Source organism: Tachysurus vachellii, chromosome 26, assembly GCF_030014155.1.
Source record: "Tachysurus vachellii isolate PV-2020 chromosome 26, HZAU_Pvac_v1, whole genome shotgun sequence".
Taxonomy (NCBI): domain Eukaryota; kingdom Metazoa; phylum Chordata; class Actinopteri; order Siluriformes; family Bagridae; genus Tachysurus; species Tachysurus vachellii.
Genome location: NC_083485.1, coordinates 3,264,545 through 3,408,723, shown reverse-complemented (window position 1 = coordinate 3,408,723; position 144,179 = coordinate 3,264,545). Strand labels below are relative to the sequence as shown.

The 144,179-nt window shown below is 37.4% G+C and overlaps 10 protein-coding genes and 1 long non-coding RNA gene across 19 annotated transcripts in view; 1 reads left to right on the top strand and 10 right to left on the bottom strand.

The window, feature by feature from the left end:
• Nucleotides 1-37,838: 37,838 nt before the first annotated feature.
• LOC132841159 (verrucotoxin subunit beta-like) lies at nucleotides 37,839-49,041 on the bottom strand. Of its 2 annotated transcripts, none has more exons than XM_060863385.1 (7): nucleotides 48,885-49,041; nucleotides 46,508-46,619; nucleotides 44,430-46,178; nucleotides 43,939-43,964; nucleotides 40,356-40,401; nucleotides 40,080-40,172; nucleotides 37,839-39,918 (listed from the first exon to the last, which is right to left on the bottom strand). In XM_060863385.1, exons 1-7 carry the CDS (start codon nucleotides 48,897-48,899, stop codon nucleotides 38,951-38,953), a joined length of 3,009 nt encoding a protein of 1,002 aa, XP_060719368.1. In that variant the 5' UTR covers nucleotides 48,900-49,041; the 3' UTR covers nucleotides 37,839-38,950. The 2 variants fall into 2 exon arrangements, with proteins under 2 accessions (XP_060719368.1, XP_060719367.1); XM_060863384.1 differs by lacking the exon at nucleotides 48,885-49,041 and adding an exon at nucleotides 47,795-47,974.
• A 16-nt stretch (nucleotides 49,042-49,057) lies between these two features.
• Nucleotides 49,058-50,822, bottom strand: LOC132841210 (trichohyalin-like). The gene is made up of 4 exons (XM_060863483.1): nucleotides 50,313-50,822; nucleotides 50,165-50,231; nucleotides 49,182-50,066; nucleotides 49,058-49,100 (listed from the first exon to the last, which is right to left on the bottom strand). The coding sequence occupies exons 1-3, from the start codon at nucleotides 50,820-50,822 to the stop codon at nucleotides 49,960-49,962; spliced, it is 684 nt and encodes a 227-aa protein (XP_060719466.1). The 3' UTR covers nucleotides 49,058-49,100; nucleotides 49,182-49,959.
• Nucleotides 50,823-51,331: 509 nt separating this feature from the next.
• Nucleotides 51,332-59,078, bottom strand: LOC132841379 (putative leucine-rich repeat-containing protein DDB_G0290503). The gene is given in 6 exon segments (XM_060863732.1): nucleotides 51,332-54,568; nucleotides 54,571-55,946; nucleotides 56,114-56,212; nucleotides 56,311-56,365; nucleotides 56,447-57,810; nucleotides 58,916-59,078. Coding segments are annotated over 6 exon segments (6,294 nt in total).
• A 3,312-nt stretch (nucleotides 59,079-62,390) lies between these two features.
• LOC132840906 (GTPase IMAP family member 9-like) lies at nucleotides 62,391-64,718 on the bottom strand. The gene is made up of 4 exons (XM_060862986.1): nucleotides 64,688-64,718; nucleotides 63,983-64,315; nucleotides 63,701-63,792; nucleotides 62,391-63,541 (listed from the first exon to the last, which is right to left on the bottom strand). The coding sequence occupies exon 4, from the start codon at nucleotides 63,465-63,467 to the stop codon at nucleotides 62,598-62,600; it is 870 nt and encodes a 289-aa protein (XP_060718969.1). The 5' UTR covers nucleotides 63,468-63,541; nucleotides 63,701-63,792; nucleotides 63,983-64,315; nucleotides 64,688-64,718; the 3' UTR covers nucleotides 62,391-62,597.
• Nucleotide 64,719: 1 nt separating this feature from the next.
• Nucleotides 64,720-66,782, bottom strand: LOC132840907 (uncharacterized). The gene is made up of 4 exons (XR_009647848.1): nucleotides 66,747-66,782; nucleotides 65,362-65,440; nucleotides 64,983-65,207; nucleotides 64,720-64,881 (listed from the first exon to the last, which is right to left on the bottom strand). It is a non-coding gene; the product is annotated as an uncharacterized LOC132840907 (long non-coding RNA).
• Nucleotides 66,783-67,636: 854 nt separating this feature from the next.
• LOC132841328 (GTPase IMAP family member 4-like) lies at nucleotides 67,637-71,037 on the bottom strand. Its single transcript, XM_060863646.1, has 6 exons — nucleotides 70,942-71,037; nucleotides 70,611-70,835; nucleotides 70,323-70,513; nucleotides 69,761-69,817; nucleotides 69,459-69,498; nucleotides 67,637-69,066 (listed from the first exon to the last, which is right to left on the bottom strand). Exons 1-6 carry the CDS (start codon nucleotides 70,955-70,957, stop codon nucleotides 68,048-68,050), a joined length of 1,548 nt encoding a protein of 515 aa, XP_060719629.1. The 5' UTR covers nucleotides 70,958-71,037; the 3' UTR covers nucleotides 67,637-68,047.
• Nucleotides 71,038-82,321: 11,284 nt separating this feature from the next.
• Nucleotides 82,322-93,337, bottom strand: LOC132841171 (uncharacterized). Its single transcript, XM_060863413.1, has 11 exons — nucleotides 93,271-93,337; nucleotides 92,940-93,164; nucleotides 92,648-92,841; nucleotides 91,768-91,812; nucleotides 86,515-86,632; nucleotides 85,719-85,763; nucleotides 85,388-85,612; nucleotides 85,100-85,290; nucleotides 84,537-84,593; nucleotides 84,235-84,274; nucleotides 82,322-83,841 (listed from the first exon to the last, which is right to left on the bottom strand). The coding sequence occupies exons 1-11, from the start codon at nucleotides 93,284-93,286 to the stop codon at nucleotides 82,835-82,837; spliced, it is 2,163 nt and encodes a 720-aa protein (XP_060719396.1). The 5' UTR covers nucleotides 93,287-93,337; the 3' UTR covers nucleotides 82,322-82,834.
• Nucleotides 93,338-101,628: 8,291 nt separating this feature from the next.
• Nucleotides 101,629-104,107, bottom strand: LOC132841033 (stonustoxin subunit beta-like). Its single transcript, XM_060863195.1, has 3 exons — nucleotides 104,094-104,107; nucleotides 102,473-102,630; nucleotides 101,629-102,304 (listed from the first exon to the last, which is right to left on the bottom strand). Exons 2-3 carry the CDS (start codon nucleotides 102,570-102,572, stop codon nucleotides 101,820-101,822), a joined length of 585 nt encoding a protein of 194 aa, XP_060719178.1. The 5' UTR covers nucleotides 102,573-102,630; nucleotides 104,094-104,107; the 3' UTR covers nucleotides 101,629-101,819.
• A 6,661-nt stretch (nucleotides 104,108-110,768) lies between these two features.
• LOC132841178 (uncharacterized) lies at nucleotides 110,769-129,588 on the bottom strand. Of its 5 annotated transcripts, none has more exons than XM_060863429.1 (12): nucleotides 129,406-129,588; nucleotides 129,123-129,225; nucleotides 128,792-129,016; nucleotides 128,501-128,694; nucleotides 127,994-128,038; nucleotides 126,066-126,183; nucleotides 118,056-118,100; nucleotides 117,725-117,949; nucleotides 113,328-113,518; nucleotides 112,767-112,823; nucleotides 112,468-112,507; nucleotides 110,769-112,077 (listed from the first exon to the last, which is right to left on the bottom strand). In XM_060863429.1, the coding sequence occupies exons 3-12, from the start codon at nucleotides 129,009-129,011 to the stop codon at nucleotides 111,254-111,256; spliced, it is 1,959 nt and encodes a 652-aa protein (XP_060719412.1). In that variant the 5' UTR covers nucleotides 129,012-129,016; nucleotides 129,123-129,225; nucleotides 129,406-129,588; the 3' UTR covers nucleotides 110,769-111,253. The 5 variants fall into 5 exon arrangements, with proteins under 5 accessions (XP_060719412.1, XP_060719413.1, XP_060719416.1 ...); XM_060863430.1 differs by lacking the exon at nucleotides 117,725-117,949 and adding an exon at nucleotides 113,617-113,841; XM_060863433.1 differs by lacking the exon at nucleotides 117,725-117,949 and adding an exon at nucleotides 113,617-113,841 and having other exon boundaries at nucleotides 126,066-126,108.
• A 1,979-nt stretch (nucleotides 129,589-131,567) lies between these two features.
• LOC132841009 (uncharacterized) lies at nucleotides 131,568-135,679 on the top strand. Its single transcript, XM_060863162.1, has 8 exons — nucleotides 131,568-131,809; nucleotides 132,086-132,163; nucleotides 132,324-132,383; nucleotides 132,597-132,656; nucleotides 132,783-132,907; nucleotides 133,778-133,867; nucleotides 134,296-134,381; nucleotides 135,604-135,679. Exons 1-8 carry the CDS (start codon nucleotides 131,686-131,688, stop codon nucleotides 135,617-135,619), a joined length of 639 nt encoding a protein of 212 aa, XP_060719145.1. The 5' UTR covers nucleotides 131,568-131,685; the 3' UTR covers nucleotides 135,620-135,679.
• A 6,460-nt stretch (nucleotides 135,680-142,139) lies between these two features.
• The window catches only part of LOC132841192 (uncharacterized), a 5,484-nt gene continuing 3,444 nt past the window's right edge, over nucleotides 142,140-144,179 (bottom strand). For 3 of the 4 annotated variants that reach the window (XM_060863453.1, XM_060863455.1, XM_060863454.1), the window contains 6 exons: nucleotides 144,020-144,137; nucleotides 143,422-143,597; nucleotides 143,268-143,292; nucleotides 142,660-142,899; nucleotides 142,269-142,457; nucleotides 142,140-142,182 (listed from right to left, as the gene is read on the bottom strand). In XM_060863453.1, the coding sequence (XP_060719436.1) occupies nucleotides 142,178-142,182; nucleotides 142,269-142,457; nucleotides 142,660-142,899; nucleotides 143,268-143,292; nucleotides 143,422-143,597; nucleotides 144,020-144,137 (753 nt within the window). In that variant the 3' untranslated portion in view covers nucleotides 142,140-142,177. The remainder of the gene's footprint in view (nucleotides 142,183-142,268; nucleotides 142,458-142,659; nucleotides 142,900-143,267; nucleotides 143,293-143,421; nucleotides 143,598-144,019; nucleotides 144,138-144,179) is intronic. The other variant, XM_060863456.1, reaches the window with a different exon arrangement.

Below are 144,179 nucleotides of genomic sequence, written 5' to 3'. Positions count from 1 at the left end.
ATTAAAGCTGATAACACAAATAACACAATAAGAATTTGACCTATAAATTATATTATATCCACTCGGACCTAATCGTTCGAATGGAAATTACAGAACGAATAAGATCTAGGTGAGGACACGAAAGAATAAGAGTAATACATGAAAAGGTGAATTTAGAAAAAAAAACTTTATTGGTTAAAGGTTACACCAGTGGCCTAGTAGTAGGTTGATTTGTAATGACAGCTAAACACTTACTGAGTTGTGAATCTAGTCTGGACTGAAAGCTGGCACAAACATCATGCCAGACCTAACCTGTAACAGGAGGCTAGGAGCGCTGGCTGAAGAAACTGGAGATGGAGGAGGGGGATGTGTTGAAAGTAGGGAGGGAGGAATGGGCTGCTAACCAGAAGAGTTGAATGAAAAAGAAGAAGGGCTTGCAGAGCGTCCAGGGAATTGTTTGAGGGGAAACAGTGTCCGTTTGTGGCCAGTGATAATACTTTCCATTCAACAGGGCCTCGCAGTGCACCGATTCCTCTGATTGCAGCCTGGCGCCCTGCTGGCGAGGCTCAGTGCTGAAATTAAATCCACTCTGTACAGTTATAAATTATAAGCCTCTATAAACAAAGCCACCACAGGGAACAGAACAAGCCTGAAGAAGAGAAGCTGATTATTGAAGACAACAGAAAACTGCTTTATGAGTGTGAAATTTATTTTAAACTCCATTAGCACTGAGGAATCACTTGCTTGAGTACTTATTGGTTGTAGCACAATATCAACACAGCAAAACAAAAAGAACCACCGCTATCGGTCAATAAGAAGGACGAAAGAGTTGTAGTGAACTATGGACAACCGTTAGATGTTGCAAAATGGCGATGTTGTCCTGCACAGAATCTGTATTCCAAAGTCTGAGACCAGTGACCTGAAACACAACTCAACACAGTGGCCAAGTTGCCATGTTCACACACACACACACACACGCACACACACACACACAATCCACCGGACACAGTTCTGATGTCTGATATCTATATATATATATCTATATATATATCTATATCTATCTATCTATCTATATATATATATATATATATAAATATATATATATATATATATAAATATATCTTATACACTTTGCCTGTGTCTTTGAAATGTACCCCTGAAATTTGAAAAGAAATTTAGAAAAATGGAAAAACAGAAAAGTTCATTTCTAGATCAGATCAGTTTTCATCAGGAAGTCAGTTTCCCAGTATCCAATCACTTAGACTCACAGTGCCTCTACTGGACTTCGAGGGATCTGTAAGTGAAACAGAAACACTGGTTTGCTGTGTAAGGTCAGATCAATTGTGGGAAATGGCTAGTGAAGCTAAAGGTAACGTGACAGCGAGTAAGCAAAAGCAGGGGCTGACTTTAGCTCAACCTGATGCCTCAGCCATCTCCAGACAACAACAGCATATTTTCTAGGGAGCCAGTGTTTAACCAAATCAACATGGGGCAAAGCAGATGCAGACAAGCCAGAAGTAAGTGCAGATTGCTTCAGAAAGCTAATCTGGTCTGAACCTGCTTAAGGAAATCATGCATGACTGCATTTTCTGGCAAACTCTACAAAATGGCTTGGTCAGTAACCACAAAACAGGTAAAAGCAAACATTCAGATTGAAACAAGGGATTCCAAGCACAAATACTTCACTCGTTCACACGTTGGCCACATCAGATGTTGTTTACCGTGCTGGATAATTTTACTGATGTCTGTTGCTCTCTTCGCATGTGTCAAACACTCCGTGGTGTTTCCCTCTCCTGCTGAATAATGGATTAGCTCAGCATGAACTTCATGCTGGTGCAAGCTAGTTTACCTGTTTGTTGCTCGGCTGATGCTAGTTAATCAGCATTGAGAGAACCTGGTTTGAGGTTATGTCTCTTTCAATACAGAGTATGCTTCTGTTGATTAGCTGAGATTTACGATGCTAAACAGCTATTGCCCACAGTGGTTTGTAAGAAATAGTGCAAATACTTTTGTGTTTAGGTGGACAGAGCAAGAAGAAGGCAGCTTGGAAGCATATGTTTTAATGGTTCCGAGGGCCCGCTCTTGTTTCCTGCCTTAGGACGAGACCTGTCAGTTCACATAGCCCATGACATGCAGCAGCAGTAGAGGGGAAAAAAAGATAGAGAGAGAGAGAGAGAGAGAGAGAGAGAGAGAGAGAGAGAGAGAGAGAGAGAGAGAGAGAGAGAGCAATAGAATTGTGTTGTAAATGTTTAACTTTGTCCAAAGAAAAAAACTGGTGTGTTCTGTTTTTGGCTTTAAGTAAAATTCAAGGAACAAATTACATGGGATTCTTCATTAAAAAAACTAAAACAAAGACAAAGCCTTTGTTAAATTTGATGGTAGTCAATGGTGCATTATGTGGCCAATGGCCACAATTAGCAACAATAAAGCCTCCTGCTGGGAAGGGGAAGAAACAGTGCAGTCTTTATTCTCAGTGACCCTGGGCTTCAAACTCACAGTGTCTTGCTCATGTCTGTCACCTGTCCATCCAGGTGTGGCTGAGAGGCACAGGTCCACACAGAGAGGCTTTGTGAGCCACAATGAGGCCATCGGGTCTCCGATCAGCTAGCTAGTTAGTACCGTATCCCAGCTGTCCCTGGGGCTTTTTTTCCTCTTTCTGTTCCAAAACATTATCACCTTTTCCATTTTTAACTGAGATGAAATAAAAACAAAGATTTCGTTATCAAACATTTATTTAATAAACCTTATGATATCAAGATGGAAAACTTTGGTTCAACAGCTCCAAAGTTGTGGCTACGAGTCATGTCCCACGTGAAGTAATGAAAAAAGGATGTCTATTCTGTAACAGGAACAAATGTCTTCAGAAAATAGAGCTAGCGAGTGTACAAATGTCCTTAGCAATACCATATCAAACAGGATGTACCAAGAGCTACATGCTAAAGAGCAACAGGCTTGTTCTAAACCTCTTGTGGTCCAGCATCCAGCACAAAACAAGATCAGTCTACAGCATCAACCCACAAGAAAAACCATGCTTTCTTTTTTAAGTGCTGCAAGCCATCTGTGACCTGTCGATTTAACAATCATGTCTGGTTGATGATATAAAAAGATGTATGCTTGTTGTGTGAACTATCAACACATGCTACGTTTTGAAGGAAGGAGACCGATCACAGGCTTGAGGCTACTGGTCCAAATCTCCAATACATCCTGTTATAGTTACACATAGAATGGGGGCATAGAAGCCTTTATTATCGCCACATATACATTACAGCACAGAAAAGAAATTCTTTTCTTCACATACCCTAACTGAGGAGGTTGGGGTCAGAATGCAGGGGCAACTATGATACAGCACCCCTGGAGCAGGGAGGGTTGAGGGCCTTGCTCAAGGGCCCAGCAGAGGCAGCTTGAACCCTGATCCTCCGATCAACAACCCAGAGCCACCACTGAGCGCAGGGTCAGCCATCAGCCATCGTGTGGCACCCATGGAGCAGGTGAGGTTAAGGGCCTTGCTCAAGGACTTAACGTAGATGTCTCAGCAGCTTGTGGGCTTGAACCCCGACCTTCTAATTAGGAACCCAGCGCCTTGACCACTGGACCATCACGTCCCCACATCATGATTGTTGCTGCACCACATGCCTGTTGTCGATATAACTGGTTTGTGTTCTTGCTCTCTCGCTAGTCTTTTCAATCTTACAACAAAATTCTGACTTCATGGAACCATGGAAATGACCATGAGCACAGAACAACCCCACCAACCATCTACATGGTCTCCCATAACTGTCCCACTACATGCTCCATTCCAACTTTATCGTGTCAAACTTTTCTCCTACAAGGCAGTCTGGTCCACATCACAGATCCAGAAGAAGTCTCAAAGTTACTACATACCTACTGTATACCGTGTAACACTTTGTTAACAACTGGATCTTTACAAATCCAGAATGAACAGAGAACCTTACTGGTTTGTGACAAATGAGATATAAAGCATATACAAAAGTGATTAAAAAGGATTAATATTAAAAATGGTGGTCGTCCAGCCCACAGGAATTGGAAGACTTTGTATGTACATTAATCAAGGTTTACAGCTTTATGAATGCTTGATCTGAAATGTTCACAAAATGATGGCCATTCAAATTAATGGAAATTATAGGCATTTGCATGACAGTTAATTATATCTGCTATATGATGTCTGCTATAGTCCAAGTATGGACCCAAGATACATAATCAGACAGAGGATATACTGTAGGACTGTCTGTCTTTTATACCACACTAAGCACAGCGGTAACATCTGCATTAGCAGTATTAACCATTCCATTGTTATAAAACAATGTGAAGAAACCTAAATTTGCTCCTGATGTAACACAAGAGGAAAAAACGGACTTCAGCCCTTGAGTTCTTGTCCTGGTCGCTGAGCCCATGAAGACCCCATAAAACAGTATGAAGACATGTAATTTTTGTTCCATTTCAAAGGGAGGTCAGGCTGGTATGTAAGAAGGCACTTTGCCTAGGCTAAAACAACAGTCGAGCGGGAGCCGCCACAGCTGCATCTGAATCCAATTACGCACCACATCCTACCAGTGATCCAGAGTAACGAGAACAGCACGACAGAGGCTGTGGCTTGGGGAGCAGTGTCAAATCTGGGTTGCTGTGTTCATTCATTAGTAAAGATGACAAGAGGAATAGATGCCAGATACAAGGAGAGATTTTTTTTTTTTATCATTAAGTGACATCTACATCTAATCTGAGCTGCACTGACCATACATGGTAATATTAATGACCTCAGTCATTTTGATATATATATGTATATATATGGTATTTATGTATATCTGTAGCTGCATACAGTTAAATGAACAAAATAGCATATGATATTTGACACCCGAAAACCAAACCACTAACACATAGGGATAAAAACCAGACATGATTTTGAAACACAAATTCGTTGTTAGGTTTCTGTAAATCTGGTACAAGGGTTTTGCACGATTCTCTATCACTAAGAGCTTGTTCAAATTAAGTATAAAGAAGACCACCATGTTTTGAAGCATGACACAATCATGGATCTTGCATCCTGAATTTATGGTCCCAGTAAAGACAGAGTAAGATGGAAAACTTGACCGTTATAAATAGATGTTTTAACATTAAAAACATGGTCTAAGAAATCTGGGCTTGGGTTATTCTACTCATCACAGTGAAAGATGCTGATTGTTCACAATAGACACCTTTAGCAAGATTATAAGCTTAGTCACAAATCATATTAACTATTTGCGGACATTTACGGACGATGTGAACTATTTGTAGAGCCCGCCGTGAGAGAAGAAAAAGAGCAGGATGTGGGGGTGTGAAGTCTGTCATGAAGTTTGTCATGAGAAATGTTAAAGGGATGAGTGTGTGAGAAATTAGTCATGCTTTCAGATCATAGTGCGAAGTTAGCCGTGAGAAAAAGAACACAGTATGAGAATGTATAAATTTGAAGGGCCTGAAAGGAAGAACTGCAGATGTACGGCAGCGAGATGACTGTAAAAACATGTGGGTTTGTTTCTATCAACAAAAGGATAAATAAACGTGTGTGAAAACTGGTTTACGAGTACAGGATTAGGAGTTAGCATCTCTGCGTGAGACTCATTCATGACTCAGAACATGTATCTCCAAAAGGAGGTCAGACTGTAACTCTAGTGGCATGAGAAGGCCACTAGGCCACTTCCTGTGCTCCCAGAAACATATTAAGACCCACCCTGACGCTGTAGTCTAATCTAAACCCCCATCAGCTCAATCACTGGAGTCTTTTCATTTCAAAATCATAGGACGCTGAAATGTTTACTGTACCGGAGATACAAATGCAACCTCCACCATTCATCTGTCACATACAGTGTAACGCAGACCATAAAGGGACTTCCCATGTGGCTGTGCACTCATATAATCAAGATCTCAAATGAGAAAAATGAGACATAGACTTGGCCGTAATCCAGTTACCACGAAACAGCTCTTTTACACATTTGCTAACGTGTTAATATCAGGTTGTATACATTTATAAGGAGGACTGGCGATCTGACCACTCTTCAGGGATCTCATTTGTTTCACAAGCCAGAATATTAACAAACATGCACACTTTGATGAAGGGTGCTCTCTAATTTTGTTGTTGTCAGAAGACACGTATCGAGAGTGTCGATTCCACATCATTTCAAGTGTGGACTAAATATTTAGACAAGACCTTCTGTCAGGGGGTATGTGTGTGGCCCTAGCATGGAGAGAATGACAAACTGGCCTTGAAGTGACAAATGAGAGAGATGTCGGACAGCTGGCGACCCCACACGCATGTCTCCAGCCTGCCGCGACAGAAAGAAAAGATACTGCAACATTTCTGGCTAACAAACAAGTAGGAGTCGATGACTGACTCGTGTGTTGGAGTTCGATCAACATTGTCCAGCCACATAAGTCAGCTGAATGTGGTATGGGTATTGCCTAGCAACATAACAACAATGCTAACTAAAGATTCACAAATGCCCTTTGTTTCAAAAACTCCCATTTGTTTTTACCTAAACAGCTGAAGTTTCTCAGCTGAAGTAAAACGAACCTCATTGTTATGATGCATTTCCATTGTGAAAAAGCGTAGCAGCGATGTTTATGAACTTCAGTACAGTGAGACAGCAACTGGTCCTCTAGGTTTATCTAATGTGACATCACAACGATTGTCCCCTGTACAGCACAACATTTCAGAAACAACATCAAACAAAATCAACAAATATGGGGGGCACGGTGTCTTAGTGGTTAGCACGTTCGCCTCACACCTCCAGGGTTGGGGGTTCGATCCCCGCCTCCACCTTGTGTGTGTGGAGTTTGCACGTTCTCCCCGTGCCTCGGGGGTTTCCTCCGGGTACTCCGGTTTCCTCCCCCGGTCCAAAGACATGCATGGTAGGTTGATTGGCATCTCTGGAAAATTGTCCGCAGTGTGTGAGTGAGTGAATGAGAGTGTGTGTGCCCTGCGATGTGTTGGCACTCCGTCCAGGGTGTATCCTGCCTTGATGCCCAATGACTCCTGAGATAGGCACAGGCTCCCCGTGACCCGAGGTAGTTCGGATAAGCGGTAGAAAATGAATGAATGAATGAATGAAAGAATCAACAAATATTTAGAGCACTTCTGTCCTTTTCTGTGTAGCATCTAACAACCTTTTAAGCTCCCATAGCTTCCAGTTCAGAGGGATCAGTGTAGATCAGAAGGATCATTGGAGATCACTGGGATCACTTTAGACCTAAATTGTACTTTTATAACTAAGTTATAAATAAGTTTACATAACTAGTAACTTATAACTATATATTTCCATATGACTATCTGTACATAACTAGTATGTTCAGTAAAATCGTTGGTCAAAATCAGATTTTCCAACAATTCTGTAGTGTCTGTATCACTTTTACAACACTCACAGTTTGCCTGAGTGGCCTACTTAATCATATTCCACATATAAGGTGGTAACAGAGTGGAAACCAATCGTTCCACACCTCTGTGGCCGGTGCATCAGGTGGGCAGCATCTGCAAAGGTACAAGGGTTTTGTGTAGCACCCCAGGGGCAAACTACATCACCAGCCCAGCTGAGTCATCTGTTACCACATCCTTCAGGCAGATATGTCTCATAGATCTACACCCCTAACATGTGGTACAAAGAAATAGTGCTAATATAGATGTTTAAAAGTGGGAACAGTATCTACCTGCATGGGAGAGATACCTGTGGGATAGGGATACCTGTAAGTACGAATGTGGAATTGATGTAGAAAATAACAGAGTACAGGGATGGTGGAGTGGTGGAGGCAGAAATGTAGACTACCGGCAATACAAACTTCCTTGCAAATTATGCATTGAACCTAAATGAAACCAGTTAGCATGAAGTAAATTTGGTACCTACTTACCTTCGGTATTAGAATTCTTGGAAAACCAATGACTCCTTTCTTCTGCATGGGGTTCCGAGCCCACAAGCATTATGCTCAAAGGCTTCTACAACTTTCAGTGTCAAGAGCCAAAGAAATATGAACGCAATGCATTTTTCATCCTGAAAGCTGTTGAGAGAGGCCTAAATTTGGCTGGAGCTTTAAGGGATTACAGGGATGTGGTTGCCTAATAAATGAGTTGGGGTGAGGGGAGTGAGGGAAGAAGATGGCAATCTGAGAAAAAAAAAACAAGAGCAAAGAAGTATAGTATGTTCAAGTTGGTTATGGGGTTGCTGATATATGGTGTGAGTAATTCATGGCTTTAACAGCGCAGTTCATCGACCCACTCACTAGCATGAGCTGAACGCATCACCCAGACATCTACCCTGAACATGAACACTCTCAACTCCCTCACAAATGTTTTTCATAGCCTAGTCAGGACCAGACTCTGGAGGCCCCATGTCTAGGTTAAGTAGATAGTTTGGCTTGAGGAAGAAGATGGTTTTGTTTAATGAAAGCCCCTCAGATGCGGTATAATACTTTGTAAAGCAGAGCTGGCACAGCAGCTTTGACAGCCCCAGGCACTGATTTGATGATTTTTCTTCTGTTTGTTTGTCTTTGTTCCTGGCTCGGAAGGGTGTCTGTGGCATGGCCCCTCTCTTTCCTCTTCTTAGGGTCTAGTCCTTCCCCGCTCTAAATGATCCTTTCATTTCCTCCCTGACTCCTCTGCCCTGAGGGATCTCCTGGGTTCCATGGCCCTCACCTCACATGTGAACATCATGGTTCATCTTTGATGGGCAGAACCTCTATCATAATGTGCCAAGCAGTGACACTTCCTGTGTGGATCAGGGTTGCGTGAGATGGTCCAAAATGCCACGTCATGTCATCCTGACGAGCAACGAGTATGCAAACTCAGCATCATTTAAATGCCTGAGCTCTTAGTTGAGCTCAGCTCATTTCATTTAACCACCACACACCATCCTACAGCAACACTGACAACCCCCCCTAATACCCCCACAAAATCTCTCTATCCTCTGAGACCTGACTGCGGAACTGACATAGGAAGTCCCTTAATGATTACCAAACTTTCAGGGGAGCTACATGCACTTTGTAAGGACTAAACATGTGTTTAGACGAGACAACATCAGCAATCACCACTTGACCTCTGCAAAGACCCAGCCTCTTATAACCCCCCTCTGAAGGGAGACTCAAAGCAGTTAATATAATCAAGTGAAAGCATAAACCTGGCAAGGAGGCACCTAAAGCTTGCCCAGTTCCAGATGCACGAGCAGACAACGCTAAGATTCCAATGTAAAAGGAGAGTCGAATGTATAAAGTTGAAAATATATAGACGTAACCAACAGGAACACATAACAAGCACAAAAACAACGAACTTTAAATGAAAAACGAATGAAAATACAAATCACACTAATGATACAGAATGCACGTAAACAAAATGTTCATACATACAGTATACGCACGCAAACACACAATCAGATGTTTGTCCTGTGGGCAGAAAAAATGATTCCGTACAGATGTGCAAGCATGAAAAAGTAAAATAGTTTTTGGGGGAAGGTGGTTAGGTGAACGTAAGGGAAGGGGTGAGAACAAATTGCTTATGTCGGTGACTTCATATTTAATGTGTGAATAAGATGTTCAAAGAAACTAGGGAGTAATAAGTAACAACTACAAACATCCTGGAAATCTCCTTCCCATGGGAAAACCATTCTCGTCATTTTTTATTAAGCCCATGCCCCTGTGCCTCTGGTGCCTATTATTTCTAACAGATGAACTGTGAGAAAACTCTTCCAGACGAAGCCTTTCTTTAACCCTTGTCTAAGAGCGGCTTTATAAAGACTAGTATTAATTTTAACCGATACGGTAAAACTACTCACAGGTCAGGGTACAAGGGCATTTTGTAAACACATACAACATCAGTGGACACAATCTCACAATTGTTGTCCTACGATGCATTTCAGTGGTGTGAAATGAAAGGAATGAATATGAGACTGAAAAAAAACAACAGATGTGGACACAACCAAAAATCCTAAAGAGGTGACAAAGCAAATGATGGATTTAGTTTGGAAATGGTAACGTGTGAGTAACCATATAAGAATACTCATCCCAGCCATTACGTGGGTACAGATGTGTAACACAATCACGCTGAATTTAGTTAAAGCTACACGGCTCTGGCGTCAATTTTTTCTGTAGCGTGGAGTGAGAGGTATTACTTAAAATGTCTACTCTTAATATAACACCTTTTTTCATATAACACCTCGTAATATCTAATGTTGACAAGGAAACATTTTTCCTGTGGTACCGGAAGACAAATATCCATCGAAAAGAATAAGGAGCAGGGAAAAGAAAGGATTAAAAAACACTGTATAAACATTTTTCCGGATGCAACTCTGCAAGCGGGGGTAGATTTCCCAGTAGAAATCAGGCACTTGGAAAAACTCATTTAGCTTCACTAAGTGCCAAATCGTATCCGTGTTTTTTTTTTTTTCTTCCTCTGGCTCTGCCTTTCAAACTGGCGGGACGTGTCCTGCAATCTTTCACCCTATGACTGTGTAAACACAACTTAAAGGGAAGATATAATCCTTGTGTGGCTTTCCTCTATCCATCTCTTTCTGCATTTGAACAATGTTTCATGAGTTATTTTAAAGGGAATCCAGATCAGCGTGGAGGTGGAAGCTTAAATAGAGATAACCTGAAAAAAAAAAAAAAACAATTATGGATAAATACACACCTATTCAGCAGAGGTGGGAGTAAGTCACACATGTGCAAGTCACAAGTAAGTCTCAAGTCATGAATAACAAGTCAAAGTCAAGTCGAGTCTTTTTTTAATATTTGTCAAGCAAGTCTCAAGTCTCAAATTTGCGACTTAAGTCTGACTCGAGTCAAGTCGAGTCCCTAATCTCTGAGTCATTTAACTCAAGTCAGAGTCAAGTCTCAAGTCATGAATGTCAAGTGAAAGTCAAGTCGAGTCTTTTTTTAATATTTGTCAAGCAAGTCTCAAGTCTCAAATTTGCAACTTAAGTCTGACTCGAGTCAAGTCGGGTCCCCAATCTCTGAGTCATTTAACTCAAGTCAGAGTCAAGTCTCAAGTCATGAATGTCAAGTGAAAGTCATGTCAAGTCTTTTTTAATATTTGTCAAGCAAGTCTCAAGTCTCAAATTTGCAACTTAAGTCTGACTCGAGTCAAGTCGGGTCCCCAATCTCTGAGTCATTTAACTCAAGTCAGAGTCAAGTCTCAAGTCATGAATGTCAAGTCAAAGTCAAGTCGAGTCTTTTTTTAGTATTTGGCAAGCAAGTCTCAAGTCTCAAATTTGCAACTTAAGTCTGACTCGAGTCAAGTCGAGTCCCCAGTCTCTGAGTCATTTAACTCAAGTCAGAGTCAAGTCTCAAGTCATGAATGTCAAGTCAATGTCAAGTCGAGTCTTTTTTTAATATTTGGCAAGCAAGTCTCAAGTCTCAAATTTGCAACTTAAGTCTGACTCGAGTCAAGTCGAGTCCCCAATCTCTGAGTCATTTAACTCAAGTCAGAGTCAAGTCTCAAGTCATGAATGTCAAGTCAAAGTCAAGTCGAGTCTTTTTTTAATATTTGGCAAGCAAGTCTCAAGTCTCAAATTTGCGACTTAAGTCTGACTCGTCATCTGACTCGTCAAGTCATATGACTCGAGTCCCCATCTCTGCTATTCATTTACTCACATGATCCAAATGAACAGGAAAACATGATATGAATGATCTTAATATGCTTTCATGCCATGGAAGGTTTAAAAGTATGTATGGTGTGAGAGGAAATGTTTATTTTATACTATATACATTTTCAATGGCATTCGGTCCAGAACCAGAGGTTGCATGCTAATCTCATTATGCTAATTCTGGATTGCTAATTCACCTTTTATAACACTGTCTCCCCATTGGAAACATTTCAGAAGTGCACGTCTTTCTCAAAATCAGATGCTATAAGATGTGTGGTGCAGAGGGCGGAGATTGGAACACAGCATATATTTTCATACCTTTAGTGTTCATACTGTTTTATCTCAAGTATAAACATTTGCCATGCTGTGGGGGATGTGGTAGCCTAGTGGTTAAGGTGTTGGGCTACCAATCAGAAGGTTTCCTGTGTCCACCAAGCTGCCACTGCTGGGCCCCTGAGCAAGGCCCTTAACCCTCAATTGCTCAGTTGTATAAAAATGAGATAAAATGTAAGTTTCTCTGAATAAGGGCATCTGCTAAATGCTGTAAATGTAAATATTGCAATTTACATACCTATAATAATACTGAGCATTTACTCCAGATGTGGAAAAAAGGTACCATGTGTCCGTTCAGGCCCAAAGACACTGAGTGGCGAACATTCACACCTCTATCTTCCTCGGTGCCCTGTTGTCACCTGACTTTTCCTCCTCATGCGTGCACAGCCGAGGGTGAAGCTGCTCTGAGGATGAATTCACAAAGACTCGCTCTGTCCCTTACAACACCAGGTGAGCGAGTATCGTCTTCCCTTGACAGCAGAACCATCTGTGCAAGTAACGCTTGGAGGGTAACGACCCAAAACCTTGCCTGAGGGGATGCAGGTCTCTCATTCTCTCAAACATCAATTTAATCCTACATTTAGACAAAAGGTGTTTGGGGACAATGATCTGATTCAGGATGCATTATTCAACACTGAACACTATATCTATAATCTATACATGGAACAAAAGGGGATTTATAATGTTCCTGAGGCAGTGGTGGCTCGAGTGGTTAAGGCTTTGGGTTGTTGTTCGGAGGAATGGGGTTGAAGCCCCAGCACTGCCAAGCTACCGCTTTTGGGCCCTTGAACAAACCACCTCTTGATCCAGTGGCGCTGTATCATAACTGCCCCTGCGCTCCGACCCCAACCTCCTCAGTTGGTATATGTGAAGAAAAGAATTCCACAGTGCTGTAACGTATATGTGGCGATAATAAAGGCTTCCATGCCCCAATACATAAAAGTGGTGGATATGCTGTTATATAAAATAGAATAGAATATAAATTTTGGGTGATAATGGTATCTAATGGTCTTGTAATGTCATTGATTTGTTTCCTATAACAGCATGCAATCAAGTGTTTTATGACTTGCATAATGGATGTTACATTATAAAATCAAAAGAGATGGCATGGGTGAATGGGAAAGCCATTGCTTAGTAATAAACAGCACAACTGCTCACTGTTTGGAAGAGGTCTGGGTATTCAGTGTGGTTGAATTTATTATTATTATTTTTTACTTTCTCTGTAAAAGGGTAAGATGTAACTTTAGACAAGAGGGAGGAAATGGTATTGGAGTCCCGTGAAGTCTTTCTGTACATGAAAGAGGGAAAACACCTGTAAAATACATGTTACATGCACATTATAACTGGTCTATATTACTGTTTATACTGTCATGCACACACACACACACATCTTCATTCCAATATAATAGATAATAGATATTTCTAAAAATAAAAGCACAGACATATGTGCACATAAGATCTTTCTTTCTGACCTAATCTCTGTTAATCAGCCTCCACCTTATCAAGCCTGCCAAATGCATCTCAACACTGTGTCCTCATCGAGTTCCTCCACCTTAAGCTCTTATCCGCTGCTCTTGGCTTTTTTTTTTTCCGGTTCTGTTTCATGCGTGCCGCGGGCCAATGAATCATTCCATATGCTGAAACCATTTTCTTTGCCTCTCCCAAAAGCCTAGTGAAAGCTGGAAGAGTGAATCAGGGCAATAAATCTTGGTGGCTGGGATTCGGGACGTGCCGATCAAGCCGTCTCGAGGAGCCATGGGAGATAGAAAAGCCAGTCCTGCTGTTCCTCTCAGATTCGCTCTCATTTCATGTCATTCTCTCCCGCTTTCTTTCCTGGAGCTTCACAGAGGGAGTCAACACTGACAGTTAATGTGAATCACACCTTTTCATCAAGGGAGAAGGCCCTCAGGTCATGGGAGGAAGACGTGGATTGTGCAGGATGGAAGGCACGGACAGGTGGCGAGTAAGGAAGCATAAAGGGTGAATAGAAGAGCAAGAGAGCATATCTAGGGGCCAAAGGGGTCACAGATTTAAACCGCTATCAGTGTTGATGATGTTTCTCATTGCAAAGAGGCTCCCACAGGAGTGAATAAGACCAGTGTGTGGAACCAAAACATAATACCTCATGATGCTGCTGCTGCCTGTCACTGAACGGGACATATGCACCTTTCTGGACCATCACTATCTTAATAGGTTCTTCACAATCTCCACCTTTATGGTTCTGTTCTATGTAGAAACCTACAAAATGAGATTTAAATGTAAAGAAACTTTACCAAAGCTTTCAATGACCCAACTGAACAAATACATTTCTTATTAAACTTTAAAAAATATTTTGACTCGTTTTGACTCGTTTTTTTTTTTCAAAACGAACCTTTTTTTTTAATTTTATTTAATTTTATTTATTTATTTATTTTTTTAGTATATATGTTTATGTTCAAGCAAAAGTAAAAGAAACAAGGGAGATGTACTGGAATATGTATTGATATATAGCGAACATAACCGGAGGGTTAAGTGCCAGTGCATCTATCCTTCACTGCATAGAATATCGAAACCAAAGGAAATGTTTGTTTTATGAGGTCTATCACATTACAAGAGCGCAAAAAAAGTCAATACGTACGTCTGAGAGTTTCATCGATCCGGTGAAAGTGAGATACTGTACTGGAACTCGGTTCTGATCAGGCACCAGGGTATTGTAACTACACACACACAAATAAAAAAAAAAAACACAGATGACAGCTTCATCAAGTTCATGGGTAATCAAATTTCATATATGATATCCAGAACAGTGATCACTCTGGATAAAAAGAGAGTGTTGGGAGTTCTTGCTGCAACTGAGACGCTGCAGTGTAGCACCCCTATAGCACATGACTAACTAATCAGGATGAGACAACATGACTGACTTAGAACAACCAAATCTCGTCATCTTACATCCATATCTTATCTCCATTTTTCTCAAAAAAAAAAAAAAAAAAAATACAAAACAAAACAAAGAAGAACATAAGTAAGTGAGAAGGAAAGAAAAATTGTGTGTGTGTGTATGTGTGTGTGTGTGTGTGTGTGTGTGTGTGTGAAAGGCCAGCAATGTTGGCATGGGCTCTGCTGAAAGTATGACAGTGTGATGGGATGTGATAAGAGAAGGCGCCGTACTGGTCGGAAATCTGACTGATGAGCAACCGCACTCTTACTGATAAGACACACACACACACACACGCGCGCACACACGCACACACACAGATACTGAATGGCCAGCCTCATCTCCTACATTACTCAGACTTTTAAAGAACACCGTGTTTCACATAGTCCCATAATCCTCATCAAGGAAACATCTTCTACACTGTAGCAAAAGCAATGTCAAGAAAAATAAACGAAAAAAAAAGCACCTACGCTCCTTTAACCAGGACCACACGCTCGAAGAGTTATACAACCACGTCCTTTTTGTTTTGTCTCTCCGTTCAGGATTCATACTACTGTATATCTCAGCCAGGCAAGACCTTGTACAGTAGACCTTGTGATTACTGGCACTGTTTTAGCAAACAAAAAGCTAAACGTTCAACCTTTTGTGTGTCTGCTTTTGCATGGTGATAAACAAAAGATGGGCTTTTTATTCAATATCTTTAATCAGATTTAGCAAAGATATAGCAGCTGCTTGCATGCCAAATGCTGGAGCTTGCGCAAAAAGTGAGTATCAAGACGCTATCGTGCAAATTTACCATGACGACAAAATTTAACTTGTACGTTTAGAAAATGACGCCAGTCATAGGTAAGAAATATAGAGACTTTAACGAAGGTTGTTCATTCCGATGAAACAAAGACAATAACTAAATGTAGAAATAAGCTCTATGGCTGTTAAAGACATAAAAATGTGAGCAGTTGATTCAGTGGGTGTGTTTCAGTTCAGTATAACCGTTCGCTCACATTGCTATCGTATTCAAAAATATTGGTTGTAAAACACGAACAATAGAACAATGCCTCGGTTACAACAAGGAAAGCTTGGGAACTTTCAATGAAGCATTCAGCTAACAAACAAAAAGAGCAGCTACAAGGTCACAAACGATTGTGTAGTGTTTGCACAGTGGAGTTGGGGAGAATGCTGGAAAATGGGTTTAGCTGTAATGCAATAATACAAAACCCACTTAAAAGATAATCAAATGCACAAGGCGAGGCTGTACATGTAGAGACTGTTGTGAGCAGTTCCCAAGACTTCTATCACAACCACAGAAGTGTTATAGTTAAAGTAGCTAAGAGCACATGTGAGCACGTTTGGCCGAGTTACAGAATGCAGTTCTTACCTGGCAAAAATGTAAGCCTTTATAATGTCACATTTGTAGAAAAGTTTTGTAGAACACACTTTTGTAATGTTCTCGACTTAATCACCTATCAAGCTTTGATTTCTCATGTGAGTGGATGATTGGTCTTTAACCCTACCATTAACCACCTTAATACCAGCTTCTCATTACTGAGCTCAGCATGTATCATGTTTCTCTCTCTCTCTTTTTTCTTACATCGCTCCGTAACAATGAGGCCACAGTCAATGTGATGTCGTGTGCTCGCTTCAACAGATGTTTAGGAAGAGCTCCGACCTTCTGTGTTTGTTGTCATGACTATTCATTAAAGAAAGAAGCGGCTTTTTTAAGTTTGATTCGCCGAATCGATAATGTGCGGACGAAACCTTTGACTCTGTTGTTAAAGAGGCTGTTAGAATTAGCTAAATATAAATAGAAAGGTTTTTATTCGGATAAATAATTATTATTGATGTCCTAAAGATTAGGCAAAAGGGCAAATTAAACAAAGAGCAATGCTAGTCAAAAATCAAACGGTTTAAGGTTGCTACATGCGAATAGTACACCTACGCAACATATGTGTTCATACAGTACGATGTATACAAGAACATCAGTGCCTTTTTTTGCACTGTAATTGGTTGCAAAAGATGCCACGGTCGAATGTTTACTCACTCGCCCTTGTTACCATGTTTACTCGGCATATGCAGCCGCCTTCTGTTTTATTATGAACCTCCAGAGACTTGACACATAGAGACCCATTATCGCTAATTGAGAGAAATCTCTTACCCATTAGCTGCTGAAGCAGCACAGAGCGGAAAATGCATTGCTCAAGCCCGCAGGCTAGGCTAGGCTAATTACACTTTTAACCCGATGGTAAGCATCTCTTGCGAAAGTGCACACTTAGGCTACTCCCGATTCCTTACTTATCAGGCCTTTCAGGAAGAAAACAGGCCCCAGTCGCTCAGGGTTCAGTCTGTGTTCTCAAAAATGACTCATTGAATTATATCATGGCTAAGCCAAGCTAATTGGCTTCATTTGTGTGCTGAGTTAATTCAATATCAGACAAGGGGAGTGCAGGCTAAATTTCATTAGAAGTGACAGAGACCTCATTGACTAAACCAAATTGGAGAGAACAATGTTAGGCTACTCTATTCACCTACCGTATACCTCCATAATGTACTTCTTGTATGCTTACTGTGGAACTGAAGAAGATAAACAATTTGCCATAAACAGTAATGGTTTTGTTCTTCTTCAATCTGATAAGGTCTGTTCCTTCAAATCTCGTTGAGAAGGCGCTCATGTTTTGTAATCCTGGACCTTGGCAAACCTTGATGGGAGTGCATATGGAAATGATCACAAAACAGTAGCAGTTCGTGTCACAATGTAGAGAAGAAAATCGTAAAAGCCGGAGACACTTTTCACATTTCAGCCATGAAAATGAATTTGACGTTTTGAACACACTATGACTTGAAGCTGCTGGCCAGAGTGAGAAATGCATGCTCCAAACAACATTCTGATCCACAGAGATAAAAAATAAATAAATAAAAATCTTTACTTCTGCACAGAACGTGTTTAACTGTTACATGTTTTTTTCCTACCCAAATTAACAGCAAGCGATAACACACAAACGATGCATTACTGACTGTTTATTTAAAAAACTACCTCAAATTTACTACCTCAAATCAGGTACTACCTCAAGGTGTATCAGTCATTGGGGGAAGTCGTGGCCTAATGAGTAAAACCAAATTAGAGAGTTAGAGAGTTTCACTCCTCACCCGAAGGTTGTAGGTTCGAGTCTCGAGCCGGCAATACCATGACTGAGGTGCCCTTGAGCAAGGCAGGGATGTGGTAGCTCAGTGGTTAAGGTGTGGGGCTGCTGATCGGAAGGTCATGGGTACGAACCCCAGGGTTTTAACCCTCAGTTGCTCAGTTGTAAGTCACTCTGGATAAGGGTGTATGCTAAATGCCGTAAATGTAAGTCACCGAACCCCCCCAACAGCTCCCCGGGCGCTGCAGCATAAATGGCTGCCCACTGCTCCGGGGGTGTGTGTGTGTGTGTGTTCACTGCTGTGTGTTTGCACTTTGGATAGGTTAAATGCAGAGAACGAATTCTGAGTATGGGTCACTGTACTTAGCCGTACGTCACGTCACCTCCATTACTACTGCCTTCAGTATAGTGCAGAATAGCCACAAGTGCAGCCGTTTTTTTTAGATGAACTTGGTTGGTTTGTAGCCCGGTGGGTTACCAATGATGCTAAGCTTGTCACTCTATATTTAGTGCATTTAAACCCAAACTCTGCCTGCCACATGCTAACTGGCTTGCATTGTGAATGAGACAGCAAGCAACCAAAACAACTGGAGTGTTTATTAGTGACATTTGCACTTCTAAACTTAACTATAGAGAAGCAGAACCTAGGACTTGCTTGGTGTGCATTGTTGTGCCAGTGACAGACTTTAGATGAATATGTACCTGTGCAACATTTTTCATGGACATGAGCTTAGGTCAAAATTAGTTTTAGAGTTTGGATCTGTTTCAAGAATATTCTACAGGAAATGCTGCCTATTAAAACACATGCACTGAGGCTAGCTTAGCCTCCACCAGCTGGAGATACTAATCAAGCACTCAGGGACAGGATGTGGAGGGGTTCATCAAGTGCAATGTGCCGCTTCCTCTTCTCTCCCAATTTTCCCAAAAAATGTCTTTCTCGTATCAAAGCTTAGCAGATATGGGCCTGATAGGAAGTCTGAGGGATCCTTGATGTGGAGGAGAATCCTCTTTAAATAATAAACTCCCTTTCTAGCTGGCTGAAAAAAAAAGATGGCTGGGAGATTTCACATAGACAAAGCAGGATGCTATAAAACTACTAGAAACTAGAAACTAGGCGAACTGTAAACCGAATGAGATGAGATTGCCAGTGCTACATGGTGAGGGTCAAATAACAGGCATTATAGAGAGTTCCTTTAGACGAGAAAATTACTGATAAAACATGGCTTTGTGATTTTAAACCAATACGATCACGTTTAAACGGAGGAAAGAGACATTATTCCTGGGACAGAGAAGCACCAGCGGTAGTCTGGCTAGCGAGAATGGTTCACTCCTAAATGTTTCTCCGTTATTTTTGGATCTCAGCACTCTTATGAAAGAAATCCAGGAATAACAGAGTTTCAATGTACAATTTTATGGAATACATAAAGATGTAAAGTTCAATTATAAATCGAGTGTGCAGAAGTACTTACAGTATTACCGAGATTATTAAAAGACTAACGGAAACAAAAAGGTTCCAGTGGTTTGGAAGAGTACAAGAGACCAAGGTTTGTCCTTGAGCTGTGCATGACGCCACAACATCCTCCATATCCAAATTCACCACCCCATTACATGCAGGGAACTTTGAACTTTTGACATAGCCATTCATAATTTTTGAAATGCCACTCATGAATCAGACCCAGCGTTTGGAAATGCTGTTAGATTTACAACTTGATTTTGGAGATGTGAAAGACTTTGGAAAGCAACACTAGCTAAAAGAGAAATAGTCCGGCTGAGGGAAAGGAAAGAAAGTAATAAGGACGGACAAAAAAGATAGCAGAGACGTGCACGTGTCCTTGGGAGGAAGTGTGCAGTGACTCTTTTCCTGTATTTATCCTGCACTAACAAAGATAGTGCTATAGTCATAAACTGTTTACGCTTCGTGACTGTCGCCACCCGTTTGAAGAATAGTGAACTTTACATGCGCAGAGCATCAGTTATAAACAATGTGCTTTGCTTGAACATGAGCATTGTGTCCTCACTATTTCGACATCTATTTACAGGCCACGATGGTCAGGACAAATAAACGAGCATAGGCGAATGTAAGCCTGCGAACATTCTGGCTCTCTTTCTCTCTTGCCATAATAGCTCTTAAAACGATTTCCTCGCTTTACGTGCCGCTTCATGACACAATGGCTGTGAAATAAAAAGCCAATTGCTTCCTGTATTATTGCAATCTGTGAACATCTGCGAGGTCAGACGGATTGTATGCACCTTTTTCCACCGCAAATGTTTGTTAGCTAACATTTTGTCATGACAAAAAAAATTCCTCAAAAAAAGTCCTGTAGAGCAGGTGAATCACAAGAGTGTCACAACATCTTTCCAGACACATCACTGGGCCCCAGAGAGGCAGCGTTGAGTCATAACCCCAGTACAGAGCACTTTTTAGCACCAATAGTGATTAGCGGCTTCAAAAGAAGCAGATGGGTAGGACGGCCGGCAAGGCCAAAAGATCAGGGCTATACCTCCAGATGTGAGAGCATCCCATCCAGATGTGCTGGCCTCAGGCCCTGGGCTCTGTCGAACGCCTAGGACGAGATCCAGCAGGCATTCTGGTGTGTTTTTCCAATGGCTGGGGAGAACTTGGACCTGATACACATGGGCCCCAAAGTGTGAGCAGGAAGTGAGCATGACAGAGCAGTGATGGTTAAACATCTGAGTGTCCAGAACAGAGTTATCACTAAAGAGGGAGGACGGTCTGGATCAGGGGGCCATGAATAGACACAAACATCCAGACACACACAAAGAGAGTTGACTCTGAAAAGAGGAGGATCTCTCTGCGGAGGTGCTTCAGGATCCGTCTCGTTTCTAATGATAAATATGCACTTTTTACTAGTTACAGAGGAGAAATCATTTTCCCACACCAAGCATGGGAATAAACTACTTGATTAAATGGACCTTGAGGGCCTGTCACTTTGGATGCTAAACTGTATTAACACTGGACACACTCTTGTTACGGATCCAGTCAACACTGAATAATAGCACCGTAATTAATCCATTTCTGTTCAGTGGAAAAACTAGGAGAGTAGACAAAAGGGCTGTGGAGTTAAATTTACATTAGGCATTTCAGAAATGGTGGCAGGAACAAACAAACAACACACACCTTTGCCAGGTTTGTGTGTGTGTGTGTGTGTGTGTGTGTGTGTGTGTGTGTGTCTGTGTGTGTGTGTGAGAGAGCGAGAGAGAGAGAGAGAGAGAGAGAGAGAGAGAGAGAGAGAGAGAGAGAGAGAGAGAGAGAGAGAGAGAGAGAGAGAGAGAGAGAGAGAGAGAGAGAGAGAGAGAGAGAGAGAGAGAGAGAGACAAAGAGAGAGAGAGAGACAGACAGAGAGTGAGAGAGAGAGACAAAGAGAGAGAGAGTCAGACAGAGAGAGAGAGAGAGAGAGAGAGAGAGAGAGAGAGAGAGAGAGAGAGAAAGAGAGACAGAGAGAGAGAGAGACAGAGAGAGAGAGAGAGAGAGAGAGAGAGAGAGAGAGAGAGAGAGAGAGACAGACAGACAGAGAGGGAGAGAGAGAGTGAGAGAGAGAGAGAGACAGAGAGAGAGACAGAGAGAGAGAGATAGAGATAGAGAGAGACAGACAGAGAGAGAGAGACAGACAGAGAGAGAGACAGACAGACAGAGAGAGAGAGAAAGACAGAGAGACAGACAGAGAGAGAGAGAGAGAGAGAGAGAGAGAGAGAGAGAGAGAGATGATAAAAAACCAAAGAAAAGCCAACAATAAGCAAGAGACTCACAGAGACATTAGATCAGTAGCTTACTATGCTCATGTTCATCATTAGTGCACATGCCTTACTTGGTCGTTAATCACACAACACAACTTCTTCCTTTCAGTAATGGAAATGCACACACACACACACACACACACACACACACACACACACACAAGCGCATACGTACACTCACAACTCAAGCCTCTGAGGGCACTTCACGTCAGAAAAAGCTCTCCTCCCTGCCCATCCAGCTGAGCAGGCAGCTTTTGTGTGCAGGGAGAAAGGAATCTACGCGGGAAGCAGCCTGAAAAGCCATAATGGTGCTTCAGATGGCTCGAGAGGTGGAGACGAGGAAGGGGAAATCTTAATGAATATAGCATCCTCCTCGCCTTAGTGACCCTTAACCCTTTCCCTGCTGGCGTGATTCAAGTTACATAGGTAGATGAGCTGAACACAGGTATATGTGCTAGTCAGCTTCTTCCCATTCACAAGCTACACCCAATGCTCACATTCAATCTTTAGTGACAAAAATGCTAACATGCTAACTGAAATATTATACCGTTGCTGTATGGCTTGCTCTCACTGAGAGAAAGAGATAAAGCTCGGTTGGACAACCAAGTCACCACGAAAGGACTGAAAATGAAAATAAGTTTGTACTTTGAATAGAATTCTCTAAGTCAGGAAAGAATTATGGGCTGTTTTTAGCACTAGCAACACTAGCACACTAGCAACGGTGATACTGTCACATTAAACATCAGTGTCAGACTCTGAAATGATTAATTTACTTTGATTAGTTTTAATCACATTGAGAACTAAATCACAAATAACTTAATCAACAACAAAAACAACAACAAAAAAACGTTACAGCCATAAGACTGATAACATTTTACAGTTTTCTGTATAAGATCACAGACTAAACTGAACAAACACTTAGCAGCAGGAAAGTCTAAGACATTGCCGAAGAAGACGGAGGAGGAGGAGGAGGAGAAGAAGAAGGAAGAGGAGGAGGAGGAGGACAGACTCTCTAGGATGTCCCTTTCTAAGACAAACAGCTGTTTAAACATGTCCCAGATACAGAAATTGGCTCAATTTATCCAGAGAAAGACTTCAAACGGTGGGAGCGAGCAACTTATATTTACATAACTCACTGAGATGAGCATCTCCACTTGCCAAGAGACATGCAGCACATTAACAAAGCACAATAAAAACCAAACCCCACTACACTCTACACTCCATTTTTTTTTTCAAAGTTTCAAGTAAGTATTTCTAATAGCCAGAACAATTTTCCCTCTGCACATGTAAGCCGACTTCAGTCGAACGTGATTGCGCTAAAACCACATGTTCTGTAAAAACGATCTGTTTATTCAAGTTATCCCCGGAAATCGCTTCCCTCTGTAAGTGCTAAGGGGAGGAAAAATTGCACTTCCATGTCAAGGATTTCTAAAGATTAGAAATAATAAGCTTGATTCCAAAAAACATGAATCGGTGCATATGCAGTACTGTAGGTGATAAATGAGATCACAAAGTAATTGTATTTATGTCAGAGGTTGTAGCATTTACATCACTTACAGCACATAAGTACATGTCATAAAGTATTTTAAGACTTTTAAGTCATCAAAACAAGCAAAGATCATTCAAGCTTTCGGTCTAATGGCATTGGAAAGTAAAAAAATAGGGGTTTTCAACAATTTTATGGAATATTTTAAGGTCCATTATTATGACTATGCTACATATTGCACATTTATACTTTACAGAAATAAACAAAGTCACAGATTTGGCATGCAAATGGCATGACCAAAGAAATACAATAAAAACATGCAAAAAATTGGAGAACATTTGTAACTACATAAAACAAGACAAAAGGAAAACCAATTTTTTTTTTTTACATTTTTTAATTTCAGATTTTCTTTGCTGTTTTTTTTTTTTTTTTTTGAAAACATACAACAATTTTACATTCTTGATTATGAATAAACAAACAAAATATGAATATGGATTAATGGCAGCAGTGTAAGAACTGTAAGGATTGTCATGCCAAGTTTGTGTAACAGAAGCCTTGCAGCTGCTCATACTTGACTCACTTAATGAGCTTCCAGCTCCCCTCTTAGGCCACGCTGAGGAACGACTGACTCATCTGCTCCAGACTTTAATCGAACTTAGCTGGAAAAAAGCTATATCAAGAACACGACTGGTCAAAGCTTATGGCACATACTTATTTGGACCAAGTGTTTTGGTTTATATACTGATTTATATACTGATATATGCAGGGTTAATAAAGCAGCTCATATTTGCCCTTTAATCAGTGCACACAGTTTAATTGCTATGATAGTATTATAGTATTAGAAATAGGAGATACTATTAGACTATGAAAATTTATTTAACATTAAAGTTATTTTATTCTTCCACCATTAGTGTCAAATTATTTTTGTCATGTGCTGAAGCTGTATTTTAAATATAATAATAATATAAATAAGAAATTATGGAAAACTCAAATATTGACATAAATGTAATTTTATTATTATTATTTTTATTGTTATCATTATTATAATTGTATCAATAGTAATTATTTAAGTTATGCATAATGATTGTTATTATTTATTAATAATAACATTATTATTGTTATAAATAATCATGTTAGTATTTAACAGTATTATTATTTTTGAATATTATAATATCAATATTATTGTTATTTTATTATTATTATTATTATTATTATTATTATTATTATTATTATTATTATTATTATTATTTTTATTTAAGGAAAACTAAAATGTTTACAAAAATGTCTGATTTTTTTAATATTATTTTTGTTGTTTTTACTTTTTTTTTTGTCTAATTTAACCCAATAGCCTATTGCATAATATAAATAATATCTATCATGATGAAACAGGCATAATAATTAGAGAAAAGCAGAGATTATTATTTTAGGTACATTTGATATTAAGCACATTATTTAATGTCCTTGGAGCAGCTAAAATACAGTATATTGTAAACTGGAATGTTTCAAAAACCTGCACAGTTTCAGTGTCAAAGTGAAAAAAACCCCACTGAAACAACAGCTTTGATTTTTTAATCAGAGACACAAATTTTTAAAAACAACCTCATGACTGTACTGACAGTTATAATACAGTACAATATTGCATTCTCATAGAATGATAGTTTACTATTGCTAGTAGTTCATTGTTTTCTTTCCCAGGCCTGTGTGTGCTTAGCCTCGTTGACAGGTGGACCTTCGAGCCTTTCTTTTAAACGTTGGGCTGATTTACAGCACGTCCAGTGCAAAGGGAACCGAGAAAGCGTTCCAGCTCCATGATATCACCAGACCCGGTTAGTAATTAATATGTGGTCAGGGAACAAGGGGATGAGCTGGAAGAAGAACATTGCCAGGTGCTGCGGGTGAGTTTGTTATTAGAGTGATCAGATGCTGCCTTGACTGCAGCAGGTTTATGGCCTGCACTCTTTAGCATCTTGACAATGCTGTCGATAAGACGTTCTGTCATGTAGGGATGTGAAGATATACCGAGATAGCAAACTACTGTGATTAGCCAATTGGAAACACTCACATCTTTTCAGTAGTTGTACTGTATTATGCTTGCGAATCGATTTGGAGGTCTACAGATTTTATAACACTTGTGTACGTTCAGATCTCAAAATTAACAAAGCCTTACAGTGCACAGGAGTTAGTAAAGCTTTGATAGCACCATCCTTTAATTCAGAATCATTTGTTTTGGTTTTTAGAAGCTTTGCACAACATAAAAGTGACTTATCTAAAGTTAGCCGGAGATGCAGAGGTGCCGAAAGGCCAGTATGCTGAGTAATTTGGTCGTCTAGAGGGGCTGTACAGGAGACAGACAGCCTCCTCCTGCAACAAAACACGACTGATAAAATCTGTCCAGATATTCCAACCATGCAGCGGAGACAAAAGGAGAGATGGTGCAGGGTTGGGAGGGACCTTGATGCCCCATAAAATAAAAGCCGCTACTTTTCACTTTTCCTTGGCCTTATTTTTCAGAATAATGGGGCCTCCGCTATGACAATTTGGTGGAGAGGAGACTCAAGACCCGGCTCTTTATTCCAAACTTTGCTCTCGGATTGACAGGATAATTGGTTATTGTAGCGGGGAATATTTTCAGGCCCTTACATTCTTTTTGAATTGTCGTCCTCAGTTTCGACCATAACGTTTACATGGGCCTGCTTTGAATAAATCTCCAGCCATGCTTCACATTGTAAATTTTCTGAAAGAAGATCTTCACTACAGATTTTGCCTGACAGTGAAAAGACTTGGGAGCCTATTTTTGTTGCACAAAGATCCGTATGTTATTCCATGGTAATTTACATCAAGGAGCCACGATGCTATTCTAAATTAGCGGCTTACTAATATGAGTCACATTCATTAATTTAAGTCATGAAACACTAATCCTAGACATATGGCAGTATCTCAGCTTGAAGCCCATGTCATTAAAGATAAAACCAAATAGGGGTCATTAAAAAACCCCAGATTTCCACGTTTGTTTCCTGTTTTGAAGCAAGTTACCAGACAAACATTTGCTTCATTGTAATATTTAAACACGGTATTCATTAGCGCTCTCTAGGCTGACTCATTCAAATTCTAGAGGATTTAAACTGTATGAAAAATTACTCTGGCTAAACTCAGTACATCCGGAAATAAAACAAAATTCTAAATAGTTTTAGTGCCTCATGACATTTTCAAAGAGGAAGAGATTAAATGCCGTCAATTCTGATCTAAATAATTAACAGCTTCTGGTCAGAATTTCAGCGTTTAAACAACTTTAAATTTGCAGCAGGCTAAAAAAATGTAGCCAGCATTCATATTTGTAGACGAACTACACCGTATTAAACAGAACTTGCGACTTAAAAAAATAACTCTTTTTTTCTTGGTGGTGCTTTTTACATTTATCAGATATTAATCTTATAGCTATTTCAGCCTTTTTTTTTTTTTACACAGAATGTCCTTATGCCAGTTTGCTATCTTACACCAGATTCCATTTAAAATCACAACAGGACCCTCTGACAGGAAGGTGCGACAGTAAAGGTGCATTTTGGAGCATAGGGTTTGGAAGGCTGGGTTCTCAGGGAGGTCAGCATGCCGAGGGCCCTTAGATAAGGCCACGGCCCAGCCGTCTGTTAGAACCCCTTATCAGACATGCAGTGCACTCTGGGTAAGATAAGGGCTCTCTGGACACTCGGACCTCTCCTTCTGCTCTGTTTGCCGAGTCACATCAAAGGATGCGTCTACAAACTGACCGGCTGCATTAGTCATTGACAAATTAAGACGTTGGTTGGGCTACCCACCAAATACACACCCCAAAACACACACACATACACACACAACCTATTTCAAGCTTTTACAAAGACTGCTCGACTTCTGTTGCACTGCCTGGAGGTGTTTTGAGAGTAATTACTCCTGAATAATGACAGCCAATGCTGCAGCAAGCTGTAAACAGCAGGAGACTCATAAAGTGGCTGTGACCAGTGAAGGTGTGAATGCTGTGGAGTTCATGGGCCTGCCCCACACACACAGATTCACACACACACACACACACTCCTTAGATTTTGAGATTAGAATTAACTTCTAATTCATCTCTATTCATGATTCCCGAAAATCACAACACCGCACAGCCGTACCTGTCCAGAATAACTTGATTTAAACCTGTTATAACCACAGAGGTACAGGTCCATTGTCAGCACTTTTAACATCACTTGCAGAACGTGAACTCTATGTAAAATCTATTTATATCACATTACCTCAGCGCCGCTACCATGGCACCCCCTTCCCCCCTGCAAGTGTCAATTGTTCACTACACAATGCAACTGACGATCTGTTTACTAAAGGAGTTTCCTAAAGAGAAAGGACTCACCTAGCTTTTTACTTTTAGCAGTAAACACCAGATATATATAGATACGTTTCACAGCTTTAGGACTGTAATGGGTTTATTTTAGGCCTGGATGGGTGAAGGCGCGTTGGGATGGAGCTTCTACATGCTTTAGGAGTCAGATCATAAAGGAAGTGTTGAAATTAACACTATGATATATTTACAGTAACACCTCAAGAGGAAAAAACTGAACTTATTCTCACAGCCTGTCAATGGCAAAGGCATAAACTTTTAGCATGCTTTAGGAGTCAGATCATAAAGGAAGTGTTGAAATTAACACTATTTGGATGGAGACAATAAAAACAGTCACTCGTGTTGTTTCACTGTTGTGAACATGAGGTAAAGTTTATCTGTATTACCTCAGACATCACAACTATATATTGTTTATATGTTCCTATATATTTTCCTATGGTATATTTAACACCTCAAGAGGAAAAAACTGAACTTATTCTCACAGCCTGTCAATGGCAAAGACATAAACTTTTAGCATGCTTTAGGAATCAGATCATAAAAGAAGTGTTGAAATTAACACTATTTGGATGGAGACAATAAAAACAGTCACTCGTGTTGGTTCACTGTTGTGAACCTGAGGTAAAGTTTATCTGTATTACCTCAGACATCACAACTATATATGGTTTATATGTTCCTATATATTTTCCTATGATATATTTAACACCTCAAGAGGAAAAAACTGAACTTATTCTCAAAGCCTGTCGATGGCAAAGGCATAAACTTTTAGCATGCTTTAGGAGTCAGATCATAAAAGAAGTGTTGAAATTAACACTATTTGGATGGAGACAATAAAAACAGTCACTCGTGTTGTTTCACTGTTGTGAACCTGAGGTAAAGTTTATCTGTATTACCTCAGACATCACAACTATATATGGTTTATATGTTCCTATATATTTTCCTATGATATATTTAACACCTCAAGAGGAAAAAACTGAACTTATTCTCACAGCCTGTCAATGGCAAAGGCATAAACTCTCAGAACATTAAGCATTAATGCAAGGTTACTTCCCAGTTCACAGTCCCCCTTAACCAAGGTTTGCACAAAAAATAAAAAAAGAGCTGGCATTTATTCAGAAAACATTATTGCCCTCTTCGCAAGGGAACCTCAGTTTAAACCTCAGATTTGATTTTCCCAAAAGACTTTGAGAAAGCGCAATGATGGGAAATGTGCCATTCATTTGAAGAGATTACATATGCCTCATAAAGTACCGCTAGCAAAATAGAGAGTGCCCGTGAGGCTGTGTTGAAATGCAACAACTAGCCGCTGACCGTTTATCACCGTTTCCTATTCATCATGCTAATTGTTCAGGCGTTGGAGCATGTTTGCTTTGGAAAATGGTGGCTTGATTTTGGTACATAAGTTACTGTGTTGTAGCCCACAGCTGTAAAAAATTGTAACCTTCCCTAAATGCCGGAAAAAAGAGCCGTCTCTGCTAAATTTACGACTCCCACAAATCAATTAAAATTTTCTTTTGGAAAAAGTTGGCCTGTCTCTTCTTGTCCCTGTTACACAAAATGACATGCCTCAGACTATGAAAAGCCTTTTAAACAACACTGTGGTCTGTCAAGGAAAACGACCTATTCTTTCTAACCATGGCAGCTGTATGCTTGGTTGTGTGTATGTTTGTGAGTCTTGTGTCTTGACAGTATTTAGAATACACAGAAAGATACAAGGAGGATGAAAGGCTTTTTGGGATGCTGATTTGGAAGTTATCGTCGAAAAAGCCAGCGTGCCTGTAAACACTGGAGTGCTGGGTGGCCCTGCGAAAACTTAAACAAAAAAGGGAGACACACTCAAATATCCCTCGTTCCACAGAGCGCTGTTCGAAAACTAGAGCCAGTAGATATTTGTCCACAACAAGTCATCACAAACAAGCAGTCAATGCTGCAATACATCACACGTCACGCAAAGAATTAGTGACAACCGCTGCTGCGTTGTAAATTGTAAAGGTTTGTAATATTCTGAAAGCTGAATGTCGAATGCAATTCGTTAACATTACACGGTCCGTCCATCAGCGAGTACAATACTTTTTTATTTCAGTCCAACAAAGCTACTCCGCCATTCTTTAATATTGTATCACCGTTAAATTGTCAACTCTGATTGCTAAAAAGGTGTTGGTGCATTTTATATAACAGCAGCTCTGATAGTAGTTTTGGCTGCAATCCAAACCATAAGTTTATTTCAGTGTGTTCATTCAATTACATTTATCTGTATTGTTTCTATAGTAACGTCGCAAACATAGGATATAAATGCTGTAGCATAGTGGTTAACATCAATGGGCTGTTGTAGCTTTAGCTTAGTGGTTAAGGTGTTAGCCTACCAATCAAAAGGTTATGAGATCAAATCCCATGTCTACCAGGCTGCCAATTCTTTCCACTTGCTCAGTTGCATAATAAATGAGATTAAAATGTAATTCGCTCAGGAAAAGTCGTCTTACTTAAATGCTGTAAATGTAAACGTAAATATAAATGCTGATATAATGGTGGAAAATGTACTAAAATGAGTCTCCAGTGGTAGCGGTTCAGTAAAAACTGTCAGACATAAAGCTGAAATTTTAAGTTAGCATTATACTAGTAAAATCTTGCTAACCGTCTTGTCCCGATTATCCGTTCGCTTTTTTGCAGTCGTAAATAACACATAAGATTCTCCCTGTTTGATCATCATGCTAGGGCACTGAAAGTGACCAAAACCCAACACTGTATTGTATTTAAAGTTATCCTATCTTCCTAGTTGAACTCTTTTAACAGAGGTAGTGTTTTATATATGGCACCCATTCCGTTTTCTCCTGGTGCCAAACAATTTCATAACTTTTGAGCCAAGGCAAGGCAGTGCTGCTGGCTGAGAACAAGCACGTGTTATTCCTTACTGGATCTGATGATGAAGGCTTAACAGTGCTCAAGTTGAACTACACACTGCTATCTGAAACTAGCCGCCGGTAGACTTCTCACCAGACTTCTCACCATGGGGCAGCAGGGCTGGCGACACCGAGATTAATAGAGACATGAGGGTCATGAGAGAGAGATGCAATGGCTCTGTTTGTAGTCAGAAAGAATCAGGTGACAAAAAGGAAAGTGGATGATGGATAGTTGCCAATTCTATATCCCAGCATTGCTCTAGCACCCTATTAGTCTTACGCTGTAAAAGAGACGGACAAGCGGACATGTTTAAAACAGTTTTAAAAGTGTATTTTAGACTGAAAGGAGCAAAAGTAAAAGTAAGAAGACATTGCAGTTAAAATGAAAATGTCTACATAAGACTAAAGGTTGAACAACAGTGCCCCCAAGAGAGTATCCAACTGCCCAGTTCAGTGCAGTGCTACTATATTCGTCCATGAAAGATAACTCCATATTTTTCTCTTACAAACTGGCAGAGACGGCAAACCAAGTCGACACATATCTAATTATTTTTAATCATCCAGTGTATCTGAATAATTTTGGATCAAAACAAAGAATCACACGAAGCAGTGCTTTTGTTCTGCAAGGCTTCACAAATGCAACTTTATTTCAAAGACTAATACTTTGGCCTCCTGTTTGTAAGTGACACCGAAGCCCAAGTGTATTATCATCAGACATGAAGGCAGAAGCTGTCAGCAGTGTGTCCATTAAAATAGAGCAGATCTAACAATGGCACATTGTATTCCATTCCTCATATTCCGGAAGGAAGTTGAGCGGCGAAACAGGAAACTCGAGGCGCCGTATATTAAAATAATCGGCCCGCATAGGGTCACATCTCAATGTCTGAAATCGCACATAAACTTATTAATAACTATATAAACGTAATAAGGATGCTAAAAATAAATAAAAAAATAAATATGTAATAATCCATGACTTTATTGGTGCAAATAATATTTTATATAATTTTTACTTGAATTTAAATACAAGTCAATTTGAGTCCATAAAGTTTATTTAAAACATAATGGGAATTAATACATATATTTATAGATATAAGTATAGAAATATAACATTTACATATCATAAAGCTGAATAAATATGCATGTTAGAAATGTCTTTCTTTCTTTATCACTTATATGTCGCTTTCATATACACACACACACGTTTGCTATCTCCAAGATGACTCCGTGACCTGTGTTGCCAAAAACACTCTCATCAAACTCCACTTCTTCAAACTATTCTCTCACCTGCTCCCATCATATCAATTCCTCCCTCTGTCTTTCTGGTGATAAACCCCCTGTGGTTTTGTACAGGAGCCTGGCTCTGTCTACTCCTAATGGACCTTCTGTCTGACCGCCCATCCGTCGCCCCTCTCTATGCTACCTCTGGATCCCAGGCCAAGCTTGTGTGTGTGAGGACTACTCAGCCTTAAGTGCACCTAAGAGCACCCTCTTGAAGAGTGCAAGCCAGACAGCGATGGTGTTTAAGAAGCGGTCTGTCTGCACCACAGCCTGTGGCAAACTCATAAGTGTCTATGCCATGTACGCTTTTCCGTGACTTAAACGCTCGCCTTGAGGAATTCATCGAGGGCTCTGTTAAAGTCTTTAAGAAAGCCCAAGAGCGTGTGTTTGTGTATGTAATATCAATTATTGATATTCGACTATCCCATCAATTGCATAAATCTTTAGCTAAAGTGTAGTGTTTTGTTGCTTGGTGGAATTAATGCAATGCCTGTTAGGCACATCACATAAAACAAAACCAGCATAACACATTATACTCTACGAACAAGCTTTTTTCTCTTTGTTGAGTTTCTTCTTAAAAGCCTTTCTGTAACTAAGCCCAGACATTAGACCCTCAACCTGACCAGGTGATAAATCTAGTAATGGCATTACACTAGCTCCTAAACTGCATCTAATAGGATCCAGCCTGAAAACAACAGGCAAAACTCCAACAGCTTTCTAGTCGTAGATACATTTGTTTCAGCTTAGGAGTTGAGAAAAAAGTTGTTTAACCAAACCAGGAGCTTTTATTCTGATCAGTCGCGACAATGAAGTGCTGTCAAGCATCTCAAGCTTTCTTTGAAAAAGGAATTAGTGCGGGACCACGTCTTAGAAATAATCCTATTATACAGGAGACTAGCGCTCTCTCCTGTCTCAATAAGGGGTCAGGGCCTTAGTGACCCTACACTTTAGCGGGACAATGGACTAGTGAATAACACAATGTCCCAATACAGCAGCTCACACAAGAGGCTTTTGTCTAGAGGACAACTAAATGCACTTTCCTGGCAATTGTTTGGCTTTGGTTTTAGACATACGAATAGATGATTCTTGAGGGAAAAATTAACATGTCATTTGTTTCTTTTTTCTAAATTTTACTAAGATTTTCCAAACTGATTTTAGGCCTCATATCTAGACAGAGGAATGTGAGGTTTTTTTTTCATGTCATGAGACATATCGCAGATAGCCTAGCAGAACCAAACCAGACAAGACAGCCACATTTTTTTGAGTATAAGAACAGCTACGTTTGTTTTCATCATCATCAAAAAAAAAAAAAAGAATAGACCATGAAACAGTAGCAAATCAGCAACATTCATCTTCATTAAATATTAAGCACATTATCAAAAATTGACAAGGAATATTTTACAGTAGGACAAGAAATTGAAAATACATTATGTTTCTATTTGATTGTTTGGATGAGGAGACAGAATTATCATCCTATAGTGCTACAGTCGAGCCTTGACTAGACCAGACCATCTAATCTCCACTGTTTTGATTAGCAATAAAACCATTCTAACAGTGGTGATTGGAAAGCCCATTAGGGGTTGATCAATCAAGCCAAATGCTCTGTTTAATAATTGATGATAGGCAGTTTACATGCAGTCTGTGGGGTAGGTTCTTTTGTGTTATTTTGGGCACCGCGTTCACATCAGTATTCACTGCATTAACTAACATGCTCTTCCTGTAGAACAGGGATGTTGGTAGGTGAGGAGAATAAATCCTAACTTGTGTTTGCTTTTCTAGGTTCTTAGCTGAGAAGTGTGAGAAATATTTCATCAGATCTTCGGATTAATGTATGCAAACAGCATGAACTACTTTGCTTTGAACTGAATTTTATAGAGCAAAGTTGCCCCTTGGCGCCACCTATATCAACACCACTTAGGCTACAGTAGAAACAATGATGCTTTGTTTGCCATATTCAATGGACTGCTGTTCCTCACCCGGATAAAGAGCAGACAGACATTAGAAATCTCCCTGTCTCTACTGTCAATCTAGACTCAGACCCAGGCGTAGGCTCAGGGGCATTGTTATAAATTACGATGGCCACAGACAACTCGTCTGTGCAGTGAGTCTGTCTCTAACCTCATTTTCCACTGCAACCTCTCGACGCTTGCTCCTTTGATGTACGCCACCATTACGCCTAATGGCCCTCAGCTCGCACAGGCTGTTGAGGCTTCATTAGGAGCTGATCAGGTGGCTTGGAGAACAGACATGTTACTAATAAATCAATGCCAAAGCCAAAGGAGTCTGTAGAGAGACTGGAACCATATGAGTCTGTGATCATCATGTCATGTATATGAATCCAAGCTCATAGCTTGTATGATAGCTTGCCAGCAAATCATGACTTGTCCATGAAATGTCAGCATCTACTAGCAAATCTGCTCCTTAACCTTCACTATTGACTTTCCAAATTGATGGCTGTCGTCTTGATCTACCACAATGATGCAGCTCAACAAGCCTAATACAAATATAAGAGATTGGCACACCACTTTCTTTGATTGGATCAGCACCAGCCACTACATTGGCCTTTTTTTTTGGAAAGGGAATTGCTTGAGGATTTCCTCCCAGTGTATCCTGGGGACAATTAGCGTTAGCGGTCAGCAAAACAAAGTCTGTCCATCTAAACCAATTACACTGCCTTAGTGGAGGCAACACTAGCCGGTGGCAGGGCGAATGGCTCCTGTACTGATTAACTGGCAGACACATTGACCTTTGGTGCCCCCTGATCTCCCTTAGGGGAAAACCACTGTCATAAGCGATAAATCCAGCCCTTGCTCCAGTTCAGCTTACGCAACATCCCATTAGACAAGTGGTGAGCATGGATAATAACATAAACATGGCTCCTGCTCCACTGAACTTTGTTGTGACTGTTTATATTATGATCAGATCAGAGAGTGATACAACTTGGAACCACACAAAAGGACTAATCGTGATGCGATTAGAAGTTCAGAGGAAGTCTTTTAGGATCTGGATTCGCTTTTGTCTTGAAGATTCAGGGATTTCAATAATAATGTGATTAGTCAGCTACACTTCTCTGAGACTCGTTTAATAAGGCTTTCTCCGAAGAACGTGCAATAACAAGGTATTATAACATAAATCTCAGTTATCATTTGGATCTTTTAATGGCAATTTCTTTAGACGGAAATAACTAATATCAATAACACTGTTGTTTATTGTACCTTTAAATAGTGTTACATATTTGTTTACGATTTATGGACGTCAAGAGATTATACTACAAAGATACAAAAATTAAAAAAAAAAAATACAAAGTAGGTCATAATATCGCATTTAAAAGGGTTTTATATCTTGAAAAGAAAATTGTCCACCATGATATCATGTCTCTTTCTTCCTGCACAGAACACACACATACCCTTATTGTGATTAATTCAATAACAAACTCCATTCTTCAGGGCTTCTGTAACCGAATCAGAGGGACAACTGGATCCATTATTACCCTGAGGAATGAGAAGGTTCTATCCTTTACGTCTGTCATAGAAAATTCGCATTTTGCCTTTTCCTCTTGCCTTTGATAGATCCCTTTGCTCCTGCCACCATTATACATGTCAAGTTGTAACAAAATTTCCACAAGCTGAAGCACAGGTTAAAATTAAGAACCATTATCCTGAATCATATTTGAAAATGTCAGAACAAAGCGGGAGGTGTGCCGTTGCTCTGGCTTCGGACCCTGTTTGACATCCCAGGCACTGATTGCATTATATTAATGTATCAATTAGACTGAATGTTATTGCCCTTTGACTGGGGATCAAAGCTGAGGCTCCTGAACACAGAGATCATCAGATTAGACAGGGCGACAGATACATAGCTAAAATAATCAGTCAAGGGTCCTTGGAGGGTCATGCGATGCCTGTTAAGAAACTTCAATGCTTTCATGTTGATCTGATAGCAGTGTTATTTCAGTTGTAATAAAGGACATCTGTAAGGGATGTTGGATACGGTCAGCATTTTAAAAATCATGTTTTATGATTAGGCCTTCTGCTAACTGTTTCAGCTCTATGAAGAAGTCTGTTGCTTCTGTAAACAGTGGCATAGCTTAAATGTTTGTGAAAAATAAAGCATATCGATATATATCACTGTTGGTATTGGTCCAGTATGCACTTGAACATGGACAATTCCTTTCTCTGGGGCCTAGAACTCATGAGTCAGGTGCAATTCATAACACCATGCACTTAATTTTAATGACTTTGCTCTGCACACTCAGGTGGGCACTCATGCTCTCTTTAAATACTGTGTGTTTATATTCCAGGAGTGCGTTTATTCCAGGGAAAAAGCTGTATTACTTCTGTACAATAAATAGGTTAATGGTAAAACCATATCTTAAAAATAAACAAATAGCTTTAGAAATTCTTCCCAAAATCATTTGGCCCAGGGACTCGTTTGGCCCGGGGACTGAAAGTGATGGACGGAGACTTACTGGGCTTCACAACAGAAAACTGAAACACAAACATGGTGTAATCCAATTTCCATGCACCGTAGATCACAGAGATGGAGGGATATCGTGATGTTTTAAAGTACTAAACAGCTCTTTTAATGTGGTTCTACAATCTTATACTATATAATGAATGTTGGTCATTACATACCGGATCTATCAGTCACATCATGGGGCAGATGGTTCCCTGTAATACGATGGGAATCTCACAGGGTTTCCATAAAAGAGCAGGATCACTCGAGCAGAATGTTCTCTCTGTATTTTAACTCTATGGAGTGCACAGAATGGGACCTCTGGTGTTTTATCATTACAATAGCATCACATGCATAATTAAAGGACAGTTGCAATCGCGCATTTCAACGATGCACATCGCCACATTTTACATTTACATTTCTCTCATTTAACAGACACACTAATCCAGAGTGACTTATAATTTATTTCAATTTATACAACTGAGCAATTGAGGGTTAAGGGCCTTGCTCAAGGGCCCAGCAATGGCAGCATGGTGGACCTGGCATTCAAACTCATGACCTTCCAATCAGTAGTCCAATGTCTTTACCACTAGGCTACCACATCCCCATATCCACATTTTAGCATCGTGATGCATCATATCAAGATGTATCGGTACACCTCTATTATTAGTAGTAGTTGACTTTAAAAACAAAGTCAATGGAACTTATATCTTAATGATTATTCAAAGAAACTGGCTTTACTTTAGTTTGCATTCATGTTTTATTGAATTTAAGGAGATAAAGAATATAAGGCTATGCTTGGAAAAGTATATATATGCGTTTCTAAGCTAATGTCTTATGTTTCTTAGCTAATGTCTTCTGAGTTCCTGTCTTATTGTAGCACAATCTCAATTCACACGAAGCGTGTGTCATTCCTTCAGACACCTACTCATCCCAACATGCCTCCCATTAGGCAGGTGATCCATCACACTCCAACTATCTCTCTCCTGCACTCAGACAAAGCCTGAGCCTGTCGCCTCACCCATCCGATGTTAACACACAGACTCGAGAGCTGCGGCCGAGAGGGAAGTGCTCCCTTGTCAATTTAACGCCATTACGCAAGGTGCGAGCTTAGTGGCTGTCAGGAACACTTCACACTCACTCCTGCTCTCAGATAAACAGCTCTGTAACCAATGAGGTGGACAAAATCTATGGAAAGACACAGCAACAGAATAAAATAATAACAAAACATAGGTAATGAGTCAGATTAGCAGATGAGCTCAGCGTTAATTATAGTTGAAGTGGAAGTTGTAGAAGTCAAAACAATTTAGAATAATTTACACAAGTCTTCAGGATGTTGTTATCTCAAGGTCTGCTTACCAATTTGTGCCATTTCTATATTAGCTCCTGGTTACACTTGCGCAACGCAAATCTGACTATGGCTCATCAGGATAAACCATATAAATAATTACTAAATTAATATAATATTATTGAGCTTTAGTGCAAAGTGCAAACCAAAACATATGTATGGTGCATAAAATAATGTCTAATTCACAAGATTCTTATTTTGTTGCTTTTATTTTAGATTAGGTCTCCTTTTATGAGGTTAAGCACACTGTCTATATGTAAATGAGCTGGATAAACAAACATCCCACAGTTTGTTGAATTTTATTGTAATTTACTTGATTTGATTTTATAATCTTAAATATTCAAAAGGACGTGTTTGGAAACTCTGCTTAACGCACGTGGTAATAACAACCATGTATACATTCAGACTGTGGACTGTGGCGCCACCTGGTGGATGATGACAACACTGCAGCTCAAAACCAGCTTAGTAACACTGGGGTGCAATTACCTAGTTAAGTTTGCAATAATTTTAACATTTATGACAATACAAAAGTCAACAAGCAACACTGGTTGTTTTATCTTTAACTAAGGACCAAAATAAAGAATTTTCAAATAACAACAGTGACATACTGTTGATTTTTTGGATCATTGAGCAAGCCTCTAGAGTCTAGACCAAGTTGTTGGGCGACTTTTGTTTGTGGTCCAAACATAGGGCCAAATTGTCCAAAGTCAAATAATACATTAGACTGGAAATGTATAAATATAATCCAAGTACCTGTGGGAGCCCCAGTTGGCAGCTGTTGAAATGTTATGGAAGGAGAATCTAAATAACTAGACACAAAAGGAGCCCCAATATGGTGATATCCAAATTCAAGCATTTATTAGTAATACAGGTTACATTGTGAAAAACATTTTCATTCATTCATTCATTCATTTTCTACCGCTTATCCGAACTACCTCGGGTCACGGGGAGCCTGTGCCTATCTCAGGCGTCATGGGGCATCAAGGCAGGATACACCCTGGACGGAGTGCCAACCCATCGCAGGGCACACACACACTCTCATTCACTCACACAGTCACACACTAGGGACAATTTTCCAGAGATGCCAATCAACCTACCATGCATGTCTTTGGACCGGGGGAAGAAACCGGAGTACCCGGAGGAAACCCCCGAGGCACGGGGAGAACATGCAAACTCCACACACACAAGGTGGAGGCGGGAATCGAACCCCGACCCTGGAGGTGTGAGGCGAACGTGCTAACCACTAAGCCACCAAGCCATTTTTTATATTTGCACACATACATCTTTAGTGACTATTTGATTATTTTTTCAGTCACATACATTGGATATTCATGGTCTCTCCTTCACGACAGCTCTTGCCCAGTTTCTCCACCCAATTTCATCTTCACAAATCATTTACCAATATATACTTTCCATTATTTTTGAGAACTTTTTTTCAAGTTGCTGAAGCATATTGTACTTTTCAGTTTCGGTCTCTTCATCTGGCAGTGAAAGCCATATAGGTTGCTGGTTTCCTGGCAAAATGGCCTTAATAAACTGCCTGTTTTCTTCCGGTTGTGTATTAAACATAATCTCCATTTGCTCCGCAATCTCTATTTTTATCTTATTTTCACTTCTCGTGTGGGTAACTATTTTTACATGTGGTTCACTATTGTCAATTTTCTCTAGAGATTTTAGGTCATTTTCAAACTCCTTATCAAACTGCACAGACTTTTCTAGAGCTTTATGGATTCGACTTTGCATTTTCCTAATCTGGGCATGTCTTTCCTTCATATTACTAATAATCTGATATTTCTCAGATCCATTTCTATTCCCTTCCACCATCTTCTCTATGTTCTTCAACAGCTCTGAGACTTGAGAACCGTCTCCACTCTCCTTAATGTTGAGACAGTAAAACCTGTTCCCACATTTCTCTAGGACCTTCTCTAGTTTCTGGTCTTTTGACTGGATAAGCTCCTCAATCTTCTTCTTCTGAAGCTCATCAGAAACAGTGAAAAGGATCAAGGTGTATCTCTGATATCTCATTCCAAAAATCTTTTCCATCTTCCTGAGTGTCATTTGTGTTTCATCTTCACTGAGCACTTTGTCTTCTAAGTACTTTACAGGTATGACCAGGAGAAAGGCTTGTGGTTCCAAAGTCTGGCTCAGTTCATCTAGAGAAAGTTCAGGAGAATCGAGGTCCACCACCATTACCTTTATCCCAGCTATATCCTGTGTGCTCTCGCTCTGCTGGGTGACTGTAGCTGTACATGCCGCTGCATTGCTCATTTCCTCTTTGCCAATGATAATGTTTTTTGCTGCAGTATTATTAGATTCATCTCCCCCCAGCAGCACCAACTTCAGTTCTGTTGCGATAATTAACTCTGAAAAAAAAAAAAAAGATGTATTTTTACTCAAACAGAAGTAGAAGAACTTATAATATAATGTTTCATGGCTAAGCATCAGGAACACAAAAAAGATTCTCATGTAGCACACAATAATTTACATTTTAAAAATCCATTCAGTAATCAAACCATACACTTACCATTATTTGTACATAATTGAAGTGATTTTTTTTCCAATATTTCCTTTTTAAAATCTTCCAGTTCTTTTTTTTTCTGACATGCTTGATCTGTAGCTAAAAAAGCATATAATTGAACACGTTTGAACATTTGTGAACATACAGGAATGAATAAAGTGTAAATCATTTTTATTATATATACAGATGAGAGGACATACAGTATATGCCTTGTACTTTGGCTAAGCTGGTATTGGTTGCTTTAATTTACTGTTTTAGTATTTTTTACATCATTACACTTACCAGCATCAAATTCAGATGCACCCTCTTCTTTCTGGCTTCCAGATAGCTGTTGATATAGTAGTGAATTTGAATGAATGGTCTGTATTAATACACCATGTCTTATAGGCATTTGAAACAAAAAAAAATTAAATGGTGTAAGACTGCATACTACTGTATATAAACAAATTCAGAAGGAAAATAAAAGGAAAGTAACAAATAGAAGAAATGAATCAAATGCATTCATGTTTTTTGTGACTTAAGTGTTTCCGTACTCACCTGTGTGCTAGAACTTTGTTCACCTTTTCTCTCTCTTTTCCACAATGTTATCAGAATATGTCCATTGTTTAAAGCACTATTTCAAACTGAATTTAATTGAACTGAATTTACCTTCTTTGCCCAAGGGTAGTTTTTGTACCTAATTAAATAAACAAAGTAAATATAATCTGAAAGCAGAATTGTTCTAAGACATGAACCCACCATGAAAAACAAACAATTTTCATGCAGTAGTTGAACTCTTGAAATGACTATGGTTAGAGAGTCTGACTCGTAACCCTAAGGTTGTGGGTTCGAGTCTCGGGCCGGCCACGACTGAGGTGCCCTTGAGCAAGGCACTGAACCCCCCAACTGCTCCCCGGGCGCCGCAGCATAAATGGCTGCCCATTGCTCCGGGTGTGTGTGTGTTCACTGCTGTGTGTGTGCACTTTGGATGGGTTAAATGCAGAGAACAAATTCTGAGTATGGATCACCAAACTTAGCCGTATGTCACGTCACGTCACTTTCACTTTGATTTTTCTGGTGAAACACCGTAGCTTTTAGCACTGTTGAACAATTTTTTAGTACTTTGTGTTCTTATAACTTTGACTAAACAGCACCCCTTATTCAAAGGTATTCAAATATACAAATATAGAGTAAAGATGAAATCAAATGTATGAACTTTTTTGTAATTAATAAAATATTATATACCTTTGTTTTTATCTGCATTTGAATGTGGTCAATTGCTCGGGTATTTTTATAGCAGTGCAGTAATCCCTGATCTTCATTGAACAGACAGTCGACTGTTACCATAAATTAATCATTTATCTAATTTATCAGTGTGATAATGTCCATTCATTCACTTTAACTGCCTGGTTAGATTTATGTTGGTTTAAACTATGCTATTAGTCTAAAGTCTAATGTCTATATTGCAGGGGAAACAGGAAATGACACGAGGGGACAAGACATGAATCAAAACATGAATCATGAATCAAAACATGGTAATTTCAAACCTTTTATCACATTTTTTTTACAGACTTTGTGTGCTCACTAAGGTCATATATTCAGTTATTTTAAAATAAAAAATTAAAGTCTATATTGCAGGGAAACAGGAAATGATGCTAGGGGCAGAGACCATAGATATCTATACACTAGATGTCGCATTGGGATCCTAAAAATGCGTCAAAACCGCCGCCATCTTTGTACGGTGCTCCTTTACCTCAAATGCATGGACGATGACGGACTTCTGTGCTGCATATGGTTGTTCAAATAAAAGAAATCTAAAAACCAGACAGCAGGGGATTACATCTCACAAGTGAGAATATGTTTTATGATACTGAATGTTAGGAAATTATATTTCTGGTTACATTGGTTTGTTTCAGTCCTTGGTTAACGACCACAGCTAATCCAGGCTAGTTACCCATTAGTATTTGACAGTTAGGAAAACCGACAATGTTTGTAGATTCTGAAACTCTTAATAAGGACATTAAAAATTGACCCATGCTTTTTTGCTTAAAGGTGAAAAGACCCAACTATGTATGTTCTGTAAGATTCCCTTATCTGTCAAACATATTTTATTAGATTGTCCTGGACTTAACACAAGCAGAATGCTCTTTTATCAAGTTACTGCACTAAAGGACATATTTAATGACATTATGTCTGAAAAGGTTTTGGATTTTTTTTTATCGTATGTTAATTAAAATAAAAAATTGTATAATATGACTTGCTGTTTATATTTGTTTTGTTTTGTTTTTATTGCATTTATATGATATTTGTGTTTTTGTAATTAAATTTGTGCCATGAAAATAGCTTTTGATTGCTGACATGGCATTAAATAAAATAATCTGAATCTGTTTGTAGTGATAAACAGAGACAAGTTGCAGTTGCAGCACTAAACACTTTTTGTTTTAAATGGTTAACTCAGCTGACAGTCCTGGAAAGATGTCACCAGTTAGGTTGGCAGTTCAGCCTCAAAGTCAAACTTTGTGAGTTTTTTTTTGGTTTTTGTGACTTTAGTACATACTTATTTAATGTGGCAAAAGTATTGCGGGAAAAGAATAAATAAAAGATTGAACAGTCTTTGGCACCTCAACTATCTAACTTTCACATTATGTTCCTCTCAAATTTGTGATTTGCTTCCACCTGCAAATTGCTTTGTGTATCATATTTAATAAACCAGTACAATTTAAATGTTTAAATGAACATGTATAGTCACACCATTGTAGCAGTGTTGCATGCAGTAGGCTATAAGGTAAGTAGTGATTGTTCATTTAAAGTTTATTCAAGTGGAAGAATGTAACTAATAAACTTAGACCTACTAGCACTATGCATTATATTTTGAAAAAGTAGATTATCTTAATATCAAAACCTTAAGTTTTCTCTGTACTTAATGATAAATACATGTCTGACCGTTGGAACGAACCAAAAAAAAAACTAGAAATCGCATTCATGACGGGTCCCCTGTACCAAGATGGCGGCTCAGTTGACGCATTTGCTCCAATGTACAGTACTGCCCTATACAATGCGACATCTAGTGTATATATCTATGGGCAGAGACAAGACATGAATCAAGACATGAATCATGAATCAAAACATGAATCAAAACATGGTTATTTCAAACCTTTTGTCACATTTTCCTTACAGACTTTGTGTGCTCACTAAGGTCATACATTTAGTTATTTTTAAATGTAAAAAATGAATTATTTGAAATCAACAATAAATTGAATTTGACACTGAGGGCACGTGACTACAGTTCACAGCAGAATAACAAGTGGCTGTACTACATCTATTTGATTATCGTGTCCTCATAAACTCATAAACTCTTCCACACCCTTTTATTTAGCATTAAATTATTCATATAAAATAAATTTTATTGTAAGGAAACATTTTGTTTATTATGTAGGTCCTTTAAAATTCTCTCTAAAAAAAAGCTTAGAAAACTGTACCACAGCCAGCCACTAGGGGGCATCAGAAACACTTTCTTCCCTTTTGACGCCAAGTTGTCTCATGACTCAAGGGCAACTGCCGTCTGGTAACTATATATTAGCCTATTTAGTTGTCTGACTTTCTGTACGAGTGAAATTAAAATGAATGTGTTAATCTTCGTGTCAGAGCCATTGACATAACTTGGAATTAAAAACCTTTTAGCTGCTGATGACTGATGAAGTTAACATATAATATATTATGTATATATACATAATACATATGTATTATATACATATGTATATATGTAAAACATAGTAATATATGGTAATATGAGCACATATAATACGATATAACTTATACAACTATATATATTTCTACCGCAGATATATTTCATGCATGAATGCATATAGCTGCAAAAAGAACCTACCTCCACTGTTCTCCCCAATGTCTGTGCTGAAACACATTATACAGGAAAAAACATTTATTTATTTATTTATTTATTTATTATTATTATTATTATTATTATTATTATTATTATTTATTAAAGATAAATTATATTATTAATGATTCAGTTTTTAACAGATGAAGTGGACAATCTAATACTGTAGATCTAATAGTGTCTACAATTTTTTATAAATTCCTACATTTTAATAATATTAACTGATAAACGTTCGCCAATAAACAAAATTCAGTAAAAAAAGATTTGATAATGTTATTTGTAGGCACAAATATCATTATGAATTCTCACACAATATTGTACAACTTCTTAAGAACTTTGTAGAAGCCAAAATGTAATGTTTAATGTAAAGCCAAAATTCAGGGTTTTTATAAGGAGAAAAGACAAAACTTTACTCTATTAATCGACTCAAGTAGGGAGCTTCTTTATTTAACATTTTTTCTTAAAATTTGTATACTTACCAGGCGCCTGGTGACTTTTAGCTCCATGGCTTATTATCACAGAGCCTGTAGTAGTTGTTACAGTTACATCACTTTCAACCTTGTAGTCAATTTTTCCTACTGCTGCACATTTTATTTCATAATCAGTGCCTGCATTAAGATTTGACAGTGTAACACTCTCATCAGTCACAGTCTGAGATTTCCAGCTATTCTCTTGTTCCATTTTGTGAAGTAGTTGCATCCTCAGTGTAGCAGCACACAAAGAGCTCATCTTTACCCTTATGCTGTTATCTGTGACATATTCAACAGTTGGAGGTTTTGGCTTTGATGGAGGAACAAAACAGGTAACTTCACTGCATCCATTTTCATATATTAGAACACAGGAGCCGGGTTTATCTGGTGTTTGAGGCACACTCTCAACAATAAACCTTGTGTTTTTATTACTTTTATTTAAATTGATCAAATCCTTAAAAATCTTCAGATTATTCTTCATGCACTTGAGCTCCTCAAGGGTCCATGATTTTTCCTGAAAATCTAGACTGAGTGTATTTTCACTGGGTTTTTTTACTGTTGAAGGTTTCAGGTAGATCTCTTGTTGGGTCAGGAGAGGCTCTGGGTGCTGAAGACAGGTAAAAGTGTAAGAAACCAAATTCTCTACATTCAAGTCTAATAAATATTTGTCTCTGTCTGCATTCACTTCTGCTCCAAGTTCCTTGAGCTGCTTTAGCAGTGCTTTTATTTGGTTAGATTTTTCTTCTTTCATTGTTATCCACTGCTGGACATCACAGCTTCTAAAAGGAGACTTCTCGTGGGATTCTAGAAGTTCACTTAGGTCTTTTATATCTGTTTTACCTCCTCGGATTTCTGGCAGGATGGACCGCAGATTGATCATGAAATCTTTTTTATACTCAGTGCAGAATTTCTGAAAGTCCTGAACAAGATTGTGAAATGTGCCAAATGTTTTTGCCACTGTGTCTTCCATCAGGTCACCACATCTCATTGATGTGGCATTCAAATCCTCAATTACCGATTCCACAGCTCTAATTAGATCTGTAGAGATGTTTCTTTGAGGTTTGGCTGCTCTTGAGTCCAGTTTATCCAGAGGATAAAGCCAAACTTTAACTGGAACTGCATGTTCTCCATTTTCTCCAAGCATCTTTGGAAGATCATGATAAACCTTCACAGCACCTTCAAACGTTGTTGGATTTGAGGACAACTTGAAATCACCATAAAATGTACAATTCATTTGTCCTACTGCAGCCTTTTCATGTTCATTCATGTTTAACTCTACCTGTGCCCCAGTAAAACAAAGGAACTTTAGCTTGTCAGCAGCGATTTTTACATCTCCCTGTACATCTTTTGTCTCATCTGATAAATTCATCTCTTTATCTAATACAAAGTAGGCATCTGCTCCATACAAAACTGCTACAACCACATGTGTTGCCATATCATGATCAAACAGCTCATGGTGATCGATTTGTCCTTGTGCCAGATGTTCCATAGTCAACTGCTCGAATTTGGTGGTTGTCTTATAATGCAGCGTCAACCTTTGTTGTATAAATGACTTTTTAGTATCATTGAAATATCTGGCTGCACCACTAACACTGATAATCCCACACAAAAGACTTAGTTTCAGTTCACCATCAACTTTCAGTTGTTTAGATTGTTGTGTCTGAATTGTGTCTGAAGTTGCAACTGTGAACTCTGTGTTATGTTGCGGTCTAACATCTTTGTTATGCTGCAGCTGTTGTTGATCCCAAAGTGTTATTCCTGTTAGCAAAATAATAATAGCTTAGTTCATGGTTGTTGAAAATGATGCTTAGAGTGTGATTAAGTACTTTGTTCTGGTCTCATTTATATATTTATATATGTATACCCTTTAATATTATCTCATTGATATATATATATATATATATATATATATATATATATATATATATATATATATATATATATATATATATATATATACTATATGCTCTAATGTATACAGTATGTATGAGTTTATAGAAATAATAGGTGACAATAGTAAAAATCTATCCTAATCAGCATGTGTGTATTCAATAAAACAAAAAGTCACAATAATTTAATAATTATACCTGGTACTATTGAATCATTTCTGCAGTCGTACAGCATTCCCAGCTGAAGCGGCCTCCCCAGGGCTACAGTTTCTATTATATGTTCTCGTACAGAAGCCATGTTCAAGGATAACTTCGTGATTATGCCATGAAACAATGAAATAAAAAAACAAACTTCAGCCAAAAGCTAGTTTGTTACAAGTACTTAGAATGTACTTATGCTTACATCATGTACAGGAAATGTGTAAGTTAACATATTTCATGTTCAGATAAAATAAAGCTATTAAAAGTAGCATGTACGCTTGCAGAATTAAATGTGCAGTTTGCAATTTTTACAGCCTGGCCATCACTCATACTTCCACTCTGTTACCACATTTCCTCTGTTGCCACAAAGCTGTAAACACAAAATACAAAGTAATTGCCTGCTATAGCACAAAGGCAATGTTAGATAGTATCAATAGAACTTTTGTAAAATATTTACTCAGTGCAACTTATGACATCCAAGTGACAGATATAACAGCAACAGGACAGAAAAAATAAATATATATTAAAATATACTATAAAACTTTGAAATGCCTGAAGACTGCAGTCCACCAATCGTCACCATCAAATTCAACTGAACTTGAGCAGTTCTGTAAAGAAGAGTGGGCAAGAATTGAGAAGACCAGATGTGCAAAGTTGGTAGAAACGTATCCCAACAGACTAAAGGTTGTAATTAAAGCCAAAGGTAGTTCAACAAAATAAAAATGCTGTTAAAGCTTTCACATGGATGTTATAAGCTGCACTTATATCATCCACTGTATATGTGTTTTTAAAGTTTTCTCAGAAACACACACATCCCACACCCATAGCCATCCCCTTATCATTTTATATTTGAAAACAAAATGATATCACATTAAGATTACTCAGATACTGACTGATGCAGGCATTACAGTAAACCAGAAAAAACCTACAATATTCACTTTGCAAGTTACATATTGTCCCTAAAAGCCTTGGAAATCTGTCTGACTATCAAAATATATATTAGGCCATCTTTATATCTCTAGTATTAAATAACCCCACTATACGGCATACAATAGTAAATGGTTTATCAGACATACAACAATTAACATGGTTGTAAGTGACTGTTATAAACAGGAAACTCTACATCCTGAGTAAAGAATATCAGAATTACATGGTATCAGAATTAAAAAAAGGCTAAACCAATATCACACACACACACACACACACACACACACACACACACACACACACACACACACACACACACACACACACAAAGACACACACAAAACACAGCAAACTTACTATACACATGTCTTTCGAACTGTCCTTTAGAACATCTGTACCTTTCACTTTCATTATCATTTGTGTATCGAATTCTCTCTTAACCCTCTCACTGCCAGATATCTTAAATTGCCTTAAAGAATGTAAACTACAGATTCCTTTAACTCTTCAAGTCTCACATTTAAATACCTTTTCCTGTGTCTCAGGGTTGGGTGAGAAGGTTCATAGTCGACATTTTATTTCAGCACAACGGTGTGAGAAATGTATACATATGAGTGTGATTTTAGTTTTACTTTCATTCCTGAAAGGAAATATGATTCTCTCCATCCATTTTGTGTAGCTCTTTTCCTACGTAGAGAGCCAAGAACTTATCCCAGGGGACTTGGGGCACAACCCATGGTAGGACACAATCATACCAATTTTGAAATGCCAATCAGCCTACAATGCATGCAAATCAGATTACCCAGAGGAACGCATGGAGGAGAACATGCAGGACAGGAATCAAGTCCATAATCATGAGCTACAAGCCTGTATATATTAATGATCAACCATACTGTAGTTACATAGAAATGGATACTATATACTAGTATATAGTATACTACTATATACTATCTCCTATACTTCCGTGGTTGTTTTGCCTAACTGAGGTCTGTCTTTATTCTCAAGTTGTTTATCACTTTCCTCTTCCTGTGTCTCAGGCTCAGTTGGATTAGACTCTTCCACACAAGGCTGTTGGTTTTCAGTAACATCCTTATGTTATTCTTTACTGTCTATTAACATTGCATCTGCTTCATGAAGATTGTTTGAATAACTCTGTACATCTTGAACAGTTTCTTTCTCTTTCAGCTCGATGCCTCGAATCATCTGATTTTTCCTCAATTAATTCTTTATTCTTCTCCACATATTTAATCTCTCTTTCCTCTCCTTCTGGTTGTGATTCCTGTATCTGTGTATAATCCAGAACCGTCTGATGTTCCTCATATGGAGATCTATTTTTCTCTAATTCACTATTTGTAGCTTTAGATATGCTGCCCTTTTTTCTTGGGTGAGATGGTCATTGTTTTTCAAGTCTATGTTTTCATTCCCTTGCTGCCTTGCTGATTGTCTCTACCTGTTGGTGTTCCATTTCCTCTGATTTACTGTTTAATTCCAGATGAGGTTTTGTCTTATGGAATTTTTCATTCCCTTTAAAAAAGCATAAACATATGTGAGACACACTAACAGCCAAACAGACATAGAGACAGACTGATTAATTGCTTTACTGATTAAATCCATCACACTCACCTGTGTTTGCTTCTTCTTCTTCTTCTTCTTCTTGTTTCTTCTCCTGTGAAAATAATAAAGGACATCATGTTACATTTGTGTCTAGTTCCTTTTTAACTTCTGTTTTCTTCCAGTTCATTTTTACCTGTTTTAATTGTGTGCCCTTCGGTTCCAGGATCTTAGGACCTTCGGCCAGAAGACTCTCTTTTTCCTTACGCAGTTTGTTCAGATTCTCTAGTTGTGTGTTTTTCTCCTCCACGTGTCGCTGACTGTCTTCTAACACCTTCATTGTTTTGTCCAGTTCAGCTCTTGTCTGTTTGAGCTGTTTCTCCTTCTCTTCCAGTGTCTTGTCCTTCTTCTGAAGTGTTTGTGTATTTTCTGTCAGAAGTCTGACTTTCTCCTGAAGTTGTTTATCTCTTTCTGTGAGTTTAATATCCAGTTCTTTCACCACACTCTTCAGTTGTCTCTCTTTTTCTTCCAGTTGCCCTGAAAGATCTCTGTTTTTTTCCTCTAAATCAGTTTTCTGTTTCTCCGATATGATTATCATCTCCTTTAAACACTCTAAATCCTCTTCATTTTCTTCAGCTAATTTTTTATTCATCTCATTTCTTTTCAGAATTTCCTCAACAATTTCTATTTTGTTCAGCTGTTGATTTTTCTCATGTGGAGTATTTTTTCCTTCCTGTGTCTCATTACTCACTATCATTTTCTTTGGTTTTATTTTTGTGTTATTAAGTTCTTCATCTTTCTCTTCATTGACTCTTGTTCTTTTACTCAGTTCTATACAACACACACACACACACACACACACACACACACACACACACACAGTGATTGGTTTTGTTGAATGACTGGTTGGTTGATTGATAGCTTTTATTTTTTACATTACTTTTAAAACCTGGCTGTAAGAAACAAAATCTGTCTCACTCAACTTGGAGGAATCTAATATCCTCAACCTGTTGGTGTTCCATTTCCTCTGATTTACTGTCTAATTCCAGATGAGGTTTTGTCTTATGGAATTTTTCATTCCCTTTAAAAAGCATAAACGTATGTGAGACACACTAATAGCCAAACAGACATAGAGACAGACTGATTAATCGCTTTACTGATTAAATCTATCACACTCACCTGTGTTTGCTTCTTCTTCTTCTTTTTCTCCTTCTTTTTCTCCTTCTTTTTCTTTTTGTTTTTTCTCCTGTGACAACAGTAAAGGACATCATGTTACATTTGTGTCTAGATCCCTTCTAACTTCTGTTTTCTTCCAGTTCATTTTTACCTGTTTTAATTGTGTACCCTTCGGTTCCAGGATCTTAGGACCTTCTGTCAGAAGTCTGTCTTTCTCCTGAAGCTCTTTGTCTCTTCCCATTAGCTGTGTCTCTCTCTCAGTTAGAAGAATCTCTTTCTCTTCAAGCTGTTGTTGTTTTCCTGCTAACTCAGATTTCTGTTGCTCCACTATGATCATGGTGTCCTGTAGTTGTCTCTGCTTGTCCTGCAGCTCCTGTCCCAGTGTGTCCAGTTTATTTGTACTGGTTTCCAGCTCTTTATCGTTGTTCTTCAGCTGTGTTTCTTTCTCCTTCAGCAGTTTGTTCAGATTCTCTAGTTGTGTGTTTTTCTCCTCCACGTGTCGCTGACTGTCTTCTAACACCTTCATTGTTTTGTCCAGTTCAGCTCTTGTCTGTTTGAGCTGTTTCTCCTTCTCTTCCAGTGTCTTGTCCTTCTTCTGAAGTGTTTGTGTATTTTCTGTCAGACGTCTGTCTTTCTCCTGAAGCTGTTTGTCTCTTCCCATTAGCTGTGTCTCTCTCTCAGTTAGAAGACTCTCTTTCTCTTCAAGCTGTTGGTTTTTTCTGCTATCTCAGATTTCTGTTGCTCCACCACGATCATCATGTCCTGTAGTTGTCTCTGCTTGTCCTGCAGCTCCTGTCCCAGTGTGTCCAGTTTATTTGTACTGGTTTCCAGTTCTTCCTTCACACTCACCAGTTGTCTCTCTTTGTCCTGCAGCTCCTGTCCCAGTGTGTCCAGTTTATTTGTACTGGTTTCCGGTTCTTCTTTCACACTCACCAGTTGTCTCTGCTTGTCCTGCAGCTCCTGTCCCAGTGTGTCCAGTTTATTTGTACTGGTTTCCAGTTCTTCCTCCACACTCACCAGTTGTCTCTCTTTGTCCTGCAGCTCCTGTCCCAGTGTGTCCAGTTTATTTGTACTGGTTTCCGGTTCTTCCTTCACACTCACCAGTTGTTTCTCTTTGTCCTGCAGCTCCTGTCCCAGTGTGTCCAGTTTATTTGTACTGGTTTCCAGTTCTTACTTCACACTCACCAGTTGTCTCTCTTTGTCCTGCAGCTCCTGTCCCAGTGTGTCCAGTTTATTTGTACCGGTTTCCAGTTCTTTCACCTCACTCACCAGTTGTCTCTGCTTGTCCTGCAGCTCCTGTCTCAGTGTGTCCAGTTTATTTGTACTGGTTTCCAGTTCTTTCACCTCACTCACCAGTTGTCTCTCTTTGTCCTGCAGCTCCTGTCCCAGTGTGTCCAGTTTATTTGTACTGGTTTCCAGCTCTTTATCGTTGTTCTTCAGCTGTGTTTCTTTCTCCTTCAGCAGTTTGTTCAGATTCTCTACTTGTGTGTTTTTCTCCTCCACGTGTCGCTGACTGTCTTCTAACACCTTAATTGTTTTGTCCAGTTTAGCTCTTGTCTGTTTGAGCTGTTTCTCCTTCTCTTCCAGTGTCTTGTCCTTCTTCTGAAGTGTTTGTGTATTTTCTGTCAGAAGTCTGTCTTTCTCCTGAAGCTGTTTGTCTCTTCCAATTAGCTGTGTCTCTCTCTCAGTTAGAAGTCTGTCTTTCTCCTGAAGCTCTTTGTCTCTTCCCATTAGCTGTGTCTCTCTCTCAGTTAGAAGACTCTCTTTCTCTTCAAGCTCTTGTTTTTTTTCTGCTATCTCAGATTGCTGTTGCTCCACCACGATCATCATGTCCTGTAGTTGTCTCTGCTTGTCCTGCAGCTCCTGTCCCAGTGTGTCCAGTTTATTTGTACTGGTTTCCGGTTCTTTCACCTCACTCACCAGTTGTCTCTGCTTGTCCTGCAGCTCCTGTCCCAGCGTGTCCAGTTTATTTGTACTGGTTTCCGGTTCTTCCTTCACACTCACCAGTTGTCTCTGCTTTTCCTGCAGCTCCTGTCCCAGTGTGTCCAGTTTATTTGTACTGGTTTCCAGTTCTTCCTCCACACTCACCAGTTGTTTCTCTTTGTCCTGCAGCTCCTGTCCCAGTGTGTCCAGTTTATTTGTACTGGTTTCCAGCTCTTTATCCATGTTCTTCAGCTGTGTTTCTTTCTCCTTCAGCAGTTTGTTCAGATTCTCTAGTTGTGTGTTTTTCTCCTCCACGTCTCGCTGTCTGTCTTCTAACGCCTTAATTGTTTTGTCCAGTTCAGCTCTTGTCTGTTTGAGCTGTTTCTCCTTCTCTTCCAGTGTCTTGTCCTTCTTCTGAAGTGTTTGTATATTTTCTGTTAGAAGTCTGTCTTTCTCCTGAAGCTCTTTGTCTCTTCCCAATAGCTGTGTCTCTCTCTCAGTTAGAAGACTCTCTTTCTCTTCAAGCTGTTGTTGTTTTTCTGCTAACTCAGATTTCTGTTGCTCCACCACGATCATCATGTCCTGTAGTTGTCTCTGCTTGTCCTGCAGCTCCTGTCCCAGTGTGTCCAGTTTATTTGTACTGGTTTCCAGTTCTTCCTCCACACTCAACAGTTGTCTCTCTTTGTCCTGCAGCTCCTGTCCCAGTGTGTCCAGTTTATTTGTACTGGTTTCTGGTTCGTCCTCCACACTCACCAGTTGTCTCTCTTTGTCCTGCAGCCCCTGTCCCAGTGTGTCCAGTTTATTTGTACTGGTTTCCAGTTCTTCCTTCACACTCACCAGTTGTCTCTCTTTGTCCTGCAGCTCCTGTCCCAGTGTGTCCAGTTTATTTGTACTGGTTTCCAGTTCTTTCACCTCACTCACCAGTTGTCTCTGCTTGTCCTGCAGCTCCTGTCCCAGTGTGTCCAGTTTATTTGTACTGGTTTCCAGTTCTTTCACCTCACTCACCAGTTGTGTCTTTTTGTCCTGCAGCTCCTGTCCCAGTGTGTCCAGTTTATTTGTACTGGTTTCCAGTTCTTTCACCTCACTCACCAGTTGTCTCTGCTTGTCCTGCAGCTCCTGTCCCAGTGTGTCCAGTTTATTTGTACTGGTTTCCAGTTCTTTCACCTCACTCACCAGTTGTGTCTTTTTGTCCTGCAGCTCCTGTCCCAGTGTGTCCAGTTTATTTGTACTGGTTTCCAGTTCTTTATTGTTGTTCTTCAGCTGTGTTTCTTTCTCCTTCAGCAGTTTGTTCAGATTCTCTAGTTGTGTGTTTTTCTCCTCCACGTGTCTCTGACTGTCTTCTAACACCTTCATTGTTTTGTCCAGTTCAGCGCTTGTCTGTTTGAGCTGTTTCTCCTTCTCTTCCAGTGTCTTGTCCTTCTTCTGAAGTGTTTGTGTATTTTCTGTCAGAAGTCTGACTTTCTCCTGAAGCTCTTTGTCTCTTTCCATTAGCTGTGTCTCTCTCTCAGTTAGAAGACTCTCTTTCTCTTCAAGCTGTTGTTGTTTTTCTGCTAACTCAGATTTCTGTTGCTCCACCACGATCATCATGTCCTGTAGTTGTCTCTGCTTGTCCTGCAGCTCCTGTCCCAGTGTGTCCAGTTTATTTGTACTGGTTTCCAGTTCTTCCTTCACACTCACCAGTTGTCTCTCTTTGTCCTGCAGCTCCTGTCCCAGTGTGTCCAGTTTATTTGTACTGGTTTCCGGTCCTTCCTTCACACTCACCAGTTGTCTCTCTTTGTCCTGCAGCTCCTGTCCCAGTGTGTCCAGTTTATTTGTACTGGTTTCCGGTTCTTCCTCCACACTCACCAGTTGTTTCTCTTTGTCCTGCAGCTCCTGTCCCAGTGTGTCCAGTTTATTTGTACTGGTTTCCGGTTCTTCCTTCACACTCACCAGTTGTCTCTGCTTGTCCTGCAGCTCCTGTCTCAGTGTGTCCAGTTTATTTGTACTGGTTTCCAGTTCTTTCACCTCACTCACCAGTTGTGTCTTTTTGTACTGCAGCTCCTGTCCCAGTGTGTCCAGTTTATTTGTACTGGTTTCCAGTTCTTTATCGTTGTTCTTCAGCTGTGTTTCTTTCTCCTTCAGCAGCTCCTGTCCCAGTGTGTCCAGTTTATTTGTACTGGTTTCCAGTTCTGTATCGTTGTTCTTCAGCTGTGTTTCTTTCTCCTTCAGCAGTTTGTTCAGATTCTCTAGTTGTGTGTTTTTCTCCTCCACGTGTCGCTGACTGTCTTCTAACACCTTAATTGTTTTGTCCAGTTCAGCTCTTGTCTGTTTGAGCTGTTTCTCCTTCTCTTCCAGTGTCTTGTCCTTCTTCTGAAGTGTTTGTGTATTTTCTGTCAGAAGTCTGTCTTTCTCCTGAAGCTCTTTGTCTCTTCCCATTAGCTGTGTCTCTCTCTCAGTTAGAAGACTCTCTTTCTCTTCAAGCTGTTGGTTTTTTCTGCTAACTCAGATTTCTGTTCCTCCACCACGATCATCATGTCCTGTAGTTGTCTCTGCTTGTCCTGCAGCTCCTGTCCCAGTGTGTCCAGTTTATTTGTACTGGTTTCCAGTTCTTCTTCCACACTCACCAGTTGTCTCTCTTTGTCCTGCAGCTCCTGTCCCAGTGGTTCCAGTTTATTTGTACTGGTTTCCGGTTCTTCCTTCACACTCACCAGTTGTCTCTGCTTGTCCTGCAGCTCCTGTCCCAGTGTGTCCAGTTTATTTGTACTGGTTTCCGGTTTTTTCTTCACACTCACCAGTTGTCTCTGCTTGTCCTGCAGCTCCTGTCCCAGCGTGTCCAGTTTATTTGTACTGGTTTCCAGTTCTTCCTTCACACTCACCAGTTGTCTCTGCTTGTCCTGCAGCTCCTGTCCCAGTGTGTCCAGTTTATTTGTACTGGTTTCCAGTTCTTCCTTCACACTCACCAGTTGTCTCTCTTTGTCCTGCAGCTCCTGTCCCAGTGTGTCCAGTTTATTTGTACTGGTTTCCAGTTCTTCCCCCACACTCACCAGTTGTCTCTCTTTGTCCTGCAGCTCCTTTCCCAGTGTGTCCAGTTTATTTGTACTGGTTTCCAGTTCTTCCTCCACACTCACCAGTTGTTTCTCTTTGTCCTGCAGCTCCTGTCCCAGTGTGTCCAGTTTATTTGTACTGGTTTCCGGTTCTTCCTTCACACTCAGCAGTTGTCTCTGTTTGTCCTGCAGCTCCTGTCCCAGTGTGTCCAGTTTATTTGTACTGGTTTCCAGCTCTTTATCGTTGTTCTTCAGCTGTGTTTCTTTCTCCTTCAGCAGTTTGTTCAGATTCTCTAGTTGTGTGTTTTTCTCCTCCACGTGTCGCTGACTGTCTTCTAACACCTTAATTGTTTTGTCCAGTTCAGTTCTTGTCTGTTTGAGCTGTTTCTCCTTCTCTTCCAGTGTCTTGTCCTTCTTCTGAAGTGTTTGTGTATTTTCTGTCAGAAGTCTGACTTTCTCCTGAAGTTGTTTATCTCTTTCTGTGAGTTTAATATCCAGTTCTTTCACCACACTCTCCAGTTGTCTCTCTTTTTCTTCCAGTTGCCCTGAAAGATCTCTGTTTTTTTCCTCTAAATCAGTTTTCTGTTTCTCCGATATGATTATCATCTCCTTTAAACACTCTAAATCCTCTTCATTTTCTTTAGCTAATTTTTTATTCATCTCATTTCTTTTCAGAATTTCCTCAACAATTTCTATTTTGTTCAGCTGTTGATTTTTCTCATGTGGAGTATTTTTTCCTTCCTGTGTCTCATTACTCACTATCATTTTCTTTGGTTTTATTTTTGTATTATTAAGTTCTTCATCTTTCTCTTCATTGACTCTTGTTCTTTTACTCAGTTCTATACAACACACACACACACACACACACACACACACACACACACACACACACACACACACACACAGTGATTGGTTTTGTTGAATGACTGGTTGGTTGATTGATAGCTTTTATTTTTTACATTACTTTTAAAACCTGGCTGTAAGAAACAAAATCTGTCTCACTCACCTTGGAGGAATCTAATATCCTCAACCTGTTGGTGTTCCATTTCCTCTGATTTACTGTCTAATTCCAGATGAGGTTTTGTCTTATGGAATTTTTCATTCCCTTTAAAAAGCATAAACGTATGTGAGACACACTAATAGCCAAACAGACATAGAGACAGACTGATTAATCGCTTTACTGATTAAATCTATAACACTCACCTGTGTTTGCATCTTCTCCTTCTTTTTCTCCTTCTTTTTCTTTTTGTTTTTTCTCCTGTGACAACAGTAAAGGACATCATGTTACATTTGTGTCTAGATCCCTTCTAACTTCTGTTTTCTTCCAGTTCATTTTTACCTGTTTTAATTGTGTACCCTTCGGTTCCAGGATCTTAGGACCTTCTGTCAGAAGTCTGACCTTCTCCTGAAGCTCTTTGTCTCTTCCCATTAGCTGTTTCTCTCTCTCAGTTAGAAGACTCTCTTTCTCTTCAAGCTGTTGGTTTTTTTCTGCTAACTCAGATTTCTGTTGCTCCACTGTGATCATGGTGTCCTGTAGTTGTCTCTGCTTCTCCTGCAGCTCCTGTCCCAGTGTGTCCAGTTTATTTGTACTGGTTTCCAGTTCTTCCGCCACACTCACCAGTTGTCTGTCTTTGTCCTGCAGCTCCTGTCCCAGTGTGTCCAGTTTATTTGTACTGGTTTCCAGTTCTTTAACCACACTCACCAGTTGTCTGTCTTTGTCCTGCAGCTCCTGTCCCAGTGTGTCCAGTTTATTTGTACTGGTTTCTGGTTCTTCCTTCACACTCAGCAGTTGTCTCTCTTTGTCCTGCAGCTCCTGTCCCAGTGTGTCCAGTTTATTTGTACTGGTTTCCAGTTCTTCCTTCACACTCACCAGTTGTCTCTGCTTGTCCTGCAGCTCCTGTCTCAGTGTGTCCAGTTTATTTGTACTGGTTTCCAGTTCTTTCACCTCACTCACCAGTTGTGTCTTTTTGTACTGCAGCTCCTGTCCCAGTGTGTCCAGTTTATTGGTACTGGTTTCCAGCTCTTTATCGTTGTTCTTCAGCTGTGTTTCATTCTCCTTCAGCAGTTTGTTCAGATTCTCTAGTTGTGTGTTTTTCTCCTCCACGTGTCGCTGACTGTCTTCTAACACCTTAATTGTTTTGTCCAGTTCAGCTCTTGTCTGTTTGAGCTGTTTCTCCTTCTCTTCCAGTGTCTTGTCCTTCTTCTGAAGTCTTTGTGTATTTTCTGTCAGAAGTCTGTCTTTCTCCTGAAGCTCTTTGTCTCTTTCCATTAGCTGTGTCTCTCTCTCAGTTAGAAGACTCTCTTTCTCTTCAAGCTCTTGGTTTTTTTCTGCTATCTCAGATTTCTGTTGCTCCACTACGATCATCATGTCCTGTAGTTGTCTCTGCTTGTCCTGCAGCTCCTGTCCCAGTGTGTCCAGTTTATTTGTACTGGTTTCCGTTTCTTTCACCACACTCACCAGTTGTCTCTGCTTGTCCTGCAGCTCCTGTCCCAGTGTGTCCAGTTTATTTGTACTGGTTTCCAGTTCTTCCTTCACACTCACCAGTTGTCTCTCTTTGTCCTGCAGCTCCTGTCCCAGTGTGTCCAGTTTATTTGTACTGGTTTCCAGCTCTTTATCGTTGTTCTTCAGCTGTGTTTCTTTCTCCTTCAGCAGTTTGTTCAGATTCTCTAGTTGTGTGTTTTTCTCCTTTTCTCTTCTAACGCCTTCATTGTTTTGTCCAGTTCAGCTCTTGTCTGTTTGAGCTGTTTCTCCTTCTCTTCCAGTGTCTTGTCCTTCTTCTGAAGTGTTTGTGTATTTTCTGTCAGAGGTTCTTTATTTCTCTTTAAATTCTGTTTTATTATTTCTTCTCTTTTATTATCTATACTCTCATTTCTTTGCTCCATGTCCTCCACATTGTCAGTGTCGATGTGTTCTGGGTTCAGTTGTTTATTTCTCTCAGGTTGAGAATTTCCGCTTTCCTCTGAAACATTAGTTGTTTGATCTGGTTTCATATTTGTACCTTCAAGTCCTGTAACTTCCTTTTCAATGCCTCTTGCACTGTTTCTGGGTCCTATGCAAAACACACACACACACACACACACACACACACACACACACACACACACACACACACACACACACACACACACAGACATTGATTGATTAATTGATTTTTTTTTTACATTACAAACAAACAAAAAAAATCAGTCACACTCACCTGACCTTTCACCTTCCTTTTGTCTTTCCATGTTTTCACATTTTATATATAGTAATTCCTTCTGTTAAAAAGCAGAAGACATTCATTTACAAATAATTTCACAGGTCCGGGTAAATTATACACACTTTATAGCAGATTAATAAAGTGCTCTTTGTCTGTGTAAGGAAACCACATATTATTATTATTATTATTATTATTATTATTATTATTATTATTATTATTATTATTATTATTATTATTATTAATGTTATTAAATCCTTATGTAAGTCCAGAAATGTATGTTTATTCATCTACTCAGTATTTTTTTTTACCAAGCTTAAATTGAATAAAAATACCAGATATTGTGAAGTTTTGTCCATTGATTCTTTATTCTTCAGACACTGCAGTAATCCTTTATCTTCATGGAACAGACAGTCGACTGTGATCATATTCTTTCTGTTTACACATTTGATGCTGTCTGGAACAACACACTCTGTATCAAATGTGTGATGGAGCACCACCAGGACTACAGGTTTGGTGTCTGTAAAAAAAAATCCATACAACTTAATCACTATTTGCAAAAGTAATTCAGCAAACATAATGCATTATTTTAGAGAATGTTTTGTAAGTACCTGAAATATTGTGTAGACTTTTCATTGCTGCTTCAATGTCAGTTCCAGCTCGTGACACAATCGGGCAGAAACCCAGAATGAAATCACACTCATCCTCTGTATTCACCTCCTTCAGGTCAAGTCGTTGTTTAAGACGAGTTATGAAGTCCTCATGGGAATTCATTGTTTTTCCAGATAAAATCAGCTTAAACTTTAAATCTGTGAACAATCTTTAAATCTGTGCCTGCTGTAGCACAAAGACAATGTTAGAGAGTATCAATAGCACTTTTGTAAAATATTTACTCAGTGCAACTTATGACATCCAAGTGACAGATATAACAGCAACAGGACAGAAAAAATACATATATATTAAAATATACTATAAAACTTCGAAATGCCTAAAGACTGCAGTGCACCAATCGTCACCATCAAATTCAACTGAACTTGAGCTCAAACTCAACTGAACTTTAGTTCTGTAAAGAGGAGTGGCCAAGAATCGATAAGACCAGATGTGCAAAGTTCATAGAAATGTATCCCAACAGATTAAAGGTTGTACAGTAATTAAAGCCAAAGGTAGTTTAACAAAATACTGACACAAGGGGGTGATCATTTATCCAGGTCAGTGATTCTATTTTTTGGCCTGTTGCTGTTAAAGCTTTCACTTGGATGTTATAAGCTGCACTTATATCATCCACTGTATATGTGTTTTTAAAGTTTTCTCAGACACACATCCCACACCCATAGCCATCCCCTTATCATTTTATATTTGAAAACAAAATATTATCACATTAAGATTACTCAGATACTGACTAATGCAGGCATTACAGCAAACCAAAAAACAAACTTACAATTTTTACTTTGCAGTAATTTACATATTGTCCCTAAAAGCCTTGTAAATCTGTCTGACTATCAAAATATATATTAGGCCATCTTTATATCCCTAGTATTAAATAATCCCACATACAATAGTAAATGGTTTATCAGACATACAACAATTAACATGGTTGTAAGTGATGTTAAAAACAGAAAACTTCCTGATTAAAGTATATCAGAATTACATAGTATCAGAATAAAGGCTAAACCAATATCACACACACACACACACACACACACACACACACACACACACACACACACACACACGCACAAAACACAGCAAACTTACTATACGTATGTCTTTCAAACTGTCCTTAAGAACTGTCTTTTAGAACTGTCCTTTAGAACTGTCCTTTCAAACTGTCCTTTAGAACATCTGTACCTTTCACTTTCAATCTGATTTGTGTCTCTGATTTGAGTTCTCTTTTAACCCTCTCACTGCCAGATATCTTAAATTGCCTTAAAGAATGTAAACTTTTTTATCTATAAATAATGGATGTATTATTTCCACAGCACATATCGTCGCAGCTCCCGTTCCACACCACCACAGACTCAAGATCACAGGAACCATCAGCACTCCCACAGTCTCAGTCACTGGAATGTTGATTATGTTCACGAGTTATTGGTTTTGTGAGATCAGGTTCATTATGTTTAATGTTATTAAAATGTTATGCAATTATTTATGTAATATACGACCAGAAATGTAGGTTGACTGATCCACTCAGTAGTTTTGTACCAAGTAATTAAGAACTAATTATAATAAGCACTTGTATGTGCTATAGATTTATAAAATAATGTGTGTCATATATGTTTTTATTTTTGAATAAGAATGAATAAACCGTTTAAAGTTTTTAAAGTGGTTCTTAAACTGGGGGTCCTGAAATGGTGCCAGGGGGCCCTGGTTTTATGACGTTTTATAAAATAATAAATTTATCATAAATTCTGTGTAATTACTGTAAATCTCAGAAAACATATACTACATTGTATAATTTATTATGTTTTGTTTAATTCAAATATTAAGTTTTAGAATGTTTTTTTGTCAGAAATTTTCTTTTTTTTTTTTTTTGGGGGGGGTGGGGGGGGGTGGGGTTGGGGTTGTCACATTAAACATCTCTCTACAAATAGGCTTAATAATTTTATTAGCACTAAATAAATTAAAGTGTATTGCATCATCGATGCTATAGGTCACTTTTAAAATCATGTCATATTTGATATCCTGGTCATGGATATTAATCATTGCATCTGTCAACTAAAAGGCAACTAAGCATTCTCTCATTCGCCATGAGAGGAAAGCCCCCTAAAAAAGGCCAGGTTGCAGAATGCTGGCCCAGAGAAGGTATCGAAAAGGGTAGGCCCATTGTTGTGTTTTTGATGTCATTCTTGCCTGTCTTCAAAACTTGAGAGCCCTCATAGGTAATGTGTCAGATTAGCAGATGAGCTCAGCTTTAATTATAGTTGAAGTGGAAGTTGTAGAAGCCACAACAATTTAGAATAATTTACACAAGTCTTATGGATGTTGTTATCTCAAGGTCTGCTTCCCAATTTGTGCCATTTCTATATTAGCTCCTGGTTGCACTTGCGTAACGCAAATCTGACTATGGCCCATCAGGATAAACCAGATAAATAATTACTGATTAATAGGCAAAATTGTATTAAATGTAACTTTTATGTAAGTAAAAATCGAATGTTTTTGACCTTTAGTGCAAAGTGCCAACCAATCATATGTAGTATGCATAAAATAATAAGGTCCAATTCACAAGATTCTTAATTTTTTTTCTTTAGATTAGGTCTCCTTTTATGTTAGAGGTTAAGCACACAGTCTATATGTAAATGAGCTGGATAAACAAACATCCCACAGTTTGTTGAATTTCATTGTAATTTATGTGAAGAGGCCCCTTTTAAGCTTATTTCTAACATAACATATTTTGATTTTATAATCTTAAATATTCAAAAAGACGGGTTAGGAAACTCTGCTTAACGCACGTGGTAATAACAGGCATGCATACATTCAGACTGTGGACTGTGGCGCCACCTGGTGGATGATGACAACGCTGCAGCTCAAAACCAGCTTAGTAACACTGGGGTAAAATTACCTAGTTAAGTTTGAAATAATTTGAACATTTATGACAATACAAAAGTCAACAAGCAACACTGGTTGCTTTATCTTTAACTAAGGACCAAAATAAAGCAAATACAAATACCAACAGTGACATACTATTGACCAGGAGGGTCAAGTTGTTGGGCGACTTTTGTTTTGGTCCAAACATAGGGCCGAAATTGTCCAAAGTCGAATAATACATTAGACTGAAAATGAATAAATATAATCTAAGTACCTGTTGGAGCACCAGTTGGCAGCTGTTGCCATGGCTTATTCCCCTGTTTGTTGCATTAAAAAACTAACAAAAAAAAACTTTGAACAATGATTTAGACTCATGGTATCTTAAGTATGTAACCTAGTGAACCAGAGTTAATGTATCCAATGATAGAGACTTAAGCACTTCTGTACATCGCTCTGGATAAGGGCGTCTGCCAAATGCTGTAAATGTAAATGTAATGTAAAATGTTATGGAAGGAGAATCTTAATATCTAGACACAAAATGATCCCCAATATGGCGATATCGAAAATCAACCATTTATTAGTAGTGCAGGTTACATTGTGAAAAACATACTGATTTGTTAATGGATGGTAGATTTTTTTAGAATTGCACAAATACATATTTAATGACTATTTGATTATTTTCTTTTCATTTACATATATTGGATATTCATGATCTCTCCTTCACGACAGCTCTTGCCCAGTTTCTCCACCCAATTCCATCTTCACAAATCATTCATCAATATTTAGCTTTCCCATTATTTCTGAGAACTTTTTTCCAAGTTGCTGAAGCTTTTTGTACTTTTCAAGAATTTTGGTCTCTTCATCTGGCAGTGAAAGCCATATAGGTTGCTGGTTTCCTGGCAAAATGGCCTTAATAAACTGCCTGTTTTCTTCCGGTTTTGTATTAAACATCATCTCCATTTGCTGTGCAATCTCTATTTTTACCTTATTTTCACTTCTCATTTGGGTAACCATTTTTCTTTTCTCATTACTGCCACTTTCCCCTAGAGATTTTAGGTCATTTTCATAATCCTTATCAAACTGCATCCACTTTTCTAGAGCTTTATGGATTCGACTTTGCATTTCCCTAATCCAGGCATGTCTTTCCTTCATATTTCTATTCCCTTCCACCATCTTCTCTATGTTCTTCAGCAGCTCTGAGACTTGAGAACCATCTCCACTCTCCTTAATGTTGAGACAGTGAAACCTGTTCCCACATTTCTCTAGGACTTTCTCTAGTCTCTGGTCTTTTGACTGGATAAACTCCGCAATCTTCTTCTTCTGAAGCTCATCAGAAACAGTAAAAAGGATCATGGTGTATCTCTGATATCTCATTCCAAAAATCTTCTCCATCTTGTTGAGTGTCATTTGTGTTTCATCTTCACTAATCACTTTGTCTTCTAAGTACTTTACAGGTATGACCAGGAGAAAGGCTTGTGGTTCCACAGTCTTTCTCAGTTCCTCTAGAGAAGGTCCAGGAGAATTGAGGTCCACCACCATTACCTTCATCCCAGCTATAACCTGTGTGCTCTCGCTCTGCTGGGTGACTGTAGCTGTAGATGCCACTGCATGGCTCATTTCCTCTTTGCCAATGATCATGTTTTTTGCTGCAGTATTATTAGATTCATCTCCCCCCAGCAGCACCAACTTTAGTTCTGTTGTGACAATTAAGTCTGGAAAAAAAAAATTATGTATTTTGACTCAAACAGAAGTAGAAGAACTTAGAATATAATGTTTCATGGCTAAGCATCAGGACCACAAAAAAGATTCTCATGTAGCACACAATAATTTACATTTTAAAAATACATTCAGCAGTCAAACTATACACTTACCATTATTTGTACATAATTGAAGTGATTTCTTTTCAAATATTTCCTTTTTAAAATCCTCCAGTTCTTTTTTTTCTTACATGCCATATCTGTAGCTAAAAAAAAAGCATATAATTGAACATGTTTGAACATGTGTGAACATACATAAATAAATAAAGTGTATATAATTTTTTATTATATATACAGATGAGAGGACATACAGTATATGCCTTGTACTTTGGCTAAGCTGGTATTGTATGTTACTTTATTTTACTGTTTTAGTATTTTTTACATCATTACACTTACCAGCATCAAATTCAGATGCACCCTCTTCTTTCTGGCTTCCAGATAGCTGTTGATATAGTAGTGAATTTGAATGAATGGTCTGTATTAACACACCATGTCTTATAGGCATTTGAAATAAAAAAGTTAAATGGTGTAAGACTGCATACTATATAAACAAATTCAGAAGGAAAATAAAAGGAAAGGAACAAATAGAAGAAATGAATCAAATGCATCCATGTTTTTTGTGACTTAAGTGTTTTCATACTCACCTGTGTGCTAGAACTTTGTTCACCTTTTCTCTCTCTTTTTTTTTAAACTGAATTTACCTTCTTTGCCTGAGGGTAGTTTTTGTACCTAATTGAATAAACAAAGTAAATATACTCTGAAAGCAGAATAGTTCTAAGAAATGATATAAACCCACCATGAAAAACAAACATTTTTCATGCAGCATTTGAACTTTTAAAATGACTATCAGTGCAGTAAGGATTAATATATTATTATACAGAAATACTAATCAGTCTGTGCATAATACATACTATCCTTTTTGGATTTTTCTAGTGAAACACCGTAGCTTTTAGTACTGTTGGACAATTTTTTAATACTTTGTGTTTTTTTAACTTTGACTAAACACCACCCCTTATTCAAAGGAATTCAAATATACAAAGATAGAATAAAGATGAACTCAAATGTATGAACGTTTTTGGAATGAATAAAAATATTATATACCTTTGGTTTTATCTGCATTTGAATGTGGTCGATTGCTTTGGTATTTTTATAGCAGTTCAGTAATCCCTGATCTTCATGGAACAGACAGTCGACTGTTACCATATTCGCTCTTGTTACAGCTCTACAGCTGTCTGGTACAACACACTCTGGATCAAACGTGTGATGAAGCACCACCAGAACAGCAGGTTTTGTGGCTTTGGAAAACATACATACAAAGAATCCATACATTTCCACATTATATACAATCAAATTATAAGTTTATCCAACACATTATTTTATAAAGATTGTTGATTACCCGAAGTAGCATCAAGCTTTTTCTCTGCACTTTCAATGTCAGTTCCAGCTCATGAAACAACAGGGCAGAAAACCAGAATGAAATCACACTCCTCCACATTATTCACCTTCTGCAATGAGGGGATTTTCTTTTTGAGCTTAGCTATAAAGTTTACATCAGAATTAAATGTTACTCCAGTTTGAATAACGAAGTACTTGTTCCCTGACAATACAACAGCTGGCTTTCCTGTGAATAAAGAGAAATGATCTCTATTATCATTTCCAGTATAAATAATAAATCTTGTATTAACTGAAAGCATGCGCTTTAGATTATTGGTGTAAAACCATGTTTTTGGTCTTTGTTTTTAAAACATCATGGATCACAGTCACTTCAGTGTTACCTTGTTCTGTTGTATCTTTGTTCTGATCCATCTGAGACCGGTCATGGTGATCATCAGTTTTTTCAGCCATGTTACCTGTCTGAAAGAAGCAATGAATCATTTATCAGTGTGATAATGTCCATTCATTCACTTTAACTGCCTGGTTAGATTTATGTTGGATTAAATTATGCTATTAGTCTAAATTCTAATAAGTCTATATTGCAGGGGAAACGAAATGACTTCATGAATCATGAATCAAGACATGAATCAAAACATGATTCATGTTTTGATTCATGTCTTGATTCATGAATCAAAACATGAATCAAAACATGAATCAAAACATGAATCAAAACATGATTCATGTTTTGATTCATGTTTTGATTCATGTTTTGATTCATGAATCAAGACATGAATCAAAACATGAATCATGAATCAAATATGAAACAAAACATGAATCATGAATCAAATCATGAATCAAAACACGGTGATTTCAAACCTTTGATTACATTTTCCTTACAGACTTCGTGTGCTCACCAAGGTCATATAATCAGTTATCTTTAAATAAAAAATAATTAATTGAAATAAATTGAATTTGACACTGAGGGCACGTGACTACAGTTCACAACAGAATAACAAGTGGCTGTACTACATCTATTTGACTATTGTGTCCAAAACTGTCAATAAATTCTTCCACACCACTTTATTTAGCATTAAATTCTTCAAATAAAACAATATAAGGAAACATGTTGTTTATTATGTAGGTCCTTTAAAATTCTCCTAAAAAAAAAAAGGTTTAAAAAAATGTATCGCAGACAGCCACTAGGGGGCATCAGAAACACTTTCTTCCCATTTGACGCAATGTTACATCATGCTGCCTGGTAACTACAGTATACATTATATGCGGCTCTTTGCCCGGTTTTATGCGGCTCTTACGTTCATACCGAAGTTTGTATTTGTGTCTTTTTAATGTGCGTGTTCGCTTCGCTTGAGTTCAATACGGTATTTTCGTCAAACGCGCATGTGAGTGGGATGAAAATACCTCAAAGTTTCCCAGAAGGAGCAAAATCATTTGAGTAAACAATTTGTGTCAAGTTCGCTCTCAAAATGACAGGAAAAAAGGTGATGTTCATGTGTGCCCATGTGTATGATGTGGCTCTTTGCTGTAACACAGTAAAAAATGTGGCTCTTGGTCTCTGACTGGTTGGCCACCCCCTGTATTAGCATATTTGTTTTCTGAGTTTATAGTTTCTGTACGAGTGAAATAAAAATGAATGTGTTAATCGTCGTGTCAGAGCCATTGACATAACTTGGAATTAAAACCTTAAAATATATATATATATCGACGATATATTTCTACCGCACATATATTTCATGTATGAATGCATATAGCTGAAAAAAGCACCTACCTCCACTGTTCTCCCCAATGTCTGTGCTGCTGAAACACATTATACTTTTAGTTTCACTTTGAATAAGTCAAGGATTCATCTCTGAAACGGATTCGCTGCAGGTTCCTGTAACAACTGTTCATTTAATAGGCTAATATAAATCATGAATCTGATCTCAGTTTGCTTAAGGATTTAAATTATTTCAAACTAATTTGGCTTGATGATGTCATTTACAGCATTTGGAAGAAGCTCTTATTCAGAGTAACTTACATTTTAGCTTCTTTTTATACACCAGAAGGTTAAAGACCAGTAATGACAGCTTGGTGGACCAGGGATTTGAGCTCAGCAGGCCAACACCTTAAACCCTAGACTACCACAGACTACAGAGCCTGAGCTGAGATTTCAGATCAACTATGTTCAACTAGCAATGTTTATTTTATTACTACCTTTTTTCAAAAACTTACGTATTTTGGATGCTGAATGGAGAAATATGATGGTTATTAAACACTGTGATTTCTTTTATTTTTTTTTACCTGAAGTGTATTTGGGAATCGTGTCAAAAGAAATAAAACACACAATGTGGCATAGTTTTATAGGAATATAACCCCACTATTCTGTACCCTATTCTTTGTTAAATAACACCACGTTTTATCTGTATATCATTAGACTTGTATTATGTAAGACATCTGTGGTACAAACTATAAAATAGCTTCTACAGAAATAACATATTAAAACAAGCTGCCCAGTGATAGAACTGATGAATATTCAGTGCTGTGGTATAAGGTGTAATAATCACTTGTTCTTGTAAGTTTTGGAGCATTATCCTTTATTATCATAACTGTAAATTTATGGAACATGCAAAAGTAACACATTTACGAATGTTTTTTTTTTACAGTTTCTGTTTAACACAATTTTTATTCGATATCCGATACACACTTTGATATATTGCAAAGGCAAGAGCTTTGGAGAGTACAAGATGGACTGGGAGACAACGATTGGAAACAGAATTCATATATGTATGATTTTAACTCACAATAGACAAATGAAGGTGTTTATAAGCGTTTATAAGCGGTGTATGTAATGAGATACAGAGTGACCTATCACAAGAGAAATATCAGGTAATGTATTCAGGGCTGAACTGGTAGCATTTTCTAATTTATAGCACAAGGCAAAGTTAAAAGGTCTGACAGTGACAGTAAAATACAACGATTACTCATTATCTACTACATATAACACTGCAATTTATTTGTTATTATTGGTAATTAGAATTGCAAATAAGGAATACAATTAATTGGAATAGGAAAAATGAGGAAAAAGAGGATTTACATTCCTGGATTTTTAGATTCGTCAGGAAAAAGAAACTTGTCAAGCAATTCTCTATAGATTTTATTATCTTCCTTGAACTGTCTATCCTTTTCTTCAATCTCTTCTTGCATCTTCATGCTAGAATTCAAAATATCTCTCCAGATTCCAGACAGGAAAGTCTTCATTTCAGACTTTCTCTCTGTCTCTGTGCACTCTTCATTCACTTTTTGAATCACCATCTTGCCCTTTAGTTCTTCAACAATTTTCCCCACTTTTGGACTTTGCTCTGTCTCTTCTTGTTCGGCCTTTCTCTTTCTCTTTGTTTCTCCTTTGTTCTTCTGTTCTATGTTTCTCATCAGTTCATTCGCTGGATCATCTTGATTCTCTAGTTCATTGTTGATCTTTTTCTCAATGCCTCCAATCAAAGCTAGTGTCTTCAGATAAACCTCACTACTGTAGAAGTCCTTTACCTCACCTTCTTTTATCTTCTCCAGCAGATACTTTAAATTCTTAAATTCTTTAAATTCTTCCTTTTTACCAACTTCATTGTCCTTAGTCATGAGAAAGTCATACTTGTACTCACATTTCTGTACAAGTGTCTGGACCTCCTGGTCTCCTGATTGGATAAACTCCATAATCTTCTTCTTCAGATATTCATCACTAACACTGAATATGATCATGGTGTGTTTCCAGAACCTCTCTCCAAAGATCTCTTCCATCTTTAAGAAAGTAACTTTTAAATTCTCTACCATAACTTTGTTGTCTTCTGAAAGATTTACAGGTATTATCAGGAGGAAGGCATGGGGTCCGGGCTTAGACAGATTGATAGCTTCTTCCACATCCTTTCTAATTTTCTCCTGAGCAAGTTCAGCTGAGAAAATGTTAGGGGTCTCCACAACAGTCACCTTTCTCCCAGCCACCTCCTCCTCCATGCTCTCATTCTCCTGGTTCCTCTCATCTCTCCCTAGGACGATTGTTTTTGATGAACTTTTCCAAGCGTCATTTCTCCCTAATACCAAAATCCTCTGAACAGAATCTGGAAAATATAGAGTTATTTTAAGAAATTGCATGCAGTGTAATGGTGATTTGGAGCTTCATAATAGTTGAAGGTATGGACATCTTAAACTACAAAATTACATTCATGGACATTATTAAATTGTTTTTATTAACATCAGCATAGATTTATAAAATAAATCACAGAATTATGAATATGATCTCTCTATTAACACTTCAGACGAATGTTATTAACTTCATAGGTTAACCCTATGTCGTGCTTTTAAATTTTGGATTAAACTTGTTTAGGTCACCTGATCAGTCAAACAGAAATCTATACATTTAAATAAAGTTGGATTGTAACTGCACAAAATATAAAAAAATATGGACATCTTCTTCATGGAACATAGGAAACATGGAAAAACCACTGCTTACCTTTCTCATTTGTTTCTGGATCTTTACTCTGGCTTTGGTCCTACAATAAATGTGGCAGACTGGTTATTGTCTAAAAGCTAAATTCAAATTTAAGGCACAGAGCCTATTACTTGATTACTATTGTCAATCAACTGCAAAATTTTACATTTGTTCCAGTTACAATGACTTAAGAATGATGTTTAAGTCTGTATGTTTTCAGAATGATAATTAGTATCTTTAACTTACCTCCCTTTAGTGCCATCTAGTTGTGTTAATATTTCAGTATATTGTATTAGTACAATATGAAAGTCAAAGAGTTTTACCTTACTGCCATCTGAAGTCCACCAAGACCAAAGCCAGGAAGAATTCCACCATGACCCCTAAAAGAAAAAACACAACATATCAGTAACACGCATGCTGTAAAACTTTCAATGCTTTGAATTTCCCTCACTGAGATTTCAATATTTTTAAATGTGAACACACAAAATACATTGTGCATATGATCATTGTGCAGATTTCAGAGATTCTCACATTCTTCCACTAACTAAACTGTATCATAACTTGTCAATGATTGCACACATGGACAGCATTTTGAAAAACGTACATATGACTACAACCAAATAAACAAGACAATGCAAGACAAATTCAAATTTTATATGGTACTTTTGGTACATTTCTCTCAGGGATGTGAAAACAAACACACATGGCCAAAGTCCAGGCTGGATCCTGAAACATTTCTTATGAATGTGCAAAAGTAAACATTGTTCATTATAAATGCTGTAAGCAATTATGGGGGAAAACATTTCATGAATAAATTGGGTTTTTTTGTATGTTAGAGGAATAAAGAAAATAATGTTCTACAGTAAGTTGTAATTTAACAACTACCTCTTTTATACTGCTTAGAATTTTTCCCAGTGATTCATCATTTTTTGTACACTGAAGTAATCCTTGATCTTCATGGAACAGACAGTCTACTGTGAGTGAATTCTTCCTTTTTACAGCTCTGCTGCTGTCTGGTACAACATAATCTTTATCAAACGTGTGATGGAGCACCACTAGAAGAGCAGGTTTGGAACCTAAAGAAAACATTGTATTCAGTGGAGTGATTTATACCATAGTGCATCACACAACCATGTTACTGATTATTTTATTTATGCTTTACATATTTAATACCTGCAATATCCTGAAGCTTTTTCAATGCCGCTTCAATGTCAGTTCCAGCTCGTGACACAATAGGACAGAAAACCAGAACATAATCGCACTCAGCTACATTTTCCACCTCCTGCAGATCTGTTTTTTGTTGTTTAAGATGTTCCATGAATTTCTTATCAACATTTAATGTTCTTCCAGTGACAAGAACAAAAACCTTATTTCCTAAAAATATGTCTGTCATCTTTTCTGTAAACAAAAATAGGAATTAGCCATTAGTAATAATTATTAAGATATTAACCACTACTCATATTTTTGAGTATCATATGTCAATGTTACCCCTTTGATATATTACCTGGTTCTTCTTCCATGTCATCTGCACTGGCAGCGAGTGTTCTATCTGGAAAACCAAATAGTTTTTATAAAGGTAAGTTCTACATTGTTTTTCTTATAATGTATGTGTGGTGGCCTGAAAAAACCCATCACATGGTGAAATTCTGACTTTACAACACAATATATTGCCAAAAGAATTTGGACACCTGACCCTCACACCCAAGTCCACTTCTCTGCTATAAAAGCTTCCACTTGTTTGTGATTGCTTCCTATTAGATTTTGGAATGTGGCTGTGGGAAATTCCCATTGAGCCACATGAGACCCATGTTGTATAAAGTACTAGAAAGCAATACTTGAGTAAAAGTACAAGTACAGTATTGTACTAGAAAAAGACTTTGGTAGAAGTGAAAGTTACCTTTTAGAATATTACTCAAGTAAAAGTCTTGAAGTATCTGATATTTACTGTACTTAAGTATCAAAAGTAATTTTCTGATATTTAATGTACTTAAGTATTTGAAGTAAAAGAAAAAGTAAAATTTCAGTGATTTTCGGTAGGCATAAGAGCAGGGGCGGTTCTAGGATTTCATCTTTAGGGGGTTTTAGCCCTCAGTGAGAATTTAAAACAAGAAGTTTTATATTATATATTATATTACTACATAGGAAGCCAAAAGTTATGGTATTAATTAAAATTGCAAAAGTGGACACCAAAATTTTATGCATGATGTAATGATAACTGTCTTGAATCAAATCAGTTCATGTGTGTGTGCATTCTCTACAAACAGTGTGTCCAATGAATGCAGTCATTATAAAAAAATATTCACAAGACAAAGAACAAATCAATAAATGTTATTTTTATTTAGTATTGATTGGATTGTTTGCATTAATATTTTGTTTGTGCTACAACTCTGGTAATAAGAATAGTGAAATTTCACTGCTTTTGGTTGCCGTTATAGATAAACGCCTCCAGCTCTGACTGCGCGTGCACGTGGTGCGTTCCTGTGCTTCTCCGTAGAGCGTGCGGAGCGTAATGCAATCTAGGAGCAGTGATTCGCCAAACCTCCCTTATTGCAGTCGCACACATTTCTGCTGATTTTATTTTGTAGTAACGAGTAACGAAGACGCTTAGTGGAAATATAACAGAGTAAAAGTACAGTATACATTTTATCTAGGAAATGTAGTGGAGTAAAAGTGAAAGTTGACATAAGTTTAAATAGCGAAGTAAAGTACATTCATTCATTCATTCATCTTCTACCGCTTATCCGAACTACCTCGGGTCACGGGGAGCCTGTGCCTATCTCAGGCGTCATTGGGAATCAAAGCAGGATACACCTTGGACGGAGTGCCAACCCATCGCAGGGCACACACACATTCTCATTCACTCACGTAATCACACACTACGGACAATTTTCCAGAGATGCCAATCAACCTACCATGCATGTCTTTGGAAAGGAAACCGGAGTACCCGGAGGAAACCCCCGAGGCACGGGGAGAACATGCAAACTCCACACACACAAGGTGGAGGCGGGAATCGAACCCCGACCCTGGAGGTTTGAGGCGAATGTGCTAACCACTAAGCCACCGTGCCCCCAAGTAAAGTACAGATACGTGAAATTTCTACTTAAGTACAGTAACAAAGTATTTGTACTCCGTTACATTACAACACTGTATGAGAATAAGTGAGGGTGAGAAGGTTCATAGTCGACATTTCACTTCAGCACAAAGGTGTGAGAAATGTATACATATGAGTGTGATTTTAGCTTTTACTCTCATTTCTGAAAGAAATATGATTCTCTCCATCCATTTTGTGTAGCTCTTTTCCTACGTAGGGAGCCAGGAACTTATCCCAGGGGACTTGGGGCACAACCCATGACAGGACACAATCATACCATTATTGAGATGCCAATCAGCCTACAACGCATGCAAATCAGATTACCCAGAGGAACGCATGGAGGAGAACATGCAGGACAGGAATCAAATTCATAACCACGAGCTACAAGCCTGTATTAATGATCAACCATCCTGTAGTTACATAGAAATGGATGAAAGTCTCCTACACTTCCGTGGTTTTTTTGCCTAACTGAGGTCTGTCTTTATTCTCAAATTGTTTATCACTTTCCTTTTCCTGTGTCTCAGGCTCAGTTGGATTAGACTCTTCCACACCAGGCTGTTGGTTTTCAGTAACATCCTTATGTTGTTCTTTACTGTCTATTATCATTGCATCTGCATTTTGAAGATTGTTTGAATAACTCGGTACATCTTGAACAGTTTCTTTCTCTTTCAGCTCAATGCCTCGAATCATCTGATTTTTCCTCAGTTAATTCTTTATTCTTCTCCACATTTTTAATGTCTCTTTCCTCCACTTCTAGTTGTGATTCCTGTATCTGTGTATAATCCAGAACCGTCTGCTGATGTCCCTCATATGGAGATCTATTTTTCTCTAATTCACTATTTGTAGCTTTAGATATGCTGCCCTTTTTTCTTGGGTGAGATGGTCATTGTTTTTCAAGTCTATGTTTTCATTCCCTTGCTGACTTGTGATATCCTCTACCTGTTGGTGTTCCATTTCCTCTGATTTACTGTCTAATTCCAGATGAGGTTTTGTCTCATAAAAAGCATAAATGTATGTGAGACACACTAATAGCAAAACAGACAGAGACAGACTGATTAATTGCTTTATTGATTAAATCTATCACACTCACCTGTGTTTGCATCTTCTTCTTCTTCTTCTTCTTCTTCTTCTTCTTCTTCTTCTTCTTCTTCTTCTTCTTCTTCTTTTTTCTCCTGTGAAAATAGTAAAGGACATCATGTTACATTTGTGTCTAGTTCCCTTCTAACTTCTGTTTTCTTCCAGTTCATTTGTACCTGTTTTAATTGTGTGCCCTGTCTTTCTTTTAAGTCTGTCTTTCTCCTGAAGCTCTTTGTCTCTTTTCACTCACCAGTTGTTTCTCTTTGTCCTGCAGCTCCTGTCCCAGTGTGTCCAGTTTATTTCTACTGGTTTCCAGTTCTTCCTTCACACTCAGCAGTTGTCTCTCTTTGTCCTGCAGCTCTTGTCCCAGTGTGTCCAGTTTATTTCTACTGGTTTCCAGCTCTTTATCTGTGTTCTTCAGTGTTCTTATCTGTGTTTCTTTCTCCTTCAGCAGTTTGTTCAGATTCTCTAGTTGTGTGTTTTTCTCCTCCACGTGTCTCTGACTGTCTTCTAACACCTTAATTGTTTTGTCCAGTTCAGCTCTTGTCTGTTTGAGCTGTTTCTCCTTCTCTTCCAGTGTCTTGTCCTTCTTCTGAAGTGTTTGTGTATTTTCTGTCAGAAGTCTGACTTTCTCCTGAAGCTCGTTGTCCCTTTCTGTGAGTTTAATTTCCAGTTCTTTCACCACACTCTTCAGTTGTCTCTCTTTTTCTTCCAATTGCCCTGAAAGATCTCTGTTTTTTTCCTCTAAATCAGTTTTCTGTTTCTCCGATATGATTATCATCTCCTTTAAACACACTAAATCCTCTTCATTTTCTTTAGCTAAATTTTTATTCATCTCATTTCTTTTCACAATTTCCTCAACAATTTCTACTTTGTTCAGCTCTTGATTTCTCTCATGTGGAGTATTTTTTCCTTCCTGTGTCTCATTACTCACTATCATTTTCTTTGGTTTTATTTTTGTATTATTAAGTTCTTCATCTTTCTCTTGTTCTCTCTTGTGAAGTGTTTGTGTATTTTCTGTCAGAGGTTCTTTATATCTCTTTAAATTCTGTTTTATTATTTCTTCTCTTTTATTATCTATACTCTCATTTCTTTGCTCCATGTCCTCCACATTGTCAGTGTGGATGTGTTCTGGGTTCAGTTGTTGGTTTATCTCAGGTTGAGAATTTCCGCTTTCCTCTGAAACATTAGTTGTTTGATCTGGTTTCATATTTGTACCTTCAAGTCCTGTAACTTCCTTTTCAATGCCTCTTGCACTGTTTCTGGGTCCTATGCAAAACACACACACACACACACACACACACACACACACACACACACACACACACACACACACACACACACACATAGACATTGATTGATTAATTGATTTTTTTTTACATTACAAACAAACAAAAAAAAATCAGTCACACTCACCTGACCTTTCACCTTCCTTTTGTCTTTCCATGTTTTCACAGTTTATATATAGTAATTCCTTCTGTTAAAAAGCAGAAGACATTCATTTACAAATAATTTCACAGGTCCGGGTAAATTATACACACTTTATAGCAGATTAATAAAGTGCTCTTTGTCTGTGTAAGGAAACCACTTATTATTATTATTATTATTATTATTATTATTATTATTATTATTATTATTGTTATTATTATTATTAATGGTGCTTGCAAAGCACATTATTGTTCTCTTGCATACTTATTATTATTAATGTGCTTGCAAAGCATCATTATTGTTATTCTGCATACTTATTATTATTATTATTATTATTATTATTATTATTATTATTATTATTATTATTATTATTCCTGACACTTTTTCGGCGCGTAACTTGTCCCGCAGCTTTTGTCCTAGACCCATGAATGAGGTGTCAAATCGACCGGCTCATTGAGGACAGGTGTGCTATGACTTTTATAAGCGATCGGAATTCCGGAATTCCCGGTACGGAAGCTCAAAGGTTTTTTTTTTCCCATAGACTTGAATGGGGAATTCTTAAAATTCTATTGTTCTCTCTGTAGATGTAAAGCACACTCTCAATACATGTAACTATCAACTCCACACTATCAATCCAATGTTTCCACAAGTATTGGCCCCCAGTCAATACACTTTTGTCCAAAAGTATTTGCACCCCACCGGGTATTCACGTGTAGCCCCGCCCCCAAAAACTGTTCTATGCAGTATAATAATAAGTAGAATTCCATAATGACTGCAGTTTTTACATGAAATGTCAAAACACTTAGTAGTCACTTTTGTCCAAAAGTATTGGCACCCCACCGGGTATTCATGTGACGTCACGTGTAGCCCCGCCCCCAAGATAAGCGAAATCATAAATTTTGCACAACATGGATGTGTCATATATCAAAACACTCAGCCCAATGAGGGGAATTGCCTCACGTGTGTTTTGGTGACGTCACGTGACGTCACGTGTAGCCCCGCCCCCAAAATAAGCGAAATCAATAATTTTTCACAACATGGACATGTCATATATCAAAACACTCAGCCCGATGAGGGGAACTGCCTCACGCGTGTTTTGGTCACGTCACGTGACGTCACGTGTAGCCCCGACCCAAAATAAGCGAAATCAAAAAGTTAGCACAACATGGACATGTAATATATCAAAACACTCAGCCCGATGAGGGGAACTACCTCACGCGTGTTTTGGTCACGTCACGTGACGTCACGTGTAGCCCCGCCCCCAAAGTAAGCGAAATCAAAAAGTTAGCACAACATGGACATGTAATATATCAAAACACTCAGCCCGATGAGGGGAACTGCCTCACGCGTGTTTTGGTCACGTCACGTGACGTCACGTGTAGCCCCGCCCCCAAAGTAAGCGAAATCAAAAAGTTAGCACAACATGGACATGTCATATATCAAAACACTCAGCATGATGAGGGGAACTTGCCACGTGCAAGCATCATTCACGTTATTATTATTCTTCTTCCGGACACTTTTTTGGCGCGTAACTTGTCCCGCAGCTTTTGTCCTAGACCCATGAATCAGGTGTCAAATCGACCGGCTCGTTGAGGACAGGTGTGCTATGACTTTTATAAGCGATCGGAATTCCGGAATTCCCGGTACGGAAGCTCAAAGGGGTTTTTTTCCCCATAGACTTGAATGGGGAATTCTTAAAATTATTTTGTTCGCTCTGTAGATGTAAAGCACACTCTCAATACATGTAACTATCAACTCCACACTATCAATCCAATGATTCCACAAGTATTGGCCCCCAGTCAATACACTTTTGTCCAAAAGTATTGGCACCCCACCGGGTATTCACGTGACGTCATGTGTAACCCCGCCCCCAAAATACTGTTCTATGCAGTATAATAATAAGTAGAATTCCATAATGACTGCAGTTTTTACATGAAATATCAAAACACTTAGTAGTCACTTTTGAAATGTCAAAACACTTAGTAGCCACTTTTGTCCAAAAGTATTGGCACCCCACCGGGTATTCACGTGACGTCACGTGTAGCCCCGCCACCAAAATAAGCGAAATCAAAAAGTTAGCACAACATGGACATGTCATATATCAAAACACTCAGCCCGATGAGGGGAACTGCCTCACGTGTGTTTTTGTCACGTCACGTGACGTCACGTGTAGCCCCGCCCCCAAAGTGAGCAAAACCAAAAGGATAGCACAACATAGACATGTCATATATCAAAACGCTCAGCCCGATGAGGGGAACTGCCTCACGCGTGTTTTGGTCACATCACGTGACGTCACGTGTATCCCCGCCCCCAAAATAAGCGAAATCAAAAAGTTTGCACAACATGGACATGTCATATATCAAAACACTCAGCCCGATGAGGGGAACTGCCTCACGTGTGTTTTTGTCACGTCACGTGACGTCACGTGACGTCACGTGTAGCCCCGCCCCCAAAGTGAGCAAAACCAAAAGGATAGCACAACATAGACATGTCATATATCAAAACGCTCAGCCCGATGAGGGGAACTGCCTCACGCGTGTTTTGGTCACATCACGTGACGTCACGTGTATCCCCGCCCCCAAAATAAGCGAAATCAAAAAGTTAGCACAACATGGACATGTCATATATCAAAACACTCAGCACGATAAAGGGAACTTGCCACGTGCAAGCACCATTCACATTTTCTTCAGGAAATGTACATTATAGTTATTATTATTATTCTTCTTCCGGACACTTTTTCGGTGCGTAACTTGTCCCGCAGCTTTGTGTGAAAACTATGTGCATCGTTGAAATGCGCGATTGCAACTGTCCCTTAATTATGCATGTGATGCTATTGTAATGATAAAACACCAGAGGTCCCATTCTATGCACTCCATAGAGTTAAAATACAGAGAGAACATTCTGCTCGAGTGATCCTGCTCTTTTATGGAAACCCTGTGAGATTCTCATCGTATTATAGGGAACCATCTGCCCCATGATGTGACTGATAGATCCGGTATGTAATGACCAACATTCATTATATAGTATAAGATTGTAGAACCACATTAAAAGAGCTCTTTAGTACTTTAAAACATCACGATATCCCTCCACCTCTGTGATCTACGGTGCATGGAAATTGGATTACACCATGTTTGTGTTTCAGTTTTCTGTTGTGAAGCCCAGTAAGTCTCCGTCCATCACTTTCAGTCCCCGGGCCAAACGAGTCCCTGGGCCAAATGATTTTGGGAAGAATTTCTAAAGCTATTTGTTTATTTTTAAGATATGGTTTTACCATTTACCTATTTATTGTACAGAAGTAAAACAGCTTTTTCCCTGGAATAAACGCACTCCTGGAATATAAACACACAGTATTTAAAGAGAGCATGAGTGCCCACCTGAGTGTGCAGAGCAAAGTCATTAAAATTAAGTGCATGGTGTTATGAATTGCACCTGACTCATGAGTTGTAGGCCCCAGAGAAAGGAATTGTCCATGTACGAGTTCATACTGGACCAATACCAACAGTGATATATATCGATATGCTTTATTTTTCACAAACATTTAAGCTATGCCACTGTTTAAACAGAAGCAACAGACTTCTTCATAGAGCTGAAACAGTTAGCAGAAGGCCTAATCATAAAACATGATTTTTAAAATGCTGACCGTATCCAACATCCCTTACAGATGTCCTTTATTACAACTGAAATAACACTGCTATCAGATCAACATGAAAGCATTGAAGTTTCTTAACAGGCATCGCATGACCCTCCAAGGACCCTTGACTGATTATTTTAGCTATGTATCTGTCGCCCTGTCTAATCTGATGATCGCTGTGTTCAGGAGGATGTCAAACAGGGTCCGAAGCCAGAGCAACGGCACACCTCCCGCTTTGTTCTGACATTTTCAAATATGATTCAGGATAATGGTTCTTAATTCTAACCTGTGCTTCAGCTTGTGGAAATTTTGTTACAACTTGACATGTATAATGGTGGCAGGAGCAAAGGGATCTATCAAAGGCAAGAGGAAAAGGCAAAATGCGAATTTTCTATGACAGACCTAAAGGATAGAACCTTCTCATTCCTCAGGGTAATAATGGATCCAGTTGTCCCTCTGATTCGGTTACAGAAGCCCTGAAGAATGGAGTTTGTTATTGAATTAAACACAATAAGGGTATGTGTGTGTTCTGTGCAGGAAGAAAGAGACACGATAACATGTTGGACAATTTTCTTTTCAAGATATAAAACACTTTTTAATGCAATATTATGACCTACTTTGTATTAGTATAATCTCTTGACATCCATAAATCGTAAACAAATATGTAACACTATTTATAGGTGCAATAAACAACAGTGTTTTTGATATTAGTTATTTCCGTCTAAAGAAATTGCCATTAAAAGATCCAAATGATAACTGAGATTTATGTTATAATACCTTGTTATTGCACGTTCTTCATAGAAAGCCTTATTAAACGAGTCTCAGAGAAGTGTAGCTGACTAATCACATTATTATTGAAATCCCTGAATCTTCAAGACAAAAGCGAAACAGATCCTAAAAGACTTCCTCTGAACTTCTAATCGCATCACGATTAGTCCTTTTGTGTGGTTCCAAGTTGTATCACTCTCTGATCTGATCATAATATAAACAGTCACAACAAAGTTCAGTGGAGCAGGAGTCATGTTTATGTTATTATCCATGCTCACCACTTGTCTAATGGATGTTGCGTAAGCTGAACTGGAGCAAGGGCTGGATTTATCGCTTATGACAGTGGTTTTCCCCTAAGGGAGTTCAGGGGGCACCAAAGGTCAATGTGTCTGCCAGTTAATCAGTACAGGAGCCATTCGCCCTGTCACCGGCTAGTGTTGCCTCCACTAAGGCAGTGTAATTGGTTTAGATGGACAGACTTTGTTTTGCTGACCGCTAACGCTAATTGTCCCCAGGATACACTGGGAGGAAATCCTCAAGCAATTCCCTTTCCAAAAAAAAAGGCCAATGTAGTGGCTGGTGCTGATCCAATCAAAGAAAATGGTGTGCCAATCTCTTATATTTGTATTAGGCTTGTTGATCTGCGTCATTGTGGTAGATCAAGACGACAGCCATCAATTTGGAAAGTCAATAGTGAAGGTTAAGGAGCAGATTTGCTAGTAGATGCTGACATTTCATGGACAAGTCATGATTTGCTGGCAAGCTATCATACAAGCTATGAGCTTGGATTCATATACATGACATGATGATCACAGACTCATATGGTTCCAGTCTCTCTACAGACTCCTTTGGCTTTGGAATTGATTTATTAGTAACATGTCTGTTCTCCAAGCCACCTGATCAGCTCCTAATGAAGACTCAACAGCCTGTGCGAGCTGAGCGCCATTAGGCGTAATGGTGGCGTACATCAAAAACATTTCATGAATAAATTGGGTTTTTTTGTATTTTAGAGGCATAAAGAAAATAATGTTCTACAGTAAGTTGTAATTTAACAACTACCTCTTTTATAATGCATGACTTCATGAATCATGAATCAAGACATGAATCAAAACATGAATCATGAATCAAATATGAATCAAAACATGAATCATGAATCAAATCATGAATCAAAACACGGTGATTTCAAACCTTTGATTACATTTTCCTTACAGACTTCGTGTGCTCACCAAGGTCATATAATCAGTTATCTTTAAATAAAAAAAAAATAATTGAAATAAATTGAATTTGACACTGAGGGCACGTGACTACAGTTCACAACAGAATAACAAGTGGCTGTACTACATCTATTTGACTATTGTGTCCAAAACTGTCAATAAATTCTTCCACACCCCTTTATTTAGCATTAAATTCTTCAAATAAAACAATATAAGGAAACATGTTGTTTATTATGTAGGTCCTTTAAAATTCTCCTAAAAAAAAAAAGGTTTAAAAAAATGTATCGCAGACAGCCACTAGGGGGCATCAGAAACACTTTCTTCCCATTTGACGCAATGTTACATCATGCTGCCTGGTAACTACAGTATACATTATATGCGGCTCTTTGCCCGGTTTTATGCGGCTCTTACGTTCATACCGAAGTTTGTATTTGTGTCTTTTTAATGTGCGTGTTCGCTTCGCTTGAGTTCAATACGGTATTTTCGTCAAACGCGCATGTGAGTGGGATGAAAATACCTCAAAGTTTCCCAGAAGGAGCAAAATCATTTGAGTAAACAATTTGTGTCAAGTTCGCTCTCAAAATGACAGGAAAAAAGGTGATGATCATGTGTGCCCATGTGTATGATGTGGCTCTTTGCTGTAACACAGTAAAAAATGTGGCTCTTGGTATCTGACTGGTTGGCCACCCCCTGTATTAGCATATTTGTTTTCTGAGTTTATAGTTTCTGTACGAGTGAAATAAAAATGAATGTGTTAATCGTCGTGTCAGAGCCATTGACATAACTTGGAATTAAAACCTTAAAATATATATATATATATCGACGATATATTTCTACCGCACATATATTTCATGTATGAATGCATATAGCTGAAAAAAGCACCTACCTCCACTGTTCTCCCCAATGTCTGTGCTGCTGAAACACATTATACTTTTAGTTTCACTTTGAATAAGTCAAGGATTCATCTCTGAAACGGATTCGCTGCAGGTTCATGTAACAACTGTTCATTTAATAGGCTAATATAAATCATGAATCTGATCTCAGTTTGCTTAAGGATTTAAATTATTTCAAACTAATTTGGCTTGATGATGTCATTTACAGCATTTGGAAGAAGCTCTTATTCAGAGTAACTTACATTTTAGCTTCTTTTTATACACCAGAAGGTTAAAGACCAGTAATGACAGCTTGGTGGACCAGGGATTTGAGCTCAGCAGGCCAACACCTTAAACCCTAGACTACCACAGACTACAGAGCCTGAGCTGAGATTTCAGATCAACTATGTTCAACTAGCAATGTTTATTTTATTACTACCTTTTTTCAAAAACTTACATATTTTGGATGCTGAATGGAGAAATATGATGGTTATTAAACACTGTGATTTCTTTTATTTTTTTTTTACCTGAAGTGTATTTGGGAATCGTGTCAAAAGAAATAAAACACACAATGTGGCATAGTATTATAGGAATATAACCCCACTATTCTGTACCCTATTCTTTGTTAAATAACACCACGTTTTATCTGTATATCATTAGACTTGTATTATGTAAGACATCTGTGGTACAAACTATAAAATAGCTTCTACAGAAATAACATATTAAAACAAGCTGCCCAGTGATAGAACTGATGAATATTCAGTGCTGTGGTATAAGGTGTAATAATCACTTGTTCTTGTAAGTTTTGGAGCATTATCCTTTATTATCATAACTGTAAATTTATGGAACATGCAAAAGTAACACATTTACGAATGTTTTTTTTTTACAGTTTCTGTTTAACACAATTTTTATTCGATATCCGATACACACTTTAATATATTGCAAAGGCAAGAGCTTTGGAGAGTACAAGATGGACTGGGAGACAACGATTGGAAACAGAATTCATATATGTATGATTTTAACTCACAATAGACAAATGAAGGTGTTTATAAGCGTTTATAAGCGGTGTATGTAATGAGATACAGAGTGACCTATCACAAGAGAAATATCAGGTAATGTATTCAGGGCTGAACTGGTAGCATTTTCTAATTTATAGCGCAAGGCAAAGTTAAAACGTCTGACAGTGACAGTAAAATACAACGATTACTCATTATCTACTACATATAACACTGCAATCTATTTGTTATTATTGGTAATTAGAATTGCAAATAAGGAATACAATTAATCGGAATAGGAAAAATGAGGAAAAAGAGGATTTACATTCCTGGATTTTTAGATTCGTCAGGAAAAAGAAACTTGTCAAGCAATTCTCTATAGATTTTATTATCTTCCTTGATCTGTCTATCCTTTCCTTCAATCTCTTCTTGCATCTTCATGCTAGAATTCAAAATATCTCTCCAGATTCCAGACAGGAAAGTCTTCATTTCAGACTTTCTCTCTGTCTCTGTGCACTCTTCATGCACTTTCTGAATCACCATCTTGCCCTTTAGTTCTTCAACAATTTTCCCCACTTTTGGACTTTGCTCTGTCTCTTCTTCCTCGGCTTTTCTCTTTCTCTTTGTTTCTTCTTTGTTCTTCTGTTCTACGTTTCTCATCAGTTCATTCGCTGGATTATCAAGATTCTCTAGTTCATTGTTGATCTTTTTCTCAATCCCTCCAATCAAAGCTAGTGTCTTCAGATAAACCTCACTACTGTAGAAGTCCTTTACGTTTCCACCTTCCATCTTCTCTATCTTCTCCAGCAGATACTCTAAGTCATGAGGACCAACTTCATTGTCCTTAGTCATGAGAAAGTCATACTTGTACTCACATTTCTGTACAAGTGTCTGGACCTCCTGGTCTCCTGATTGGATAAACTCCATAATCTTCTTCTTCAGATATTCATCACTAACACTGAATATGATCATGGTGTGTTTCCAAAACCTCTCTCCAAAGATCGCTTCCATCTTTAAGAAAGTAACTTTTAAATCCTCTACAATAACTTTGTTGTCTTCTGAAAGATTTACAGGTATTATCAGGAGGAAGGCATGGGGTCCGGGCTTAGACAGATTGATAGCTTCTTCCACATCCTTTCTAATTTTCTCCTGAGCAAGTTCAGCTGAGAAAATGTTAGGGGTCTCCACAACAGTCACCTTTCTCCCAGCCACCTCCTCCTCCATGCTCTCATTCTCCTGGTTCCTCTCATCTCTCCCTAGGACGATTGTTTTTGATGAACTTTTCCAAGCGTCATTTCTCCCTAATACCAAAATCCTCTGAACAGAATCTGGAAAATATAGAGTTATTTTAAGAAATTGCATGCAGTGTAATGGTGATTTGGAGCTTCATAATAGTTGAAGGTATGGACATCTTAAACTACAAAATTACATTCATGGACATTATTAAATTGTTTTTATTAACATCAGCATAGATTTATAAAATAAATCACAGAATTATGAATATGATCTCTCTATTAACACTTCAGACGAATGTTATTAACTTCATAGGTTAACCCTATGTCGTGCTTTTAAATTTTCTGATTAAACTTGTTTAGGTCACCTGATCAGTCAAACAGAAATCTATACATTTAAATAAAGTTGGATTGTAACTGCACAAAATATAAAAAAATATGGACATCTTCTTCATGGAACATAGGAAACATGGAAAAACCACTGCTTACCTTTCTCATTTGTTTCTGGATCTTTACTCTGGCTTTGGTCCTACAATAAATGTGGCAGACTGGTTATTGTCTAAAAGCTAAATTCAAATTTAAGGCACAGAGCCTATTACTTGATTACTATTGTCAATCAACTGCAAAATTTTACATTTGTTCCAGTTACAATGACTTAAGAATGATGTTTAAGTCTGTATGTTTTCAGAATGATAATTAGTATCTTTAACTTTCCTCCCTTTAGTGCCATCTAGTTGTGTTAATATTTCAGTATATTGTATTAGTACAATATGAAAGTCAAAGAGTTTTACCTTACTGCCATCTGAAGTCCACCAAGACCAAGGCCAGGAAGAATTCCACCATGACCCCTAAAAGAAAAAACACAACATATCAGTAACACGCATGCTGTCAAACTTTCAATGCTTTGAATTTCCCTCACTGAGATTTCAATATTTTTAAATGTGAACACACAAAATACATTGTGCATATGATCATTGTGCAGATTTCAGAGATTCTCACATTCTTCCACTAGCTAAACTGTATCATAACTTGTCAATGATTGCACACATGGACAGCATTTTGAAAAACGTACATATGACTACAACCAAATAAACAAGACAATGCAAGACAAATTCAAATTTTATATGGTACTTTTGGTACATTTCTCTCAGGGATGTGAAAACAAACACACATGGCCAAAGTCCAGGCTGGATCCTGAAACATTTCTTATGAATGTGCAAAAGTAAACATTGTTCATTATAAATGCTGTAAGCAATTATGGGGGAAAACATTTCATGAATAAATTGGGTTTTTTTTGTATGTTAGAGGCATAAAGAAAATAATGTTCTACAGTAAGTTGTAATTTAACAACTACCTCTTTTATAATGCTTAGAATTTTTCCCAGTGATTCATCATTTTTTGTACACTGAAGTAATCCTTGATCTTCATGGAACAGACAGTCTACTGTGAGTGAATTCTTCCTTTTTACAGCTCTGCTGCTGTCTGGTACAACATAATCTTTATCAAACGTGTGATGGAGCACCACTAGAACAGCAGGTTTGGAACCTAAAGAAAACATTGTATTCAGTGGAGTGATTTATACCATAGTGCATCACACAACCTTGTTACTGATTATTTTATTTATGCTTTACATATTTAATACCTGCAATATCCTGAAGCTTTTTCAATGCCGCTTCAATGTCAGTTCCAGCTCGTGACACAATAGGACAGAAAACCAGAACATAATCGCACTCAGCTACATTTTCCACCTCCTGCAGATCTGGTTTTTGTTGTTTAAGATGTTCCATGAATTTCTTATCAACATTTAATGTTTTTCCAGTGACAAGAACAAAAACCTTATTTCCTAAAAATATGTCTGTCATCTTTTCTGTAAACAAAAATAGGAATTAGCCATTAGTAATAATTATTAAGATATAAACCACTACTCATATTTTTGAGGATCATATGTCAATGTTACCCCTTTGATATATTACCTGGTTCTTCTTCCATGTCATCTGCATTGACAGCGAGTGTTCCATCTGGAAAACCAAATAGTCTTTATCAAGGTAAGTCCTACTGTACATTGTTTTTCTTATAATGTATGTGTGGTGGCCTGAAAAAACCCATCCCATAGTGAAATTCTGACTTTACAACACAATATATTGCAAAAAGAATTTGGACACCTGACCCTCACACCCAAGTCCACTTCTCTGCTATAAAAGCTTCCACTTGTTTGTGATTGCTTCCTATTAGTTTTTGGACTGTGGCTGTGGGAAATTCTTATTGAGCCACATGAGAATAAGTGAGGTCTCTGATGTTGGGTGAGAAGGTTCATAGTCGACATTTTATTTCAGCACAACGGTGTGAGAAATGTATACATACGAGTGTGATTTTAGTTTTACTTTCATTCCTGAAAGGAAATCTGATTCTCTCCATCCATTTTGTGTTGCTCTTTTCCTATATAGAGAGCTATTAACTTATGTCAGGGGACTTGGGGCACAACCCATGGCAGGACACAATCAAACACACATGAAGTTATTTAAATGTTTAGTTCCAATTCAGTCTGTCTGTTAAATTTTGTTTCCTGTAAATTATACTGCCTTGGAAACGTAAACATTTGAACAGCAGAGACTCTGTTATCCTGGTTCAACCTAATAATCATTATTTCATTTCATTTCTTTTGTACATGTATATGTTGGTTTAACTAATTTCTGCAAAGAAAGCAGCATAGAAAAACAACATGAAATCTGTAAAACACATGAAGACATTAGTTTTGCACTCAACTCTTACCAGAGGCTTTTTGTTCATTTTGCACGTCACCGTTCCCGATATTCTGAATGGCATTTTGAATTTCAGAAGCTTTGTCAGATTCTGTTTTGGACGTTCCAATCTCCATGTTATTTGTTTGCTAGAAAAAGTAAACAAGTGACATACATCTATAGGGTATGTTTTATGTGTGTGTGTGTGTGTGTGTGTAGATTCTGACTTGAAGTTACTTTTATTCAACCAGCAAGTTTTTTCTTGATTAGAAATGACACAGGCGTCTCCCAGAAGATAATAAGACGATGTACAAGACGCATCATTGTGGAAAAAATTATTACTCATCTTCTATTTACATTTAAACAAAAAGTGGCATGTCCAAAATTATTCATACCCTTTGCAAACTGTCACAGTCTATGGGAATATCCAAAGATCTATATCATTCCAAACAGTCCAAGCTGTTCTAAAGCATCCTAATTACCCTGATTCATTGGGAACAGCTGTTTTAATCAACTCAAAAGGAGAAAAAGAGAAGCTCTCTGCTGTTAGTTTGTGGACAGTCATGGCTAAGAAAAAGGAGCTCACTGAGGACCTGCGGCTGCGCATTGTGGCTGCTCGCAGGTCAGGAAAGGGCTATAAGACCTTATCTAAATGTTTTGAAGTTCCAGTGGCTACAGTGCAAAGTATTATTAAACAATTCAAGACGTTCTGCACTGTGAAAAATCTCAGAGGACGCGGTCAGAAGACAAAAGTGACACCTGTGCTGGCCAGGAGGATAGTGAGAGAGGTAAAAAAGAATCCAAGGATCACCACCAAGGCCATCCTGATGAATCTGGGCTCTGCTGGTGCCAACATCTCAAGGCAGACAGTCCAATGGACACTGCACTCCGCTGGGTTCAACGGACGCAGACCAAGGAGGACACCACTTCTCCAGATAAGGCACACAAAAACCCGCTTGGCCTTTGCAAATGCTCATCTGGACAAAGAAGAAGACTTCTGGTCTTCTGTTTTATGGTCAGATGAAACAAAAATTTTATTGTTTGATCACAATGATGTAGCTTCATTTGGCATAAAAAAGGAGAAGCCTTCAACTCTAAGAACACCATCCCCACTGTCAAACATGGTGGTGGAAACCTAATGTTTTGGGGTGTTTTTCTTCTGGTGCACCAGGGAACCTAATCACAGTAAACAGCACCATGAAAAAGGAGCAATACCTCAAAATACTCAAGAACAACATCAGGCAGTCTGCAGAGAAACTTGGCCTTGGGCACCAGTGGACATTTCAGCACGACAACGACCCAAAGCATACAGCAAAAGTGGTGAAGAAATAGTTAGCAGACAAAAACATTAATGTTTTTTAGTGGCCCAGCCAGAGCCCTGACTTAAATCCGATTGAGAATCTGTGGAGGAAGCTAAAGATCAGGGTGATGGCAAGGAGACCCTCCAACCTGAAAGACTAGGAGCTCATCGCTAAAGATGAATGGGCAAAAATACCAGTGGAGACATGCAAAAAGCTGGTCAGCAATAATAGCAAGTGTTTGATTGCTGTAATAGCCAAGAAGGGCTTTTCTTTTGACTGTTGATAAGGGTATGAATAATTTTGGACATGCCACTTTTTGTTCCAATGTAACTAAAAGATGAGTAATAATTTTTTCCACAATGATGCGTCTTGTACATCATCTTATTATCTTCTGGGAGACGCCTGAGTCATTTCTAATCAAGAAAAAACTTGCGGGTTGAATAAAAGTAACTTCAAGTTAGAATTTGCCTGGGGTATTTAGGGCATGACTATATATATATATATAATATATATATATATATATATATATATATATATATATATACACACACACACACAACAAGAATTTTACCTCACTATGCAACCAATACACAGGATTTACATAGCTAATACTACATACGTTACGAGCTGGAGAAGAGAACCCGAAATAACTCCACCATGACGCCTAAAAGAAAAAACACAACATATCATTAACACACATGCTGTAAAACTTCACTTTTCCAAAAGACTCAATGCTTTGAATTTCCCTCACTGAGATTTCAATGCTTTTAAATGTGAACACACAAAATACATTAGGCACATGTACATTGTGCAGATTTCAGAGATTCTCACATTCTCATAGTTGCTAAACTTTATATTTTTGCATCATAACTTGTCAATGATTGCACACATGGACAGAATGTTGAAAAATGTAGCTATGACTACAACCAAATAAACAAGTGCAAGACAAATTCAATTTCCTTAATGGTACTTTTTCTTAAGAATATTGAAAAGTAAACATTGTTTATTATAAATGCTGTAAGCAATTGTGTGGGGGGATCATTTCATGTGAATAAATTGGGTTTTATGTATGTTAGATACATAAAGTAAATACTGTTCAAAGTAGTAATTTAACAGCTACCTCGGGTTTTGTAATGCTTAGAATTTTTCCCAGTGATTCAGCATTTTTTGTACACTGAAGTAATCCTTGATCTTCATGGAACAGACAGTCTACTGTGAGTGAATTCTTCCTTTTTACAGCTCTGCTGGTGTCTGGTGCAACATAATCTTTATCAAACGTGTGATGGAGCATCACTAGAAGAGCAGGTTTGGAACCTAAAGAAAACATTGTATTCAGTGGAGTGATTTATACCATAGTGCATCACACAACCATGTCACTGAGTATTTTATTTATGATTTATATATTTTAATACCTGCAATATCCTGAAGATTTTTCAATGCCGCTTCGATGTCGGTTCCAGCTCGTGACACAATAGGACAGAAAACCAGAACATAATCGCACTCAGCTACATTTTTCTCTCCAATATGAAATATGATTCATATGATATATGATATGATCTCTGAAATATGATTCTCTCCATCCATTTTGTGCAGCTCTTTTCCTACATAGAGAGCTATTAACTTATCCCAGGGGACTTGGGGCAAAACCCATGGCAGGACACAATCATACACACATAAAAGACAATGTTGAGATGCAGGACAGGAAACAAATCCATAATCCTGAGCTACAAGCCTGTATATATTTTACTTTACCATGAAATCTATGTCTATCATTAATCTCATTTTTACTCATAGTCTGTTTTTATATCTGTGGTATCTTTTGTCATGAATACAAGAATCATATGTATTATATATGTTTTTATATAATAAATACATGTTGTATCTTCTTACCACTTTTTCTGAAGATAAACTAGATGTTTAGTTCCAATTCAGTCTGTCTGTTAAATTTTGTTTCCTGTAAATTACAGTATACTGCCTTGGAGACATAAACATTTGAACAGCAGAGACAGTTATCATGGTTCAACCTAATAATCATTATTTCCTTTCATTTCTTTTGTACATGTATATGTTGTTTTAACTAATTTCCCCATAGAAAGCAGCATAGAAAAACAACATGAAATCTGTAAAACACATGAAGAAGACATTACAGTAGTTTTGCACTCAACTCTTACCAGAGGCTTTTTGTTCATTTTGCACGTCACCGTTCCCGATAATCTGAGGGGCATTTTGAATTTCAGAAGCTTTGTCAGATTCTGTTTTGGACGTTCCAATCTCCATGTTATTTGTTTGCTAGAAAAAGTAAACAAGTGACATACATCTATAGGGTATGTTTTATGTGTGTGTCTGTGTGTGTGTATATATACAGTCAAGCTTGAAATTATTCATTCCCCTGGCAAATTCTGACTTGAAGTTACTTTTATTCACCCAGCAAGTTTTTTCTTGATTAGAAATGACACAGGCGTCTCCCAGAAGATAATAAGACGATGTACAAGACGCATCATCGTGGAAAAAATTATTACTCATCTTCTATTTACTGTACATTTAAACAAAAAGTGGCATGTCCAAAATTATTCATACCCTTTGCAAACTGTCACAGTCTATGGGAAAATCCAAAGATCTATACCATTCCAAACAGTCCAAGCTGTTCTAAAGCATCCTATTTACCCTGATTCATTGGAAACAGCTGTTTTAATCAACTCAAAAGGAGAAAAAGAGAAGCTCTCTGCTGTTGGTTTGTGGACAGTCATGGCTAAGAAAAAGGAGCTCACTGAGGACCTGCGGCTGCGCATTGTGGCTGCTCACAAGTCAGGAAAGGGCTATAAGACCTTATCTAAATGTTTTGAAGTTCCAGTGGCTACAGTGCAAAGTATTATTAAACAATTCAAGACGTTCTGCACTGTGAAACATCTCAGAGGACGCGGTCGGAAGCCAAAAGTGTCACCACTAAGGCCATCCTAATGAATCTTGTCTCTGCTGGTGGCAACATCTCAAGGCAGACAGTCCAACAAACACTGCACTCCGCTGGGTTCAACGGACGCAGACCAAGGAGGACACCACTTCTCCAGATAAGGCACACAAAAACCCGCTTGGCCTTTGCAAATGCTGATCTGGACAAAGAAGAAGACTTCTGGTCTTCTGTTTTATGGTCAGATGAAACAAAAAATTGATTGTTTGGCCACAATGATGTAGCTTTCATTTGGCATAAAAAAGGAGAAGCCTTCAACCCTAAGAACACCATCCCCACTGTCAAACATGGTGGAAACCTAATGTTTTGGGGGTGTTTTTCAGCTGGTGGACCAGGGAACCTACAGTAATCACAGTAAACAGCACCATGAAAAAGGAGCAATACCTCAAAATACTCAAGAACAACATCAGGCAGTCTGCAGAGAAACTTGGCCTTGGGCACCAGTGGACATTTCAGCACGACAACGACCCAAAGCATACAGCAAAAGTGGTGAAGAAATGGTTAGCAGACAAAAACATTAACGTTTTTTAGTGGCCCAGACAGAGTCCTGACTTAAATCCGATTGAGAATCTGTGGAGGAAGCTAAAGATCAAGGTGATGGCAAGGAGACCCTCCAACCTGAAAGGCTAGGAGCTCATCGCTAAAGATGAATGGGCAAAAATACCAGTGGAGACCAATAAGGGCTTTTCTTTTGACTGTTGATAAGCGTATGAATAATTTTGGACATGCCACTTTTTGTTCTAATGTAAATAAAAGATGAGTAATAATTTTTTCCACCACTATGCCTCTTCTACATCGTCTTATTATCTTCTGGGAGACGCCTGTGTCATTTCTAATCAAGAAAAAACTTGCTGGTTGAATAAAAGTAACTTCAATTCACAATTTGCCTGGGGTATTTAGGGCATGACTAATATATATATATATATATATATATATATATATATATATATATATACACAAAGAATTTTACCTCACTATGCAACCAATATACAGGATTTACATAGCTAATATTACATACGTTACAAGTTGCAGAAGAGAACCTGAAATAACTCCACCATGATGCCTAAAAGAAAAAACACAACATATCAGTAACACGCATGCTGTAAAACTTCACTGTTCCAAAAGACTCATTCATTCATTCATCTTCTACCGCTTATCCAATCTACCTCGGGTAGGAGCCTGTGCCTATCTCAGGCGTCATTGGGCATCAAGGCAGGATACACCCTGAACGGAGTGCCAACCCATCGCAGGGCACACACACTCATTCACTCACTCAATCACACACTAGGGACAATTTTCCAGAGATGCCAATCAACCTACCATGCATGTTGGGCCGGGGGAGGAAACTGGAGTACCCGGAGGAAACCCCCGAGGCACGGGGAGAACATGCAAACTCCACACACACAAGGTGGAGGCGGGAATCGAACCCCGACCCTGGAGGTGTGAGGCGAACATGCTAACCACTAAGCCACCGTGCCCCCCTCCAAAAGACTCAATGCTTTGAATTTCCCTCACTGAGATTTCAATGCTTTTAAATGTGAACACACAAAATACATTAGGCCCATGTTCACTGTGCAGATTTCAGAGATTCTCACATTCTCAAAGTTGCTAAACTTTATATTTTTGCATCATAACTTGTCAATGATTGCACACGTGGACAGAATGTTGAAAAATGTAACTTTGACTACAACCAAATAAACAAGTGCAATACAAATTCAATTTTCTTAATGGTACTTTTTCTTAAGAATATGGAAAAGTAAACATTGTTCATTATAAATGCTGTAAGCAATTGTGTGTGTGTGTGTGTGGGGGGGGGGATCATTTCATGAATAAATTGTGTTTTATGTATGTTAGATGCATAAAGTAAATACTGTTCAAAGTAGTAATTTAACAGCTACCTCGGGTTTTATAATGCTTAGAATTTTTCCCAGTGATTCATCATTTTTTGTACACTGAAGTAATCCTTGATCTTCATGGAACAGACAGTCTACTGTGAGTAAATTCTTCCTTTTTACAGCTCTGCTGCTGTGTGGTGCAACATAATCTTTATCAAACGTGTGATGGAGCACCACTAGAAGAGCAGGTTTGGAACCTAAAGAAAACATTGTATTCAGTGGAATGATTTATACCATAGTGCATCACACAACCATGTTACTGATTATTTTATTTATGTTTTATTTATTATAATACCTGCAATATCCTGAAGATTTTTCAATGCCACTTCAATGTCGGTTCCAGCTCGTGACACAATAGGACAGAAAACCAGAACATAATCGCACTCAGCTACATTTTTCACCTCCTGCAGATCTGGTTTTTGTTGTTTAAGATGTTCCATGAATTTCTTATCAACATTTAATGTTTTTCCAGTGACATGAACAAAAACTTTATTTCCTACAAATATGTCTGTCATCTTTTCTGTAAACAAAAATAGGAATTAGCCATTAGTAATAATTATTAAGATATTAACCACTACTCATATTTTTGAGGATCATATGTCAATGTTACCCCTTTGATATATTACCTGGTTCTTCTTCCATGTCATCTGCACTGACAGCGAGTGTTCCATCTGAAAAACCAAATAGTTTTTATAAAGGTAAGTCCTACATTGTTTTTCTTATAATGTATGTGTGGTGGCCTGAAAAAACCCATCACATGGTGAAATTCTGACTTTACAACACTATATATTGCCAAAAGAATTTGGACACCTGACCCTCACACCCAAGACCACTTCTCTGCTATAAAAGCTTCCACTTGTTTGTGATTGCTTCCTATTAGATTTTGGAATGTGGCTGTGGGAAATTCCCATTGAGCCACATGAGACCCATGTTGTATAAAGTACTAGAAAGCAATACTTGAGTAAAAGTACAAGTACAGTATTGTACTAGAAAAAGACTTTGGTAGAAGTGAAAGTTACCTTTTAGAATATTACTCAAGTAAAAGTCTTAAAGTATCTTATATTTACTGTACTTAAGTATCAAAAGTAATTTTCTGATATTTAATGTACTTAAGTATTTGAAGTAAAAGTAAAAAGTAAAATTTCAGTGATTTTCGGTAGGCATAAGAGCAGGGGCGGTTCAGGGGTCTCATCTTTAGGGGGTTTTAGCCCTCAGTGAGAATTTAAAACAAGAAGTTTTATATTATATATTATATTACTACATAGGAAGCCAAAAGTTATGGTATTAATTAAAATTGCAAAAGTGGACACCAAAATTTTATGCATGATGTAATGATAACGGTCTTGAATCAAATCAGTTCATGTGTGTGTGCATTCTCTACAAACAGTGTGTCCAATGAATGCAGTCATTATAAAAAAATATTCACAAGACAAAGAACAAATCAATAAATGTTATTTTTATTTAGTATTGATTGGATTGTTTGAATTAATATTTTGTTTGTGCTACAACTCTGGTAATAAGAATAGTGAAATTTCACTGCTTTTGGTTGCCGTTATAGATAAACGCCTCCAGCTCTGACTGCGCGTGCACGGGGTGCGTTCCTGTGCTTCTCCGTAGAGCGTGCGGAGCGTAATGCAATCTAGGAGCAGTGATTCGCCAAACCTCCCTTATTGCAGTCGCACACATTTCTGCTGATTTTATTTTGTAGTAACGTGTAACGAAGACGCTTAGTGGAAATATAACAGAGTAAAAGTACAGTATACATTTTATCTAGGAAATGTAGTGGAGTAAAAGTGAAAGTTGACATAAATTTAAATAGCGTACAAGTACAGTACAGATACTGTACGTGAAATTTCTACTTAAGTACAGTAACAAAGTATTTGTACTCCGTTACATTACAACACTGCATGAGAATAAGTGAGGGTGAGAAGGTTCATAGTCGACATTTCACTTCAGCACAAAGGTGTGAGAAATGTATACATATGAGTGTGATTTTAGCTTTTACTCTCATTTCTGAAAGAAATATGATTCTCTCCATCCATTTTGTGTAGCTCTTTTCCTACGTAGGGAGCCAGGAACTTATCCCAGGGGACTTGGGGCACAACCCATGGCAGGACACAATCATACCATTATTGAGATGCCAATCAGCCTACAACGCATGCAAATCGGATTACTCAGAGTAACGCATGGGGGAGAACATGCAGGACAGGAATCAAATTCATAACCACGAGCTACAAGCCTGTATTAATGATCAACCATCCTGTAGTTACATAGAAATGGATGAAAGTCTCCTACACTTTAGTTATTGTTTTGCCTAACTGAGGTCTGTCTTTATTCTCAAATTGTTTATCACTTTCCTCTTCCTGTGTCTCAGGCTCAGTTGGATTAGACTCTTCCACACCAGGCTGTTGGTTTTCAGTAACATCCTTATGTTGTTCTTTACTGTCTATTATCATTGCATCTGCATTTTGAAGATTGTTTGAATAACTCTGTACATCTTGAACAGTTTCTTTCTCTTTCAGCTCAATGCCTCGAATCATCTGATTTTTCCTCAGTTAATTCTTTATTCTTCTCCACATTTTTAATGTCTCTTTCCTCCACTTCTAGTTGTGATTCCTGTATCTGTGTATAATCCAGAACCGTCTGCTGATGTCCCTCATATGGAGATCTATTTTTCTCTAATTCACTATTTGTAGCTTTAGATATGCTGCCCTTTTTTCTTGGGTGAGATGGTCATTGTTTTTCTATGTTCTATGTCTAAGTCTATGTTTTCATTCCCTTGCTGACTTGTGATATCCTCTACCTGTTGGTGTTCCATTTCCTCTGATTTACTGTCTAATTCCAGATGAGGATTTGTCTTATAAAAAGCATAAATGTATGTGAGACACACTAATAGCAAAACAGACAGAGACAGACTGATTAATTGCTTTATTGATTAAATCTATCACACTCACCTGTGTTTGCATCTTCTTCTTCTTCTTCTTCTTCTTCTTCTTCTTCTTTATTCTCCTGTGAAAATAGTAAAGGACATCATGTTACATTTGTGTCTAGTTCCCTGCTAACTTCTGTTTTCTTCCAGTTCATTTGAACCTGTTTTAATTGTGTGCCCTGTCTTTCTTTTAAGTCTGTCTTTCTCCTGAAGCTCTTTGTCTCTTTCCACTCACCAGTTGTTTCTCTTTGTCCTGCAGCTCCTGTCCCAGTGTGTCCAGTTTATTTCTACTGGTTTCCAGTTCTTCCTTCACACTCAGCAGTTGTCTCTCTTTGTCCTGCAGCTCCTGTCCCAGTGTGTCCAGTTTATTTCTACTGGTTTCCAGCTCTTTATCTGTGTTCTTCAGCTGTGTTTCTTTCTCCTTCAGCAGTTTGTTCAGATTCTCTAGTTGTGTGTTTTTCTCCTCCACGTGTCTCTGACTGTCTTCTAACACCTTAATTGTTTTGTCCAGTTCAGCTCTTGTATGTTTGAGCTGTTTCTCCTTCTCTTCCAGTGTCTTGTCCTTCTTCTGAAGTGTTTGTTTATTTTTTGTCCGAAGTCTGTCTATCAGTTGTTGGTTTCTCTCAGGTTGAGAATTTTCGCTTTCCTCTGACACAGTTGTTTGATCTGGTTTCATATTTGTACCTTCAAGTCCTGTAACTTCCTTTTTAATGCGTCTTGCACTGTTTCTGGGTCCTATGCAAAACACACACACACACACACAAACACACACACACAGACATTGATTGATTAATTTATTTATTTTATATTATTATCTTAAGAAGCAAACAAATAAATAATCAGTCACACTCACCTTCCTTTTTCCTTTTCATGTTTTCACATTTTATATATTCCTTCTGTTAAAAAGCAGAAAACATTCATTTACAAATAATTACATAGGTCGGGTAAATTATACACACTTTAGAGCAGCTCTGCTGACAGATTAATAAAGTGTCTGTTTAAGGAAACACTTATTATTATTATAATTATTATTATTATTATTATTATTATTATTATTATTATTATTATTATTAATAATAATAATAATACTAATGTTATTAAAATGTTATGTAAGTTCAGAAATGTATGTTTATTCATCTACTCAGTATTTTTTTTTACCAAGCTTAAATTAAATAAAAATACCAGATATTGTGAGGTTTTGTCCAGTGATTCATTATTCTTCAGACACTGCAGTAATCCTTTATCTTCCTGGAACAGACAGTCGACTGCGATCATATTCTTTCTGTTTACACATTTGATGCTGTCTGGAACAACACACTCTGGATAAAATGTGTGATGGAGCACCACCAGGACTACAGGTTTGGTGTCTGTAAAAAAAATCCAAACAATTTATTCATTATATGCAAAAGTAATTCAGCAAACATAATGCATTATTTTAGAGAATTTTTTCTGAGTACCTGAAATATTGTGTAGACATTTCATTGCTACTTCAATGTCAGTTCCAGGTTGTGACACAATCGGGCAGAAAACCAGGATGAAATCACACTCATCCTCTGTATTCACCTCCTTCAGGTGAACTTGTTGTTTAAGTTATGAAGTCCTTGTGGGAATTCAGTGTTTTTCCATATAAAATCAGCTTAAACTTTAAATCTGTGAACAAACAGGAAAAACATTTATTTATTTTTTATTATTTATTAAAGACAGATTATATTTATACTACAGTTATTTTTATATACTAAAGAAACTACAGTTTGTAGAAATTCCTACATTTTAATAATGTTTACTGGTACATGATCCAAGATGCTGATTAAAATGTTCACCCAAGAAGCTTCCAAATAGGAACGTTATATATAATCTGAGATCAAAAAATTCAACCCTAGTTCCCAGAATATCGAAGTCTACTAAAGGTGGTAGAGTGTTTTCTTACTTAGCTCCCAAACTTTGGAACAGTCTTCCTGATAGTGTTCAGGGCTCAGACACACTTTCCCAGTTTAAATATAGATTAAAAACTCATGTCTTTTGTCAGGCGTACACATAAGACATCCCATGATATTGTGCACTGTTACATCAGACTTGCACAGTTTATGAACAGCAGATATGTTAATCCCTCTCCACTCTCTTTCTACACATCCTGAGGCATCCAGACATTGTACCAGCTCCGATCATCTTGCGTGCGATGAAGATTTTGCCGACTCTGAGAATCCTGGGGCATCTAGAGATCTACCAGCTCCAGTTGGACTGCGATACTAAAGACAAGATGTGAACTACATGTGGTCTTTGCATCAATACAACATTTGTAAGACTGTATATTTATAATCACACCAAGAAATCCCAGCAGCGTCTCTACTTCCTATGAAGGCTGAGAAAGGCACATCTCCCTCCCCCCATCCTGACCATGTTCTACAGAGGGACCATTGAAAGCATTCTGAGCAGCTGCATCACTGTCTAGTTTGGGAACTGCACCATCTCGTATCGCAAGAAACTGAGAAGATCATTGGAGTCGCTCTTCCCTCTATCATGGACACTTACACCACACGCTGCATCCGCAAAGCTGCAGTAACAGCATTGTGGATGACCCCACACACCCCTCACACACACTCTTCACCCTACTGCCGTCTGGAAAAAGGTACCGAAGAATTCGGGCCCTCATGACCAGACTGTGTAGCAGTTTATTCCCATAAGCCATCAGACTCCTTAATAACTGAACTGGACTGAGAACCTCATACACACACATCATCTGTATGAACTGGACAGACCTACACCACATACACACACTCTTAATATACATCTATAAACCTGTTTACATGCTGCTTACATTCATCAACTGTTTACATGCTTACATTCATCAGATTGTTTACATGCTTACATTCGTCAATCTGTTTACATGCTTACTGTTTACAAACTGCTTACATGCTGTTTTGCACACTTTTTTTTACTTTTTTGCTCTTTGTACACACTGTCTAACATTTCAGTCATTTTGCTCATACTGTACAATATTTCTTATTGTATATATATATATATATCTTATTCATTATCTCAGGGACCTGCTGCTAAGAAACTGTGTTCATTCTAGCATTACTGCACGCAATATTGTCTGAACTCACAGTATTTACATACAGTATTGACACTTGTCAGTCAGTGCTGTTTTTTGTTTAAAAAAAAAAGCTGCTTTGAGACAATGTCAATTGTAAAAAGCGCTATACAAATAAACTTGAATTGAACTGAAAAACTTTTTTATTTATTATTATTATTTATTAAAGATGAATTATATTCTTAATGATTCAGTTTTTGACAGATGAAGTGGACAATTTAGATCCAATTGTGTCTACAATTTTTTAAATTCCTACATTTTAATAATTTTCACTAAAAAAATGTAGGCACAAATATCATTATGAATTCTCACACAATATTGTACAACTTCTTAAGAATGTTGTAGAAGCCAAAATGTAATGTTTAATGTAAAGCCAAAATTCAGGATTTTTATAAGGAGAAAAGCCAAAAACTTTACTCTATTAATCGACTCAAGTAGGGAGTTTCTTTATTTAACATTTTTTCTTAAAATTTGTATTTACCAGGCACCAGGTGACTTTCAGCTCCATGGCTTTTTATCACAGAGCCTGTAGTAGTTGTTACAGTTACATCACTTTCAACCATGTAGACAATTTTTCCTACTGCTGCACATTTTATTTCATAATCAGTGCCTGCATTAAGATTTGTCAGTGTAACACTCTCATCAGTCACAGTCTGAGATTTCCAGCTATTCTCTTGTTTCATTTTGTGAAGTAGTTGCATCTTCAGTGTAGCAGCACACAAAGAGCTCATCTTTAGCTTTATGCTGTTATCTGTCACGTCTTCAACAGTTGGAGGTTTTGGTTTTGATGGAGGAACAAAACAGGTAACTTCACTGCCTCCATTTTCATATATTAGAACACAGGAGCCGGGTTTATCTGGTGTTTGAGGCACACTCTCAACAATAAACCTTGTGTTTTTATTACTTTTATTTAAATTGATCAAATCCTTAAAAATCTTCAAATTATTCCTCATGCACTTGAGCTCCTCAAGGGTCCATGATTTCTCCTGCAAATCTAGACTGAGTGTATTTTCACTGGGATTTTTTTTACTGTTGAAGGTTTCAGGTAGATCTCTTGTTGGGTCAGGAGAGGCTCTGGTTGCTGAAGACAGGTAAAAGTGTAAGAAACCAAATTCTCTACATTGAAGTCTAATAAATATTTGTTTCTGTCAGTACCCACTTCTGCTTCATCAGATACCATGAGCTGCTTTAGCAGTGCTTTTATTTGGTTAGATTTTTCTTCTTTCATTTTTATCCACTGCTGGACATCACAGCTTCTAAAAGGAGACTTCTCGTGGGCTTCTAGAAGTTCACTTAGGTCTTTTATATCTGTTTTACCTCCTCGGATCTCTGGCAGGATGGACCGCAGTTTGATCATGAAATCTTGTTTATACTCATGCAGAATTTCTGAAAGTCCTGAACTCGACTGTGAAATGTGACAAAGGTTTTTGCCACTGTGTCTTCCATCAGGTCACCACATCTCATTGATGTGACATTTAAATCCTCAATTACCGATTCCACAGCTCTAATTAGATCTGTAGAGATGTTTCTTTGAAATTTGCCTGCTCTTGAGTCCAGTTTATCCAGAGGATAAAGCCAAACTTAACTGGAACTGCATTTTCTCCATTTTCTCCAAGCATCTTTGGAAGATCATTATAAACCTTCACAGCATCTTCAAACGTTGTTGGATTTGAGGTCACTTGAAATCACCATAAAATGTACACTTCATTTGTTCTACTGCAGCCTTTTCATGTTCATCCCTTTTTAACTCTACCTGTGCCCCAGCAGAACTAAGTAACTTTAGCTTGTCAGCAGCGATTTTTACATCTCCCTGTACATCGTTTGTCTCATCAGACAAATTCCTCTCTTTATCAAATACAAAGTAGGTGTCAGCGAGGCGGAATAAAAAATGCAGACCCAAATGCAGGACAGCTTAACAAAAACAGGGATTTAATAAATTAAAGACACAAAACAGGACACAGACAAAACCGGACATGAAGACAAGTACAGAAGACAATAGGATTCCGCGCTGCACGAGGCAACGTGGCTTAATTAAATAATACAAATAATCATTAAACATAAGGGGCAGGTGTGCAGAGGCGGGGCGGAAAAGACAAGGGCGGGGCAGACACGTGAACATGAAACATAAACAAAAGGCACATGGCCAAAGTCCAGGCAGAGTCCTGACAGAACCCCCCCCTCAAGGCGCGGCTCCCGACGCGCCAAACCGTCCTGACAGTCCCGACGGGTCCAGGAGGGGGAGCAAGGCACACGGCGAGGCAGGAGGGGGGAGCAAGGCACACGGCGAGGCAGGAGGGGGGAGCCAGGCACACGGCGAGGCAGGTGGGGGGAGCAAGGCACACACCGAGGCAGGTGGGGGGAGCAAGGCACACGGCGAGGCAAGTGGGGGGAGCAAGGCACAAGGCGGCGCAGCCAGAGTGGCCGAGCGACGTCCACAGCCGAACAGGAGGGCCGAGCGACGTCCACAGCCGAACAGGAGGGCCGAGCGACGTCCACAGCCGAACAGGAGGGCCGAGCACAACCCCCGACGCACCACGGCCAGACCCACCTCTCAGAACCAGGAAAATGGGGGGGAAGGAGGGCGGGGGAAAAAAAAAATCCTCCACAAAACAGAAAATAATCCAAGGGGCAAAACACGGGCCTGCAACACCCCCCGCGGACAGGAAGTGGGGCGGCGTCCCCCACGGAAACCGGATGTGAAGCGACGCCCCCCACCGGACAGATGCGGGGCGATGTCACAGGACACTGAAAAAACAGAACAAAACTCAGGCTGGTGACAAGGCCCGCAACCAGGAAGTGAGACGGCGCCCCCCGCGGAAAAGCCGGAAGCGGAGCGGCGTCCCCCACCGGAAAAATGCGGACCGATGTCACCAAAACCCGCAAAGTCCAGGGGAAAAAAATAAATAAAATGCTCCCAAGCGGCCGGTCCAAGCTTCAGCTGTCCTGCTGGGTCCTGGTCTGGCGGAATCCTTCTGTCAGAGAGGCGGAATAAAAACGGACCCAAATGCAGGACAGCTTAAGAAAAACAGGGATTTAATAAATTAAAGACACAAAACAGGACACAGACAAAACCAGACATGAAGACAAGTACAGAAGACAATAGGATTCCGCGCTGCACGAGGCAACGCGGCTCAATTAAATAATACAAATAATCATTAAACATAAGGGGCAGGTGTGCAGAGGCGGGGCGGAAAAGACAAGGGCGGGGCAGACACGTGAACATGAAACATAAACAAAAGGCACATGGCCAAAGTCCAGGCAGAGTCCTGACAGTAGGCATCTGCTCCATACAAAACTGCTACAACCACATGTGTTGCCATATCATGATCAAACAGCTCATGGTGATTGATTTGTCCTTGTGCCAGATGTTTCATAGTCAAATGCTCGAATCTGGTGATTGTCTTATAATGCAGCGTCAACCTTTGTTGTATAAATGACTTTTTAGTATCATTGAAATACCTGGCTGCACCACTAACACTGACATTCCCGCTCAAAAGACTCAGTTTCAGTTCACCATCAACTTTCAGTTGTTTAGATTTTTCTTCAGTTGTGTCTGAATTTACAACTGTGAACTCTGTGTTATGTTGCGGAATAACATTTGTGTTATGCTGCAGCTGTTGTTGATCCCAAAGTGTTATTCCTGTTAGCAAAATAATAATAGATTAGTTCATCAAAACTTTGGTTGTAGAAAACTCTAATGTATATGTATGAGTTTACAGAAATAATAGGTGACAATAGTAAAAATCTATCCTAATCAGCATGTGTGTATTCAATAAAACAAAAAGTCAAAATAATTTAATAATTATACCTGGTACTATTGAATCTTTTCTGCAGTCGTACAGCATTCCCAGCTGAAGCGGCCTCCCCAGGGCTGCAGTTTCTATTATATGTTCTTGTACAGAAGCCATGTTCAAGGATGCTGACTTTTGACATTCAATGTCAGCGCTATCTTTAAAAATAACAAATCTGTAGGAAAATTAGACAATACAATGCAAATTAAGACAATACAAAAAGAAAAACAAGCTACCTAAAAAATGTTGCAGACCTAAAAGAGATGAATGGTAATTTTTTTTAATGCCTGTGTATTTTTTCCCCACTTGAAGCTAACTTCGTGATTATGCCATGAAACAATGAAATAAAAAAAAACCCTTCAGCCAAAAGCTAGTTTGTTACAAGTACTTACAGTATAATGTACTTATGCTTACATCATGTACAGGAAATGTGTAAGTAAACATATTTCATATTCAGATAAAATAAAGCTATTTAATTAGCATGTACAATTGCAGAATTAAATGTGCAGTTTGCAATTTTACAAGCCTGGCCATCACTCGTACTTCTTATATCATCACTTACAGTATAGCTGCACTTATATCACTTATAGCTGCACTTATATCATCACTTATAGCTGCACCTATATCACTTATAGCTGCACTTATATCAGCTATACTCGTTCTTATAGCTGCACTTATATCATCCACTGTATATGTGTTTTTAAAGTTTTCTCAGAAACACACACACACCCACACCATCCCCTTATCATTTTATATTTGAAAACAAAATGATATCACATTAAGATTACTCAGATACTGACTGATGCAGGTGTGGCACGGGTTTTAAGGGCAAAAACAATTATTACTTCAAATATAAATGAGGAAAATAACAAGATATCAGTTTCACTCCGACTACGCCAATTTGGGAATTTCACCCAAAGAATTAGAATGGAACACGTACAACTGGCATACACAGGTTTGTGTCACTAATTAGAGACAGAGACATAGGTAATAGCACAAAATTATCTTTATATATCCCTGCCAAGACAAAGATGACCTGCATCAATTACAGTCACGTTTGAGACTGGGTCGTTCAACTCAAAGAACAACAACAACAACAAAAAAAAGATAAATACATTTTTGCAACCAATAAATAGTTGCTTGAAACAAATCAAAATTTCAACAAAATACAATTAAGTGTAAAAAATGGAAAAAAAAAGAAGAATATACTTTATAAACAAATTATATGTCAAAAACAAAATCTAATGCAAATGAAGAGAAAGCAAATTGAATAAGAAATCACAAAACTCAAAATTAAAAACAGAGACAATTCAAACCCCAGAAGCAATACAATATCGAATGCATTGAAGAAAAACAAAAGCAAACTAAAGATAAGTCACAAAGATATAATTAAAATTGCAAATGAAATACTTCAAACTTCAGAAACAAAAATAATATTAAAACAACTGAAAAGAGCAGACGAAACGATATAAAACAGCCAAAAAAGGAAAGTAAACAAAAAGATAAAATTGGAAACAGGACGCCGACTGGAATAGTTACGGGCCGTCACAACACCTATAAACAAAGCGAGACTGTTACTGTGTTATATACAGTATACTCTCCCATTCTAATGCATGTGTGCATACAGTACATACCCACCAATTGAAGGGATTAACGTTTAATGAAAAGCCAACGGAATCTTTTACGGCAAAGGCCAGTACAAAAAAACAGCGATCCAGCAACTGCGTCAGGTTCTCACAGCTAAGAAAGAGATTGAGTTTGGGATGTACTCAGTTCGACCAGCGGCTCCAGAATGCACACATCACTTAACGCATTTAAAGAAAAAACAACAAAGCATTTGACCAACCTTCTTCAATGTCTATGCCCAATTTATGTAACAGTAATAAAACGACATTGCAGCAAAACTCGTAGGGTCAAGGCAGAAGTGCTCTCCAAACAAATCGCCGTCCCGTCTCAAGCACTCTGTTCTGTTCCGGGAAGCGACGCAGCGCATCCGAGGTAACGCGCATGTTCCTGATGTATAGCTCAGGGACACTGCCAATAAGCTAAAACTGCCCCATGACTAAGCAAAATCACCCTTTCTGCACACAGGCATTACAGCACACAAAAAACAAATCTACAATTTTCACTTTGCAGGAAGTTACATATTGTCCTTAAAAGCCTTGGAAATCTGTCTGGCTATCAAAATATATATCAGGCCATCTTCATATCCCTAGTATTAAATAACCCCACTATACAGCATACAATAGTAAATTTTTTATCAGACATACAACCAGGGGCGGTTCTAGACCTTTTTTAGGATGGCTTCAGTCCCCCCCGTCTGTGATCTTAAACTAAAAGTATAATTTTTACTTTCATAAATAAACAATAAAAAATACGTTAAAATGCAGGACGTGTCGTCGATGGGAAAGAAAATTATTTATCAGTTTGATCCAAGAGCGTTTTTTTTTTACTTTGCTTTTACGCGCGTGCGTTGTAGTCTCAAAAGTGCGTCTTCAGCTGTCTGCTTTATTTGAACGGAGAAGCACAGACACGCGCAGCGTGCATGCGCAGTCACAGCTGGAGGCATTTATCTGTAACGTTAATTGGCGGAAAGCCGCAAAGACGGCAACCAAAAGCAGTGAAATTTCACTATTCTTATTACCAGAGTTGTAGCACAAACAAAAAATATTAATGCAAACAATCCATTCAATACTAAATAAAAATAACATTTATTGATTTGGTCTTTGGCTTGTGAATATTTTTTTATCAATGACTGCATTCATTGGACACACTGTTTGTAGAGAATGCACACACACATGAACTGATTTGATTCAAGACTGGAATCAAATGCTCGTTTTAAATGCTCACTGAGGGCTAAAACCCCTAAAGATGAAATCCTAGAACCGCCCCTACATACAACAATTAACATGGTTGTAAGTGACTGTTAAAAACAGGAAACTCTTGTTCCTGATTAAAGAATATCAGAATTATATGGTATCAGAATAAAAAATGGCTAAACCAATATCACACACACACACACACACACACACACACACACACACACTCTCTCTCTCCTTTCTCTCTTAACCCTCTCAGATATCTTAAATTGCCTTAAATAATGAAAACTACAGAGTCCTTTAACTCTTTGAGTCTCACATTTAAATATATTTCTCTTTTGCATTTATCTGAACCAGAAGTAAAGTCACCTATGTGATTTTTTTTGTGCTTCTTTTATGGTTTCAACGAAACCGAAATATGTTCTAAGCTTCCTCGACATTTATAATTTAGTCTAATGACAGAACAACATTACTAATTTTTTTTTATCCATAAATACTGGATGTATTATTTCTACAGCACATACAGTCACAGCTCCCGTTCCACCCTACCACAGACTCAAGATCACACGAACCATCAGCACTCCCACAGTCTCAGTCACTGGCATGTGTGCTTTTATGAGATCAGGTTCAGTGACAACCCAGTCTCACGGCAGTTCGTGATGTGGCTCTTTGCGGTAACACGGTGAAAAATGTGGCTCTTGGTCTCTGACTGGTTGGCCACCCCCTGTATTAGCCTATTTATTTTCTGAGTTTATAGTTTCTGTACGAGTAAAATAAAAATGAATGTGTTAATCGTCGTGTCAGAGCCATTGACATAACTTGGAATTAAAACCTTAAATATATATATAACATAGTAATATATGGTAATATGATCACATATAAAACTTATATATATAACTTATATCAACTATATATATATCGACAATATATTTCTACCGCACATATATTTCATGTATGAATGCATATAGCTGAAAAAAGCACCTACCTCCACTGTTCTCCCCAATGTCTGTGCTGCTGAAACACATTATACTTTTAGTTTCACTTTGAATAAGTCAAGGATTCATCTCTGAAACGGATTCGCTGCAGGTTCCTGTAAAAACTGTTCATTTGATAGGCTAATATAAATCATGAATCTGATCTCAGTTTGCTTTAGGATTTAAATTATTTCAAACTAATTTGGCTTGATGATGTCATTTACAGCATTTGGAAGAAGCTCTTAATCAGAATAACTTACATTTTAGCTTCTTTTTATACACCAGAAGGTTCATTCATTCATCTTCTACCGCTTATCCGAACTACCTCGGGTCACGGGGAGCCTGTGCCTATCTCAGGCGTCATCGGGCATCAAGGCAGGATACACCCTGGACGGAGTGCCAACCCATCGCAGGGCGCACACACACACACACTCTCATTCACTCACGCAATCACACACTAGGGACAATTTTCCAGAGATGCCAATCAACCTACCATGCATGTCTTTGGACCGGGGGAGGAAACCGGAGTACCCGGAGGAAACCCCCGAGGCACGGGGAGAACATGCAAACTCCACACACACAAGGTGGAGGCGGGAATCGAACCCCAACCCTGGAGGTGTGAGGCGAACGTGCTAACCACTAAGCCACCGTGCCCCCGCCACCAGAAGGTTAAGGACCAGTAATGACAGCTTGGTGGACTAGGGATTTGAGCTCAGCAGGCCAACACCTTAAACACTAAACTACCACAGACTACAGAGCCTGAGCTGAGATTTCTGAACACTCAGATCAACTATGTTCAACTAGCAATGTTTATTTTATTACTTATTTATTTGTGTACTTATTATTACTTATCCTTACTTATCCTTTATTACTTTTTATTTATTATTTTATTATTTATTTCAAAAACTTAAAAAACTTGTAAGAATATTTATTATATATTTTGAATGTTGAATAGTGAAAAATGATGGTTATTACACACACACACACACACACACACACACACACATACACACACACACAATAATTCTATAATTATTCATTAATATTTGTGAATATTATAAATAATGTATCCAAATCTACTCATTTAATTTCTATAGTTTTTTTTATATAAAGCTTTATAAAATTTTTGTAAAATATACTAATCATCATTTCTTTGCCTCTAATGTGAACAAAATTGTGATGGTTCAACACTGTGATTTTTTTTTTTACCTGAAGTGTAATTGGGAATCGTTTTAAAAGAAATAAAACACACAATGTGGCATAGTTTTATAGGAATATAACCCCACTATTCTGTACGCTATTCTTTGTTAAATAACACCACATTTTATCTGTATATCATTAGACTTGTATTATGTAGGACATCTGTGGTACAATCTATAAAATCTATAGAAATAGCATTTTAAAGGTGCCCTTCCACACAAAACCATTTTTACTTGTATTTTTTGATATGTGTTAGGTCCATATGTGTTTTTTTTGTGTCGGGAATGTGAAAATGAACTGCTACCTCCCCGGTCAGTTCTAGCCACTTACAGTTTTTTACAATCACTATGACAGTTTTTTCAATACATAACACGGTTAGCACAACATGCGTCTTTGTATGCTATACAATTAACACATTTCTTGTTGATTTGATACAAAATGCATACAGTTAACTCCAATTTAAAATGCTTGGACTTCTTTTACACACAAGCTCAACCAAGACCAAAACAATGTCATTTTATAGTCAAATTTACAAATGCTTTCACACTGTATGTCAGAACAGATAACATCATGTTCTAAACATAACTTATATAGACAAATATAATAAAGTCAAAGTGAACAGCTGTTCATATTGTGAATTGAAACACAAATATATTCCCTGTATTTTATTCCATTGCCAATGAGAAACAGCTTATTGCAGTTATGCAAATATATAAATCACAGCTGATTCCCATCTAGGAACCACACTCAGGTGTTGAGGTTTTTTCAATCGCATGATCATATGTTCTAAAAGAGGACTCTTTGGGCTGGTCTTGTGTGGAAAAGGAACAATATAGAGCAACACGAAGAAAGAAAGAAAGAAAGAAAGAAAGAAAGAAAGAAAGAAAGAAAGAAAGAAAGAAAGAAAGAAAGAAAGAACGAAAGAAAGGAAAAAGAACGAAAGAAAAAAAAAGCCTGCACGAGGGAGAGGAAGACGAGTACCAGAACAAGGGAGAGGAGTTAGAATGTGTGGTGGCGCTCAAAGAAGGACCAGAGCTAGGGTAACTGATCAAATAAGAGCTACTATCATTGACCATGTCATAAACCACGGGCTATCATACAGAGAGGCTGGTGAACGAGTACAGCCAAATCTCAGCCGGGACCCAGTGGCATCCATTGTCCGTATGTTCAGAGAAACCAACAGGTAGGATATTGCTTCTCCTACAGCAAAGTGTAAAAAATTTTACCATTTACTGTATTAGAGTGACTGTATGCCTCTTGTCTCTAATATGTAACTGAATTTTGTCCCTCTAAGGATTCAATGTCTACCGCCCTCAGGGGTCAGAGGAAAGCTCTTGAATGAAGAACAGGAACTTGCTATTGTCAACATGGTGATTGCTGACAATCAAATAAAACTGAAGGACATTCAGTCCAGAGTTGTAGAGGACAACCTTATCTTTGGGAACATTGCAGCAATCGGCATAACATCCATTTCTCAGACTCTAGCTAAACACAGAGTCCAAATGAAACACTATACAAAGTTCCTTTTGTTCCAGTTCCAGTTCCAACTATACAAAGTTCCAGTCACAGCCTGGTTTGACGCCCATCCAAGGATGATGTCCCATTTCCTTGCCCCTTACTCCCCTTTCCTCAACCCCATTGAGGAGTTTTTCTCAGCCTGGCGATGGAAGGTTTTTGACCATCGTCCACATGACCAAATGTCCCTCCTGGATGCAATGGATGCTGCATGTCAAGACATCACAGCTGAACACTGCCAGGGGTGGATAAGGCATGCCAAAAGAGTCTTCCAACGATGCCTTGCCAGAGAAGATATCAGGTGTGATGTGGATGAGAACATGTGGCAAAATGCAGATTAGAAGATTACTTTGTTTTTTATTATAATTCCGGTGCTTTTTCTGTTTGTATATCTTGCAGTAATGTCCTTTTGCAAATAAAGTCTTTACTGCAGCAATTCTGTGTCTGTATTTTTTTTTTTGCATAAACTGTACATTTTATAAAGCTACTCTGGGATGGTCATTCATTTTTTTGTATTGAATTTCTGCAGCAAAAGAAACAAAATGCATGTATTTACTAAACCCAACAAAACAAAAATGTAGAGAGGCTTCAAAAGAAACTACAGTGCAAAACACAACCTACGTACATTATGATCAATACAATATACTGTCTATTGTATAAGGGCAGACCTGACACAGAAAATAATGCAGTTTCTGTAATTTCAGCTGATGATAGTGTTTTTGTTGTCATTGTGTTATGATTGACTAAATGTTCCTGTTGGAAGAGAACGTGTTAGTGTTTTGAATAATTATTTGATTTCGAAACATGTTTGCAGTGTTTTGTTAGACAAAGTGTATTGTGTTAGTTTATTATTGTATTTTGAAAATTAGTTTTGGGGTTTAGTTCACAATGTGTGATTTTGAGCATGAAATTAACCGTTTTGCCAATTGTGTGTTTTAGGTGTGTTGGTGCGTTAAGAGTTTAGGAAACTTGTTAAATGTATTGAAAAACGATTGTAAAAAACGGTAAAAGAAATAAAGGGGAGAAATCAGGTCAGTTAGAAAAGCTGCTCAGAGTGACGTAGAAATGATAGAGCTCGTTGAGCTCTCCCACTTGAGACCGCGCCCCCAGAATTCGTGTAGCTCAGTGAGTTTCCTATACAGCAAGGATGGCTGAACGTCAACGGGCTTGTGAAGAAGCCATTCTGCCGCAATTCAAGGTGATTGTAAACAAACTTCCTCTAGCCTAGGCTACTTATTGCGATGGGTGAATGAATAGTCATGCTCTCATTTCCTAGCGGTTGGCCAAGCAGCATAGCTCATTGAATATTCATGAGAACTGGCGCAAATCGAGCTGAGTCTTCCTGCAGGCTTTCTATACCACACTAGAATGGCTTGAAACAAGGTAACCAAGGCATTTTTTCCACAAAAAAATGCTACAGAGTCCATGGTAAACGTCAGACATTACCACAAAAGCAATGAAATACGTGTGGCAGGGCACCTTTAAAACAAGCTGCCCAGTTATAGAACTGATGAATATTCAGTGCTGTGGAAAAAAGGTGCAATAATCACTTGTTCTTGTAAGTTTTTGAGCATGATACTTTTATCATTATAACTGCAAATTTATGAAACACGCAAAAGTAACACATTTACGAATGTTTTTTTTTTTTTTTTTTTTTTTACAGTTTCTGTTTATTTTAATTTGATATCCGATACACACTTTAATATATTGCAAAGGCAAGAGCTTTGGAGAGTACGAGATAGACTGGGAGACAACGTTTGGAAAAAGAATTCATATATGTATGATTTTACATCACAATAGACAAATTAAGGTGTTTATAAGCATTTATAGGCGGTATATAATGAGATACAGAGTGACTTATCACAAGAGAAATATCATGTAATGTATTCAGGGCTAAACTGGTAGCTCTTTCTAATTTATAGAGCTTTAGTGCAAGGCAAAGATAAAACATCTGACAGTGACAGTAAAATACAATGATTACTCATTATCTACTACATATAACACTGCAATCTATTTGTTATTATTGGTAATTAGAATTGCAAACAAGGAATACAATTAATCGGAATAGGAAAAAGGAGGAAAAAGAGGATTCCTGGATTTTTAGATTTGTCAGTAAAAAGATACTTGTCAAGCAATTCTCAATAGATTTTATCATCTTCCTTGATCTGACTATGCTTTCTTTCAATCTCTTCTTGCATCTTCATGCTAGAATTCAAAATATCTCTCCAGATTCCAGACAGGAAAGTCTTCATTTCAGACTTTCTCTCTCCATGCACTCTTCATTCACTTTCTATATCACCATCTTGCCCTTTAGTTCTTCAACAATTTTTGGTTCTTTTGGACTTTGCTCGGTCTCTTCTTGCTCTGCCTTTCCATGTCTTTTTGTTTCTTCTTTGATCTTTTCTATGTTTCTCATCAGTTCATTCGCTGGATCATCTTCATCCTCTAGTTCATTGTTGATCTTTTTCTCACTCCCTCCAATCGAAGCTAGTGTCTTCAGATAAACCTCACTACTGTAGAAGTCCTTTACCTCACCTTCTTTTATCTTCTCTATCTTCTCCAGCAGATACTTTAAGTCCTGAGGACCAACTTCATTGTCCTTAGTCGTGAGAAAGTCATACTTGTACTCACATTTCTGTACAAGTGTCTGGACCTCCTGGTCTCCTGATTGGATAAACTCCATAATCTTCTTCTTCAGATATTCATTACTAACACTGAATATGATCATGGTGTGTTTCCAGAACCTCTCTCCAAAGATCTCTTCCATCTTTAAGAAAGTAACTTTTAAATTCTGTACCATAACTTTGTTGTCTTCTGAAAGATTTACAGGTATTATCAGGAGGAAGGCATGGGGTCCGGGCTTAGACAGATTGATAGCTTCTTCCACATCCTTTCTAATTTTCTCCTGAGCAAGTTCAGCTGAGAAAATGTTAGGGGTCTCCACAACAGTCACCTTTCTCCCAGCCACCTCCTCCTCCATGCTCTCATTCTCCTGGGTGGCAGTGAATTCAGCTACAGATGCCTGGTTCATCTCATCTCTCCCTAGGATGATTGTTTTTGATGAACTTTTCCAAGCGTCATTTCTCCCTAATACCAAAATCCTCTGAACAGAATCTGGAAAATATAGAGTTATTTTAAGAAATTGCATGCAGTGTAATGGGGATTAGGAGCTTCATAATAGTTGAAGGTATGGACATCTTAAACTACAAAATTACATTCATGGACATTATTAAATTTTTTTATTAACATCAGCATAGATTTATAAAATAAATCACAGAATTATGAATATGATCTCTCTATTAACATTTCAGACGAATGTTATTAACATTATAGGTTAACCCTTTGTCGTGCTTTTAAATTTTGGATTAAACTTGTTTAGGTCACCTGATCAGTCAAACAGAAATCTATACATTTAAATAAAGTTGTATTGTAACTGCACAAAATATAAAAAAAATGGACATCTTCTTCATGGAACATAGGAAACATGGAAAAACCACTGCTTACCTTTCTCATTTGTTTCTGTATCTTTACTCTGGCTTTGGTCCTACAATAAATGTGGCAGACTGGTTATTGTCTAAAAGCTAAATTCAAATTTAAGGCACAGAGCCTATTACTTGATTACTGTCAATCAACTGCAAAATTTTACATTTGTTCCAGTTACAATGACTTTAGAATGATGTTTAAGTCTGTATGTTTTCAGAATGATAATTAGTATCTTTAACTTTCCTCCCTTTAGTGCCATCTAGTTGTGTTAATATTTCAGTATATTGTATTAGTACAATATGAAAGTCAAAGAGTTTTACCTTACTGCCATCTGAAGTCCACCAAGACCAAGGCCAGGAAAAATTCCACCATAACCCCTAAAAGAAAAAACACAACATATCAGTAACACGCATGCTGTCAAACTTTCAATGCTTTGAATTTCCCTCACTGAGATTTCAATATTTTTAAATGTGAACACACAAAATACATTGTGCATATGATCATTGTGCAGATTTCAGAGATTCTCACATTCTCCCACTAGCTAAACTGTACCATAACTTGTCAATGATTGCACACATGGACAGCATTTTGAAAAATGTAGCTATGACTACAACCAAATAAACAAGACAATGCAAGACAAATTCAAATTTTATATGGTACTTTTGGTACATTTCTCTCAGGGATGTGAAAACAAACACACATGGCCAAAGTCCAGGCTGGATCCTGAAACATTTCTTATGAATGTGCAAAAGTAAACATTGTTCATTATAAATGCTGTAAGCAATTATGGGGGAAAACATTTCATGAATAAATTGGGTTTCTTGTATGATAGAGGCATAAAGAAAATAATGTTCTACAGTAAGTTGTAATTTAACAACTACCTCTTTTATAATGCTTAGAATTTTTCCCAGTGATTCATCATTTTTTGTACACTGAAGTAATCCTTGATCTTCATGGAACAGACAGTCTACTGTGAGTGAATTCTTCCTTTTTACAGCTCTGCTGCTGTCTGGTGCAACATAATCTTTATCAAACGTGTGATGGAGCACCACTAGAACAGCAGGTTTGGAACCTAAAGAAAACATTGTATTCAGTGGAGTGATTTATACCATAGTGCATCACACAACCATGTTACTGATTATTTTATTTATGCTTTATATATTTTAATACCTGTAATATCCTGAAGCTTTTTCAATGCGGCTTCAATGTCGGTTAAAGCTTGTGACACAGTAGGACAGAAAACCAGAACATAATCGCACTCAGCTACATTTTTCACCTCCTGCAGATCTGGTTTTTGTTGTTTAAGATGTTCCATGAATTTCTTATCAACATTTAATGTTTTTCCAGTGACAAGAACAAAAACCTTATTTCCTAAAAATATGTCTGTCATCTTTTCTGTAAACAAAAATAGGAATTAGCCATTAGTAATAATTATTAGGATATAAACCACTACTCATATTTTTGAGGATCATATGTCAATGTTACCCCTTTGATATATTACCTGGTTCTTCTTCCATGTCATCTGCACTGACAGCGAGTGTTCCATCTGGAAAACCAAATAGTCTTTATAAAGGTAAGTTCTACATTGTTTTTCTTATAATGTATGTGTGGTGGCCTGAAAAAACCCATCACATGGTGAAACTCTGACTTTACAACACTATATTGCCAAAAGAATTTGGACACCTGACCCTCACACCCAAGTCCACTTCTCTGCTATAAAAGCTTCCACTTGTTTGTGATTGCTTCCTATTAGATTTTGGATTGTGGCTGTGGGAAATTCTTATTGAGCCACATGAGAATAAGTGAGGTCTCTGATGTTGGGTGAGAAGGTTCATAGTCGACATTTTATTTCAGCACAACGGTGTGAGAAATGTATACATACGAGTGTGATTTTAGTTTTACTTTCATTCCTGAAAGGAAATCTGATTCTCTCCATCCATTCTGTGTAGCTCTTTTCCTATATAGAGAGCTATTAACTTATCCCAGGGGACTTGGGGCACAACCCATGGCAGGACACAATCAAACACACATGAAAGACAATTTTGAGATGCAGGACAGGAAACAAATCCATAATCCCGAGCTACAAGCCTGTATATACTCAACTTTACCATGAAATCTATGTCTATCTTTAATCTCACTTTTACTCATAGTCTATGTTTTTATATCTGTGGTATCTTTTGTCATGAATACAAGAATCATATGTACAGTATTATATATGTTTTTATATAATAAATACATGTTGTATCTTCTTACCACTTTTTCTGAAGATAAACTAGTTAAATGTTAAGTTCCAATTCAGTTAAATTTTGTTAAATTTTGTTTCCTGTAAATTATACTGCCTTGGAGACGTAAACATTTGTACAGCAGAGACTCTGTTATCCTGGTTCAACCTAATAATCATTATTTAATTTCATTTCTTTTGTACATGTATATGTTGGTTTAACTAATTTCCTCATAGAAAGCAGCATAGAAAAACAACATGAAATCTGTAAAACACATGAAGAAGACATTAGTTTTGCACTCAACTCTTACCAGAGGTTTTTTGTTCATTTTGCACGTCACCGTTCCCGATAATCTGAGGGGCATTTTGAATTTCAGAAGCTTTGTCAGATTCTGTTCTGGAGGTTCCAATCTCGTTATTTGTTTGCTAGAAAAAGTAAACAAGTGACATACATCTATAAGGATAGGGTATGTTTTATGTGTGTGTGTGTGTATATATACATATATATATATATATGTATATATATATATATATATATATATATATATATATATATATATATATATATATATATACACACAAATATTTCTTTTTTACATGTATTATATAACACATATATAACACATATATGTGTTATATTTTTTATATGTTTATATGTTTTTTCTTGATTAGAAATGACACAGGCGTCTCCCAGAAGATAATAACATGATGTACAAGACGCATCATTGTGGAAAAAATTATTACTCATCTTCTATTTACATTTAAACAAAAAGTGGCATGTCCAAAATTATTCATACCCTTTGCAAACTGTCACAGTCTATGGGAAAATCCAAAGATCTATACCATTCCAAACAGTCCAAGCTGTTCTAAAGCATCCTAATTACCCTGATTCATTGGAAACAGCTGTTTTAATCAACTCAAAAGGAGAAAAAGAGAAGCTCTCTGCTATTGGTTTGTGGACAGTCATGGCTAAGAAAAAGGAGCTCACTGAGGACCTGCGGCTGTGCATTGTGGCTGCTCGCAGGTCAGGAAAGGGCTATAAGACCTTATCTAAATGTTTTGAAGTTCCAGTGGCTACAGTGCAAAGTATTATTAAACAATTCAAGACGTTCTGCACTGTGAAACATCTCAGAGGACGCGGTCGGAAGCCAAAAGTGACACCTGTGCTGGCCAGGAGGATAGTGAGAGAGGTAAAAAAGAATCCAAGGATCACCACCAAGGCCATCCTGATGAATCTGGGCTCTGCTGGTGGCAACATCTCAAGGCAGACAGTCCAACGAACACTGCACTCCGCTGGGTTCAACGGACGCAGACCAAGGAGGACACCACTTCTCCAGATAAGGCACACAAAAACCCGCTTGGCCTTTGCAAATGCTCATCTGGACAAAGAAGAAGACTTCTGGTCTTCTGTTTTATGGTCAGATGAAACAAAAATTTTATTGTTTGATCACAATGATGTAGCTTTCATTTGGCATAAAAAAGGAGAAGCCTTCAACTCTAAGAACACCATCCCCACTGTCAAACATGGTGGTGGAAACCTAATGTTTTGGGGTGTTTTTCTTCTGGTGGGCCAGGGAACCTAATCACAGTAAACAGCACCATGAAAAAGGAGCAATACCTCAAAATACTCAAGAACAACATCAGGCAGTCTGCAGAGAAACTTGGCCTTGGGCACCAGTGGACATTTCAGCATGACAACGACCCAAAGCATACAGCAAAAGTGGTGAAGAAATAGTTAGCAGACAAAAACATTAATGTTTTTTAGTGGCCCAGACAGAGTCCTGACTTTAATCCGATTGAGAATCTGTGGAGGAAGCTAAAGATCAGGGTGATGGCAAGGAGACCCTCCATCCTGAAAGACTAGGAGCTCATCGCTAAAGATGAATGGGCAAAAATACCAGTGGAGACATGCAAAAAGCTGGTCAGCAATTATAGCAAGTGTTTGATTGCTGTAATAGCCAATAAGGGCTTTTCTTTTGACTGTTGATAAGCGTATGAATAATTTTGGACATGCCACTTTTTGTTCTAATGTAAATAAAAGATGAGTAATAATTTTTTCCACAATGATGCCTCTTGTACATCGTCTTATTATCTTCTGGGAGACGCCTGTGTCATTTCTAATCAACAAAAAACTTGCTGGTTGAATAAAAGTAACTTCAAATTAGAATTTGCCTGGGGTATTTAGGGCATGACTATATATATATATATGTATGTATATACACACACACAACAAGAATTTTACCTCACTATGCAACCATTATACAGGATTTACATAGTTAATATTACATACGTTACGAGCCAAAGTTGGAGACAAGAACCACAAATAACTCCACCATGACCACTAAAAGAAAAAAACACAACATATCAGTAACACACATGCTGTAAAACTTCACTTTTCCAAAAGACTCAATGCTTTGAATTTCCCTCACTGAGATTTCAATGCTTTTAAATGTGAACACACAAAATACATTAGGCACATGTACATTGTGCAGATTTCAGAGATTCTCACATCCTCAAAGTTGCTAAACTTTATATTTTTGCATCATAACTTGGCTACAACCAAATAAACAAGTGCAATACAAATTCAATTTCCTTAATGGTACTTTTTCTTAAGAGTATTGAAAAGTAAACATTGTTTATTATAAATGCTGTAAGCAATTGTGTGTGTGTGTGTGGGGGGGGAGTCATTTCATGTGAATAAATTGGGTTTTATGTATGTTAGAGACATAAAGTAAATACTGTTCAAAGTAGTAATTTAACAGCTACCTCGGGTTTTATAATGCTTAGAATTTTTCCCAGTGATTCATCATTTTTTGTACACTGAAGTAATCCTTGATCTTCATGGAACAGACAGTCTACTGTGAGTGAATTCTTCCTTTTTACAGCTCTGCTGCTGTCTGGTGCAACATAATCTTTATCAAACGTGTGATGGAGCACCACTAGAAGAGCAGGTTTGGAACCTAAAGAAAACATTGTATTCAGTGGAGTGATTTATACCATAGTGCATCACACAACCATGTCACTGATTATTTTAATTATGCTTTACATATTTAATACCTGCAATATCCTGAAGATTTTTCAATGCCGCTTCAATGTCGGTTCCAGCTCGTGACACAATAGGACAGAAAACCAGAACATAATCGCACTCAGCTACATTTTTCACCTCCTGCAGATCTGTTTTTTGTTGTTTAAGATGTTCCATGAATTTCTTATCAACATTTAATGTGTTCCCAGTGACAAGAACAAAAAGCTTATTTCCTAAAAAGATGTCTGTCATCTTTTCTGTAAACAAAAATAGGAATTAGCCATTAGTAATAATTATTAAGATATAAACCACTACTCATATTTTTGAGTATCATATGTCAATGTTACCCCTTTGATATATTACCTGGTTCTTCTTCCATGTCATCTGCACTGGCAGCGAGTGTTCCATCTGGAAAACCAAATAGTCTTTATAAAGGTAAGTTCTACATTGTTTTTCTTATAATGTATGTGTGGTGGCCTGAAAAAACCCATCACATGGTGAAATTCTGACTTTACAACACTATATATTGCCAAAAGAATTTGGACACCTGACCCTCACACCCAAGTCCACTTCTCTGCTATAAAAGCTTCCACTTGTTTGTGATTGCTTCCTATTAGTTTTTGGACTGTGGCTGTGGGAAATTCTTATTGAGCCACATGAGAATAAGTGAGGTCTCTGATGTTGGGTGAGAAGGTTCATAGTCGACATTTTATTTCAGCACAACGGTGTGAGAAATGTATACATACGAGTGTGATTTTAGTTTTACTTTCATTCCTGAAAGGAAATATGATTCTCTCCATCCATTTTGTGTTGCTCTTTTCCTATATAGAGAGCTATTAACTTATGTCAGGGGACTTGGGGCACAACCCATGGCAGGACACAATCATACACACATAAAAGACAATGTTGAGATGCAGGACAGGAAAGAAATCCATAATCCTGAGCTACAAGCCTGCATATACTCAACTTTACCATGAAATCTATGTCTATCTTTAATCTCACCTTTATTCATAGTCTATGTTTTTATATCTGTGGTATCTTTTGTCATGAATACAAGAATCATATGTACAGTATTATATATGTTTTTATATAATAAATACATGTTGTATCTTCTTACCATTTTTTCTAACTATAAACTAGTTAAATGTTTAGTTCCAATTCAGTCTGTCTGTTAAATTTTGTTTCCTGTAAATTATACTGCCTTGGAGACGTAAACATTTGAACAGCAGAGACTCTGTTATCCTGGTTCAACCTAAAAACAACATGAAATCTGTAAAACACATGAAGAAGACATTAGTTTTGAACTCTTACCAGAGGCTTTTTGTTCATTTTGGTCACCGTTCCCGATAATCTGAGGGGCATTTTGAATTTCAGAAGCTTTGTCAGATTCTGTTCTGGACGTTCCAATCTCCATGTTATTTGTTTGCTAGAAAAAGTAAACAAGTGACATACATCTATAGGGTATGTTTTATGTATGTATACTGTATTCTGTGTGTGTGTGTGTGTGTGTGTATATATATATATATATATATATATATATATATATATATATATATATATATATGTGTGTGTGTGTGTGTGTGTGTGTGTGTATATATGTGTGTGTGTGTGTGTGTGTGTATATATAGCTGCCTTTGTTGTCATAAAGCCTCACCTTTTTCAGTCGCTCGGTGTCAGGTTGTGTGTTTGTTCAGTTTTACAGCTGTACAGCGGAAATAGAAGAAAAGAACAAGCAAAACAAAACAAAAAATTAGACAAAACACCAAGATCAAAAACACACGTCTATAAACACACGTCTATGTTTAAATGCATACATACAACACCGTCACACTAAAAACATTTATTTTTCCCCATTAAATCGCCTTATAACCTCATTACTAACCTTATTGACGTCGACTGCTTGCTTCAGAATCCGCAGACTAACTGCAGAAAAACAGAAAGCTTTCACTTTCATTATGAATGTCTGCAGTGTTTGCTTTCATTTTTAACTCTGTCGCTACCAGGACTCACTAAAAGCTGTTAATATTGTAGGCTAACAAACACACTGGTGTTCTTTGTGTTATGGTTTCTGTTGTATAAATGGTTTGTCTGTTTGTCTATGATTTCATTAAATCTCCCAAATATCCTTTGGGTATGATTTTTACATCTTAAACCTCTAACATTGACTGACGTACTAAAAATGAACAAGTAAACAAACACTTGATGTTGTTTTGGGTTTTTTTTTCTGTATCATGTATCTGCTGCCATCTACTGGATGTAATGTGCAAATACTCAATGAAGGTATTAGACATACAGTATGATGTACAGCAAGTGACCTCATTCTTGCCTAATTCACGTCTTATTCAGTATGTATTTTTGACTTGTATGGCTTTAAATTATTATTTTCTTTTTTTGCACTTAAAAATATTGACTGCAATTTCACCTGAAGAGAATTTAGGACACTTGGTTCCACCACCACCAACAACAGCAATAATAGAACGAGGGTCTAAGATCTGGCAGGGAAATACATTAACAAGGTTATACAGCTAAAATTATAAGTCACTGTTCTAATAGACTTTCTGTTATTTGTTAGCAATGAATGTGCTTGATCTTTTCCCCTTGGTAAAATCACACCCTTTGGTTTTTTTTAACTGAATATGAACTTTTTTTTTCAAGGGTACTGATAAATGTTCCTAGGAGATTTGTTCCAAAATGTTAAATAAAAATTTCTTCACGAAAAGCTTCACCGTGTTAATAAAACATTATTTTTGTAGTAATAATATCAGCACATCCATAATTGTTATATTTCCTACATCCTAAGACACTCTCACTCTCTCACTCATTTTCTACTGCTTATCCGAACTACCTCGGGTCACGGGGAGCCTGTGCCTATCTCAGGCGTCATCGGGCATCAAGGCAGGATACACCCTGGACGGAGTGCCAACCCATCGCAGGGCACACACACACACTCTCATTCACTCACGCAATCACACACTACGGACAATTTTCCAGAGATGCCAATCAACCTACCATTCATGTCTGTGGACCGGGGGAGGAAACCGGAGTACCCGGAGGAAACCCCCAAGGCACAGGGAGAACATGCAAACTCCACACAAACAAGGCGGAGGCGGGAATCAAACCCCCAACCCTGGAGGTGTGAGGCAAACGTGCTAACCACTAAGCCACCATGCCCCCCCATCCTAAGACAGTCTAAAGATATTATCCAGCTAAAGGGTTACCTTTCATTTTGTTGATAAATATCAGTCCATGTAATTAGAATATTAGAAATATTCTAATATTAGTAGGTATTTCTGAATTCAGGATATTCATTAAATTCATGTCTTTTGCATGATTTTTGATGTCCGTGGTGTGTCTGATGTTGCTTGGCATCTGACAGTCTTGCTTGGTGCAGAGGACATCTATCAGACTCTGAAGTCTCAACCAACAGTATTTTCAAGTTACAAATAAAACATGTTCAGCTTTCATTTTCACTATGAATATTTCCTGTGTTGGTTACATTTGTAACTCCAGGTCTCAGTAAAAGCTGTTTATTTTGTAGACTAACACACATTCTTTTTATTTTTAAACCATTTTTCATTTGTTAAAAATTGTTGTCTTATTGTCTTTAATATCAGTAAATATCATTCTGACTGGCTGTATGATACTGTTTCCTTTTGGGGTGATTTTATGTCTAAAACTTCTAACAATGATTTATTTCATAAAAATTGCCAAGTAAACAGCACTCCGTCCAGGGTGTATCCTGCCTTGATGCCCGATGACGCCTGAGATAGGCACAGGCTCCCCGTGACCCGAGGTAGTTCGGATAAGCGTTAGAAGATGAATGAATGAATGCCAAGTAAACAAAAATGATTTGTTCCATTCCAGGAGCACTCATTTTCTATCCTAAACCTACAACATGGTTTAGCTTTTTCATTTACGACAATTAATCCACACAAAACTACCATGTGTACGATCTTTTTTTTTTAGTTTTACAGCTGTACAGCAGAAAGACAAGAAAAGAAGAAAAAAACAAAACAAAACAAAAAGTGAGACAAAACACCAAGATCAAAAACACACGTCTATAAACATGCTCAAATACATACAGTACATAATGCACCGTCATACTACAAACACTTTTTTCCATTAAAACTCCTTAATAACCTCATTACTAACTTTCATTTTCACTATGAATATCTCCTGTGGTTACATTTTTAACTCCAGGTCTCAGTAAAAGCTGTTTATTTTGTAGGCTAACACACATTCTTTTTCTTTTTAAACCATTTTTCATTTGTTATCAATTGTTGTCTGGCTGTATGATACTGTTTCCTTTTGGGATGATTTTATGTCTAAAACGTCTAGCAATGACTTACTTCATAAAAATTGTAAAGTAAACAAAAATGATTTCTTTATTCAATGAGCACTCATTTTCTATCCTACACCTACAACATGGTTTAGCTTTTTCATTTACAACAAATAAAACACACAAGACTACCATATGTACAGTACGTTCTTTTTTTTTTTACTGGACCATACATCTATTTTTATCATGTTGGAAAAAAAATACAGAAGTAGAAGGAGAAGTGAGCTGTACATGTGTTGTTCTAACATTTACTGTGTCTGAAGTTGCAGGACATCTTTTAAAACCACAAGTCTTGCTTGGTGTATATGAGTTTGTCGGTCTCTTTGGCTGATTGTTGAACGATGGAGCTGCAGCAGAAGCATTGTGTGTCACAAAATGTGTATGATATTGAAGAACAAAGAAAGACTGAGGACATCTATCAGACTCTGCAGACCCCACCAACAGTAATCACAAGAAAAGCTTCAGGTAAGTAAGGGGTGGATGGATGAACACACAGATGGATGGACAAACTGCTGATAGAATGCCAGAGCGTATAAAACTGTGTACAGTTGAATGAACGCTGTGAAATTATAGAGGTACATAAGTACATGGGAAAAAATTATTATTTTTGTAGATAATAATTTATTATTAAAAAAAAAAAATCAATATTCAGATTGTTTCAACCAAAAGGAAAACACTTCAATCACCAACTGTGATCATTTTCATTTTGATATTATATTGATGTTCTGTTTTACACATGTAGGGAAAAAGATAACTGTTCCACTCCTCATCATAAACATCCTCTTACTGACCACCATCCTTTTGGTTGTGGGGATACACTGTGAGTTTTATCTGTTTGTTGCATGTAAAATGTCACTTGGTCTATATGTTCATTACATTTACATTTACATCATTTGAAAGATGCAAGTATCCAGAGAGACATACAAAAGTGCTTAAGTCTCTATCATTGAATGCATGAATTCTGGTTCACTAGGCTACAGACTTAGAATACCATGCGTTTAAATTACTGTTGTTTTTTTAAATACACACATACATCAAACAAGGAAGAAAGTGCTAGTTGAAGTGTTTCATGAATAAGTAGGTCTTCAACCATCATTTGAAAATAGCCAGTGACTCAGCTGTCCAGACCCCTAGGGGAAGTTCATTCATGGTATATACAGTATTATCATCGCAGAATTTTGTGCTTTCATTAGTTTTGTCTAATTTCAAGAGGAAAAAGTTGCTGAAACAAAAGCTGCTCCAAGAACATTTATTGTTTTTCACAGAGTAACAGGCAATAACTAATGTGTTATATCATACTGCATCATACCTGGCATTACTACAGCAACATGAACCGTACTGTTTCATTTATATATTTTTACTTTTACATAACAATACATGTAAATGCATTAAATCATAATATACTGCTTATTATAATGATTAAGTATTTCATTTATTCAGTGTATTTATCATAAAGAACATTACACTGTCCACTGTTTATGCTTGTAGGAAGAATAGAGAGAGCCACAAATAAAAGCAGGCATCTACTACATGCTAATACTTAGCAGTTTTAAGGACATTAATCATAATGGAGATGAGTCAATTTTACATAAATAAATCTTACAAGTTATAAACATTATTTAATTTAAGCTATATATGTAGTGGGTTGGTCAGTGCTTCTTGAGAAGAAACCGAGATCATCAAGGTCTTTAAGATGGTCCAGGCTGAACATGGCCTTCTCTGTATTCATCATTCATCATGTTTTCTTTTTTCTATACTCGTTTCGATGAAGATAAATAAAAACAAATGTCACATCTAAAGCACATGATTAATCTTTTGTCTTTTTTAATCTATTTCTTATTCTTACATTTGTGCGATAACATAAAATTCATCTCACTTTTTTATATTTATTATATCCTTATTTATTTACTTAAGTATTTACAAAAAACAGAAAAAATATCACATATTGTCAGTGTCTTTTGACCTCGAATTGGGCCACTTTTTTTCCTGAATAAATGAACGTTCATAGTCATTCATTCAAAATTCATTCATAATGTTATGTACTTATGTTTATCAGCAGCTGTCAGAAAATAAAAGATTTAGATGCTTCTCACTGGCGTAATGCCCAGATTCATCTAACTTAGCTTAAATTAATAAAAAATTGGTCATACTCACCGAAGTTGCCAAGTATGTTGTTCTTTTCATGATTTTCATCACCCTGCAAACACATGCAACAAAGCAGTTAACACTAAACCTATGGTAGAACAACCAAAACCCATCCTCTGTGAGTGATTTCAACCTCACCTTGCAGCCAGTTTACAACTTTGGACAGTGCTTCATTGTTCTTATGACACTTCAGTAATCCCTGATCTTCATAGAACAGACAGTCGACTGTGATCGTATCCTGTCTATTTACTAATCTGCTGCTGTCTGGTACAATAAGTTCTGGATTAAAGGTGTGATGAAGCACCACCAGAACTGCAGGTTTGTCACCTTTTGATGGAGACATTAGAGTTTAGTGAACTAAGAATGCAAATATTTCTCAGACGGTAAAATTGAAAAATAAATGTTTAATAAAAACAAAGATTCATAAAGAAGTTAAGTGACCTTATGTCAAATATTATTTTTCATCCTTAAAAGTAATGATTGTATTTTTGTGAAAATTGTTGATTTATTGGAATAATGAGTGTTTTACCTGCTTGGGTATTGAGCATCTTCAATGCTTCTACAATGTCAGTTCCAGCTTGTGTAACAACAGGGCAGAAAATCAGAATGAACTCAGACTCTTCCAATTTCATCACCATCTGTAGGCCTGGTATTAGTTCCTGAAGTTTCTTCTCTATGTCCACATGATGTCCTAATGTCTTTCCAGAGATTATAGTGAAGTATGTTAGACGAGGACACTTCAACATCTGGATAAAAGAAGGCTGATGATCTAAAGAGAAAACAAATCGTCAGTCACTGTAGTATAATATAAATGATTCCTGGGAATGTTTTAGATGCATTGCATGAATCAGGATAATTATTGAGCAATAGCAAATTTGCCAGCAGTATTTCAAGTAAGATTTATGGTAGCACATCCTAGAAGATTTATGGGATGTGGTAGTTTAGAGGTTAAGGTGTTGGAAAACTGATGGGTAGGTTGTGAATTTGAATCCCAGGTTCATTAAGCTGCCACTGCTGGGCCCCTGTGCAAGGCCCTCGACCCTCGATCACTCAGTAATTGAAAAAAGGACTAAAAAGATTAAATATGTGTTGCTGTTACATCATACATGATAAACTGTCTGCAACAAAGTGACTTACTTTTACTTTTTCTTGTTGTCTTTCCCTGAATGATATGTAGAATATATTGTTAGAACATTTTCAACTTGGTTATTTAAATTCTAAAGATTTCCCAATTTAATTCTGTTGTAAAATGTAAAATTCACCATGATTTTAGAGAAATAAAAATCCTCACCTCAATCCAGTTTGCAAATTTGGAAAATGGGCCATTGTTCTCATGACATGGCACTGATTCCTGATCTTCATTCAACAGACAGTCGGCTGTGATCGTATTCTGTCTGTTTACAGATCTGCTGCTGTCTGGTACAATATTCTCTGTATTATTCATCTGATTACCAGAACGCTGATGATCTAAAGACAAAATAAAATGTAGATTACAAAGAAACATCTAATGATCAGTCACTGTAGCATAATATAAATGATTCCTGGGATTTTAACTGTACTTCCTGATTCCTAAAAATGGAGCAATAAAAGTAGCTACTGGGATTTTATGAGTCTAAGAAAGATTCAAATTGAAAAACTAGTTAAATGTTAAGTTCCAATTCAGTCTGTCTGTTAAATTTTGTTTCCTGTAAATTATATTGCCTTGGAGACATAAACATTTGTACAGCAGAGAGTCAGTTATCATGGTTCAACCTAATAATCATTATTTCCTTTCATTTCTTTTATACATGTATATGTTGGTTTAAATAATTTCCTTATAGACAGCAGAATATAAAAACAACATGAAATCTGTAACACACATGAAGAAGACATTAGTTTTGAACTCTTACCAGAGGCTTTTTGTTCATTTTGCACGTCACTGTTCCTGATAATCTGAGGGGCATTTTGAATTTCAGAAGTCATGTCAGATTCTGTTTTGGACGGTCCAATCTCCATGTTATTTGTTTGCTAGAAAAAGTAAAGTGACATACATCTATAGGGTATGTTTTATGTGTGTGTGTGTGTGTGTGTGTGTGTGTGTGTGTGTGTGTGTGTGTCTGTGTGTATATGTATATATATACATATACACACACAGTCAAGCTTGAAATTATTCATACCCCTGCCAAATTCTGACTTGAAGTTACTTTTATTCAACCAGCAAGTTTTTTCTTGATTAGAAATGACACAGGCGTCTCCCAGAAGATGATGTACAAGACGCATCATTGTGGAAAAAATTATTACTCATCTTCTATTTACATTTAAACAAAAAGTGGCATGTCCAAAATTATTCATACCCTTTGCAAACTGTCACAGTCTATGGGAAAATCCAAAGATCTATACCATTCCAAACAGTCCAAGCTGTTCTAAAGCATCCTAATTACCCTGATTCATTGGGAACAGCTGTTTTAATCAACTCAAAAGGAGAAAAAGAGAAGCTCTCTGCTGTTGGTTTGTGGACAGTCATGGCTAAGAAAAAGGAGCTCACTGAGGACCTGCGGCTGCGCATTGTGGCTGCTCACAAGTCAGGAAAGGGCTATAAGACCTTATCTAAATGTTTTGAAGTTCCAGTGGCTATAGTGCAAAGTATTATTATACAATTCAAGACGTTCTGCACTGTGAAACATCTCAGAGGACGCGGTCGGAAGCCAAAAGTGACACCTGTGCTGGCCAGGAGGATAGTGAGAGAGGTAAAAAAGAATCCAAGGATCACCACTAAGGCCATCCTAATGAATCTTGTCTCTGCTGGTGGCAACATCTCAAGGCAGACAGTCCAACAAACACTGCACACGCAGACCAAGGAGGACACCACTTCTCCAGATAAGGCACACAAAAGCTCGCTTGGCCTTTGCAAATGCTCATCTGGACAAAGAAGAAGACTTATGCTCTTCTGTTTTATGGTCAGATGAAACAAAAAATTTATTGTTTGATCACAATGATGTAGCTTTCATTTGGCATAAAAAAGGAGAAGCCTTCAACCCTAAGAACACCATCCTCACTGTCAAACATGGTGGTGGAAACCTAATGTTTTGGGGGTGTTTTTCTTCTGGTGCACCAGGGAACCTAATCACAGAAAACAGCACCATGAAAAAGGAGCAATACCTCAAAATACTCAAGAACAACATCAGGCAGTCTGCAGAGAAACTTGGCCTTGGGCACCAGTGGACATTTCAGCACGACAACGACCCAAAGCATACAGCAAAAGTGGTGAAGAAATGGTTAGCAGACAAAAACATTAATGTTTTTTAGTGGCCCAGCCAGAGCCCTAACTTAAATCCAACTGAGAATCTGTGGAGGAAGCTAAAGATCAGGGTGATGGCAAGGAGACCCTCCAACCTGAAAGACTAGGAGCTCATCGCTAAAGATGAATGGGCAAAAATACCAGTGGAGACATGCAAAAAGCTGGTCAGCAATTATAGCAAGCGTTTGATTGCTGTAATAGCCAAGAAGGGCTTTTCTTTTGACTGTTGATAAGGGTATGAATAATTTTGGACATGCCACTTTTTGTTCCAATGTAACTAAAAGATGAGTAATATTTTTTCCACAATTATGCGTCTTGTACATCGTCTTATTATCTTCTGGGAGACGCCTGAGTCATTTCTAATCAAGAAAAAACTTTCTGGTTGAATAAAAGTAACTTCAAGTTAGAATTTGCCTGGGGTATTTAGGGCATGACTATATAAATATATATAGTCATGTCAATATATATACATATACACACAAAGAATTTTACCTCACTATGCAACCGATATACAGGATTTACATAGCTAATATTACATACGTTACGAGCTGGAGAAGAGAACCAGAAATAACTCCACCATGACGCCTAAAAGAAAAAACACAACATATCAGTAACACACATGCTGTAAAACTTCACTTTTCCAAAAGACTCAATGCTTTGAATTTCCCTCACTGAGATTTCAATGCTTTTAAATGTGAAAACACAAAATTACATTAGGCCCATGTTCACTGTGCAGATTTCAGAGATTCTCACATTCTCCCACTAGCTAAACTTTATATTTTTGCATCATAACTTGTCAATGATTGCACACGTGGACAGAATGTTGAAAAATGTAGCTATGACTACAACCAAATAAACAAGTGCAATACAAATTTAAATTTATTAATGGTACTTTTTCATAAGAATATGGAAAAGTAAACATTGTTCATTATAAATGCTGTAAGCAATTGTGTTGGGGGGAGGGATCATTTCATGTGAATAAATTGTGTTTTATGTATGTTATATGCATAAAGTAAATACTGTTCAAAGTAGTAATTTAACAGCTACCTCGGGTTTTATAATGCTTAGAATTTTTCCCAGTGATTCAGCATTTTTTGTACACTGAAGTAATCCTTGATCTTCATAGAACAGACAGTCTACTGTGAGTAAATTCTTTCTTTTTACAGCTCTGCTGCTGTCTGGTACAACATAATCTTTATCAAACGTGTGATGGAGCATCACTAGAACAGCAGGTTTGGAACCTAAAGAAAACATTGTATTCAGTGGAGTGATTTATACCATAGTGCATCACACAACCATGTCACTGATTATTTTATTTATGCTTTACATATTTAATACCTGCAATATCCTGAAGATTTTTCAATGCCGCTTCAATGTCGGTTCCAGCTCGTGACACAATAGGACAGAAAACCAGAACATAATCGCACTCAGCTACATTTTTCACCTCCTGCAGATCTGGTTTTTGTTGTTTAAGATGTTCCATGAATTTCTTATCAACATTTAATGTTTTTCCAGTGACAAGAACAAAAACCTTATTTCCTACAAATATGTCTGTCATCTTTTCTGTAAACAAAAATAGGAATTAGCCATTAGTAATAATTATTAAGATATAAACCACTACTCATATTTTTGAGTATCATATGTCAATGTTACCCCTTTGATATATTACCTTTTTAAACGAGTACAGCTGACTTACAGCTGCCTTTGTTGCCATAAAGCCTCACCTTTTTCAGTCGCTCGGTGTCAGGTTGTGTGTTTGTTCAGTTTTACAGCTGTACAGCGGAAATAGAAGAAAAGAAAAAGCAAAACAAAACAAAAAATTAGACAAAACACCAAAATCAAAAACACACGTCTATAAACACACGTCTATGTTTAAATGCATACATACAACACCGTCACACTAAAAACATTTATTTTTCCCCACTAAATCGCCTTATAACCTCATTACTGACCTTATTGACGTCGACTGCTTGCTTCAGAATCCGCAGACTAACTGCAGAAAAACAGAAAGCTTTCACTTTAATTATCAATGTCTGCAGTGTTTGCTTTCATTTTTAACTCTGTTGTATAAATGGTTTGTCTGTTTGTCTATGATTTCAGTAAATCTCCCAAATATCCTTTGGGTATGATTTTTACATCTTAAACCTCTAACACGGATTGACGTACTAAAAATGAACAAGTAAACAAACACTTTTTTTTCTGTATCATGTATCTGCTGCCATCTACTGGATGTAGTGTGCAAATACTCAATGAAGGTATTAGACATACAGTATGATGTACAGCAAGTGACCTCATTCTTGCCTAATTCACGTCTTATTCAGTAAGTATTTTTGACTTGTATGGCTTTAAATTATTATTATTATTTTTTTACACTTAAAAATATTGACTGCAATTTCACCTGAAGAGAATATAGGACACTTGGTTCCACCAACAACAACAAAAACAATAATAGAGCAAGGGTCTAAGATCTGGCAGGGAAATACCTTAACAAGGTTATACAGCTAAAATTATAAGTCACTGTTCTAAGACACTTTCTGTTATTTGTTAGCAATGAATGTGCTTTATCTTTTCCCCTTGGTAAAATCACACCCTTTGTTTTTTTTTTTAAAGTGAATCAAACATTAACTTTTCCAGAAAGAAAAGACAGAGTGAAGGGTACTGATAAACATACATAGGAGATTTGTTCCAAAATGTTAAATAAACATTTCTTCACGAAAAACTTCACAGTGTTAATAAAACATTCTTTTTTTGTAGTAATAATATCAGCACATCCATAATTGTTATATTTCCTACATCCTATTTCCTTCTGATGACATGTTAAGAATCAGTAGATCGATCTTTCTTCATCTAAGACAGTCTAAAGATATTATCCAACTAAAGGGTTACCTTTCATTTTGTTGATAAATATCAGTCCAAGTAATTAGAATATTAGAAATATTCTAATATTAGTAGGTATTTCTGAATTCAGGATATTCATTAAATTCATGTCTTTTGCATGATTTTTGATGTCCGTGGTGTGTCTGATGTTGCTTGGCATCTGACAGTCTTGCTTGGTGCAGAGGACATCTATCAGATTTTGAAGTCTCCACCGACAGTATTTTCAAGTTACAAATAAAACATGTTCAACTTTCATTTCCACTATGAATATTTCCTGTGTTGGTTACATTTGTAACTCCAGGACTCAGTAAAAGCTGTTTATTTTGTAGACTAACACACATTCTTTTTATTTTTAAACCATTTTTCATTTGTTAAAAATTGTTGTCTTATTGTCTTTAATTTCAGTAATATCATTCTGACTGGCTGTATGATACTGTTTCATTTTGGAGTGATTTTATGTCTAAAATTTCTAACAATGATTTATTTCATAAAAATTGCCAAGTAAACAAAAATGATTTGTTGCATTCCAGGAGCACTCATTTTCTATCCTAAACCTACAACATGGTTTAGCTTTTTTATTTACGACAAATAATCCACACAAGACTACCATGTGTACATTCTTTTTTTTTAGTTTTACAGCTGTACAGCGGAAAGACAATAAAAGAAGAAAAAACAAAACAAAACAAAAAGTGAGACAAAACATCAAGATCAAGGAGACAAAACATCAAGATCAAAAACACACGTCTATAAACATGCTCAAATACATACATACTGCACCGTAATACTACGAACACTTTTTTTTCCATTAAAACTCCTTAATAACCTCATTACTAACTTTCATTTTCACTATGAATATCTCCTGTGGTTACATTTTTAACTCCAGGTCTCAGTAAAAGCTGTTTATTTTGTAGGCTAACACACATTTTTTTATTTTTAAACCGTTTTTCATTTGTTATCAATTGTTGTCTGGCTGTATGATACTGTTTCTTTTTGGGATGATTTTATGTCTAAAACTTCTAGCAATGACTTACTTCATAAAAATTGTAAAGTAAACAAAAATGATTTCTTTATTCAATGAGCACTCATTTTCTATCCTACACATACAACATGGTTTAGCGTTTTCATTTACAACAAATAAACCACACAAGACTACCATGTGTACCTTCTTTTTTTTTTTACTGGACCGTACATCTATTTTTATCATGTTGAAAAAAATACAGAAGTAGAAGGAGAAGTGAGCTGTACATGTGCTGTGATAACATTTACTGTGTCAGAAGTTGCAGGACATCTTTTAAACCCACAAGTCTTGCTTGGTGTATATGAGTTTGTCTGTCTCTTTGGCTGACTGTTGAACGATGGAGCTGCAGCAGAAGCATTGTGTGTCATTAAATGTGTATGACATTCAAGAACAAAGAAAGACTGAGGACATCTATCAGACTCTGCAGACCCCACCAACAGTAATCACAAGAAAAGCTTCAGGTAAGTAAGGGGTGGATGGATGAACACACAGATGGATGGACAAACTGCTGATAGAATGCCAGAGTGTATAAAACTGTGTACAGTTGAATGAACGCTGTGAAATTATAGAGGTACACAAGTACCTGGGGAAAAAAATATTATTTTTGTAGATAATAATTTATTATTAAAAATAAAATCTATATTCAGATTGTTTCAAGCAAAAGGAAAACACTTCAATCACCCACTGTGATCATTTTCATTATGATATTATTTTGATTTTCTGTTTTACACATGTAGGGAAAAAGATAACTGTTCCACTCCTCATCATAAACATCGTCTTACTGACCACCATCCTTTTGGTTGTGGGGATACACTGTAAGTTTTATCTTTTTGTTGCATGCAAAATGTCACTTGGTCTATATGTGCATTCAACATATCACACTTTTGTGTGGTACACAGTGCAACCTGAATTAAATGTTTAAAAGGACATAAATGGACACAAGTATATATATAAATAATCTTTTTTATCTTGTAGTTTACCATTTTAGACAAACAGAGGAAGAAAAAGTGTTAAATGCCCAGAAGATAAACCAAGGTAAAATGTCCAATCAAATCAATAAACATATTGTTCATTCACTTGGTCTATATGTGCTTTCAATATATCACACCTTCGTGTGGGTACGCAGCACAACCTAAATTCAATGTTTAAAAGGACATAAATGGACATATATATATATATATATATATATATATATATATATATATATATATATATATATATAAATAAATAATCTTTTTTATCTTGTAGATTACCACTTTAGACAAATAGAGGAAGAAAAAGTGTTAAATGACCAGAAGATGAACCAAGGTAAAATGTCCAATCAAATCATTAAACATATTGTTCATTCATACTGACCGAAAGATAAATCCTTTTTTTTCCCCAATATTCCAAATATATCAGTAAACATGTTATGCACTTTTCTGTATCTTCCAGAGATCTGGTATCTCTATGATGGCATGTTCTATTTGTTCTGGAATAACCACAGTGACTGCAATACTGCTTATGAGTTTTGTCAGGAGCGGCGCGCCGAAATTGCCACTGTAACAGCAGACAACAGGGTACACACACACACACACACACTATACATATACATACTTATTATATACAATTGTTGTTTTTAACATGGATAATTGATTGGTTTTCTCTTGGATGAATCTCTATTACCATCTTTATTACCTCAAGCAATAGATTTGCTAGATTTGCCAAGAACCAACTTGTAATTGCCTTCAAAACAGCAAAGCAAAGCTTGATGAAGTATTTCAAAGTAAAGGTCCAAACTTCTGGCTCACGACAGAAAGCTTAGAAAAGATAATTAAAATGTATGTTTTAGGAAATAAAATTTTTTGGAGATTTAAGCTTTTAAGGAATTGAGTCAAGGAGCGTTATTCATGGCTTTTAATTGACTTTGAAGTAACTATAAATTCTTACAGAGTGACTGAACAAACTAAAACTCTTTTATTTTGCATCAAAGCCCTGTAATATAGAGTGATTCTCTGTGAACACACAACACACTTGGTAGATCTCACTCATAAACACATTTCTGGTCATTGCAGCTTCTAGCACAGGATCTGCGTGTGTGGTTTCCATATATATTTTGGGCTTGTGGTTAAAATGCGTCAATACTTCTAGCAGTGTAAGTTCCTGTATGGACATCACTGTTTTCTCTCTCAAACACTGTTAGTTTAGTTTTACCTACACTTATTTCATCAGTTTAAGCTACTCATATGTGCAGTTTATGGATTCACTGTACAGTTACTGATTGTAGGCCTCGTCATCACTCGTTTTTACCACAGTCTATGTTAGCTAATTTTTTCCACCATCATCAGTTGACAGTGACCACCATGAGACCTATATTGAATCAATAAGTGAATAAAACAGTATTCTGTTCTAAATATGTCCTAATTCTGTTTCTATGTCTGTGTTTGCAGGACTGGCTGCAATCACAAATCAATGGAAAGCACTTGCTAGTGCAAAGGGGTGACTTGGATTACCATGATATGCATGCATGGATGTATATGGTATTTTGCAGTACCATTTTTTCTTATCCCTCATACCCATTCCAGACTAATTCTCTGTGTTTGCCTTCATGGAACGAAAGTACTTCCCTGACTGAAGCAGAGAGAAAAGTCCATTTGGATTGCTGAGGTCCAACATAATCTTCCTGGCCTCAGTCCAGCACTGCTTGCTTTAGACAACAGGTCAATGATAGCAGGTTGGGGAGCTCATAGTGGATGGTATACTCAGCTGGTTAGACCACCCACTGGAGAGCTCACCTACACTGCTAGGTGCTGTTCCTATTCTAGGATGTGTCCCATCAGGATGTTCGTAATGATCGAAAGTCCTTAGCACCTGAGAGGGGAAGTTCTTTAATCATCCAAGATGGTAAATACACTCCTGTGCCTTCTTCACCAGTGCCTTTTTTTTTTTTTTTTTTATCTCTTTTCAGGATTTGAAGCCTAACTGTACAACGTTTGGTGAGTTGTCTGATCTCAGTGAGCAGTCAGAGGGATGGGTGTGTGCTTATGACCAAAGGTAAAGTACCAGCTCCAAACACCAAAAAAAAAAAAAAAAAAAAGCTTTGCTTAACATTTCCATGGATTTCATATTGACCCAGGGCCTTGTATACAATATTTACTTAGTATGTCTTGTAGTTTTTCTCACTTGTTACCAATATTAACAGCCTTTTTAAAATGAAAATAGACAAAATGCATTTAATGTCTTCAAGAGTCACAGATGGCACAATGTGCACATATGGGAGTGTAAATAAGAAATTGGAGAAATCATTAGATAAACTTTCCTGTTTATGTTATTAGAGTTCATAAGAATGAATAAAACTTCCGGAAATATTGCAAGAGGGTAAAACTACAGCAAAGGCCAAACATGTAAATCAGACAGAATGTCAGTCTGGAAATACAGCATGAGGATCATTGTATTAGATCATGTTGTTCTAGTTATCTGTAATTATCCCAAACCTCTAAAGCTTCAGCATTATTTTAGCTTTAGTGACCTTTCATAACATAAAAAAAGGGTGATTAAATTACAAGTGCTGCTAAAGCTTAAAAATTTTATTAACTAATTACAATTAACTAATTACTGTACATAATATTAAAAAAGATGTTTTGCAAACATGTCACTAAACTCTGCTAGCTAGCCAACATGTGTATTTCATCATCATTTTGTGAACAGGACAGGCAAGAGTGAATAAATGTTAAAGTAATGTTTGGTAGGCGATTCAGACACTGGCACTGACAATCTGCTACAGTCGAGACCCAGAACAAAACTCTCAACCTTCTCAGCTCCGTGGGTGCGGCATCAACCCCAGCTTCCTAAAAAGCTACAGAACAAGCAACTTATTGTGTTAATGTTTGTGTGATAAACTTTAGTTTAGTAAACTTTGTAGACCGTTATAATTTACAGACTCCCTCTCTAACATCTCTGTTTCTTTTAACTTTGCTTCATTTGCTGTATCTTGCATTTTTTTGTATTATTAAATTTAAGATTGGAAAAAGTGATGTTGATGATGATGATGATGATGATGATGGAACAACTGTTTATAGCCACTATAAATAGATTTTTATAGATTTTTTTTAAGTATTACTTCATTCATTAATAAATTCAACTTGCATGTCTTCTAGTGTTTTTTTTGTTTTGTTTTTTCAAGTGTCATTTTATTGTTAACGAAGGTCAAATCATATGACTAGTGATGTCATGTAAAATGGAGATCATAATACTAACCTGCAGGTATTTTTTGCAGGTATTTCAGGAATTAGAAGATAAAACAGAGAGAATACTTGATCTCCTTGATGTCCTTATAAATATTTATCGCAGGCTGAGTAAAAGAAATATAAAAAACATACGATCATTAGATCATGTTAATTGTGCATTATCCAATATTCATATTATCCTTATACATGAAATGTATAGTTAATTGTATTAACTGTGAAAACTGAAACAAATTTTTCTTGTGGTTTTATCTGAAACAGAAACTGCAATTAGGCGGAAATGTGGTTTTTAGTGTCTGTGAAATGCTGTATGTGAGGTTGCACTTCATCACAATGAAAAAAAACTCTAGCCTTGCTTGACGTATCCAGGTTCTTCAATCTCTTTGGTCATTGTAGATAAGATTTCTTTGGACAATGGAGCTCTTTTGTAATTATGTAATTCCTATTAAAGTTAAGAAAATCATTTGCACCAGTTGTGTATGTGGCTGGATGACAGAATCGCTAAGCCCTCAAGAGTAACTTTCCTCCAGCAAAAGTGTCAGGTTTATGCACAGGTCTGCATGAATAAATCTCACCATCACTGTCTTTACAAACCTGATAAATAAATAAAATCCTGATAAATCATAAACTCCCACCATGTTTCCTCCACTTGTTTTTGAAGGTGGTTTCTCCAGACTCATTATTAACCTCATTTCCTAAAATGGGTTCGTTTTTCTCTTTTCTAAGCTGGGTCAGTGTCTTTTTCAGTAACTCCAGCTCTCTATCCTTCTCTTCCATCTGTCCTCTGAAATATTCCTTCATCTTTGGTTTGGAGGTCAAAATATATCTCTGGATTTCAGGAATCATGATTTTCATAAGTCTTCTCTCTTCCTCCATTCCAGCCCCTCCTTCATAGGCCGTGTTATGGTTTCTGTTGTTAAAATGGTTTGCCTATGATTTCAGTAAATCTCCCAAATATGCTTTGGGTATGATTTTTACGTCTTAAACCTCTAACATTGACTGACGTACTAAAAATGAACAAGTAAACAAACACGATGTTGTTTTTGATTTTTTTTTTCTGTAGCATGTATCTGCTGCCATCTACTGGATGTAGTGTGCAAATACTCAATGAAGGTATTAGACATACAGTATGATGTACAGCAAGTGACCTCATTCTTGCCTAATTCACGTCTTATTCAGTATGTATTTTTGACTTGTATGGCTTTTAATTATGTATTTTTTTAAACTTTAAAAATATTGACTGCAATTTAACCTGAAGGGAATTAAAGACACTTGGTTCCACCACCACCAACAACAACAAAAATAGAACAAGAGTCTAAGATCTGGCAGGGAAATACATTTACAAGGTTATACAGCTAAAATTATAAGTCACGGAATCATACCCTTTGTTTTTTTTTTAACTGAATAAAACATGAACTTTTCCAGAAAGAAAAGACAGAGTCAAGGGTAGTGATAAACGTACATAGGAGATTTGTTCCAAAATGTTAAACATTTCTTCACGAAAAGCTTCACGCTGTTAATAAAACATTATTTTTGTAGTAATAATATCAGCACATCCATAATTGTTATATTTCCTACATCCTATTTCCTTCTGATGACATGTTAAGAATCAGTAGATCGATCCTTCTTCATCTAAGTCTAAAGATATTATCCAGCTAAAGGGTTACCTTTCATTTTGTTGATAAATATCAGTCCATGTAATTAGAATATTAGAAATATTCTAATATTAGGAGATATTTCTGAATTCAGGATATTCATTAAATTCATGTCTTTTGCATGATTTTTGATGTTCGTGCTGTGTCTGAAACGTGTGCAATGAATGAGGTGTTTAAATGTCGCTTCCTCTAAAAATGGGAGGAGATCGAAAGAAATTCTGAGTTAACTGAATACCTGCTCCTGACCAGGTTAGGTTCACAGAGTAAGTTACTATGGTAACTGACTCTGAGTATAAATTACCTCGCTTTCAGAAACGGGCTTAACTTAACCTGCTTTCTCGGGTTTAACTTACCTCCGTTTCTGAAACGGAAAAGCCAGAGTTTCCCTCATTTCAGGGTTAACTTACTCAGAGTTTTCACTTAACCTGCTTTCTGAAACGGCCCCTGGGGCCTGTTTCAGAAAGGAGGTTCAACCAACTCTGAGTTTAAACTTGAACTCTGAGTTGACAAACCCCGAGATGGGAAACTCTGAGTTTTCGGTCACAGAACAGCTGAAAAGAGTTAGTTTTATCAACTCTAAGTTGACTGACTCTGAGTTAAGCGCGTGCACTACAACTAAAAAAAGCCATTATCAATGGAGCGCAGATATAACGAGTCACCATGGCAACAGCGTCAGACAAAAGAAAAGTCTGCATATTTCTCACCAGCAGAACCGGAAGTGCTTATTCATCCATATGGAGAATTTTAACACGTATTAAAAAAAAAAAAAGAAGCAACACTGCTGTATAAAACTATAGTGGATTTAACATCAAATTTTAAAAGGTGTATTTTAAGAAATGTGTGTGTATGTGTATGTATATATGTATATGTATGTATGTGTGTATGTATGTATATATATATATATATATATATATATATATATATATATATATATATATATATATATATATATATAAACCCACTTTCTGAAACAGGCCCCTGGTCTCAGTAAAAGCTGTTTATTTTGTAGACTAACACACATTCTTTTTCTTTTTAAACCATTTTTCATTTGTTATCAATTGTTGTCTTATTGTCTTTAATATCAGTAAATATCATTCTGACTGGCTGTATGATACGGTTTCCTTTTGGGATGATTTTATGACTAAAAATTGCCAAGTAAACAAAAATGATTTGTTGTATTCAATAATCACTCATTTTCTATTCTAAACCTACTGTACAACATGGTTTAGCTTTTTTATTTACGTTAAAAAAAACACACAAGACTACCATATGTACGTTCTTCTTTTTTACTGGAACATACATCTATTTTTATCATGTAGGGGAAAAAATACAGAAGTAGAAGGAAGGAGAAGTGAGCTGTACATGTGCTGTGCTAACATTTACTGTGTCAGAAGTTGCAGGACATCTTTTAACACCACAAGTCTTGCTTGGTGTATATGAGTTTGTCGGTCTCTTTGGAGCTGCAGCAGAAGCATTGTGTGTCATTAAATGTGTATGATATTGAAGAACAAAGAAAGACTGATGACATTCATCAGACTCTGCAGACCCCACCAACTCTGCAGACCCCACCAACAGTAATCACAAGAAAAGCTTCAGGTAAGTAAGGGGTGGATGGATGAACACACAGATGGATGGACAAACTGCTGATAGAATGCCAGAGTGTATAAAACTGTGGACAGTTTAGTGAATGCAGTATGATGTACAGAAAGTGGCCTCATTCTTGCCTAATTCACGTTTTAGTCAGTATGTATTTTTGACTTGTATGGCTTGTTTTCGTATTTTTAATTAATTTCTTTTTTTACACTTAAAAATATTGATTGCAATTTCACCTGAAGGGAATTAAAGACACTTGGTTCCATCACCACCACCAACAACAATAATAGAACAAGGGTGTAAGGTCTGGCAGGGAAATACATTAACAAGGTTATACATCTAAAATTATAAGTTACTGTTCTAATAGACTTTCTGTTATTTGTTAGCAATGAATGTGCTTGATCTTTTCCCCCTTGGTAAAATCACACCCTTTGTTTGTTTTTTTTTTAACTGAATCAAACATGAACTTTTCCAGAAAGAAAAGACAGAGTCAAGGGTAGTGATAAACATACATAGGAGATTTGTTACAAAATTTTAGATAAACATTTCTTCATGAAAAGCTTCACAGTGTTAATAAAACATTCTTTTTGTAGTAATAATATCAGCACATCCATAATTGTTATATTTCCTACATCCTACAGTATTTCCTTCTGATGACATGATAAGAATCAGTAGATCGATCCTTCTTCAGATAGTCTAAAGATATTATCCAGCAAAAGGGTTACCTTTCATTTTGTTGATGAATATTAGTCCATGTAATTAGAATATTAGAAATATTCATGTTCATAAACATGTTCAACTTGCATTTTCACTATGAATATTTCCTGTGTTGGTTACATTTGTAACTCCAGGTCTCAGTAAAAGCTGTTTATTTTGTAGGTTAACACACATTCTTTCATTTGTTAAAAATTGTTGTCTTATTGTCTTTAATTTCAGTAAATATCATTCTGACTGGCTGTATGATACTGTTTCCTTTTGGAGTGATTTTATGTCTAAAACTTCTAGCAATGACTTACTTCATAAAAATTGTAAAGTAAACAAAAATGATTTGTTTATTCAATGAGCACTCATTTTCTATCCTACACATACAACATGGTTTAGCTTTTTCATTTACAACAAATAAACCACACAAGACTACCATGTGTTTGTTTTTTTTTTTTTACTGGACCATACATCTATTTTTATTATGTTCAGAAAAAAAATACAGAAGTAGAAGGAGAAGTGAGCTGTACATGTGTTGTTCTAACATTTACTGTGTCAGAAGTTGCAGGACATCTTTTAAACAAACAAGTCTTGCTTGGTGTATATGAGTTTGTCGGTCTCTTTGGCTGATTGTTGAACAATGGAGCTGCAGCAGAAGCATTGTGTGTCATTAAATGTGTATGATATTCAAGAACAAAGAAAGACTGAGGACATCTATCAGACTCTGCAGACCCCACCAACTCTGCAGACCCCACCAACAGTAATCACAAGAAAAGCTTCAGGTAAGTAAGGGGTGGATGGATGAACACACAGATGGATGGACAAACTGCTGATAGAATGCCAGAGTGTATAAAACTGTGTACAGTTGAGTGAATGCTGTGAAATTATAGAGGTACACAAGTACCTGGGAAAAAAAATGATTATTTTTGTAGATAATAATTTATTATTAAAAAAAATCTATAATCAGATTTCAAGCAAAAGGAAAACACTTCAATCACCCACTGTGATCATTTTCATTTTGATATTATATTGATGTTCTGTTTTACACATGTAGGGAAAAAGATAACTGTTCCACTCCTCATCATAAACATCCTCTTACTGACCACCATCCTTTTGGTTGTGGGGATATACTTTGAGTTTTATCTTTTTGTTGCATGCAAAATGTCACTTGGTCTATATGTTCATTACATTTACATTTACATCATTTGGAAGATGCAAGTATCCAGAGCGACATACAAATGTGCTTAAGTCTCTATCATTGAATGCATGAATTCTGGTTCACTAGGCTACAGACTTAGAATACCACGTGTTTAAATTACTGTTGTTGTTTTTTTAAATACACACATACATCAAACAAGGAAGAAAGTGCTAGTTGTAGAAAGTGTTTCATGAATAAGTAGGTCTTCAACCGTCATTTGAAAATAGCCAGTGACTCAGCTGTCCAGACCCCTAGGGGAAGTTCATTCATGGTATATATTATCATCGCAGAATTTTGTGCTTTCATTAGTTAGTTACTTTCATTTATATATTTTTACTTTTACATAACAATACATGTAAATGCATTAAATCATAATATACTGCTTATTATAATTATTAAGTATTTCATTTATTCAGTGTATTTATCAAAAAGAACATTACATTGTCCACTGTTCATGCTTGTATGAAGAATAGTGTAAGGACTCTGCCCGGACTCTGGCCACGTGCACTTGTTTATGTTTCTCGTCACGTGTCTGCCCCGCCTTCGTCTGCTCCTCCCTGTCATCACACCTGATCCTTATTGTTCTCATTGTCTAGTGTATTTAACTGTGCCGCGTTGCTTTGGGCGGCGTGGCATCTACTGTGGTTTGTCCTGTCTTTAGTCTGCGTCCTGTTTCATGTTTTCAGTTATTAAAACCCTGTTTTGATTTATGCTATCCTGCGTTTGGGTCCGCTCTGTTTCGTGTTCATGACAAATAGAGAGAGCCACAAATAAAAGCAGGCATCTACTACATGCTAATTCTCAGCAGTTTTAAGGACATTAATCATAATGGAGATGAGTCAATTTTACATAAATAAATCTTACAAGTTATAAACATTATTTAATTTAAGCTATATATATATGTAGTGGGTTGGTCAGTGCTTCATGAGAAGAAACCGAGATCATCAAGGTCTTTAAGATGGTCCATCCTGGACATGGCCTTCTCTGTATTCATCATTCATCATGTTTTCTTTTTTCTATACTCGTTTCGATGAAGTTAAATAAAAACAAATGTCATATCTAAATCACATGATTAATCTTTTGTCTTTTTTAATCTATTTCTTATTCTTACATTTGCGCGATAATATGAAATTCATCTCACTTTTTTATATTTATTATATCCTTATTTATTTACTTAAGTATTTACAAAAAAACAGAAAAAAAATCACATATTGTCAGTTTCTTTTGACCTCGAATCGGGCCACTTTTTTTCCTGAATAAATGAACGTTCATAGTCATTCATTCAAAATTCATTCATAATGTTATGTACTTATGTTTATCAGCAGCTGTCAGAAAATAAAAGATTTAGATGCTTCTCACTGGCGTAATGCCCAGATTCATCTAACTTATCTTAAATGAATTAAAAATTTGTCATACTCACTGAAGTTGCCAAGTATGCTGTTCTTTTCATGATTTTCATCACCCTGCAAACACACGCAACAAAGCAGTTAACACTAAACCTATGGTAGAACAAACAAAACCCACCCACTGTGAGTGATTTCAACCTCACCTTGCAGCCAGTTTACAACTTTGGACAGTGCTTCATTGTTCTTATGACACTTCAGTAATCCCTGATCTTCATAGAACAGACAGTCGACTGTGATCGTATTCTGTCTATTTACTAATCTGCTGCTGTCTGGTACAATAAGTTCTGGATTAAAGGTGTGATGAAGCACCACCAGAACTGCAGGTTTGTCACCTTTTGATGGAGACATTGGAGTTTAGTGAACTAAGAATGCAAATATTTCTCAGACGGTAAAATTGAAAAATAAATGTTTAATAAAAACAAAGATTCAGAAAGAAGTTAAGTGACCTTATGTCAAATATTATTTTTCATCCTTAAAATTAATGATTGTATTTTTGTGAAAATTGTTGATTTATTGGAATAATGAGTGTTTTACCTGCTTGGGTATTGAGCATCTTCAATGCTTCTACAATGTCAGTTCCAGCTTGTGTAACAACAGGGCAGAAAATCAGAATGAAATCAGACTCTTCCAATTTCATCACCATCTGTAGGCCTGGTATTAGTTCCTGAAGTTTCCTCTCTATGTCCACATGATGTCCTAATGTCTTTCCAGAGATTATAGTGAAGTATGTTAGACGAGGACACTTCAACATCTGGATAAAAGAAGGCTGATGATCTAAAGAGAAAACAAATCGTCAGTCACTGTAGTATAATATAAATGATTCCTGGGAATATTTTAGATGCATTGCATGAATCAGGATAATTATTGAGCAATAGCAAATTTGCCAGCAGTATTTCAAGTAAGATTTATGGTAGCACATCCTAGAAGATTTGTGGGATGTGGTAGTTTAGTGGTTAAGGTGTTGGACAACTGATGGGTAGGTTGTGAATTTGAATCCCAGGTTCATTAAGCTGCCACTGCTGGGCCCCTGTGCAAGGCCCTCGACCCTCGATCACTCAGTAATTGAAAAAAGGACTAAATAGATTAAATATGTGTTGCTGTTACATTATACATGATAAACTGTCTGCAACAAAGTGACTTACTTTTACTTTTTCTTGTTGTCTTTCCCTGAATGATATGTAGAATATATTGTTAGAACATTTTCAACTTGGTTATTTAAATTCTAAAGATTTCCCAATTTAATTCTGTTGTAAAATGTAAAATTCACCATGATTTTAGAGAAATAAAAATCCTCACCTCAATCCAGTTTGCAAATTTGGAAAATGGGCCATTGTTCTCATGACATGGCACTGATTCCTGATCTTCATTCAACAGACAGTCGGCTGTGATCGTATTCTGTCTGTTTACAGATCTGCTGCTGTCTGGTACAATATTCTCTGTATTATTCATCTGGTTACCAGAAGGCTGATGATCTAAAGACAAAATAAAATGTAGATTACAAAGAAACATCTAATGATCAGTCACTGTAGCATAATATAAATGATTAATGGGATTTTAACTGTACTTCCTGATTCCTAAAAATGGAGCAATAAAAGTAGCTACTGGGATTTTATGAGTCTAAGAAAGATTCAAATTGAAAAACTAGTTAAATGTTAAGTTCCAATTCAGTCTGTCTGTTAAATTTTGTTTCCTGTAAATTATACTGCCTTGGAGACATAAACATTTGTACAGCAGAGAGTCAGTTATCATGGTTCAACCTAATAATCATTATTTCCTTTCATTTCTTTTATACATGTATATGTTGGTTTAAATAATTTCCTTATAGACAGCAGAATATAAAAACAACATGAAATCTGTAACACACATGAAGAAGACATTAGTTTTGAACTCTTACCAGAGGCTTTTTGTTCATTTTGCACGTCACTGTTCCTGATAATCTGAGGGGCATTTTGAATTTCAGAAGTCATGTCAGATTCTGTTTTGGACGGTCCAATCTCCATGTTATTTGTTTGCTAGAAAAAGTAAAGTGACATACATCTATAGGGTATGTTTTA

Excerpts from the sequence above, each read along its gene's own strand:
- LOC132840906 (XM_060862986.1), bottom strand. The coding sequence starts at position 63,467 with ATGATCATTGGCAAAGAGGAAATGAGCCATGCAGTGGCATCTACAGCT.
- LOC132841328 (XM_060863646.1), bottom strand. Across the intron at positions 69,818-70,322 it reads TTCTAAGCAGTATAAAAGAG|GGGTCATGGTGGAATTCTTC; the intron begins GTAGTTGTTAAA and ends TTTTTCTTTTAG. Across the intron at positions 69,067-69,458 it reads TCCAGAAACAAATGAGAAAG|ATTCTGTTCAGAGGATTTTG; the intron begins GTAAGCAGTGGT and ends TATATTTTCCAG.
- LOC132841210 (XM_060863483.1), bottom strand. The coding sequence starts at position 50,822 with ATGGGAAGAGACAAACAGCTTCAGGAGAAAGACAGACGTCTGACAGAA. Across the intron at positions 50,232-50,312 it reads AGGGTACACAATTAAAACAG|GAGAAAAAACAAAAAGAAAA; the intron begins GTAAAAATGAAC and ends CTGTTGTCACAG. Across the intron at positions 50,067-50,164 it reads AGAAGAAGAAGCAAACACAG|GGAATGAAAAATTCCATAAG; the intron begins GTGAGTGTGATA and ends TGCTTTTTAAAG.
- LOC132841159 (XM_060863384.1), bottom strand. The coding sequence starts at position 47,854 with ATGATAATGAAAGTGAAAGGTACAGATGTTCTAAAGGACAGTTCGAAA. Across the intron at positions 46,179-46,507 it reads AAATGATTCAATAGTACCAG|GAATAACACTTTGGGATCAA; the intron begins GTATAATTATTA and ends TTTTGCTAACAG. Across the intron at positions 40,402-43,938 it reads CATTGGGGAGAACAGTGGAG|CTATCTGGAAGCCAGAAAGA; the intron begins GTAGGTTCTTTT and ends CTATATCAACAG.
- LOC132841009 (XM_060863162.1), top strand. The coding sequence starts at position 131,686 with ATGGAGCTGCAGCAGAAGCATTGTGTGTCATTAAATGTGTATGACATT. Across the intron at positions 131,810-132,085 it reads AATCACAAGAAAAGCTTCAG|GGAAAAAGATAACTGTTCCA; the intron begins GTAAGTAAGGGG and ends TTACACATGTAG. Across the intron at positions 132,908-133,777 it reads CTGTAACAGCAGACAACAGG|GACTGGCTGCAATCACAAAT; the intron begins GTACACACACAC and ends CTGTGTTTGCAG.
- LOC132841171 (XM_060863413.1), bottom strand. Across the intron at positions 92,842-92,939 it reads AAATCTTCAGGATATTGCAG|GTTCCAAACCTGCTCTTCTA; the intron begins GTATTATAATAA and ends TGTTTTCTTTAG. Across the intron at positions 86,633-91,767 it reads TCTCTTCTGCAACTTGTAAC|CAAACAAATAACATGGAGAT; the intron begins GTATGTAATATT and ends TACTTTTTCTAG.
- LOC132841033 (XM_060863195.1), bottom strand. The coding sequence starts at position 102,572 with ATGGCTTCTGTACAAGAACATATAATAGAAACTGCAGCCCTGGGGAGG. Across the intron at positions 102,305-102,472 it reads AAAAGATTCAATAGTACCAG|GAATAACACTTTGGGATCAA; the intron begins GTATAATTATTA and ends TTTTGCTAACAG.
- LOC132841178 (XM_060863429.1), bottom strand. The coding sequence starts at position 129,011 with ATGACAGACATATTTGTAGGAAATAAGGTTTTTGTTCTTGTCACTGGA. Across the intron at positions 128,039-128,500 it reads TAAGCATTATAAAACCCGAG|GCGTCATGGTGGAGTTATTT; the intron begins GTAGCTGTTAAA and ends TTTTTCTTTTAG. Across the intron at positions 117,950-118,055 it reads TGACATGGAAGAAGAACCAG|AAAAGATGACAGACATCTTT; the intron begins GTAATATATCAA and ends TTTTGTTTACAG.